The sequence below is a fragment of the Gorilla gorilla genome, chromosome 8 (genome assembly GCF_029281585.2).
Source record: "Gorilla gorilla gorilla isolate KB3781 chromosome 8, NHGRI_mGorGor1-v2.1_pri, whole genome shotgun sequence".
In the NCBI taxonomy this organism is placed as follows: Eukaryota; Metazoa; Chordata; class Mammalia; order Primates; family Hominidae; genus Gorilla; species Gorilla gorilla.
This window is the reverse complement of record NC_073232.2, coordinates 102,141,715-102,285,893: the sequence shown is the minus strand read 5'-3', so window position 1 is coordinate 102,285,893 and position 144,179 is coordinate 102,141,715. Positions and strand designations below refer to the sequence as shown.

Below are 144,179 nucleotides of genomic sequence, written 5' to 3'. Positions count from 1 at the left end.
ATTGCCAATAATCAGCAGCACAGTAGTACAGGCTCATTCAGAACACTGGGTACTTGAGACATGTTTTCTGGTTTTGTGGTCTAACCACCCATTTTTACTATGGCCAACAGAGTGTGGCTAGGGAGTCTGAATAGCAACTAGAATGCAGACAGGGTGTGGTGGGAAGAAAGTGGTCCAGGAGAGAGGTTAGAAGAGGAGACCACAGAGGAAGGGAAAGTCAATAGCCTTAGGAGACTCTCACAGACCACCCTAGCATCTACTGGGATTTATTCTGGGTGAAATAGCATATAGTCACCTAAGTTATCTGGTTTCTTAGCCACATCTGCCTTTCATATCATGTCACCAATACTTTACTGAAGATTATTTTCAATATAGTTTTATTATTTTAAGTATTTCTAAAATTGCCCACAGTCTTCTTGAAAGCTTCACTTAGTGGTTTATAAATTAAAAGTTCTTGACATCTTCCATCGACTCTTTTTCTTAGAACTATAATAGTTCCAATTGAGAATATATTCAGAGGTACTGGGAAATATTCGGTAAGTTAAGAGTAAATTATGTTCAGTGGTGATATTCTCAATCCTAATTTTCTTGATAGTGAATTAAATATTTTATCCCAGATATTTTCACAGGTTTGTCTTTTTAGCTTCATTCATAGTACCTGTTCTTTAACAGATGTTTTTCAAGAAAAAACTTGTTGAATAAGTTGTCTCTGTGATTGTTTTGAATATGTGGCCATAATATTTAGATGCTGCAAAATTGTAGAAATTATCCATTTCATTGCATTTTAGAATAGAATATGACTTTGTCCTGTTTACTAACACTTTTGTGCAATAATTCCATGCAAAGCCTATTATTTCCGTGGTTTCCCAATGACTTTCAGTACTGCAGTTGACTTCTGATGCTAACCACCTGGAGTTAGGTTAAATAAACTTCATCAGTTAAGGGCACAGTCCCTCCTAGTCTGCCCTCACTTCAGACACCACCCATAGGCTCAGGGGTTGCCAGGCCACCTGCACTTCTGATCAACTAGTTATAAATCCAGGGGTTTCGACTACCCTCTCACGTTCAATAAGTCATTATAACAACTCACGGAACTCAAGAAAGTGCTGCACTTAAAACTGCTGTTTCATTATAGCAAAAAAGGATGCAAATCAAAACTAGCCAGTGAAAATAAGAGACACATAGGGCATGATCTAGGAGGGTCTCAGATGCAGGATTTCCGTGTCCTCTCCTCATGGGGTCAGGGTATATTACCCTCCCGGCATATCAGTGTGCACCACCAGCCAGAAAGCTGACCAAACTCCAAGTATCCAGAGTTTTTATTAGTGTTTCATTATGCCAGCATGATTTAATTGAATCTTCAACACTTCCCCACCCAACTCCAGAGATTGGGATGTCAGGCTGATATCACATGGCTCAAAGCCCGAAGCCTCTAAATCATGGTTGGTCTTTCTGTCATGGCCAGTCTCCATTCTGAAATCAAATAGGATAGGGACCCACTAGTAGTTACCTCACTAACGTAAACCCAGGTGTGTTTCAAGGGGCCTACCACAAATAACAAAAACACTCCTATCTCTTCAGAAATCCCAGGGTTTAAAGGCTCCCTCTCAGAAACTGAAACCAACGTCCAGCCAAATTTTTCACACAACAAAAAAATCATAATCCTTTTATGAAATAAAATCTTAGGAATACCTTTTTTAATTAGGAAAGCTAGGTAAAAGCAGAACTTCTGTGATCAAAGCCTGTGGTTATTGTTTTGCATCATTAAATGAGTGAAAAATGAAATGTCCAACTCAAAAAACAAATAGATTTAAAACATCAGATATTTGAAAGTGGGGGTCACCTACATTCCTAAACACTGATGACAAGATTTTTGTAGAAATCTTAGTTGTGAAAGCAAATGAAAATAACAGAGTATTCTACCAACAGTGCCTAAAGGGATAAATTCCATGTGCCTAAAGGGATGTGGAAAGAGCTGAGGAACTGGAAAGCATGAGAGAACAAAAAGATGGAAAAGAGAAAAGCATTTCTTCTGTTTGGATCCAGAAGTAGAGAATGATTTAAAAATGTCTTCTTGCAGGTCATGCAAGCATATATCAGGGCAGATAAGCCCTAAAACATGAAAGCTGGTGTACTCCAATGCAATAAGGCCAGCGATTGTTCCTACACTCATGAGATTGTGGTTGAAAGCAACTAAGGTCACCAGGGAAGTGAGGCAAGGCTGGCATGCGGCCCTTGTTTCCATGAGGCCTGTGGACCTGCCAATAGTCATAAGCATGTTTGAACACAGAATCACAACATTAAGACTGGATCCAGCCAAGGTGCAGGAAGGAGGTATCACACAGGTAAAGTTCAAGTTTGGAAAGAAGCCTTTAAAATATACCAAGGGTGTTTCAGGGAAGCTGAGTAAGACTTCAAAAGCATGCAGAGCCACAAAAATGAAAGGAAATAAAAATATTAGTGAGTATGCCAACATGAAGTCCAGGCTGATGAAATTCTTGGCACTTGCAAAGAAAATTGGCAAAAGAAAGGGGAAAAAAGGCAGTAAGTTTGCAAAGGGTTTGAGAGTAGTTTGTGCCTAGTTAAGAAGATGGCAGCATCAATCACTTGTATATTATTTTGATTGCCAAGACCTCCCTTTTTATGATTCAAGCCCTTCTGTCTTCTTAAAAGGCAAGAGTAGGAAATGTGCCTTAAGTCTGCATAAAATGTGCACATTAACCTGGATTTATGTATATCTCAAAGACCCCTTCCCCCAACATACATTTTTGCTGTCTTGTTCCATTTCTATCCCCTCTTACCACCCATCTGTAACTTCTGCTCAAAGGATGAAAAGGTTATTGTGTTAGTCTAGTCTTACATTGCTACAAAGGAATACCTGAGACTGGGTAATTAATAAAGAAAATTGGTTTATTTTGGCTTAAGTTTCTGTAGGCTGTAAAAGAAGTGTGGTGCCAGCATCTGCTTCTGGTGAGGCCTCAGGAAGCTTACAATCATGGTGGAAGGCAAAGGGGAGCCAGCCTGTCATATGGTGAGTGCGGGAGAAAGAGACAGAGAGGAGAGAGGTGCCATACTCTTAAACAGCCAGATCTCACATGAACCTAGAGCAAGAACTCACTCATCACCAAGGGGATGGTGCTAAGACATTCATGAGGGATCTGTCCTCATGAACCAATACCTTTCACTAGACCCCACATCCAACATTGGAAGTCACATTTCCACATGAGATTTGGAGAGGACAAACATCCAAACCATATCAACTATTATCCAGAGAAAGAAGTGGATTGACTGCTGCAAATCTCACTGTTTATCCTAAGAAAAGACAACTCACTGACTTCCTAGCTCTTGGTACCTTCAGCCTCTACTTAAGAATACAGGCTGTTGGGATATCTTTGGACTCAGGGTCCTCTCATATTCTCAGCATCATTTGTTTGGGAGAAAATGCCCATACTTCATAGATTCTAGAGACAGGAGAGTTTCTATAGATACAATAGATAAATGGAAGCTTGTGACCCATAGATTGTCTATTGCAGAATGGCAGTGATCAAAAACACTGCTGAATACTGGAGCAGCAACATCTCCAAATACCCAGTGCTTAACTGGGAAGTTATAATTCTCCTAATTCTACTGACTCCTAATTAGTCTCCTAATTCTACTGACATGATTATAGGATTAGCTAGCTATTACATCTGCCATCAATAATGTGCTCCATTGGTGAAGGCCTTTGCCATAATCGTATACCACAATAAAGCCACTGTTTATAGATTCAAAAAATTGATACTGGAGGGAGAAGAGGCTGATTCATCTCTCATACTTCCTGGCCTGCAGGAAGTTAATGCTTTTAGAGTTTCAGAATTCAGAGAGCAAGAATCCATCCCAGTTGCAAACAATACTTCAACTCCCATTGCCCATGCTGCCACAACCCTACCTATGTTGAAAGATTTAAGGTAAAGGAAGACTCCTGTGAATGAAGAAAGTGTTAACGTGAACTTGGGTGCACATTTCTCTAGCAAAAAATATATATATTGTTGAGTCAGGGAGAGAAAAGTAATGTAGAATGTGAAAGATCAAGGTGACAATCACCAATAAAATACCTAGAGAAAGCTGACTTTCAATTTGACATTATCTTTTAAAATTGAGAATACGTATAGTCTTCTGAATACTGTCATCACTGAGCATCATTTGACAATTTTTCTCTCAAGGAGTCAATCCTCCATGATCCATTAAAATTCCAAGTCATGCTGCCAACTTTTACCTGTCATCAATCACTAAAGACTCTGACACAAACTACACTTTTAGTTAAGTCCAGAAAACTATCAAACAGTAAAAGAACTTTTGGAAGAATGAAATATCAGAGCTCAATTTTATGTCATATTCTGAATATTTTTTTCTGGCTAATTCAAAATGCTTGTATTGGGCAAAGACCTACTCAAAATTAGAAATATGTTAAATATGTCTTTTCTTATTTTCCATAGAAATGGAGAATCATTAGACTGAGCCTAAATTACCCAAATAAACTAGAAAGAAAGCGAAGCTATTATTTCCCAGTAACACAACACTGAGGAGGAAACTGCAACAAAAATACTTTTGAGAAAAAACATATATATTGAGTTTCAATTTTTTTATAGATCATGTCCCATTTCAGCTTGCCTGTACAAATATCCAAAGGATTATATGGTGTTTTTTTAAAAATGGATTTCTTTATGCTTAAGACTCATCATTTTCTAATAGGCAACCAAGGAATCTGACACTCCACCAGTAAAGCTGCCCAATCAGGCAGCTGTGAGGCTTAGCAACACACACACAAATGCCAACCCATCAAGTTGGCCAGACTGCTCAAGAGCCTAAAAGTGATTGAGCAAATCTGCACATAAAAATTAATCCTGAATGAAAGGGAGGAGGCTCAAAGATGGCCAAATAGGAACAGCTCCAGTCTAAAGCTCCCAGGGTGAGTGATGCAGAAGACGGGTGATTTCTGCATTTCCAACTGACGTATCAGGTTCATCTTGCTGGGGCTTGTTGGACAGTGGGTGCAGCCCACGGAGTGTGAGCCAAAGCAGAGCAGGGCATCGCCTCACCCTGGAAGCACAAGAGGTAGGGGAATTCCCTTTCCTAGCCGAGGGAAGTCATGACAGATGGTACCTGGAAAATCGGGACTCTCCCACCCTAATACTGTGCTTTTCCAACAGTCTTAGCAAACGACACACCAGGATATTATATCCTGCACCTGGCTTGGAGGGTGCCACACCCATGGAGCCTTGCTCACTGCTAGCACAGCAGTCTGAGATTGAACTGCAAGGCGGCAGCGAGGCTGGGGGAGGGGCATCCATCATTGCTGAGGCTTGAGTAGGTAAACAAAGTGGCCAGGAAGCTCGATCTGGGTGGAGCCCACTGCAGCTAAAGGAGGCCTGCCCACCTCTGTAGACTCCACCTCTGGGGGAGGGCATAGCTGAACAAAAGGCAGCAGAAACCTCTGCAGACTTAAATGTCCCTGTCTGACAGCTTTGAAGAGAGTAGTGGTTCTCCCAGCACAGAGTTTGAGATCTGAGAATAGACAAATTGCCTCCTCAAGTGGGTCCCTGACCCCCAAGTAGCCTAACTGGGAGGCACCTCCCAGTAGGGGCTGACTGACACCTCATACAGCCAGGTGCCCCTCTGAGATGAAACTTCCAGAGCAAGGATCCAGCAGCAACATATGCCATTCTGCAGCCTCCACTGGTGATACCCAGGCAAACAGGGTCTGGAGTGGACCTCCAGCAAACTCCAACAGACCTGCAGCTGAGGGTCCTGACTGTTAGAAGGAAAACTAATAAACAGAAAGGACATCCACACCAAAACCCCATCTGTACGTCACCATCATTAAAGACCAAAGGTAGATAAAACCACAAAGATGGGGAGAAACCAGAGCAGAAAAGCTGAAAATTCTAAAACTCAGAGCACCTCTTCTCCTCCAAAGGAACACAGCTTCTCAACAGCAATGGAACAAAGCTGGACAGACAATGACTTTGATGAGTTGAGAGAAGAAAGGTTCAGACGATCGATAATAACAAACTCCTCCGAGCTAAAGGAGGATGTTCAAACCCATTGCAAAGAAGTTAAAACCTTGAAAAAAGATTAGACAAATGGTTAATTAGAACAAACAGCATAGAGAAGACCTTAAATGACCTGATGGAGCTGAAAACCATGGCATGAGAACTACATGATGCATACACAAGCTTCAGTAGCCGATTCGATCAAGTGGAAGAAAGGATATCAGTGATTGAAGATCAAATGAATGAAATGAAGCAAGAAGAGAAGTTTACAGAAAAAAGAGTAAAAAGAAACGAACAACGCCTCCAAGAAATACGGAAATATGTGAAAAGACCAAATCTACATCTGATTGGTGTACCTGAAAGTGATGGGGAGAATTGAACCAAGTTGGAAAACACTCTTCAGGATATTATCCAGGAAAACTTCCCCAACCTAGCAAGGCAGGCCAACATTCAAATTCAGGAAATACAGAGAATGCCACAAACATACTCCTCGAGAAGAGCAACTCCAAGACACATAATTGTCAGATTCACCAAGGTTGAAATGAAGGAAAAAATGTTAAGGGCAGCCAGAGAGAAAGGTCGGGTTACTCACAAAGGGAAGTCCGTCAGACTAACAGCAGATCTCTCGGCAGAAACACTACAAGCCAGAAGAGAGTGAGGGCCAATATTCAACATTCTTAAAGAAAGAATTTTCAACCCAGAATTTCATACCCAGTGAAACTAAGCTTCATAAGTGAAGAAGAAACAAAACCCTTTACAGACAAGCAAATGCTGAGAGATTTTGTCACCACCAGGCCTGCTTTACAAGAGCTCCTGAAGGAAGCACTAAACATGGAAAGGAACAACCAGTACCAGCCACCACAAAAACATGCCAAATCGTAACAACCATCGATGCTAGGAAGAAACTGCATCAACTAATGAGCAAAATAACCAGCTAAGATCATAAGGACAGGATCAAATTCACACATAATAATATTAACCTTAAAGGTAAATGGGCTAAATACTCCAATTAAAAGACACAGACTGACAAATTGGAAAAAGAGTCAAGACCCATCAGTGTGCTGTATTCAGGAGATACATCTTATGTATAGAGACACACATAGGCTCAAAATAAAGGGATGGAGGAAGATCTACCAAGAAAATGGAAAACAAAAAAAGGCAGGGGTTGCAATCCTAGTCTCTGATAAAACAGACTTTAAACCCACAAAGATCAAAAGAGACAAAGATAACCATTACATAATGGTAAAGGAATCAATTCAACAAGAAGAGCTAACTATGCTAAATATATATGCACCCAATACAGGAGCACCCAGATTCATAAAGCAAGTCCTTAGAGACCTACAAAGAGACTTAGACTCCCAAACAATAATAATAGGAGAATTTAACACCCCCTGCCAACATTAGACAGATCGACGAGACAGAGAGTTAACAAGGATATCCAGGAATTGAACTCAGCTCTGCACCAAGCAGAACTAACAGACATCTACAGAACTCTCCACTTCAAATCAATAGAATATACCTTCTTCTCAGCACCACATTGCACTTATTCCAAAATTGACCAAATAGTTGGAAGTAAAGCACTCCTTAGCAAATGTAAAAGAACAGAAATTAAAGCAAACTGTCTCTCAGACCCCAGTGCAATCAAACTAGGCCTGAGGATTAAGAAACACACTCAAAACCGCTCAACTACATAGAAACTGAACAACCTATTCCTGAATAACTACTGGGAGCATAACGAAATGAAGGCAGAAATAAAGATGCTCATTGAAACTAATGAGAACAAAGACACAACATACCAGAATTTCTGGGACATATTTAAAGCAGTGTGTAGAGGGAAATTTATAGCACTAAATGCCCACAAGAGAAAGCAGGAAAGATCTAAAATTGACAACCTAACATAACAATTAAAAGAACTAGAGAAGCAACAGCAAACACATTCAAAAGCTAGCAGAAGGCAAGAAATTACTATGATCAGAGCACAACTGAAGGAGATAGAGACACAAAAAAAACCCTTCAAAAAATCAATGAATCCAGGAGCTGGTTTTTTGAAAAGATCAACAAAATTGATAGACCGCTAGCAAGACTAATAAAGAAGAAAAGGGAGAAGAATCAAATAGACACAATAAAAAATGATAAAGGGGATATCACCACCAATCTCACAGAAATACAAACTACCATCAGAGAATACTATAAACACCTCTACACAAATAAACTAGAAAATCTAGAAGAAATTGATAAATTCCTGGACACATACACCCTCCCAAGACTAAACCAGGAAGAAGTTCAATCCCTGAATAGACCAATAACAGGCTCTGAAATTAAGGCAATAATTAGTAGCTTACCAACGAAAAAAAGACCAGGACCAGATGGATTCACAGCCGAATTCCACTAGAGGTACAAAGAGGAGCTGGTACCATTCCTTCTGAAACTATTCCAATCAATAGAAAAAGAGGGAATCCTCCCTAACTCATTTTATGAGGCCAGCATCATCCTGATACCAAAGCCTGGCAGAGCACAACAAAAAAAGAGAATTTTAGACCAATATCCCCGATGAACATCAATGCAAAAATCCTCAGTAAAATACTGGCAAACTGAATCCAGCAGCACATCAAAAAGCTTATCCACCATGATCAAGCTGGCTTCATCACTGGGATGCAAGGCTGGTTCAACATATGCAAATCAATAAATATAATCCATCATATAAACAGAACCAAAGACGAAAGCCACATGATTATCTCAATAGACGGAGAAAAGTCCTTTGACAAAATTCAACAACTCTTCATGCTAAAAACTCTCAATAAACTAGGTATTGATTGGACATATCTCAAAATAATAAGAGCTATTTATGACAAACCCTCAGCCAATATCATTCTGAATGGGCAAAAACTGGAAGCATTCCCTTTGAAAACTGGCACAAGACAGAGATGCCCTCTCTCACAACTCCTATTCAACATAGTGTTGGAAGTTCTGGCCAGGGCAATCAGGCAGGAGAAAGAAATAAAGGGTATTCAATTAGGAAAACAGGAAGTCAAATTGTCTCTGTTTGCAGATGACATGATTGTATATTTAGAAAACCCCATCATCTCAGCCCAAAATCTTCTTAAGCTGATAAGCAGCTTCAGCAAAGTCTCAGGATACAAAATCAATGTGCAAAAATCACAAGCATTCCTATACACCAATAACAGACAAACAGAGAGCCAAATCATGAGTGAACTCCCATTCACAATTGCTTCAAAGAGAATAAAATACCTAGGAATCCAACTTACAAGGGACTTGAAGGACCTCTTCAAGGAGAACTACAAACCACTGCTCAATGAAATAAAAGAGGATACAAGCAAATGGAAGAACATTCCATTCTCATGGATAGGAAGAATCAATATCATGAAAATGGCCATACTGCCCAAGGTAATTTATAGATTCAATGCCATCCCCATCAAGCTACCAATGGCTTTCTTCATAGAACTGGAAAAAACTACTTTAAAGTTCACATGGAACCAAAAAGAGCCCACATTGCCAAGACAATCCCAAGCCAAAAGAACAAAGCTGGAGGCATCACGCTACCTGACTTCAAATTATACTACAAGGCTATAGTAACCAAAACAGCATGGTACTGGTACCAAAACAGAGATATAGACCAATAGAACAGAACAGAGCCCTCAGAAATAATACCACACATCTACAACCATCTGATCTTTGACAAACCTGACAAAAACAAGCAATGGGGAAAGGATTCCCTATTTAATAAATGGTTCTGGGAAAACTGGCTAGACATATGTAGATCCCTTCCTTACGCCTTATACAAAAATTAATTCAAGATGGATTAAAGACTTAAATGTTAGACCTAAACCCATAAAAACCCTAGAAGAAAACCTAGGCAATACCATTCAGGACATAGGCATGGGCAAGGACTTCATGACTAAAACACCAAAAGCAATGGCAACAAAAGGCAAAATTGACAAATAGGATTTAATTAAACTAAAGAGCTTCTGCACAGCAAAAGAAACTACCATCAGAGTGAACAGGCAACCTACAGAATGGAAGAAAATTTTTACAATCTACTCATCTGATAAAGGGCTAATATCCAGAATCTGCAAAGAACTTAAACAAATTTATAAGAAAAAAATCAAACAACCCCATCAAAAAGTGGGCAAAGGATGTGAACAGACACTTCTCAAAAGAAGACATTTATGCAGCCAAAAGACACATGAAAAAATGCTCATCATCACTGGCCATCAGAGAAATGCAAATCAAAACCACAATGAGATATCATGTCACACCAGTTAGAATGGCAATCATTAAAAAGTCAGGAAACAAAAGGTGCTGGAGAGGATGTGGAGAAATGGGAACACTTTTACACTGTTGGTGGGACTGTAAACTAGTTCAACCATTGTGGAAGACAGTGTGGCAATTCCTCAAGGATCTAGAACTAGAAAGGCCATTTGACCCAGCCATCCCATTACTGGCTATATACCCAAAGGATTATAAATCATGCTGCTATAAAGACACATGCACACGTATGTTTATTGCAGCACTATTCACAATAGCAAAGACTTGGAACCAACCCAAATGTCCATCAATGATAGACTGGATTAAGAAAATGTGGCACATATACACCATGGAATACTATGCAGCCATAAAAAAGGATGAGTTCATGTCCTTTGTAGGGACATGGGTGAAACCATCATTCTGAGCAAACTACCGCTAGGACCAAAAACCAAATACCACATGTTCTCACTCATAGGTGGGAATTGAACAATGAGAACACTTGGACACAGGATGGGGAACATCACACACTGGGGCCTGTCGTGGGGTGGGGAGATGGGGGAGGGATAGCATTAGGAGATATACCTAATGTAAATGACGAGTTAATGGGTGCAGCACACCAACATGGCACATGTATACATATGTAACAAACCTGCAAGTTGTGTACATGTACCCTAGAACTTAAAGTATAATAAAAAAAATTCTAAAAAAATCAAAATGGGAAAATACATATATACAAGGATATGCAGTGAATATTTTCTTAAATAACAACAAAGTTAGAAACTTCCTTAATGCTAGAAAATAAGGGATTGTTATATAAAGTATGGAGCAATCATAAAATTGAATATAGTGCAGCCATTACAAATAATGATGCAGAGATATACCTATTAATGTAGAAAGAATTTTTTATTACTAAGTGAAAAAAGTTAGTTCCACTTGCTTAGGATGCTCATACTTTTGTTATGTGTGTGAGTGTTTATAGACACATTCACACAGAACACAACAGAAAAATGTATACAAAATTAATACAACCTTATGTACAAGGTAGAAAGAGTGGTTTTGTCCATTCAGGCTGCTGTATCAAAGTACCAGAGACCGGGTGGCTTATAAACAGCAGGAATTTATTTTGGAAGCCCAAGATCAGGGTTCCAGAAGGATCAGATTCTTGGTGACGGTCCTCTTCTGAGTTGCATCCTGCCATCTTCTTGCTGTGTCCTCACATGGTGGAAGGAGAGAGAGAAAGCACTCTGGACTCTGTTTTATAAGGACACTAATTCCATTCAGGAGGGCCTCACCCCCAAGACCTAATTACCTCCCAAAGTCTCCACTTTCTTAATACCATCACATTAGGGGTTAGGATTTCAACACATAAATTTACTGGGTGGTGGGGAAGGGGGCGGGCACACAAATACTTAGTCCATAACATTCTGCCCCGACCCTCCAAAAATCATGTCCTTCTTGCATGCAAAATATGTTTATCCCATCCCAGCAACTGCAAAAGTGTTCTAGCATCAACTCTAAAGTCTAAAATCCAATTTCCCACCCAAATCTCATCTAAATCAGATATGGGTGAAACTCAATATATGACTTATTTTGAGGCAAAATTCCTCTCCAGCTGTGAGCTTGTGAAATTAAACAAGTTTTGTGCTTCCAAAATACAGTGGTGGGACAGGCATAGGCAAGACATTTCCATTCCAAAAGAGAGAAATAGGAAAGAAGGAAGGGGTGATGGGTTCCAAGCAAGTCCAAACCTAGCAAGGCAAATTGCATGAGATTTTAAAGCTTAAGACTAATCCTCTTTGGTGCCATACTCTGCTCTCCAACCCCTCTTGGGAAGAAGTTCTGCCTATCAGAGAGATTGGGGTGACAACATTAGGGGACACACTGCCCACACCCTGGCTCTTTGCAGCAGCCCTCCCCATGCCATTACTATATGTCACACTTAAAGTGTTCTGCACCTCTGCCCCCACAGCTCAGCTGGGTGTTGGTTCCTACCCTTTGAAATTGAGGTGGAAGCAGCCCTGCCCCCCGGCGCAGGAATTACTTTTCCTTTTGCTATTCTGTATTTTCTAATTTTTCATCAATGCATACAAATTTCTCATGTAATGAAAATTTTAATATTTAAGACACATTAGAAATAACAAAATGATAGCTAGTTTCCTCAGAAAAGTTGTAAGAAAGAATTCCTTTCATCAGTGAATGAAAAGTAAATGAATTCTTATCAGGAAAAACGTTTTCTTTTACTACTTCCCTGAAAAGCAGAAAGGTTTGGAAAACACTGATAGGTCTGATGAGGATCACTGACCACTTTCTCTCTTGTTCAGCCATTTATTAAATAGCCCACTTGATCCATTCAACCACTGATCCTACAGCAGTGGAGAGGTCATGTTGAGGCTGAAGGCTGTGTGGCTATGTTGTCTTCCAGGGCACCACTGATCAGTGGGTGAGAACTGTGTTGGACAAGCTTGTATAGAGTTGGCACATTCCAGGGAATGCTTCTCAGTGTGAATAATCTCAAAGTTTGCTTTGTTATGATACCCAAAAGTGATACAACCCTGGGAAAACTTCTACTTACTAGAATTTATCCCAAACTACAAGAGATGCAGACACTAATTGATTGATTTATAACGAGAAACCCAGCCAAGCAGAGCAGAACGCTGCAGTCATTAGAACAGTACATGCTTCCCCTTAGACACATTATATAACAGGGCAAGTGACAGGGTTAGACAAGAGTTTCAGAAAGCAAATTCTGACAGCTATGCAGGATAAATTAGAGCGGTGTCCAGTTTGCCTGGGTCCTTGTTGATGCCTGCTTTCTAAATGTAATGTTTAATAATATCCTGTTCCACTCTCAAAAGTGTCCTGGTTTCGTTGACAAATTATATGTCATCCTAATTGGAGAAGACAGTAGTGGGACCTGGGAAATGAGTTGCTAGAAGACCATTAAAAAATCCACTGAAGAAACAATGAGAGCCTAAACCTATGCTGCAGAAGTGAAAATAGAAAGAAAGAGATGAATTGGTGTGAAGCAAAATCTAGGTGGTAGAACATCAGTGATTGCTCTTTGCGGAGGAATGCCCCTCTAACCAAGTTCAGAACCTCTGGTAGGGGATCAGCTTGCATCCAAAAACTAGTCAATGTGGGGATTCCAAAGCCCAGAGCATCCTGTGGGATCAGCTGAGGTCTTTGCTGTGACTCTATTTCAACTCAACTTCTCCACAGACCCGTCCTGCTTCCTTCACTCCTAAGAGATGTTGACTCCAAGAGCAATCCCCATTTAACCTTCTGCACACACATCTCTCTCTTAGAGTCTGCTTCCTGGGGAACCTGACCTACAACTGCCATCATGTTAGAACAAAAATAGGACATAATTTGGTCCCTTTTCATTATGAAAATGAATTATGATAGGTGTTTAAGAGTACTCGGTGACAGAAAATGTTCAGAAAATGTTAAGAACAATATATCATAATGTGTACATCATTTCCAGTGCTAGATTTGGCATCTGACTGCCAACCAGATGAGTCTGAGCAAGATAAACAATACAAAAGTAGAGGCGGCCACATTTATTTTCTCGTCTAATTCTGAAAAAAAATTCATACCATATAGCTCCATCAAAATGATCCAAACTGGACAACACTTATGAACTGTAACTCCCAGTAAGTATATTTCTATTTGAGCACTAAAAGACTCAAAATGCTATGTCCCACTGCCTCATCTTTGCAGTTTCAGGATAGGGTTTCAAATGCCACTGTCAGAAATACAAAGAGATGAGAATTGGTTTTACCTCAGTCATTCAAAAATGAATGCACTGTTATAAATGCCTGATACAAACTGCTCCACAAACTTAAAATGGAATTATAATCACATCACTTTTATTTATCCAATTAATCTCTGGAGCTCCACCCTCACTATCATCACCACTAACCACCTGACCCCACCTCCTTTACTCAGAGAAGAAAAACTTAGGGATACCCTCCTCTTCTTGAATTGAAACAAGTCTAGCTAAACTGCCTATCCCACCAAGGTGAAATGGGGACTCCAAGGAGTCCATGATGCTTTTGCTTCTCTCTCCCATGGGATCACTGATAGAAACAGATCTGAAATCATCCTGACAGAGGCTATCATGCAAATAAAAAATCAACAGTGTCAAAGCCTCATTCAATTCATTAATGAGTAAGCTGGTTACAAGGTCATCTGAGAAATGTGGGATGCTTGGGATTTGACATTTTGAATGTTAGAATAAGGCCCTAGGTTGGATACAAAACTGGTAATGTCCTAGAGCTGGGGTCCCCAACACTGCCCCCCTGACCTTGGCCACAGATGGATACTGATCCATGGCCTATTGGCCACCAGGCTGCACAGCAGGAGGTGAACAGTGAATGAGCCAGCATTACCACCTGAGCTCCACCTCCTGTCAGATCAGTGGCAGCATTAGATTCTCATAGGAGCATGAACCCTATTATGAACTGCACATGCAAGGGATCTAGACCGCATGCTCCTTAGGAGAATCTAACTCATACCTGATGATCTGAGGTGGCACTGTTTCATCCCAAAAACATTCCTCCTTCCCTTATCCATGGAAAAATTGTCTTCCACAAAACCAGTCTCTGGTGCCAAAAAGGTCGGGGATGGCTGTCCTACAGGGTATCATCACATAACCTCTAGGGTTACCTTTTCTACAAGACAAACCCATTTGAATCTGTACCAAACAAAACATATACCAATAAAAGTAAAATTTCACAGAATCTGGGCCTTAACTGGTAGAAGATTAGCAAATTAAAACAAAGTCTACTCCCCTAGATAATGAAGTAACCTTGGGTGGCCCTCCTAAGCAATGCTCTAACATAACATTGAAAGACCATGCTTTCTTGTCTTTAAATCCGAGTTTCAGACATTTGTCAATAGGTGTGTGGCTGACCCAGAGCCCTGCACAAACTGCACAGATTCACAGGCGTGAAAATCCAGCCCCTTAGGGCTGAACTCAGTCCAGAGAACTCCATGCTCAGGATCCCAAATTCTTACAGCTCATCTTTTCCTCTTTACATTCCCATCCCCATTCAGAGAACCAGCGCACCCAAGGAACATTGTGTCAGGATTAGTTCTAGCATCACATCTCATAAACCTGGAACCTTTGCCTTTTGATCCTCCCAAAAATTAATCCAAGGAAGCGAGTCACTTTTCTTTTCAACTCAAAAGATCAGGCTACTCCATTTCCCTGGATAATAGAGCTATATGTGCTACATTGACTCCTGTTGGAAGCTTCCCATCAGTCAGGATTAGTCACCTCTTCCCTTCTTGTGTGTGAGGTGGAGTGTGGCTGCCATTAGTGATTCCAAAATGATTTTCCTGGCACCCATCCCACTAGAAAGAAAAGGGAAAAAACTAATCTCTTGAGGCATATGCTGCCCTCTGATTCTTCATTAGCATATAAGGGACCAAGAAAGAGAAATGCAAAGCCAGAGGAGAAAGGACTTCTGGGCCAGCAAGACTTACTTGTAACTGAAGTGATCAATACACACTACAAACTTCCTGAATTCACCAAACCTCCCTAATGCTGCTATGATGTGTCTGATACATGTTCATTTCTGGGTAACTACCCTCCAACATACATATGTTGAGTTTAAGTTTCTAGAAGTCAATTATGTTTTTTCAAAATATTTAAATTAAGTGATTTAATTACTCAGTAAACCGATGAAATATAAGTGTTAAAAATAGTTGTTTCTATTGAATTTAAAGTTTTGGAAAAACTAAAAAAGTTGATTGGGATGAAAGTAAACTGCTATCAAATTAAGTGCAAATAAGAAAAGCCTGAAGTGAGGGGGAAATCACAAAAATCTGGGAAAACTCTGCCCTCAGATTGCTTTATAAGTCACCTTAAATGATTGTAACGCACACATCCCTGGAAGTCGTAAAGATTACATAATGGGTATAATTTATGAAATCCAAACTAAGAATCAATGAAAATGTGATATGGTGGTTCTATATCAAAAGATTAGTGGATGAATTTACATCAAAAACTATTAATTTTTAAAAATGTAAGTATGTATGCATCATTTTAAACCATTTTTTAGTTTAGCCAATTCTGTTGTTTAATCCACCATCTTCTGCTTTTAATCTCTGCAGAGTAGAGGGGATAGAATGGGTCAAACCAAACAGGATCTTTAGTCACCTGTGGAAAAAGACAAGGAAGAGCATCAGAGCCCACCGTGAGCAGTACTAGTCTGAGCAATGTCCAGGGGAAAACATTTTATCATGGCTCAAAGATGTATCTGATGGATCCTATGACCAAGGGTACCCTCACGTAGGAAATGGACACAACAGTCCGTTAAGCTTGATACCATTTCATTTTGAAATCAAACAGCCAATCCTCCAGATTCTGATTTCACAACTGCAGGTGAACTGCTCATGTAGGCCTACAAGAATACTGTGTGCATGCTAACATAAATGTTCTGCTCAGTGAGGATTGTAATTCCCATTGCGGATTAATAAATTGTACATTAAACCCATGTAAGCTTTGCTACATTGAGTCAACATCACTGAGCCAAATCAACTCTGGTACACTGAGACCTCAGTTTTTGAAACTGAAATACTGTAAGCCAGTCTCTAGGACACTAGTGAATTTACCAAGGTAAATGTCATAGTGTGAATACCCATATGGGCAACCTGCTAGTCCTCTTGTTTTGATGTGCCAAGTATAACTGTGCCCTTTCCATTTAGAAACATCTGCATTAGTCTTTCTCTCTGTGTACCTCTCTCTCTCTCTGTTTCTATCTCTCTCTCTCTCTCTCTCTCTCACACACACTCCAAATAGTTTCATCTAAATACATCTTTCTTCCTTAACCCAGATCACATTTAGTTTTGCCACTCCTAGGGTTTATTTCACACTGAGCTTTGTGTTGCACTCATAGCAACACTTATACAATCCCCCGATCCCCTGCATAATCATGAGCTACTCACAGGCACATCTAGGTTTCATACAGCTTTCCCATCCCTCATTCCATTGAGCACCATAGCCTAAACATGAAGATCTGAATGCAGTGAAGTCGGTCCTAGAAATAGTTTATTTTTTTCTCCTCTATGCTTATAATTCCATGAATAATGGAAATTAGGAGAAAAGGAATATGAAATACATATTCATATATCTAATTTATAAACCTGGAGATTCTGGTATTCTTATTCCACATCCTAAAGACAAATGGGTTCTTTAATACTACAATTTTCAGTTTATTTTCCTCCCAATAACACCAAAATAGCTTAATTTCTTGTTTGGAAAAACAAAAGGTTTGATTTTTCCAACAATCTCCTATATCATTTCTGCCTAAATTGTGTCAGCATAACTTTCTCTGGCTAATAATACCATTTAACTTAGCAAAGACATAAAATTACTCACACCTAACACAGTGCCCTTAAGGTAGACTTTTGCTTATTTCTGCTTGGAAGAATTGGTCCAAAGGGACACTGACCCTTTAAAATCTGTGGCTATTAAAGAGTCCCCTATTGCAAGAGAACAGAGGGTCTTGGGTCACTTTTATGGGCCTAGCACTTCAGCTATTTATTGTAATGCAATTACCATACGAACTCAACCATTACAAGATACCAGGTCTGCTTCTTATTAGAATTTTAAAATAACAGAGAACTTTGGAAAACCTGAATCTTTTCAGGAAAGCAAAAATTCACAGGAAGCAATAATGCCTTCATTCTCCCTTCACCCTTCTTGCTGCTGTTTCCAGGTTGCAAGTCAATTATTTTGGCAAGGAAACTCAGCAGGAAACAATTTGACCTTCTAAGAACACCACTAGAATTATGTTATCAGCAGATTTCTTTCCCAGGACACCATCTTTGGTTTGTACAAACTACATACAATAAGCAGGTCTTTTCCAGAATCTTTCTTATGCTCAAACTGCAAACTGGATTGAACTCTACACCCTGTCCCATCCAGTAAATCTTCATGAGGATATATTGCAAGGTCAACAGCCAAAACTGTTTTGGTCCATCTAAGCCACCAAACCAGCCACAGAGAAAGGAAACCGACTAACTAGATGCAAGTTAACATTGAAGAGACTTAGACTGCAAATAAAATGTTGGGAGGTATGTACATTTGTCAGCTGATGGTATAACTCAAGAAGAAATAAACAAAGACCATGACCATAAAGACTTTTCTCTGGTCTATCTTCCCATTTTTATCTATTCCTTCAACGTATACATTGTGTTTTGAGTTTTTAACATTTGTTGATATGCATATGCTTAAATTTAGAAAGCTAACTGAATTCTTAACATGTAATTCTCAATTATAAATGCTATTTGGTGGGAGTTTGGGGATTCTAAGTGTCTCCCTGAGGAAATGGCTCACTCCTGGGCTGAGTCACAGAAAGAACAAGATGAGCCTGGGGCATTTTTTCCTTGTGCCAGAAAATAAGAAAATAGTCAATGAATGATGGGAAAATGTCATGAAGGGGCTACCACCATTTAAACTGTAGAAAAATTGAGCATCAAATGAAGAATGAAAGTGTCAAATGACAACTCATTAAATAAAATAGAAATCTATGATTACATGATATTAAACCTTGCTTTACAATAAAATGGCAATTAAAAAATGTAGAAAAAGTGCTGAAAATGGAGAGTCATCATTTGGCAGCCATCATAGAAGCAAAAGGATGTTGGCATAATCTTGGAATACCTCCCACAAAATTATAACTAAGCACAGAAGAAAAACTGGTGGAGAAACTTGACAGATGCCAACATAACCAGGTGATGAAGGTTCATGTCATTAGTGGTGGGATGCGTCAAGAGAGTGCCCCCTGAGGTGATACCCTGAGAAGGGCATTATTTCTGTCATGTTCCTGCAAGAAAACATGACCTAAGAATGGTGGCAAGAAAACATCAGACAGTTGAGAGTCACCCTTTGAAATGAAAGGGCTTCATACTTCAAATCCATCAAGAACACGGCAAAAAGAAACCCCAAGGAACTTTTTCAGACTGGAGGAGGCCTGAAAATCAAATGTCCTTTATGTGCCCTGATGGGATCCTAGACCAGAGAAGAAAAGAAGGTGAGGGAGGTGGGAGAGAGAGTGAGCTGGGTGAGGGACATGGGTGAGAAAAGAATCCAGTGCAATAGAGAAAATGCAATAAAATGTTATCAGTTGGGGAGTCTGATGATGGGGATATAGGAGTTCTTTGTAAAACTTCTGGCAAGTTTTCTGTGAGTTTGAAATTATTTCAAAATAAATTATTCTTAGAGAGAAAAGTACTTTTGCTTCTGTGACATGCTAATCACTAAATATTATTTGAAAGCATACATATGATTGACAAGGAAAGAGAAGCAACCACCGTCAACATCTCCCAGCTCTAATCCCAATATGTGCTCCATTGCATTTTATATATTCCTAGTATATAGGTCAGTGGTTCATTAGCAGTTAACCTTCAACAGGTTGAGTAACTTGAAGGTTCCATACCAAGGAAGGAATTTAGCTGAAACCAGTTAGTAAGCTCACGACCTGTGAATTTTTAGCTCTAAAAATATCGCTGCACTAGCATCCCTTGTTAAAAAAAGTAGCCCAATCTATAAATGGTTAAGAGGCTACTTCACACTCTTGTTATTTACTCCAGCAAGCTTTAGAGAGATTTCTATGCTGCAGCTAGTCTGATGCATTAAGTGCAAATTGGTGGCAGGGCCAGGACTAGAGTGAGGTGCTCAGGGTGCAAAATTTAAGAAAACATTTGCTCTCAGGGTGCCCTATCCACCCCACTTCAATCCTGACCCAGACTCCCAGAGATTCTCATGCATTCAGGTATGGGCCTCAGGCATCCTTTCTGGTCATAATTACCCCAGATGATTTTGATAATCAGCCAGAGTTTGGATCTATTTGTCCAGCCCAGTGGTTCTCAAGTGCAGTCGTAGACCAGCAGCAGTAGCATCACCTGAGAGCTTGTTAGACTTGCAAATTCTCAGCCCCATCCTAGACCTGCTGAATCCAAAACCCTGGAGAGTGGGACCAGAAATCTGTGTTAACAAGCCCTTCAGGTGACTCTGGTGCACATTAAAGTCTAAGAAACACTGATCTGGCCTAGATTTAGCGTAAAAATATGCTGAAGCACAGACAGGGTTGATCAAGGTAAGTTTGTTTGTGGTACACATAGGTAGAAGGAGAATGGAAGTCTTTTGAAAAGAGGTGAAGATAACCTCAACAAAGAGTTGAACAGAGCTTCTCAGAAAATTAGTTATTTCAATGGAGATCTGAAAAAAGCAGAGTGGATATTAAATTCTACGCCAAATAGCTTCTCAAATTTAATAAAATTCAAAGGTAATTGGGTCAGTATATTCAACACATAGTTTTCCCTCGAGAGGAGCAAATTAATTCTTTCCCCCTTTTTGTCCATAGATAGAATTATCTGCCAAAGACTTACAAGCTACTCAGTAGCAGCCAAGTCTAGATTACAGATGAATGCGTCATCCACCAGGTATTACTGATTCTTTTAATGACTCTTATAAACTGGAATCTTCTTCAATAGGACTAACCCTTCAGTGGAATGATACTGTGGAGAATTATCTGATTAACTGTGCTGCGATGGTTATGTAGGAATGCATTTATCAGATAGCCCTTGTGTATCACATCAGCTGGCTCAACCCTACCTGTTCTTCCAGCCACTGCTATATTGACTAGCCCTACATGCTTCGGTCATCTCTGCACAGCTATAACCTGAGAACAACTCGAGTCAGCAGTTTGGAAATGTAGGGAATTTGCTACCATAAACTACCTTTGGCCAAAGAAATACGGAACACAAATTCAGTTCACCTCTGGCCCCAAGACACCACTATAGGCTCATCATTTTATATGCATATGAAAATCTATTAAGCCCCACACAAATATGTTCAGAAAGCAAAAAAGCCCCAATCAGAAGCATGGGAAGATCCAGGTTTTATGGAGTCTGCAGTTTATATAATTTGGAGAGTAGGGGCTTTTTAAAAACAAATGCAAAACTAAACAAATGTTTGTTTAAGATGACAAAATAAGTCACTACAAGTTACTGGCACTTTGGAGATCCAGGTGCCTTTCCTATGAGACCCTCTGGACAATTAGTCAGAAACGCTTACATTGAAGCTTCCTGGGGGAGCCTGACTTTCCCTCTCCCACTCTACAGCTCCCAGCACTCACAAGGGTCTAGGCAAGAGAAGAGCTCAGAAGCTCAAGCTTCATTAGCTTTATGGTCACTCTGCCTCTGCTTTGAAGACAATTCCAGCTGCAGCCTCTTGTACTATAATACAGAAGGAAGGCGTTATCTGCAGGTGGAAGGTATCCAGGCAAGGAAGGGCTGGAGACATTCCTGTGCAGGAGCAGGATAGGTCTCACATAGCACAGCAGACAAAAGCCTGGGGATCTGTCACTGGTCTTCTACTACTAGGTGCTCTGGGAAATGTGCCTCCACCTTCACAGATGAGCAGTGATAGGAAACTGATCCTTTTGCCTTGGCCCTCAGCAGAAACATTACGGTTTCCAAGGCAGGACACTTCTTCACCGTGCAGAACTACCTTACACAAGGCAGGACATTTGCATCTCTGGACCCACTCAGTCGTTGTAACCGAAAACCCCCCTCCACACTGCAAATGCCCAAGGTGTGTCAGTACTATCCACAATTTAGTACAGCTACTAAGAAGCTAAGGGCTCAAACAGCAAAAGCATAATGACCCTTGGAGTCAGCTTGAGATGTGAATTCAGTGTGATTTCCAGAGACTAAGTATCCCTGGAGTTCAGAAAAGCCTTTCTACTACTGCTTATTGATCGCTGTGACATAGTCCCAAATTCTTTTACCCCACTGTTATAAGTCAGGCCAAAATATAAATATGACTGAGAAAGGCAACACATTGACTTTACTTCTGTCATCTTCAAGTATAATCTCAGTGACTCACAAAATTTAATGTGCATAAGAACTAACTAGGAGCTTGTTAAGAAATGCAGATTCCTGAGTCTCACTCCCAGAGGTCAGTAGCTTCAGAATGAGACCTAGGAATTGACATTTTTCATAACAGCTCCAGGTTGTTCTGATGAAAGTTATTCCAGACCATATTTCAAGAACCATTACTTTGATGTTTTAATATAAATTAGTTTCAATAATAATTGTCAATAATTCTCATTTATTGAGCACATATGCGCTCATAAAAGAGGTGCATGTTATTGCCACCAATTTGGAGCTGAAATTGAAATTTACATATGTCTGACTGTAAAGCACTGTCAACAATTATATTGCCTCAAATATTTTATTAATTTGGTGGGGGGGGGGTGGCAAAAAGAGAGAAATTTGCAGTAAGGGCAGAGAGGGACCTCAGAGAAGAGAAAGAAAATAAAAAGTGCCAGAAACAAATTTGGCTGACCTTAAACTCTTCTTACAATCAGCTTTATTTATCTCAAACTGAAAAAATAAACAGGAGCTATAAGCAGAGAAGATTTTATGACCTTTTTTGTTGAGCATAAATGCAACTTCAGGGCAACCTTGGGTTGTCATAATTAGTTTCTTTGGATAGTTCAGGTAATTAAACCCCCTGGAGAGGGTCTATGGGATTTCAGGATGAAGTGAGGCATAATATAGAAAGTCCACTGCAAGGTTTCGACAGTTTTTTGTTGCAGTTTTTTCCAACTGGGGAGTGGGGAAGAACGAAAACTGTCAGATTATGTCACAAGCAGAAATTCAATCATAATTTGCTCTTATCTTGTTTAGATCTCTTCTGAGACATTAAAGCACTGTCCCTGCATTATTTTATAGCAGGATTAGAGTAATTCTCTGCATCTTAAAAATTGACCTCATCCATTGCCTTATAACAATTGAGTGGAAAAACACATTCCTTTCCTATTTGTAGACTTGGTTTGTATTAAAATGATTGCTAATATTTATTGAGCACTTATTATGTGCCAACTGTTCTTCCTAATAATTTATACATAATGCCTCCTTTAATCCTAACAACACTCAATGATTACTTTTTTTTTTCCAGACAGAGTCTTGCTCTGTTGCCCAGGCTCGAGAGCAGTGACATGATTATCACGGCTCACTGCAGCCTCAGCCTCCCCAGGCTGAGGTGATTCTCACATCTCAGCCTCCTGAGTAGCTGGGACTACAGGCACACACCATTGTGCCTGGCTAATTTTTTATTATTATTTTTTGTGAAGACAGGGGTTTCGCCATGTTACCCAGGCTGGTCTTGAACTCCTGGGCTCAAGCGATCCACCTGCCACGGCCTCCCAAAGTGCTGTGATTACCGCCATGAGCCACTGCTTCTGGTATAGGCTTCCATTTTATAGAAGAGAAAACCAAGGCTCAAAGGAGTGAGTAATTTCCTAAGCTACATAGCTACCCACAGAAGTAAATTTAAAATCCCAACCTGGCTTTGTCCTACTCCAGAACCTGGTGGGGGCAGCTACTGCACAAGACCTCCCACCTAGAGGACCCTCTGGAAACAGCAATGAGAGCTGATGGGCTAGAAGCCTGCAACCTGGTATGGAGGTTGCAAATGCAGGTGTAGAATAGAACCTTGGGATCTGAGCCAAATATTCATCCTCCTAAAATTATCTGTACCTCAAAATATGTCCTGATGTGCAAGCTCACAAAGGAGGATACCAGTGAGTTTTATGCTCTGTACCATAACCATCTACCACCAAGTAGTGAATAAGCAGGTTTCTGACTATACTAAAGGCCTATCTTCATTAGGACTCTTGGTTGCAGGAGACAAAATCCCACCTTGATGTAGCTTAGGCAGAACCAAAGGAATTTATTAAAAGAGCACTGATCTTTCTCACATCACCAAACTGCAGCACAGGCACAGAAATAACCGGGCCTTGGGAATTGTGAAAGCCAGAGAAATAGATGCCATTAAAATGCATACTCCTATTCTATTCTATTTCTCTCTCTCTCTCTCTCTCTCTCTCTCTCTCTCTCTCTCCTTTCCTCTCCTCTCTCCCTCTCTCTGGTTTTGGCTAGATCTCTCTCTTCACATCCTCCTACTGCAGACCAGAGGAAGGCACATAGCCATTATCAGTGCCCAAGAATATATCTTGCAATGGCCACCACCAAGAGAGAATAATTCACATTTTTTCTTGACCCAATTCAAAAATTCCTAAGATGTCATCCAGTTGGCCCAAAATGGGCCAGGAATCTAACCCTGGATCAGTCAGCTGTAGCCAGTGTAGATACACAGCCACCGAAGGCCATCCCCTCGGTGTGGGCACTGTCCCAAGAAAGGAGAGAAACACTTGAATTGGGCAGTTACTCCTTTGTATTTTGCTACGAGGCTGATTGTAATTAATTATTTAACACTGAGCAGCTCATATTTAATTCTCATAAGTTTTATCATTACATGGTGGCCTCATTGATTATTAATAAACAAAAAATAATCAATAAAAACTGTAATGGTGCACCAATACCAGGAAAGTGCCCTGGCTTCCTGTATAAATGTATGTTAGTGGGGCTTCTGCTCTGTCTAGTTCAAGTGAATAGAGATCCTTTTCTAGATGATCCTCATGAACAGAACTGCAGTGACATATGTGCTACCTGTATGTATTACTCTCACCTGAGTTAACTACACCTGGAGACTTTCTTCCCCCCTAAATCATGCAAATGATGGCTAGATTATGCTGTTAATAATTTAAAAATAAGATGAAAAATAATAATTGGGGAGGAGAGGGAATGTGACTGAGTGAGCTAGGTAATGACATCTATTTCCAAAATAAGAGATATCTGAACTAATAGTGTGGCCAAAGAAGGAATTAATGATAATTGTTAATGTTTATTCATCTTTCATGGATCACTTAGGCATCATATTATCCAAAAAGCTCTCCCTGACCCGCTAACTCTGGGTTGGGTTGGTTTCTCTTATTATCTTATATAGCACATATCTTACTATATTTTGGTTGCCTCTTGATCTGTCTGTATCCCTCACTGGCCTGTAGGTCCTGTGTTAGGGCCTTATATTGGCAAGGGCCACATACATTCATTTCACCATTGTATACCTAGTGCTTAACACAATGCCTGGCACATAGAAAGCACTCAATAAACATCTGTTAGGTTATAAGCTATATAAAGTTAATGTAAGTTAACTTCAGGGCTCAGCAAGGAACACCATAGATTTAGTGGCACTGCTAATACCCATTTCCAAGCTCTCATTCTCCCAGGAAACCTTCCCCTATCCATAATATTTATGGGGTAATTGAGCAAGAGTAAAGTGAGTATGCTGTGCACACACATATTATGGAATGTAGCAGATTTATAAGAATTCTACCTTAGAAGTCTTAGGAAGTCAAAGAAGGGAGGTATAATGTCTATAAATGTCTTTGGAGCCTCTGGTTAATTGGGCTCACGGTCCTCTCCTTTCAAACTGCCAAGTCAAGAGATGAATACATTCTAACCTTTTAGTTGATATGTCTTTTTTCTGCTTTGCCCTAGTGACCTCACAGTACTCAGAGGCACAACACTCTGGAGAGGATGTCCTAATGCAATAAAGAATTTTCAGAGAGCAAGTGACTGCTACAATTCCATGGGTAGAGAGGGCAAGAGAGGCTGCTTGTTAATGCCAAACAGGAAAGTCATCAAAATTCTTTCTCTTCTGCCCTCCAGGGAAACAGCCCACTGCTAACCACCAAGTTTTGCAAGATATTCTTTTGTTTCTTGAAAATTTATTATTCCCCCCATCAGCAGCTCTAGCTGAAGTAATCTCAATTCTCTTAACCTTTCCTTAGAAGGTCTATTTAATCCATTTTTATTGCTCTCCTCTGAGCACTCACTAAGTTTGTTAGACTTTATTCAATCTTGAATTGGACAAAGTACTTTAATAAGGGTTGCCTCCCACTGCTCCAGGAACAGGCAAGGGTGATATCCTGATGGGGCACTGGCATAGGATATTGCATGTGGAAGCACTTTTGGAACTCTTAAGCAGCCCCCAAATGGAGCAGATGATGATTAGACTGCACATCTCAGACTGAGCTCCTCATTCCCAAAAAGAATGAAAAAGAAATGATTGTACCATTTATTCATGTGTACCTTCAACAAAAATGTATTGTGCAATCACTTTGTGCAAGATATTGTACTAGGCACTTAGGATATAATGATAAATAAGATATGGCCTCTATTCAGTAGAATATAATGGCATTGGTATACCCCCCCCAAAAAAATTTTTGGTTGTAGACCCAGAAATATTCCAGATGTTTTTGCATATATCATGTCATTCAAGCTTGTCATATAACAAGCCCATTTGGAAGGTATTTTTATTCCTAGTACACAGAAGAAGAAACTGAAGCACACCTATCTAGAGTTGTGCTAAAGAAAAACAAACATAAATTTATTTAGCCAAATTGGAGTTTTACTGCTCTGCCTTATGTCTTCCTACCTGCTTGTAGGATGACACCTGTGCCTAAAGCATCTTCAAGCTACTTCCCACAGTGAAGGGCATCCCCAACCCGCATTTCTCCACACTGTAGGGCAGGTCAGGGTTCTTCCCGCACCATCCACCGAAAAAAGTCCTGGAACAGCTAAATCTCTGCTTTCAACATTCTGCTAACACTGCTGATCTTCTTGCAGGTTAGGAAATCCAATGCCCTAAAGAAATACAGACTTAGGCTAAAGAGCTGGATCTCTGGCTTACACAGATGTTCCTGAAACGTTGAGCATGTTGTCTAACCTCTCTGTGTCTCATTGTCCCCATTTGTAAAACTGAGACAATTGTACCTACTTCACTCTGCTGTTGTGATGATTAACTGAATGCTTGTTACAATGCCTGGGTGTTCAATGAATGTTAGTTGTCGGTAGCGGTGCTGCTGCTGCTGTTGTTGTTATGACAGCACTACTAAATTAGACAAACCAAAGACATAGACAAACTCCAGCCATTTTTGGCATCATTCTCGAAAAGAGACTATGTCAAAGACTTTACCTATTTCCTCTAAGAATCTTGTCTGAATTGGAATAAATAGTCACCAGATTCTTGTGGTCCAAACATTCCCAAATATAAACTCACTGAATGTGGCCAAGACTGGCCAGCTATTTATCAAAGTGTTTCCTTCCTCCTGGGCACTTGGCTAGACTGTATTTCCCAGGTGCTCTTGCAGTTAGCTTCTTAGGTGTGACCATGTGCCTCAGCTCTCATCAGTACAAAGGGGTAGGAAGCAGTTTAGGCTTCTTGCAGGCCCAGAATGATAAAACCCTCCCAAAAGTAATTCTTCTGTCTCTGTATTAGTTATCTACTTCTGTATAACAAATCACCCTAAAACTTAGCAGCTTAAAACAATAAACATTTATTATCTTACACAATTTCTGATAGGAATCTGGGGGTGTTTTTCCTCAATGTTTTTGGCTCGGGGTTTCTCCTAAGGTTGCAGTCAAGCCATCAACTGGGGCTGCAGTTATTTGAAGGCTGATTAAAGTTAGAGGGTCCATTTCCAAGGTAGGATACTCACATGGCTGTTGGCAGGAGGCCTCATTTCCTTGCTGGTAATTGGCAAAGACCTCAGTTCCTCATGATGTGGGCCTCCCCACATGGCTTCCTGAATCTTTTTGTGACATGGCAGCTGGCTTCCTCCAAAGTTAGCAACCTGAGACAAAGAAAGAGAGAGAGAGAGAGAAAGAGAAAGCAGGAAGCTTTTTAGGATCTAGTCTCCAAAGATTGTTCTTCCATTTTTTTTCTATTCAGTAGAGGCAAGTCTCTAAGTACATCCACACTAAAAGGGAAGGAAATAAGGTTCGATCTCCGCAAGTGCATATGAGGTATGCACACATAGAAAGGTCACAGATGATACGTGATCATTTTAAAACCATGATATTCTTCGTCACCGTCAGACAGGTAAATAGGGCGAACTACAAGGCACTGTATAATATAATATGGGGAAGCATCGAGATGGAAGGAGCCCAGATTCTTGAATGACCTCTTGGAGTAGTGTCTCCCATCCACATGAGACTCTGTTATGAGTAAGAAATAAATTTTGATTATGTTAAACCACTGAGTTTGGGGAAGTTTTGCTACAGCAATTAGTCTTCCCTGACTAATTCACTACATTACAAAGAATGGAGCATATTTGTTTTCCAGTCATATTTTGGTAAAAGCATTTCATAGTATGCAAATATTAGCCGATTACCGTATTTACAAAATTAATATGCAGAGCAAGATTTTTTAATTCAATCATGTAGATTATACTTATTACCCTTCTTGCTATTATGAACCCAACCTTTCCTTTCTGTTTCACAAAGCACCAAAGGATAGAGTCCTCAACAGACATTTTTTTCACTCACTCAGATGTTTGTTGAATGAAAGCGTAAATAAATGCTAATTTCGATGAGAGAAGCAGCTTTGGTAAGGGGAAGCAAAGAAGAGCCCTGTATGTAGAGGAGATATACCTAAACAAGAGAATGTAGTTTTGATAGGTACCGTCAAGATAAAGTCACAGCAGAATGCGGCAAACTGCATTCTCTCTGCAGGCATACAGAGGTGCTGCAGTGCCCCAGGTCCTAAGGTCATACTGGTCTTCAGCTCTTCCCACCACGTCCAGTTTTTGCATTCTCACCCTCTGCCTTATTGAGTAATTTTCCCCAAATACTTCAGTTCAACTGACTTCAAAGCTCTATATGTTCCTTCCATGGGCCTTGGAATACAGAAAACATATTGGCTCCTAGAGTGACTCTGCCAATAAAGAGAAGACTTTCTTCTATCAAGCTGCCCTGCTCAGTTCTCTACCCTTTGAAGTGAGAGCTTGTAGAAATTTTGGTTGCTTCAAACTTGGATTTGCAACTTTAAAGCGGCAGCTTCCTTCATTTACTGATGTTTTGCAGACTTAAAAACCTGTCATTGATATTTTTTGGAAGAAAACAGTACAGTTTTATCAAAGCATTTTTTAAGTGTGAAAAGAAAATAACATCATTATCCAACAGACAAATAAAAATGTATTCTCTACCATTCCAAGGTAAAAAGTCTTAATCTTTGTGATAGATTGTATTAATAGCAATACTACACACCCCTCTGTATCTATTCTCTTATCCTGTAGATCAGAGCCATCTATTATCAAAACATAATAAATGACTGCTTTTATTTTATTTTATTTTATTTTATTTTATTTTATTTTATTTTACTTTATCTTATTTTTTGAGAAGGGGGTCTTGCTCTGTCACCCAGGCTGGAGTGCAGTGGCATGTTCACAGCTCACTGCAACCTTGACCTCTCGGGTTCAGGTGATCCTACCACCTCACCATCTTTAGTAGCTTGGACTACAGGCATGCACCACCAGCCCAGCTGATTTTTGTATTTTTTGTAGAGACAGGGTTTCCCCACATTTCTCAGGCTGGTCTTGAACTCCCAGACTCAGGCAACCCACCTGCCTTGGTTGGCCTCCCAACATGCTAGGATTATAGACGTGAGCCACCGCGCCTGGCATGATTGTTATTTTAGGCATTGAGTTTGGGGATAGTTTGTTATAGCAATAGTGAAGTGATACAGAAATTGGTGCTGGAAAGTGGATGCTGCTGTAACAAAAACTTAAATTATGAAACACTGGCTTTAGAACTAGATGGTGCATGAGGCTGAGAAAATGGCAAGAAAAGTGTTAAAGCTGGAAAAATGGTTAGAAAACTTACAGGAGGCTAGAGACGTAGTAAGAAAACTTACAGGAGGCTTGTATTATATAGATGTGAAATATTTGGTTGAACTGTCATTTATGGTAACTTGGAAGATAGAAAATGTATCTAATAAACTTTTGAATTTGTCCAAGTAAATCTTCAGACAGAATATTGGAAGCATCAGCTTGTTTTTAGCTGTCTATAAGCAGAAGTTACTATAAGAGAGAGATAAATTCAAGCATGAACTAGCAAATTTGAAAACAGAACTGAGAGGGAACATGGCTCAGAAATGCAGGAAGCTGTTACTCAAAGTAAAATGCATTCTCATATTTAGACTTTTCAACCAGTAAAAGATTCTCAAATTAAGATAATTCCTGGGGACAAAGATTAAGGGCACTGCAGTAAGACATGCCCTCAGAGTAAAGATTAAAGTAAGAGTTTGGTTGTACATCCCTTAAGACATCTGTAAGAAATAAGGCATTTTCTTCTCAGCTGCACAGAAGGGCTTCCATAAAGCTAAGGGAGGATGATCCCCCAGCAACCAGTCATGACCTAAATAGGAGTAATTAAGTCTAGAGAGGTAAAACTAACAAAAAAAAAATTGTTCGTATGGCCTCTGTCACATAGTATGAATGAAAATGAAATATATAGAAAACCCACAAACGTCTAGAGAACTGTGTTGGTAGAAGCACTACCAGCCTGAACTCAAAGAGATAGACTGTGCTCAGGTTGTGAAAAGGTTTGTGAGTCCCCAGTTTTCTCTGAACAGGAAAAAGGCTAAACACTTGCATATTTCTACCTGCTTTCTTATCTCTCTACCATTATTACCATAAGAAGAACATTCCTGGTCTAGTCCCCAGATCCAAGGAGAAAATGAGAGAGATCTTAGGTAGAGCCACCTTCCCCTTCCTTTGAGCCCAGTCTAGATCATATAACCAGTTGACCTAAAACCTACAAAAATAAAGATTATTTCTTTAGGTCACTGAGTTTTGGGGCAGTTTTGTTGCAGAGCAGTAACTACCTGATACAACCTTTAAAGCAGTGTTCCTCAAATTTTAGTGTGGATAAGAATGACCAGGCATGCTGTGGCCATGCCTGCTTGCAGGGCAGCCTTGAGTGTCCTGGGGACCCACATCATATTTCCTGCACTGGCAGACTGTGCCTGACTGGCAGAGAGCTCCAGCGAGGTGGCCCCCATGGTCATGCACCAATTTGCCTGCTCTCTCCCCACACTGCAGCTTCCTGCAGGGCCCACAGCAACCCCCACATCACCTTGCTGGCACATGTGTGCACAGGCAGGTTTTGTCTTCCTTGTCCTGTCATTGCCCTTCCACTGCTGCAGTGGGAGTGTACGCCACCCATGTCCTCCCGCCAGACCACCATTGCAGTCAGAGCCTAGCTGAGCACAGAGAGAGCCAGCCCTACCTCCACCAGCACCTGCTCTAGTGCCAACACTGCTCCTGGAGTGAAAGTTGGCACAGAGAACAGCAGACCCTCCCCTTCCCTGAGTGACCACGCCTGTCTGCCACACACAGAGAGTACACACAGACTTGGCCTAGCAGCACCCTGTTCCTGGCTAATACCACCACCAGCATGACAGTTGTCAGCAGGGGCCCAAGTCCCCACCCCCAGCCATGCTACCGCCACCACTGTGGTGAACACCCACAGGGAGAGAGGTGCCCATGCACCCACTAGCAACATGTCACAGCTGACGAACATGCACCCCACCATGCTGCCACTGCTGCTGCTGTTGCTGCTGACACGTGGAAACAAGGACAGACCCACTGCCACCACACTACAAAATGCTTCGTTTGACACCACCCATAAGAGTATAGTGACTAGTGGTCTTGGAGCACCTCTGCCCCCTCACAATGCAGTGGATTTCTAACCTCAAGTAGCCAGAGAACAAAGTCAGGGCCCAATAAAAACCCCCCAGAATTAGAGCATGCAGTCCAGGAGTTGGGAGCTGAGTGTTGGCCCCATAAAATTTTCCAGAAGTGAAGCCAGCTGTCTTAACCCCTCCATATACCACAATCAAACACTCAAGTTCATCAAATAGTATAAAAGAAAAAAAAATCCATTCAAAGGTCACTAACTTCAAAGACTGAAGAAACATCAGCCCACAAAGATGAGGAAGAACCAGTGCAAGAACTCTAACAATTCAAAAAGCCAGAGTGCCTTCTTTCCTCCAAACCACTGCACTATCTCTCCAGCAAGTGTTCTGAACCAGGCTGAGACAGCTAAAATGACAGAAATAGAATTCAGGATACGGATAGGAATGAAGGCCATTGAGATGCAGGGGTACACTGAACCTAATCTAAGGAAGTTGAGAATCACAATAAAACGATATAGGAGCTGACATACAAAATAGCCAGTGTAGAAAAGAACGTAACTGACCTGATTGAGCTGAAAAACACACTGAAAGAATTTCATAATGCAATCACAAGTATTAACAGTAGACTAATCAAGCTGAGAAAAGAATCTCAAAGCTCAGACTGGCTTTCTGAAAAGAGACAAGCAGGCAAGAATAGAGAAAAAAGAATGAAAAGGAACAAACAAAACCTCCGAGGAATATGGGATTATGTAAAAAGATAAAATCTACAACTCATTGTTGTCCCTGAAAGAGATGAGACTGTAAGCAACTTGAAAAACATATTTCAGGATATTGTCCATGAGAACTTCCCCAATCTAGCTAGAGAGGCCAACGTTCAAATTGAGGAAATGCAGAGAACCTCAGTAAGGTACTTCACAAGAAAATCATCCTCAAGACACATAATCATCAGATTCTCCAAGGTTGGAATGAATTAAAAAATATTAAAGGCAGCCAGAGAAAAAGGTAATTTACCAAGGGAAGCCCATCAGGCGAACAGCAGACTTCTCAGCAGAAACACTACAAGCCAGAAGAGATTCACAGCCAATATTCAACATTCTTAAAGAAAAGGAATTCCAACCAAGAATTTTATATCTGGCCAAACTAAACTCCATAAGAAAATGAGAAATAAGATCCTTTTCAGACAAGCAAATGCTGAGGGACTTCATTACCACCAGACTTGCCTTACAAGAGCTCCTGAAGGAAGTCCTAAATATGGACAGAAAATACCATTATCAGCCACTATAAAAACACACTTAAATACACAGACCAGTGACACTATAAAGCAACCACCTAAACAAGTCTGCATAGTACCCAGCTGACATCATGATGATAGGATCAAATTCACATATATCACTACTAACCTTGAATGTAAATGGGCTAAGTGCCCCCAATTAAAAGACACAGAATGGCAAGCTAGATAAAGAACCAAAACCCATTGGTATACTGTCTTCAAGAGACTCGTCTCACATGCAATGACACCTACAGGCTCAAAATAAAGGAATGGAGAAAAGTCTACCAAGCAAATGGAAAACAAAAAAGCAGGGGTTGCAATCATAATTTCAGACAAAACAGACTTTAAACCAACAAAGATCAAAAAAGACAAAGAAGGGCATTACATAATGGTAAAAGGTTGAATTCAACAAGAAGACCTAACTATGCTAAATATATATGCATGCAATGCAGGAGCACAAAGATTTATAAAGCAATTTCTTAGAGACCTTCAAAGAAACATAGATGCCAAAAAACTAATAGTGGAGGACTTCAATGTACCACTGACAGTATTAGACAGAGCATTGAGGCAGAAAATTAACAATGATATTCAGGACCTGAACTCAGCACTGGATCAAATAGAACTCATAGACAGCTATGGAGCTCTCCACCCAAAAACAATAGATTATACATTTTCCTCCTTACCATATGGCACATACTCTAACTAGAGAACCAAGAGCAAACCAACCCCAAAGCTAGCAGAAGATGAGAAATAATCAAAATCAGAGCTGAACTGAAGGAGATTGAGACACACACACACACACACACACAAATCAAAAGATCAACAAACCCAGGAGTTGGTTTCTTTAAAAAACTAATAAAATAGATAGACCACTAGCTAGACTAATAAAGAAGAAAAGAGAGAAGATCCAAATAGACACAATTAGAAATGACAAAGGGGATATTTCCACTGACTCCACAGAAATACAAATAACCATCAGAGTCTATTATGAACACCTCTAAGCACACAAACTAGAAGATCCAGATGAAACTGATAAATTCCTAAACACGTACACTCTCCCAAGACTGAGCCAGAAAGAAATTGAATCCCTAAACAGGCCAATAATGGGCTCCAAAATTGAATCAGTAATAAATAACCTACCAATGTACCAAGATGTACAAAGAGATGGGACCATTCCTACTGAGACTACTCCAAAATATTGAGGAGTGGGGAACTCCTCCCTACTCATTCTATGAGGCCAGCATCATCCTGATACCAAAACCTGGCAGAGACACACACAAAAAGAAAACTTCATGCCAATACTCTTGAGAAAGGTAGATGCAAAAATCCTCAACAGAATACTGGCAAATCAAATGCGGCAGCACATCTAAAAATTTATCATAGTCAAATAGGCTTTATCCCTGGGATATAAGGTTGGTTCAACCTATGCAGGTCAATAAAGGTGAATCATCATTTAAATAAAACTAAAAACAAAAATCACATGATTATCTCAAAACATGCAGAGGCTTTTAACAAAATTCAACACCATTTCACATTAAAAACTCTCAATAAACTAGATATTGAAGGAACATACCTCAAAATAATAAAAGTCATCTCTGACAAACCCACAGCCAACATCATACTGAATGGGCAAAAGCTGGAAGCATTCCCTTTGAAAACTGGCACAATATGAGTATGCCCTTTCTCACAACTCCTATTCAACATAGTACTGGAAGTCCTGGCCAGAGAAATCAGGCAAGAGAAAGAAATAAAGGACATCCAAATAGGAAACAAGGAAGTCAAACTATCACTGTTTGCAGATGACATGATCCTATATCCAGAAAAACCCATCGTCTCAGCCCAAAAGCTTCTAAGCTAATAACCTTCAGCAAAGTTTCAGAATACAAAATCAATGTGCAAAAACCATTAGCATTCGTATATACCAACAACAGTCAAACTGAGAGCCAAATCAAGAATGCAATCTCATTCACAATTGCCACAAAAGAATGAAATACCTAGGAATACAGCTAACCAAGGAGGTGAAAGATCTCTACAATGAGAACTGCAAAACACTGTTCAAATAAATCAGAAATGACACAAACAAATGGAAAAATATTCCATGCTCATGGATAGGAAGAATCAATATTGTCAAAATGATCATACTGCCCAAAGCAACCTACAGATTCAATGCCATTCCTATCAAACTACCAATGATATTCTTCACAGAACTAGGAAAAAAAACTATTTTTAAATTCATGTGGAACCAAAAAGTGCCCAAATAGCCAAAGCAATCCTAAGTAAAAAGAACAAAGCTGGAAGCATCATGCTATGTGACTTTAAACTATACTACAGGATCACAGTAACCAAAGCAGCATGGTACTGGTACAAAAACAGACACATTGAGGAGTGTAACAGAATATAGAGCCCATAAATAAGGCCACACACCTATAACCATCTGATCTTTGACAAAGCTGACAAAAACAAGCAATGAGGAAAATACTCCCTATTTGATAAAATGGTGCTGGGATAACAGGCTAGACATATGCAGAAGATTGAAACTGGACCCCTTCCTTATGCCATATACAAAAATTAACTCAGGATGAATTGAAGACTTAAATGTAAAACACAAAACTATAAAAACCCTGGAAGACAACCTAGGCAATAACATTCTGGACACAGGAATGGGCAAAGATTTCATGATGAAGATGCTAAAAGCAGTCGCAACAAAAGCAAAAATTGACAAATGGGATCTAATTAAACTAAACAGCTCCGGACATCAAAATAAACTATCAACAGAGTAAACAGGCAACCTACAGGATGGGAGAAAATTTTCTGCAAACTATTCATCTGACGAAGGTATAATATCCAGCCTCTAAAGGGAACTTAAACAAATTTATAAGAAAAAAATCCCATTAAAAAATGGGCAAAGGACATGAACTGACATTTTTTAAAAGAAGACATGCATGTAGCTAACAAGCATATGAAAAAAAGCTCAACATCACTAATCATTAGAGAAATGCAAATCAAAACCACAATGAGATACCATCTCACACCAGTCCAAATAGCAAATAGCTATTATTAAAAGGTCAGAAAATAATAGGTACTGGCAAGGTTGCAGAGAAAAAGGAATGCTTATAACACTGTTGATGGGAGTGTAAATTTATTCAACCATTGTGGAAAACAGTGTGGCAATTCCTCAAAGAGCTAAAAATAGAGCTACCATTTTACGCAGCAATCCCATTACTGGGTATATACCCAAAGGAATATAAATTATTCTGTCATAAAGACGCATGCACACATATGTTCATTGCAGCACTATTCACAATAGCAAAGACGTGTAATCAACCTAAATACCCATCAATGGTAGACTGGAAAAAGAAAATGTGGTATATACGCACCATAGAATACAATGCAACCATAAAAAAGAACAAGATCATGTTCTTTGCAGGGACATGTATGGAACTGGAGAACATTATCCTTAGCAAACTAACACAGGAACAGAAAACCAAATACTGCATGTTCTCACTTACAAGTGGGAGCTAAATTATGAGAACACATGGACACATAGAGGGGAACAACAGATACTGGGACCTATCAGAGGGTGGAGGGTAGGATGAAGGAGAGAATTAGGAAAAATAACTAATAGATACTAGGTTTAATCCCTGGGTGATGAAATCTGTACAACAAACCCTTATGACACAAGTTTACCTATATTACAAACCTGCACATGTACCTCTGAACTTAAAATAAGCTTAAAAAAAAGAATTACTAAGCTTGCTTTCCTGGGTCAGGTTTTCTAGAGACATACCCTGAAACAAGGATTTACATGCAATAAATTTATTAAAGAAATACTTCTAGGATGAACTAGTAAAGGAGTGGAAAAATAGGATATGGAAGAGGAAAAAAATTAAGTGTAGTAGATGCTGTTAGTGGCTGTATCACTCAGCGTTCTTCAACAGGAACAGAACCAACAGGGTGTGGTGTGTGTGTGTATATATATGTGTGTGTGTGTGTGTGTGTGTGTGTGTGTATACACAAAGAGTGAGAGAGGGATTCATTTTAAGGAATTAGCTCACGAGATTGTTGGCCTAGCAAATCCAAAATTCTTAGGGCATGCTAGCAGGCTAAAGACCCAGGGAAGAGCTGATGTTTCCATCTCAAGTCTGAAGACAGTCCAGAGGCAGAATTCCTTCTTCCTCAGAAGACCTTGGTATTTTCACTTAAGGCCTTCAACTGACTGGATGAGGCTGATTCACATTGTGAAGGATAATCTGCTTTATTCAAAGTTCACTGATTAATCACAACTAAAAACTACCTTCGCAGCAACATCACTGCAAAGACTGGTGTTTGACCAAATATCTGGGCATCATAGCCTAGCCAACTTGACAGACAAAATTAACCCACAGTGGCCCACTCAGTTCTGCTTCACAAGCCAGCTGCTGTGAGTGTGTTTGAGTGTTAGCTGCCCTCAATCTAATGGAAGCAATCTCACCTAAGAAGATATGCCTCACTCCCCAGCCCAGGCCTGTCCCCCAACTAACAATGAGCAATGGCTGACTGAGCCGAGACCAACTCTATTGGGTTATTCATCCTCCCGAGTTCTATCATAGAGCCAGGCTGATGCAAGTCTCCAATCAAAACCACATCCTGAGAGAACTCCCTCAACAAATCACTTGAACAAAAATCTTAGCATTAGCCTTTGTCTCTAAGAAATCTGACAAGCAAGGATATGATTTGGGCAAAGTGGCATAGGAGTATCTTCAGCCTAATCCTTTAGGAATATCTAGAGTATAAGTTATGCCTCAGATATTTTCTCCTATTTAAGGTGAGGGCTTTCAAACTTCAGCACCAGTTAGTGTTGGCCAAAAGGGAGATGGGAAGCTGATAAACTCCCAGACATTCCTCCCAACCTTGACCCTCATGCTGAAGACAAGTGACAGGTACAGTCCATTGTAGAAGCATATGAAAAAGTCAGGGGTCTGACACAGAAGCAGTTAATAGGATTCGTGAGGATCTGAATGGAGCACTGACAGTTTCTGTTATATAGGCTTACTTAAAATGCGGATTCCTAAGCTGTGTTTCCAAGATTCTGAGTTAGGATTTCTGAGACAGAGACAGAAATCCCTACTATCATAAGAATCCCAAGAGATTCTGATATAAGTGTTCCCCATATTTGAGAAATTATTGCTTTTAGATTAGGGTAAATGGTTTGTAATGTCCAATTGTCAGCCACAAGGCAGGTGATTAAAGTACAGCAAAGATACAGAAATAGGAACCATTTTTTGAAATTCTCACCTAAGTCTTCTATAATCCTAATTTATCACAGCTGGTGATTGCATTTATTGATAGATGGCTAAGTATAGTAAGCTGTTTCCAACCCAGTAATCATCACTGGTCAGCATCCAAACCAGATGATAAAATAACTTTATTGGTATATAAAAAGCTAAACTAAGGCTATATGAAGGCTTTGTCTCTGGCATCTGGAAAACAGATGCCAGATTTTTATATGAATCTCTTCTTTCCAAGAGGCTCTGTTCTTACATTAAAATAAGATGACAAAAGGGTGGAACTGTGTTGCACTTGAATTTTTTCCATAAGCAATTACTGCTATATGTGTCAAATATGAGTGGTCTCCCTGCATAATGGTTCCTCTTCCTGCATAAGAAGTGGAGGACTCTCTATTTATATTCACAATGAGGAGCTAAAGAGAAAATGAAGGAAATAATATGTGAAAGAAAACACTCAATGATTCATTCATTGCTTCATTCAGTGCACATATATTGAGTGCCTGCCTTTTATTAGGCACTACAATGGGGCTGAAGATAAAGTCATAGAGAAAAGAGACATGGTCTCTGTCCTCACAGAGCAGTGCGAGAAACAGTTTAGAAGTAAGGCAGTTATGTAGCAACGCCACCACTTCTGCAGTCAGAGTGCAGAGTGCTGCAGGGGTACCTAGGAGCCCTACCACGCAGGTAAGGCTTCTTGGAGGAGACCTCTAAGCTGAAACCTCAAATAACCAAGAAGGTGATGACAACAAGAAGCCTGAGGAGACACTAGTGCGTGGAATAAAATGACCAAGAAGATGATGATGAGAGGAGACTGGAGCAATAAGGCCTTACAATAGTCTGAGGAAGTTTCTTCACAGGGACACAGGAAGAATTGTCACTTATCAGAGAAGTGGTTATTTTTACTTCCTATAATAAGAAGAGTAGTTCTTGAAAGCTCCAAGAAGCCTGTTTCTTGGCCTGTAGTAAAAAGCACTCAGTCTTCAATGTCAACTTCCTTGGCATAACAGAGATTTGATTCTCATAAGCCTGACATGTCCTCCTAGTAGCAGACCCGTCTATGGAGAATATGGAGGCCATGACAGTTACCTTCTCCCTGCTTCTACTGACATGGGGAGACTGTGAATTCTGCCACAGAGGACTAGAAAACATCTCCCAGGACTATGAAGTCCATGGAGGGAAGCTGGAGGACTTGCAAGCATAAGTGGGACTTCATATATTTCAACATCATTAGAGTTGAGAGTTGTAATTTGGATGAGAAAGGAAAAAGTAGGAAGTGAACAAATGGCTACAAGATGTGCTGTAAAATCAATTTCCATTTTCAGGACCTGATGATAGAATAATGGGCTATAAGCTAAGGCCATAATGCATGTCACAAAGAGAGGGAGAAGACATGTTTTCCCAGAGAGTTGCCAATAGGATGACCAGTGACTGAAACTCAAAGTTAAGTATTATAGAAGAGAAATACATGCCCAGATATAACGGGACATTCTACACATTACATAGGAAATCAAAGAAAGAATAATTGAGGGAATAGTACTCAGTATCTCAACAGGAGAAAATAAGCAGGATGGGATTTAGGGATAAGTTTAGGCCATGGTGTGTTGGTAAATGTTTAACAACCAGTCATTTGAGGGAGGGGAAAAAAATATATATATATATATGTGTGTGTGTGTGTGTGTGTGTGTATGTATATATACGTGTGTGTGTATATATATACACATGTATATATACGTATATATATACACATGTATATATATGTATATGTATATACATGTATATGTATGTATAGATATGTACATATGTGTGTATATATACACACATGTACACACATATATATACACACACACATATATACATACACACAAAATTGTATTGATAAAAGCTTATTACAAATTTTACTGATATAAAGAATTATAACTCAAAATTTACAAATAATAATAAAATATACCACTCTCGTTATTGTAAATTTCATGTAGACAATTGATTCTCACAGAATGCTTTTGCCGATTTTTGCTGAATCTTGTATCTGTATTCAGCCTATGGTTGCAAACGATGAATGAGCTTATTTATGACATGAATTTTGGTTGATACTTTCATTCATGTTAACAAGTAAGGACAAAAGCAAAACAGCAGGGACCTATGTTGGAACTTTGTTTATCTGTCAATGATGTGAATGATTTATTTGCTGAATTGGCAAACAGTTTTCAAATACTGCAAAAATATTTTCTTAATGTTATATGCTATTCACAGTGTAATGGCTATAGACACAACATACTATTGTGTCTATTTGTATTATTTACATTTGCTTCATCACTTTCTTAAGTCTAGATAGTCAACAACAAAAAAATCCAGATCTGACTTATAGCATTTGCTGATTTTCCTGGTATAAATATTCCCACCAAAACCAATTTCAAGCTGCCAAGTTGACTTAATGAACACAGCATTGAGAAGGAAAGCGTGGCAGTAGCATACCATTATACAGTATTTCTATCTTATAGGAACAATAGACATAACCTTAAGAGTAAAGATACTCTATGATACAGTACAGTGAAATACTTGGACAATCATGAGTTTTACAAATTTATTATTATCTTTTAGCGAATACACTTTCTTTAGCTAAATATTTAGTAATTATCTTTCAGTAATTTATTCTACAGTCTTTCCCAATATTAGTCTCAAGGACACCAGTCTATGGTGTGCAGACTTCATTCTCCTTTTTCCTTTGTGAAAGAATCAAGTTTGCCCAGAAGTTTGCTCCACTATTTTGAAATCTATTCCATTTTCTGTAATTTCTCAAAAATTAGAAACATTGAGTTATATCAAAATTCTAGATTATAAAACAAAACTTGGTGAACAAATTCAACCATACACTATAGCCAAAAATAAACAGGACACATTCTACTGCTTCTCATTCTTTTAGAAAAGGTGATAGATAGATATTAATAGATAGAGATATATAGATATAGATATGATTTTAGTTTTAAGCTTCAATCCCCAAAATTCTAAATATGTGCAAGTAAAGAAGCTTCCATGTAATTCACAGTTGAAATAACATCTGAAAGTAAATTTTCAACCACGGTTTTTTCAAGGAAAAACCCAACAGGAAGGCTGCTATGGCTTGACTCTTTCCTCCAAACCTCAGGTTGAAATTTAATTGCCATTGTAACACTGTTGAGAGGTGGGGCCTTTAAGAGGTCAATAGATTAGTGCCATTGTATGGCAGTATGTTTGTCATCTTAGGAGTAGCTTTCTAAGGTAGTGTGTTTGTTATCTTAGGAGTAGTAACCTGCTAAAAATACTCCTAAGATAATAAACACAATAAAAAGGATAAAAATGATGATTTTGGCCCCTCCCTCTCTTTCTTTCTGTCTCATGTAGTCACTTGCCTTTCTGCCATATTATAATGGAGCAAGAAAGCCTTCAGCAGATGCCAGCACCACACTCTTGGACATCCCAGCCTCTAGACTCATACACAGAGTAAATGTCTGTTCTTCATAAATTAATCATTCTGCGGTATCCTGTTATAGCAGTAGAAAACTGACTAATACAAATACATACCTTTGCTCAATGCAAGACAAACAGAAATAAATACCTCACCTTTTTAAATGATAGCATTCATGGTAATTAGTATTCATATATTTTGCTAGCACTACAATCAATTAGGTTCAATCAACGGTTTTTGAAATGAAAAGGATCCATTCTGCATTAATAGCTAGGTCATTTTACAGCCACATGAGCAATACACTTCAGCAATTATTCTGTACGTGATATTCACTTACTCTCTGGAAAGAAAATAAGTTACTTTCATTCTCCTCAGTGGCTGAAAGCTTAAAATAAAAATAAACAGAAATTAAAATAACCAACATTTCTTCTCAAAATAAGTAAATAAAACACTAATAAACATTAACAAATGAACACTCTCAAAAATTGAGAGTAAAATTAATCCCATGTTTCTCAGTAAATGATTCATTGAATGTGAGGAAACTCTCACAGATTGACTTCTATTCAAGCTATTCTAAGGCTTTCACATCATTGGCAGTGGATGTTTTCTTGGACTTGGTGGACACATTACACACTATAAATGAGAAAAAATAATGTGGAGGAGGTTGATCACTGGAGCAGGAGGCCAAAGACTGTGTCATTCCCCCTATCAGTCCAATGATCTCTGTTCATTCCTACACCATGCCAGGCACTCTGCCAGGCAGCAAGAATTAAAAGGTACATAAGATATGATCCCTGTTGATGGGGTGGTTATAGTTGAGTATATTGACTAATTTGAGTTTTAAAAACTGGCTAGAATACGGGATACAATTTGATAATTACAATAGAAATACATGGGGAAGGAAGAATCAAGGTTAACTTCAGAGGAGATGGCCATAAGGGATGAGTGATCATTTTCTCATGAGAGGATGAAGGGAAGACACTGCAGGCAGGGGAAAAAAAGAACAAAGACACAATCCCAGGGAATTTCTGGAAAAGAGACTGTTAGCAGTGGAGTGGACATGGAATGTTCTCTGATTCCCCCACTCTATGCTGATGCACAACATGGTGCCTGGTCCACAGTGGGTGCTCAACAAATATTTGCTGAATGAATGAGTCCAAATTAGAGGAAGCCTAAAGGGTACAAGAGAATAAATAGAAAATATTAGAGGAGACTTCTGCATCAAGCCAAGGAATGTGGACATTGTTCTATAAGCAGTGGGAAGCCAGCAAATGTTTTCAAACAGAGAAGTTTGTTTTCATCCATAAAATAAGCATAAGGTTTTTTTGCTTGTTTGTTTTGGAGTTTTTTTGTTTGTTTTTTCCAAGATGGTGTATTGGAGGCATGGTTAGCACACCTCTTCCACTTGGAAAGACAAAATTATGTGTAGAGATTCATGCTGTAAACTTTTTTTCTAAAAAGCAACACAGGAACTTAACAGGAAAACTGAAAACAACCACAGACCCTTTGAAGGAAACAGTGGGCTGCAGCCTACACTGTGAGCCAGGAAGAAAACCGTAAGTCCCTAGAGTGTGAGCAGGAAGAAACTGCCTGTACACTCCCACTGGGGAACCTGGCAATCCAGGCCATGGGGGAAGGCCTTAACCCTACCCAGCACTAGAGCTGAGTTAGTGAGTGAGGGAAGTATATGAGAAGGAACAATATTGGGAGGTGCTTTGCATGCACACCCAGACTCCAGTGGGAATAGAGGGAAACCATTTCTGATCCTACATCGCAGGGGACTTCATAGAAGTCTTCCAGCTAACTCAGGTGGTGGTCACAGGTTGAGAGAAGCTCCCAACTGAGATTGGCAATATAATCTCAAGTGAAGATGAAGCCCTCTGGCTAGGGCCGAGGGGTAAATGGGAAGTATGCTGTATGCATGAGCATAGGAGCTGGATGCCACAGCTTCACAGATGGACCAGTAGGGATGTGGCCTGAAGGGCAGGGTTTCTGTCTCACTGAGGAAGGCTTAAGGCCTGGGGCAGTTTTGAGTTCTGAGTGCAGACTCCCTGGAACCGAGCTAGCTGCTGCTAGTGGAACACTGCATGTGTGAGACCTGCTTTGCCAAGTGTGTGGGAGCTGGGTAGGGCTCACTGCTGCCTGCTGCTCCCCACTCCCATGTGGACTCTTCTGTGCAGCAGAGACGGCTGCACTTCTCCCTGGAACATTACTTCAGTGGTCAGAAAACTGTCATCCAGTCCCCACTGGAGCTGCTGCTTGTGCCCAGAGGCCAAGCTTGATGTGGACTTGCCTAACCCAGCCCCCACCTAACTTTGCCCCTCTACCCACCCTGGTAGTTTAATGCAAAAGACAGGTATTTTGGGGAGATCTATGGCCCCACCCATTGTTTGAGACACCAGAGCACCTCCCCTGAGTAACAAGACAAGCACAAATCCTACCGCTACCATCACCGCTGGTGCTCTTTTGCAAACACAACCTCCTGGCTAGAAGACAAGTAACACGGTCCATGACAACACCTGCAGGCATAATAACAGCACCCAGGAAGGAGAAAACTTCTGTATGATCTCAGCTATTACCATTTCCTATGTTACCCTGGCTAACCAGGAGGTCCTGAGTCTGTCCCCGTGACCAGTTCATCACCACTACAATTGGCATTTGAGAAAGCCAACACAGAAAGGATATTTATAACCAAAGAAATCTCACAGAGTCTATCATTCCCCTGCCACTCCCATCAGAAGTGGTGCTGGAACCCATTGCTGAAATACTAGAGGATAGGTCACATCACTGGATTCCTTGCAGCCATTCCCCAGCACCAGCCTGGAGTGTGGCAGCCCCACTGGGTGGCTAGACCCAGAGGAGCAGCAGGATTCACAGTAGTCTGGCCCTTAGGGACTCTACTGTTAGGGGTAGGGAGAGTTCACCGCATCAAGGAAGCACCCTGTGGGACAAAAGACGTGGGACAATCCAGATGACAGGCCTTGCGTCCCAGAACTTTATGCTTGTAAGAAGTTTACTTCAGCAGAGGCACAAGTGCAGAGCTGAGCTCAGTGGGAAAAGTCTGCAGCTCTATCCTAACAAGAAGACAGCATTGGTGCTCATGAAGGGTCTTGCAGAACAAGACTTTTTCTCCTCTTGCCCACCACTGTAGACACAGCTTGGGTTTCTCTCATGGGAGCTGGGTGTGAGTACCCCTGTAGACAGCCTTTCTGGAATGCTTCAGGGTGACTGCATCCCCACAGGAGTGCCCTCCAGGTTCAGGTTTGCACAAGAGGTAGTGTCACAATCCCTCTCTACATGGAAAATCAGCATTCCTGCAGATGAAAAGAAGTGCCTGTCTGATCTGAATAGCTGGAACACTGTGGGTCAGGAGTGTGACTGAAAGATAGCTTGCTTTTCTGCTGGCCTGGCAGGGGAGCTGAGGTGGCTCCTTCCCTTCCCACTGAAAAGATCTCAGTGCATTTCACTGAGAGCTCCCCCAGCCTCCTCTGTCAAGGCTGCCACCCCTGCCCACCATTGAGCATTACATTTACCTACTTGCGTTAGCCACAGCTGGTTTATACCCACGGATATGTCCTACTGGCCTGAAGCCTAAACTGCTCAACCCAGTGAATAAAATACTTGGAAAATAAATAAATAAATAAATAAATAAATAAATACACACCACTGGGGAATGAGATAAGCTCCATAAGACCTCTGCCATTCAAGCCCCACAGGAGACAATGAACCTGCTTACACACCAAGCACATCACTACTACAGCCAACATCTGAGAAAGCCGTCATACAAAAACTGCCTGTAGCCAAGGAACTCATATGAAGTTTTCACCTCTAAAAGCACTCAGAGCTGAATTAGGTTACAATCCAGTATAAACGTTAAAGTCACATCCTCAAGAGGAAAAAAAGAAATAAAAACCCCCACCATGGAATAAAAAATAAATTTAAAAATAATTAGAAGAAATAGTCTATCTAAATGAAAATAAACCAGAAAAATATGGTTCTATTACATCCCCAAAATATCACACCAGCTCTCCAGCAATGGATCTAAACCAAGATAAAATCTTTGAAACACCAGAGAAAGAATTCAAAGGGTTGATTATTAAGTTACTCAGGGAGATAAAAGAGAAAGGCGAAAACCAACATAAAGAAATTAAGAAAACAATTCAGAATATGAATGAAAAATTTTCTAAAGCGATAGAGATTTTAAAGAAAAAACAGTTAGAACTTTTAGAAATGAAAGACACATTTAGGGAATTGCAAAATGCAGTGGAAAGTTTTAACAATAGACTAGACCAAGTAGGAAGAAAGAATTTCAGAGCTGGAAATTTCAAAACAAGGGTTTTGAAATAATGCAATAAGACAAAAATAAAAAAGAATTTTAAAAAATGAACAAAGTCTCTAAGAAATATGGGATTATGTAAAATGGACAAACCTAACAATCCTTGGTGCTCCTGAAAGAGAAGAAAAAGCAAAATGTTTGAAAAACTTATTTAGGGGAATAACTGAGGAAAATTGCTCTACCCTTGCTAGAAGTTTAGACATCCAAAAACAGCAAACTGAAAAAAATCCTAAGAGATTCACTGCAAAAAAGACATCACCAAGGCATCTAGTCATCAGGCTATCTAAATTCAACAAGAAGGAAATAATTGTAAGAATAGAGAGACAAAAACAGGTAAGTTATAGAAGAAAACCTATCAGACTAACGGCAAACTTCCCAGCAGAAACCTTACAAGCCACAAGGAATTGGGTTTCTATCTTTGGCCTCCTTAAACAGAATAACTTCTCAGCCAGGAATTTTGCATCCAGCAAAACTAAGATTTATAAATGAAGGACAAATAAAGCCTATTTCAGACAAGCAAATACTGAGGGAATTTGGCACTACCAGACTAGTCCTATAAGAAATGCTAAAAGGAGTTCTAAATCTTGAAACAAAAGGTTGGTATGCACCAGAACAGAACTTCTTGAAAGCACAAAACTCACAGGACCTATAAAACAATACCATAATGAAGAAAACAAAGTAACTAGGTAACAATCAACATGATGACTGGAACAATACCACATGTCTCAATATTAATGTTGAATATAAATGAACCAAATGCTCCACTTAAAAGATGCAGATTGGCAGAATGGGTAAAAAAAAATGTTCAAACAAATATCTGCTGTCTTCAGGAGACATACCTAACAATTAAGGGATTCTTATAGACACAAGGTAAAAGATACTCCACATAAATGGAAACCAAAAGTGAGCAATAGTAGCTATCAGGTTAAACAGACTTTAAAGCAACAACTAAAGCAACAACCATTTAAAAAAGAGACAAAGAAGGTCATTATATAATGATAAAACAATCAATCCAAGAAGAAGATTTTACAATTCTAAGTATATATGACCTAACTCTGGAACTCCCAGATGCATAAGATGATTACTACTAGACCTCAGAAAACAGATAGACAACAACACAATAATAGTAGGGGACTTCAGTACTCCACTGACAGCACTAGACAGATCATCAAGACACAAAGTCAACAAATAAATACTGGATTTGAATTGTGCCCTAGAACAAATGTACCTAACAGATATTTACAGAACATTCTACCCAAGAATTGCAGAATATACATTCTTCTCATGAACACATGAAACATTCTCCAAGATAGACCATATGATAGGCACAAAACAAATCTTAATAAATTTTTAAAAATGAAAGTCATATCAAATATCTTCCCAGACCACAGTGGAATAAAACTAGAAATCAATTTCAAAGGAACCCTCAAAACTGTACAAATACATGGAAATTACACAGTTTGCTCCTGAGTGATTTTGGAGTTAACAATAAAATCAAGATGGAAATTAAAAAGTTCTTCGAAATGAATAATAACAGTGACACAATTTGTCAAAACTTCTGGGATACAGCAAAAGCAGTTCTAAGGAAAAAGCTTATGACACTAAATGCCTACATCAAAAAGTCTGAAAAATCACAAATTGACAACCTAATATCACACCTCAAGGAACTAGACAAACAAGTATAAACCAAACCAAAGTTATCAGAAGAAATAACAAGGATCAGAGAAGAACTAAATAAAATTGAAACCAACATATGATCATCTCAATAGATGCAGAAAAAGCAGTCAATAAAATCCAGCATCTCTTTCTGATAAAATTCCTCAACAAACTAGTTTATATATATATATATATATATATATATATATGATTAATTAAATGAAAACTTGGTTCTTCTAAGGATAAACAAAATTGATAGAACCATTAGCTAGTTTAAGCTTAACTAGAAATGAAAATGGAGATATTACAACCAACACCACAAAAATACAAAAGATTATTTGAGACTACTATGAACACTTCAATGCACATGAATTAGAAAACCTAGAGGAAATAGACAAATTCTTGGAAATATACAATCCTCTTAGCTTGAATAAGGAAAAAATAGAAATCCTGAACAGACCAATAACAAGCAGTGAGATTGAATCATGAACAAAAAATTCACCACCAACAACAAAAAAGCCCAGGGCCAGATGGATTCAGAGCCAAATTCTACCAGACATTCAAAGAAAAGTTGGTACAGTCCTACTGAAACTATTCCAAATGATTGAGAAAGAGAAAAATCCTCCCTAACTCATTCTATGAAGCCAATATCACCCTGATACCAAAGCCAGGAAGGGACATCCAAAAACAGAAAATTACAGACCAATATCCTTGATGAATATAGATGCTAAATCCTCGAGAAAATACTAGGAAATAGCACATCAAAAAGATGATATACTATGATCAAGTGGGTTTCATCCCAGGGATGCAGGTATGGTTCAACATATGCAAGTCAATAAATGTGATTTATCACATAAACAGAATTAAAAATGAAAACCATATGATCATCTCAATAAATGCAGAAAAATCATTCAATAAAATCCAGCATCCTTTCTGATAAAATTCCTCAATGTACTAGTCATATAAGGAACATGCCTCAAAATAATAAAAGCTATATGTGACAGACCCACAGCCAACATCATGCTGAATGAGGAAAAGTTGAAAGCATTCCCTCTGAGAACTGGAAAAAGACATGGATGCCTACTTTCACCACTTGTATTCAACATAGTACTAGAAGTCCTAGCCAGAGAAACCAGGCAAGAGAAATATATAAAAGGCATCAAAATTGGAAAAGACAAAGTCAAATTATCACTGTTCACCAATGATATGATTGTATACCTAGGAAACACTAAAGACTCTTCCAAAAGACTCCTAGACCTGATAAACAAATTCAGCAAAGTTTCGGGTTACGAAATCAATGTACACAAAGTAGCACTGCTATACACCAACAGCAACCAAGCTAAAATCAAATAAAGAAGTCAATCTATCCCTTTTACACAGACGAAAAACACATAAAATAAAATACCTAGGAATATACTTAACCAAGGAGGTGAAAGACCTCTACAACAACTCCAAAATACTGCTGAAAGAAATCATGGATGACACAAACAAATGGAAATACATCTCATGTTCACGGATTGGAAGAATCAATATCATGAAAATGACCATACTGCCAAAGCAATCTACATATTCAATGCAATCTCTATCAAAATATCAATATCATTTTTCACTGAATTAGAGAAAATAATCCTAAAATTCACACAGAACCAAAAAAAGAGCCTGAATAGGCAAAGTAATCCTAAGCAAAAAGAAGAAATCCAAAGGCATCACGTTACCTGACTTCAAATTATGCTACAAGGCTATAGTAACCCAAACAGCATGGTACTGGTATAAACGTAGACACATAGATCAATGGAACAAAAAAAAAGAGCCCAGAAATGAATCCAAATACTTACAACCAACTAATCTTTGACAAAGTATACAAAAGGCACCCTATTCAATAAATTGTACTGGTAAAACTGAATGGCCACATGTAAGAAAATAAAACTGGATCCCTATCTCTCACCACATACAAAAATCAGCTCAAAATAGATTAAAGACTTCAATATAAGACCAGAAAACATAAAAATTCTAGAAGAAAAACTAGGGAAAACTCTTCTGGACATTGGCCTAAGCAAAGAATTTATGCCTAAAACCCCAAAAGCAAATGCAACAACAACAAAAAAAAATGGGATTTAATTCAACTAAAAAGTTTCTGCGCAGCAAAAATAATAATAATAATGATAATAATAATAATAGAGTAAACAGACAACCCACAGAATGGATTTGCATCCAACAAAGGACTAATATCCAGAATCTACAAAGAACTCAAACAAATCAGCAAGAAAAAATAAATAATCCTAGCAAACAGTGGGCAAATGACATGAATAGACATTTCACAAAAGATGATATACAAATGGCAAAGAAATGTAAGAAAAATGCTCCACATCACTAATCATCAGGGAAATGGAAATTAAAATTATGAGATGCCACCTTTGGATAAACAGTTCCCTAATCCAAAGAGCCAGAGTCACTTCTCCTTTGAATCACGAGAAACTTCAGGTTACCTGATTCCACAAAGGATCTGGGTCAGCTTACAGAGACTCCAATCAACAAAACTATAAAAGGTTTATTTTTCAAGTAAAATCCTAGGGGTATGTGCATTAGAACAGGTGGGTAAGCAGAAGGGAGAAGGACTATTGAGAAGGACAAAAGCACAGGTAAGCTGGCTCTAGGATGCTGCTGTATTCCCGCCAGGTTTGAATAGGAAATTTAGCTCTGTGTTTCCAGACAGCAAAATCAAAAGGAAATGTGGTTAAGTATATAATACCTATTGCCCATAATATATCCATTGTTCATTTTTTTCTCAAGAGAAACAAAAATTTTTTATCACTTAGCCTTACATGCATTATCAAACTGTAAGTGCATATGGACAAAGGTGTGTCTTACACATCTTTGAATTTCCAACAGCACCTAATGCAGTGCCTCGCCTCTAGCAGGTGATCATTAAATAACTATCCAATTAAATTTAACTCCTTTTATTTATTCATTCAACAGATATATATTGTACATTTACTAAGTGCCTGGCACTGTGCTAGGATTGCAACAACAGAGGCTCTTGTTCTTACACAGCTTATATTCCTCAAATACTCCTTGGCATCAATTATCCTAGGGAGAATACAATATTGAACACTTCCTATGACATGAAATTCTGTAAGCTTGCCAAAATCTGTCTTTGTCTATTCGTTTGACCATGTACATTTAGAGAACGGAGGTTACAAATCTACCTGGAAGCTGAAGTCATATTTTCTTTGACCCAGTGGGTGTTTTTAACTGTTTGCCAGTTGTGATAGTTTATTTTATGTGTCAACTTGGCTGGGCTATGTTGTGCCCAGATATCTGGTCAAACGTTATTCTGGGTGTTTCTATGAGGGTATTTTTGAGCAAGAGAAACCTTGAGCAGAGTTTGAGTAAAGGAAGTTTCCCTCATGTGAGTAAGCTCCTTCAGAAAGACCAGTATTCCCCAGCAAGAGAGAATTCCCCAACAGACTGCTTTCAGACTTCATCTGCAACATTGGCTCTTCTGGGTTCTGGAGAAGACTGCCTTTAGACTGAAAGTGGAATGTCAGCTTTCCTGGATCTCCAGCCTGCCAGCTCACCCTGCAGATTATAGACTTGTCAGCCTCCATAGTCATGTGAGCAAATACCTTAGAATTTAATTAATTAATTAATATCCTGTTGATTCTGTTTCTCTGGAGAATTCTGACTAATCTACCAGCATTTAAAAATGGGAAGATTTCAGGCAAGAATTTATATTTCTGGCCTACATCAGTCAGAGTCCAACCTCAGAGAAAAGAAATAACTCTGAATCTTTGACATACGAAGTACATAATAGAGAAAATTGGTCATATAGGTGAAGGGAGAACTGATAAACAGGGAATTGTGAGGGAGCATAGAGATTAGCAACAAAAGGAAGCCACTGTCACATCGAAACGGGAGAGAGAGGAGGAGGCAGATATAGGGTGTGCAGGAAGGGATGAGGAGAGAACTAAGGTCACTCAGTGGAAGCCGGAGTTGTAATAGGCCTGTCTCTCAAAAGCTAGAGTCCTTTTGGAGATATTTCTGTTGCTGGAGGCATTGTTCAAGGCTGAGAGGCAGGGTTAGAAACAACCAAGTTTCTCCTTTTTTCCTCACCCCCATCTCCCACCAGTGCCTCCCATTGGTAGGACCCAGACAGAAGCCAGCTGAAATGGAATCTGAAAACCGCAGCCTATAGGAGTCAGTCTGCACAATTTAAAGCTAAGCGGTGGGAGCGGAAGAATAGACTTAAGGGCAAAAAGATTGACTTCTGAGCAGTCTCCCCTGAAAAATAAGATATTACAACATGAGCCTTGCAATCTTGCTCACACCTGTGGGCTTGAGCTGAGTAGTAGCTGTGTCCCTTAGCCTGGGCACACTCTCCTCAGTTTGCCTTAAGTTGAACCTGCCCATTTTCTTCCATTAAATTGCCTGCCTAGACCATACAGGCCTCTGTCACAGAGACTGGAAAACACAGAATACTGAGGCTGAAAAAATGCTATGGATTGAATGTCTGTGTGTCCTCTCAGATTCACATGTTGAAACCCTAATTCCCAATGTGATGGTATTTGGAGGTGGGGCCTTTGAAAGGTAATCAGGTCATAAAAGTAGAGCCCTCATGAATGGGATTAGTCCTCTTATAAAAAGAGACAAAAGAGATGAACTCTCTCTCCCTTTCTCATGTGAGGATAAGCAAGAAGATGACTATCTTCAAACCAGGAAAAGAGCCCTGTCTTAGTCCATTTAGTGTTGATATAAGAGAATACTTGAGACTGGGTAGTTTGCAGGGAAAAGAGGTTTATTTATCTCATAATCCTGCAGGCTGTACAAGAAACATGGCATCGGCACCTGCTCAGCTTCTGGTGAGGGCCACATATTACGTCAAAAAATGGCAGAGAAAGTCAAAGGAAAAGTAGACACATGCAAAGCAGAACTAAAATCAAGAAGTATTCTGGCCTTACAACAACTCACTCTCAGGAACTAATCTGTTCCTGCAAGAACTAATTCCATCTTACTAGAGCGAGAACTCACTACCAGGAGAACAACAATAAGCCATTCATGACAGATCCTCCCCCATGGCCCAAACACTTCCCAACAGGCCCCACCTCCCAACACTGCCACATTGAGGATCAAATTTCAACATGAGATTTGGTGGGAACAAACAAGCCATAACCAAGCCATAGCATTCTGCCCCTGGGCCCCCAAAATTCATGTCCTTCTCACATTCAAAACACAATTACACAATTTTCTCTTCTAATAGTTCCAAAAGTGTTCACTAGTCCCAGTATCAAGTCAAAAGTCCAAAGTCCAACATCTCATTTGAGACTCAAGGCAAGTTCTTTCTAGCTATAAACCTATAGGGAAATTTACATTTTTCCCCTTAAGATTCAATAATTTGAGTCTATAAAACAATCTGATACTAGACAGAGTAGGAAAAAGGCATTCAAATTTTATGACATACATATATGTGCACAAGAGTCATATAAAATATTAAAACTCAAAGAAATATAAGAGGGTTGACACTTTTATACCATCTTGAGGTTACAGAAGAAATGAGGGCTCTAGAGCATGGCAAAATAGGTTATGGTAGCAAAACAGGTTATGGACGGAAGAGAAGAGGAAACACCTTACTAGCAAAGGGGTCTTACTATGCAGATGAAACCTCACAGGTAGCAGCCTTCAGAAAAAAATAAATCGTAGCCAGCAGTAAATATTTCTGTCAGAGCTTCGAATTGTCAGACTCTCAATTCATCTTTCCCAGGTCCCAACAAGGGGGGCTTCAAAGAAAGCCTGTTTCTGTCTGTTGTTTACTTCACTTCATTTCCTCCACAGATGCAAACCTCTCCCTCAAAAGTCAGTTTTTCATCTGTTCTGGTGTCAGCATCTGCTCAGTTTCTGGTGAGGGTCATATGCTAGGTCTAACTATAACATAGAAGGTTAAAGGAGAAGTGAACATACACAAAGAGGAAACAAACCCAAGCATATGGGTTCATCTTGCCCACTGCCCAAAAAAGCTAATGCACTAACAGCAGGTTTTTGTGGCAAAGGACTTTAATTAACACAGGGCTAACCAAGATGAAGCTTATTACTCAAATCAGCCTCCCCAAGAACTCAGTCTAAGGTTTTTATGGATAACTTGTGGGGGGGTGTGGGGGGGTGGCTAGGACAACAAATCAGGTGCTACTGATTGGTTAGGGATGAAATTATAGAGGTATGGAAAATGGTTCTTGTGCACTGAGTCAGCCTCTGGAAGGGGGTCACAGGACCAATTGAGTCATCAGGCATGGGTCTAGGTGAAATCAATTTGTCACCAGAATACAAAAATCTAAAAAAATCTCAAAAGACCAATCTTACATTCTGTGATAGTGATGTTACCTGTAGGAGCAATTGGTGAAATTACAAGTCTGTGGCCTCTGCTTCATGACTCCTGAGCAGTAAGGGATTATAGGAAAACGAGCTAGAAAACAACAGCTGTTTATCATTTAACTATACTTACATTTTAGCAGAATTCAGGCCCCTCTCAGAATACTAATCTTGTGACCTTTCGTTGTCTTACAAAGACTGTTTCAGTCTCCAGACAAGGAGGGGATCAGTTTTAGGAAGCGACTATTATTATCCTTGCTTCACAATTAAACTGTAAACTAAATTCTTCTCATGGTTAGCTTCGTCTATGCCCAGGAATGAGCGGAGACAGCCAGCCTGTGATGCTAGAGGCAAGATGGAGGCGGCCATGCCAGACTTCTCTCACTGTCATAATCTTTGCAAAGGCAGTTTCACGATGGTTGTCTTGGTTTTATAACAACTCACTGTATCAGGAACTAATTCAGTCTCATGAGTACTAATCCTGTCCCACCAGAGCAAGAATTTACTGCTGAAAGAACTGCACCAAGCCATTGATGATCACCTAAGCATCTCCCACTAGGTTTTCCCTCCCAACACCACTACAAGTTTTAACATAAGATTTGCCAGGGATAAACAAGCTGTATCCAAAACTAGCACGTCCCCACCAGGAGCCAAATCAACAACACCTTGATCTTGAGCTTCCCAGCCTCCAGAACTGTGCAAAATAAATGTTTGTTGTTTAAGTCACCCAGTCTATGGTATTTATTATAGCAGCCCCCAAACAGACTCAGAGTGGGAAACTGAAAGATCATCTAGTCCAGTCTAGGTACTTATCATATGACAGAGGAGAGAGTGAAACCCAGAGGGAGACAGATTTACCTAATTTGATAGGTGGCAGAGCCAAGCTGCTCTTTCAGTTTGGTGTTCTTTCCTGTACACATCTATCTGTGGAAAGGGGAATTTAAAATTCTCCCTCTAATCGCAGAGACAGTTCCCTGGGGAATGGCTGTATTTTAAAATGCAAAACGACAACCTAGACTTTTGAATAACAAAACGATTGGTTTAAATCAGGTGGAAAACCTATTTACAAAATGGGTTTAATATAAAAAATCTCCAAAACCTGATCTGAAGGAATTTTGCCTTCGTGGTTTTTTTCTTTTGCTATGTCTGAACATATTCTTTTTCCTTTAAAGTGACTTTAGAAGGAATACCTAATAAAGGCTACTACAATGTTTTTTTTATGAATTAAAATAGTTGTTTCATTGTTTTGGATGACTACACTGGTTCTCTCGGTATCTTATTCTGTTAGGTGCTCTGGCTTTTATCTAACTCAAAAGAAAATAGGGAGGGGGAATCTTTTCTGGATTACCATATGCATTTGTGTCTTTTTCTGTCTTTCCCATATTTCATCACACAATTGGAGGAAAAATAATTTGTACAGCTCAGTAATTTGAATTTTAGCAACAAGTGTTCTGAAACTTCAGACTTACCAAAGAGGTATGAACTGGGTTTAATTGAATCTTAGTTGCTTAAGTAGGTTGAGGAGTTAATGTTTATCTGATTCTTCATCATCTGCTCCTGTTTGGACATGTAAGCCTCTTCTCTAAATTGGTTTACTCCTTTCTCAGCACAGAGATATGCCAGGAGAAATTTCTGGAAATTCAGCAGCAGGTGTCAGTGCTGCAAAGGTCCATCCAGTCAGGTAATCTCACAGCTTCCTCTCTTCTCATATCAACTTCAAACTATTTATTATGTAGGAAATATATGCTAATAAATATGGTAATCCCTATCAGTTTTAATTATTTTAGTTTGCTTCACTATTTCAATAATAAAACATTAACAACCATTTGAGTTCACTAATTCTAGATTTCCAAAAAGTGATTCCTAGAATTTTAAAAGAAAAATATTTGGTTAACAACAATATTTCATGTTAGAAGAAAAGAAGGAAGAGATTCTGTCTGGAGGAAGAAGATTAGTTTTGGATTTTTTGTTTGTTTGTCTTCTCAATATATCTCTTTTTCTTAGGGTGAAAAGCTTGTGTCATTTATAAAAATGAGGTTACAAATTAGCTCATTGGTGCTCATCAGTAGTTTATTAGTCTCAATCTTATTAATAATCATACTGTTCTTTCTGGGAAGCTAATAGCAAACTGAAGATCACTTTGAAAGATAATTGGCTTTCGCTTAGTAACAAAGCCATGTTTATAGATGTCTCTGGAAAAAAAGAAACCCACACACCATCAAATAATATTAGAGTCTCATGGTCCTTATGGCCAGATTAAGACTACTTCCAGGTGTCTCCCTTCCTCAGTAAGCTTCCTGTTTCCCACCAAACCAAAACCAGAACATATTGCTGACCAAAACACAAACGGTTTATATCCAGCCTGTTCTTCCTGAACAGTATCCAACTTTATTTGGAAGCAGAAATTGCCTATTCTCTGGAGATGAGTTGTGATTAGCCAAATCAATTCTGTTCCTCACTTTCCCAGTCTCCTTGCAACTAAATATGGCCCGGTGATATAATCCTTGTCTAGAAAATATATGTGAAAGTGGCCTGATAAAGGATCTTACATGTCCTGCTCCTTCCCCATTTTTCCTGATGGCTGGACCTATAGCAGCCATCTCGTAGCCGTGAGGCAACCAACAGGAGAATGAAGGTGTACACGCTAAGAATAACAGTTCAGAATGATAGAAAGTAACTGGGTCCCTGATGGGAGAGTTGAGAAGATGAGCCTACAACAGTAACCACCTACCCCTGGAATGCCAATAATGTAAAAACAAAAATCTTAATAAATTATTGGTGTAAGCTACTGCTGGCGTTTCTAACTGCTATAACCTCCTTTTCCCAGGAAAATCCTAGAACCTTTGTCTGTGACACTATTCTTCCATTTACTCTGATAAAAATAAAAGAACAAAAACATCTTGTTGTCCATATTCTTACACCATTAAAACAACATGCACAGGGTTAGGATTTTCATCAGTTTGACAATTTACTGAAGTGTTTAATTTACTTCTGTGCCAGAAAAATCTTGTTGCTGCATCCAAACTGATTATTTATAACGTGAGATGTTATTTGAATGACAGTGTATTTTATTTTCCAATTACATTTTGTTTAAGAGGTAAAATATCCATTTATAAAACTACTGCTGCTATAAAATGGTTTTACTATTAAAATCTAGATCCCTTAATTTATTCATATAGAATCTGTTATAGTATACAATTTGGATGGACTGGGGTCATAATAAGAAGTCTCTTTTAATATCAGAAACAAACAATAACAGAAGCAGATTTAATCTGTCAGCCTTAATCCTAAACTCCAGATAAATTCTGCTTTACCCATCTCAAACAAGTGAAACAAGAGTGATTAGAAGTTAATAAAATCAGTATGTAGTATAAAATAGATGCTAAGTAAAGTTAATGAGTCAAGATAATATAATTCTGACTACACAGGATACTAGTTTATAGTATCTGAAGTTTCAGCAAACAAGTTGAATCCCAGCTGAGTTCCAACCTAACTATATGTACTTAATGTTCTTTAACATATAAGTTCAGGTATCCAAAATAGATAAATGAGAGCTAAAATAATAAACACTGTATAATTATTTCATACTCTTCCAAGGTTTTCATAAAATCTTTAATTGAATCCATCACAAAATTATTAATATATAAACTGGTCAATTCAAGTATCTAGTTTCACTATATCTTTTCATTACAGTAACCAGTTGCTAGATTGAAGTGTTTCCCACATAAGATGTTTCTTATGTAGAATGACTTGATAGGAGCTATAAAGAAAGGTTATGTAACATAATGGGCAGTGCACATACTTCAGAGACAAAATAGAGTTCATTCTTTGCAATTGATCACTGTGCATCCTTGGGCTAGTCACTTAATTTTACTGAGCTTCAGTTTCCTCCAAGGTTGAATCGAGATCATACCTACCTTTAAAGATTGTTGTGAAAATCATTTTATAAATAAGTATACTGTCAAACTACAAGCCGGTGAAACCCTAATTTTATGATGCTAAAAATTAGTTGGTTCTGAATCACTTAATGCCTATATGAAATACCTGCAGTATAGCTTATATCCTTGTAGCAATTCAAGTCCTAATAGAAAAAACCAAAGAGGCATCTTGATACCTTAGAAACATCTGGATAGACACAGATGAGAATTGTAAAGGACCAGAATGTCCTGAGACCTCTGAGGTGACAGAATCAAATCCCTTCCCCTTGTAAGAGAAGAAAAGCTTCCTCCTCCTTGGAGGGAGATCTTATAAAAATGTCATCAGATATTTGTCCTTCCCAATATTCACCCTCTTTTCCCCTCAACATAAACCCCTAATGCTACTACATACTGGCAGGATTTAGAGGAAAATGTGGGAGATATAGCTGAGGGATGTTGGACAAGGAAGACAGAATATAAGTTTGGATAGAAGCAAGTGTATTAACATAGGACTACTTTTCTATGATTCAAGGCTTAATATCATACAAAGCCTTTGTAACTGGTCATAATACGCTGCTGGGATAGGCTTGACATGGCAATGTCCTAGAATAAAATATATGGGGATGCTGAAACTGTGTTACTGTATTTTGAAGAAATGGTCAAAAGGCTTATGGAAGTGGAAGTGTTACAATATATTTATGAGAGCCTAGGAACTCCCCGACATGATTCTGTTCTCCAGGAGGATCCAGAGGACATTAAAGAATGCATTATTTATTTTCAGATATGGGAACAGCAGCATAAAACTATAATCCCTACAAGTGAATTGCACCCTACAACTGATCCAGCTTATTGCTAGAAGCAGTTTCCAGGTTACAGCACAGGGAACAGTACCCAAATAGAGCCCAGGAGTCTCCTTGAATTGAACAAATAGAAACTAAACTTTAGGGAAACTAAGACAACTAAAATGTGTAGGACAAAATACTGAAGAGGTAAGAGCTTCACAGAGGGAGACCTCTGGACTTCCACAGAGTGATCCCTTTGAGTCTTTGGCTGAGTACTGATCAGTGCCTTTTTGTGGTGACACCTCACAAGGCTAGAGAAAGAAACACCGGACAGAAGTAGGATGAATAATTCCTGGAATCTACAGCAAGAGTGGAGAGATATCACCACCCCATCAGCCAAACTGAAGAGACCTTGTAATACATTGAGCACTGGGAAACCTTGTGAGAAGAGTATTACCTTAGTAGTGACTCTAAGTTAGCCCTGACTGAAGCTTGTCTGGACCCACCCTAACAGAGCTTACAAACAAACCACTAAGGAGTTAAACTGATCCTAAGTAAATTGACTGAACGAAGCCTGATACTCTTTAAAGAAATACAATAAAATTTAATACCTAACAATATGAAATTTACAGTGTTCAGTGACCAATCAATCACACAAGGCATGTAAAGAAGCAGGAAACATGACCCATAACAATAAGAAAAATCAACCAATAGAAAACACTCAGAAATGGCAGAATTTAGTAATAGGATAGTAAAACAGCTGTTATAAACATGTTCCATATAATCAGAAATATAAAGGAAAACATGAATATGGTCAAAGAGATACAAAGAATTGTATTCAAGTTGCAAGATAAAGTCATCTTTACTCTTCCAAGCCTCATGGTAACCTCAAATCTAAAAACATACAATGGATACACAAAAAAATAAAAAGCAAGACATTAAAACATACCACCAGAAAAAAATGACCTTCACTAAAAGGAAGATAGGAAGGAAGGAAAAATGAAGAGAAGACAACAAAACAACCAGAAAACAACAAAATGCAGGAGTAAGTCCTTACTCATCAACAGTAACATTGAATGTAAATGGTCTAAACTCTCAAAACAAAAGACACAGACTGGCTGAATGAATCAAAAAGAAAAAAAAGACCCAATGAACCCAGTGACTTTTTGCCTACAAAAAACAGACTTCACCTGTAAAGACACACATGGACTGAAATTAAGGGGGATGGGAAAAGATAGTCCATGCAAATGGAAAACAAACAAACAAACAAGCAAGAGTAATTATACTTATATTAGACTACATAGCTTTCAATAGAAAAACTATAAAAACAGACAAAGAAGGTCATATAGTGAAAAAGCAGTCAATTCAGCAAGAGGACATAACAATTTTAAATATATATGCACCCAACAAAGGAGCACCCAGACATATAAAGGAAATATTATTAGAGCTAAAGAGAGAAAGAGACCTCAGTACAAAAATAAGTGTAGACTTCAACACCCCACCTTTGGCGTTGGACAGATCATCCAGACAGAAAATCAACAAAGAAATATTGGACTCATTATGTACTATAGACCAAATGGACCTAATAGATATTTACAGAACATTTCATCCAATGGCTGCAGAATACACATTCTCCTCAGGACATGGATCATTATCAAGGAGAGACCATATTTTAGGCCACAAAACAAGTCTTAAAACATTCAAAAATTGAAATCATATCAAGAATCCTCTTTCACCACAGTGCAATAAAACTAGAAACCAATAATAATAGGAATTTTGGAAACTATACAAACACATGGAAATTAAACAATATGCTCCTGAATGACCAGTAATCTAGTGAAGAGATTAAGAAGGAAATTTTAAAATTTCTTGAAACAAGTGATAATGGAAAAACAACATACCAAAACCTATGGAATACAGTGAAGGCAGTAATGAGCTATAAGTGCCTACATCAAAAAGGAAGAAAAATTTTACATAAACAACCTAATGATGCATCTGAAAGAACCAGAAGAGCAAGCCAAATGCAAAGTTAGTGGATGAAAAGAAATAATAAAGATCTGAGTAGAAATAAATAAAGAAAACCATACAAAATATCAACAAAACAAGAAGTTGCTTTTTTGAAAAGAAAAATTGACAGAACTTCGGCTAGCATAGCTAAGAAAAAAGAGAGGACATTGAAATAAATAAAATCAGAGATGAAAAAGGAGACATTACAACCAATACCACAGAAATTCAAAGGATCACCAGAGGCTACTATAAGCAATTATATGACAATAAATTGGAAAACCTTGAAAAAAATGAATCAATTCCTACACACATGAAACCTACCAAGATTGAACCATAAAGGAATCCAAAACCTGAATAGACCAATAACAAGTAATGAGATCAAAGCTGTAATAAGTAGTCTCCCAGTAAAGAAAAAGAACTAATACCAATTCTACTCAAACTATTCCAAAAAATAGAGGAAGAGTGAATACTTCTAAACTCATTGTATGACACCAGTATTACCTTAATACCAAAACCAAAGTCATATCCGAAAAAGAAAAGTAAAGGCCAATATCCCTATGCAAAAATCCTCAACAAAATACCAGCAAACCAAATTCAACAACACATTTAAAAGATAACCTATTAGGACCAAGTGGAATTTATCCCAGGGATGCAAGGATGGTTCAACATACACAAAGCCATAAACGTGATACATCACATCACAGAATGAAGGACAAAAACCATATGATCATTCCAACTGATGCTGGAAAAGTATTTAATAAAATTCATCATCCCTCAAGATAAAAACTCTCAAAACACTGAGTATAGAAGGAACACACCTAAACATAATAAAAGTCACATACAACAGATCCACGTCTAGTATTATACAGAATGAGGATAAACTGAAAGCCTTTCCTCTAAGATATGGTATACAAGGTTGCCCGCTTTCACCACTGATATTCTACGTATTACTGGAAGTCTTAGCTAGAGCAATCAAACAAGAGAAAGAAATAAAGGGCATCCAAATCAGAAAGGAAGAAGTCAAATTAACATTGTTTTTACGATATGATCTTATCTTTGGAAAAACCTAAAAACTCCACACACAAAAAAACTATTAGAACTGTAATAGTTCTAATAGTCAGTAAAGTCAATAAAGTTGCAGGATATAAAATCAATATACAAAAACCAGTAGCATTTACATATGCCACAGCAAACAATATGAAAAAGAAATCAAGAAAGTAATCCCATTTATAATAGTTACAAATAAAATTCAATATCCAGTTATTAACCAAAGAAGTGAAAGATCTCCACAATGAAAACTATAAAACACTAATGAAAGAATTTGAAAAGGACACCAAAAAAAATGGAAAAATATTACCTGTTCATGGATTGGAAGAATCAATATTGTTAAAACTTTCATACTACCCAAAGCAATCTACAGATTCAATATAATCCCTATCAAAATACTAATGACATTCTTCAAAGAAGTAGAAAAAACAATCCTGCAATTCATATGGACCACAAAAGACCCAGAATAGCCAAAGCTATCCTAAGCAAAAAGAACAAAACTTGAATCATATTACCTGACTTTAAATTATAGTACTGAACTACAGTAACCAAAGTGGCATGGCACTGGCAAAAGAAAAAAAAACAGGCATATAGACCAATATAACAAAATACAGAACCCAGAAACATATCTTTACCTCTACAGTGAACTCATTTTTGACAAAGGTGCCAGAACATACACTGGGGAAGGACAATCTCTTCAACAAACTATGCTGAGAAAACTAGATACCCGTATGTGGAAGAATGAAACTAGACCCCTATTTCTCACCATATATTAATTTAAAAAAATCAAACAGATAAAAGGCTTAAGTCTAAGACCTCAAACTATGAAACTACTACAAGAAAACGTTGAGGAAAATCTCCAGAACATTGGTTTGAGCAAAAATTTCTTGAGCAATACCACACGAATACAGTCAACCAAAGCAAAAGTGGACTAATGGGATCAACTAGAGTTAAAGAGCTTCTGCACAGTAAAGGAAACAATCAATGCAGTGAAAAGACAAACCACCAAGTGGGAGAAAATATTTCCAAACCCTCCACCTGACAAGGGATTAAGAAACAGAATATATAAGAAGCTCAAACAACTCTATAGAAAAAAAAAATCTAATAATCCAATTAAAAAATGGGCTAAAGATCTTAATAGACATTTCTCAGAAGATGACATACAAATGCCAAACAGGCACATAAAAAGATGTTCAACATCAGTGATCATCAGAGTACTGCAAATCAAAACTACAATGAGATATTATCTCACTCCAGTTAAAATGGCTTTTATCCAAAAGACAGGCAATAATAAATGCTTGCAAGAATGTAGAGAAGAGGAAACTCTTGTACACAAGAGTTGGTGGGAATGCAAACTAGTACAACCACAAGAACAGTTTGGAGATTCCTCAGAAAACTAAAATAGAGATACCATTTGATCCAGTAACACTACTACTAGGTATTTTTTTTTTCAAGTTTCAACATGAATTTTATTTTTTTTTATTATTATTATACTTTAAATTTTAGGGTACATGTGCACAATCTGCAGGTTAGTTACATATGTATACATGTGCCATGCTGGTGTGCTGCACCCATTAACTTGTCATTTAGCATTAGGTATTTACCCAGAAGAAGGGAAATCAGTATATGGAAGAGATATCTGCATACCCACATTTATTGCAGCACTATTCACAATAAAAAAGATTTGGAAGCAACCTAAATGTTCATCAAAATATAAGCAGATAAAGTAAATGTGGTACATATCCACGATGGAGTACTATTCAGCCATGAAAAAAATGAGATCCTGTCATTTGCAACAACATGGATGAAACTGGAGATCATTATGTTGAGTGAAATAAGCCAGGCATGGAAAGAAACTTCACATGTTCTCACTTAGTTGTGGTAGCTAAAGTTTAAAACAATTGAACTCATAGAGATAGAGAGTAGAAGGGTGATTACCAGAGGCTGAGAAGAGTAGTCAGGGAGGGGAGTGGTTAAGTGGGGATAGTTAATGGGTATGCAAAAATAGAAGGACTGAGTAAGACCTAGTGTTTAATAGCACAGCATGGTGACTATAGTCAATAATAACTTAATCTTGTATTTTAGAATAACTGAAAGTGTATAATTGGATTGTTCATAATGCAAGAGATGAATCCTTGGGATGACAGATGATCCATTTACCTTGATGTGATTGTTTCACATTACATGCCTGTATCAGTATGTTCCATGTACCCCATAGGTATATATACTACTATGTACCCACCAAAATTAAAAATCAAAAACAGAGAAATTAAAACCCAGTCAAAGCAGCTCTGGTCAGAAGGGCTTCCTCCTTAGCATAGGAAGCATAGCAGGCAGGCAGCACACTCCCTAGGATCTAGCAGCTAAGAGCGTGAGATTTGGAGTTCAATTTGAGTTTGTCACCACCATTTATGAGTCCGTGACTTTGTGAAAATTGATTTTCCCAAAGCCTTAGTTTTCTCACCTATTGAAAGGGGGTAGTAGGTGTTTTAAAAGCAGCTTAATTCGTGGAGCTCTCATGAAGATTACATGAGCTGGTGACTGGGAGCAGTTACTGTTGCTCTTGCCACTGCTGGACCCTGGGATCACCATGACACCAGTGAATACTGAGTGCACACAATAAGAAATACATGGAATGACTGACTGGACTGCTGAGTTTTTTATGTTTTTAATGAAGTCTGACATATGAAAAGGAAAGTGCGTAAGTTCTGAGATTAATTATCAGAGTGAATACACCTATACACACCTATAGCCACCATCTTAGTCAAGAAACAGGACATTGCCAGCACCCGGAAAGTCCGTATAACCCCTCCCAATTATATTTCCTCCCTCGCCCTAGAAGTTAATGTCCTAAATTCCAACAACATAGATTAGTTTTCCTACTTTTCAACTTTGTGTAAATGGAATCATAGTGTCTATTCTTTCTGTGCCTGGATTCTTTCATTCAACACTATAGTTGAGAGATTTGAGAGATTCTCCATGATGTCCTATGAGGTGGTAGTTTGTTCACTTTGAATAATGTACTGTTACATAAATTTTTCTTTCTACCATGGGTGGATATTTGGGTTGTTTCCATGTTGGAGCTGTCATGAAAAGTATATTGTAATGAACTTCCTTCTATATTTTTTGAAATGGGGCCTCAATCAGAAGGATTTGGGCCTCCTTTGTACATTTCTTGATGTCCTTATGTACATACACATTAATGTTGAGTGTTCTACCTAGAGGAGGATTGCTGTCCAGCCTTAATGAATAACATTAAAAGGTTTTCCAAAATAATTGAACCAACTTGTATTTACTTGAAACTACTGCCACAATTTTTATTTGTTTAATAATGCACAGAAACTAGTCTCTTAATTCAATAAATACAAAGCTCTCCTAGAATAGGATTTCCCAAAGTGTGGAATACAAGTCCTGCCAGAGACTCTGAAAATTAAAATAGGTTTTTTGGTTCAAATAATTTTGAAAATCATTGCATATTATATCATCTTCTCAGAGAATGTACCTTAACATATTAAAATCTCTGAGAAGCCCTTTATTTAAAAATAATAGGCTAAGTTTGTTTGAATGATAAGTAGTTGCTTTGGCCCACAGAGCCCTTTTGAGGCTGTAACACCTGTAGATAACACAAAGATGCAGCCAGTGAATGGATTCAGACAGCAGGAAAGGGACAGCCACCTTTTGGTGCTGTAAAGCTACAGTGCTTAATAACTGAGATGCCAATTCCCTCTTTGAGGATGGTAGTCTATTATTATTGGCACAATAATAATCTGAAAGGTGGTAATCTCTTTTATCTTTAAAAGTTTTTTGAGGTTTTCTAATGTTTGACATGCCTTTTCAGCTGTTGTGGATTAACCCCTAAATCAACAAATAATTACTGGTGGTCTGCTGTGCACCAAGAATTGCACTAGGTTTGTGAAATAGATAAGATATTGCTTGCTTATTGAAAATTACTTATAGCCTAGTTAGTGAATGCATGTGTAGTTAATACAATCACAAATTTATCTTTTCTCAATTTTTTTTGGTAGGGATGGGGTCTCACTATTTTGCCCAGACTGGCCTCAAGATCTCCTGGCCTCAAGAGATCCTCCCACCTTGGCCCCCCAGAGCTCTGGGATTACAGGAATGAGCCATGTGCCAGGCCACAAGTTTATATTTTATGAAACAGAAATTACCCCAAGGCCTGATTAAACTTTTTGTTATTTCTGATCTGATTGGCTAAAAATCAGGTATCTGATTTTAATTTGCATTCCCCTGATTACTAGTGAGACTAAGCCTCTTTTAATGTTTATTGGCCATTCTGATTTCCTCTTCTGTGAACTTATTCACATCACCCACTTTTCTTTGAATTTCTGTTTTATACAGACTTTATACAATCATAAAAAACAATATTAGCAAATTATTACAAGTATATACTATCTCACAAATATAGTAAAGAGATTCTGGATACCAGTTTTTTGTTTTGTTGTAAATATCTTCTCTGAGTCTGTGGCTCATCTTTTAACTATGTTTATGGTGTATTATCCTGTATAGTAGTTATATAGTTAAAGGTGATACAATATATTTCTCCTCTCTTTTGTGAGTTTTTTTGTTACTTGTTTATGAAGCCTTTCCCTATAAAGAAGTCATATATAAATATATTCTGCTATTAAAAAAGAAAACGGAGCAATGAAAACAATTTAAAATAAAGCATAGATAGAAAAAAATGAATAAATAGATCATCAGTGACTGGGACATTATAAAGCAGTGTGACATATATATTAGGAGTACCATAATGGGAAGCATGAAGGGAAAAAAAATATTATATAATACAATTTCTGAAAACCAGTGACAAAGAGAAAATCTTAAAAGCAGCCAGAGAACAAAGACAGAAGATGTACAGAAACACAAAGACGGACAACAGACCTCATGTGAAAAACTATGGAAGCAAGAAGACTGTAGAGTAACACCTTTAAAGTATTGAAAAGAATGCACTGGTGAGAAGGGCTCACTTCCAGTGAGGTCAGTGACAACTATCCTTTATAAAGTTCACTGTAGGAAATGGTGTCATAGAATCATGTTTCTTAGTGTCAATAGGAATGACAGGACTATAAAATGGTAGGGTCCCAGTGGCAGTACCTAAATGTAAGAGGAAAAGTGAACATTATTACCACTATGAAGAGCAAGGTCAGAGTGGCAGCCAGTACCTTGACCTTCAAGGTCTGTGTTAATGGCCAGTAGGTCATGGTGTTCCTAGGGGCAAGATAGATAGACAGCTTTTTATGGTGTTGTCTGTCAACTAAAAAAAAAAATCAGAAACTGGCCAGCAGAAAGTTGGTATCAGCTGTCACTAAAAAATCGAGTTACCACACCCATTTTCCTATTGATAGATCCAGAGCATATTGATTGAAAAAGAAGCTGAACCTCCTTGAAGAACCCTGGAATGCCAACACAAGTAGACACACTAAAAATCCCTCCAATCCTTTCTCAGTGGGTCTGTGACCAGAGTAAATGAATGGTGGTGGGGGCAGGAAGGGAAATGAGACCTTTTCAGGATTTGGGATGCAAGATCTGGGTCACACAAGGGGACCTGAAATACACTGACCTGCTTATTAGAGTAGGCACATATGGAAGCCAGGTGATATATGACTTTCTGACCCAATCCTCCTCACAGAGAGTCTAGACCCATCCTGTGGCTATTTCTCCAATACCTCAGTGTATAGTTGGAACTAGATATACCCAGTGCCTAACAGAAAGTTCACACTGGTTTTTTGTTTTGTAAAATAAGGGCCACCATGCTAGGAAGAGCCAAACAGAAGCTCATGTAATTGCTCTCCCCAGCCAAAATACCAAATCAAAATCAATACTATATTGTAGGAGTACCTTCAGAGATTGAAGCCATCATCAAAATTTAAAGGATGCAAAGGTGGTAGTCACATGATAGCTCCACTTAACTTCACTGTAAAGCACATTTAAAAAATGAATCATGGCAAATGACAGTGGAACATTGTGGTACCTGCAATTACAGCTGCCATGAGGAATGAATTATCCTAATTGGCACAAAACAACAAGGATTCTGGAACTTATTATGAAGTTCTTGATGTGGCATATGAGCTTCTGTCAATCCCTGTTGATATGGAGTTCAAAATTGCTTTGCTTTTTGGTGGAAAGTACAGCACTGTACATTCACTGTCTTGTCCCCAAGCAAGTCAACCCTACACTGTCATAATAGTGTTGATGGCTATTGTGAAACCTTGGTTCTTGTCTTCTGATATGGTTGGGCTTTCTGTCCCCACCCAAATCTCATCTTGAATTTTAATCCCTATAATCCCCATAATCCCCAAGTGTCAAGAGAGCGACCAGTTTGAGGTAATTGAATCATGGGGGCAGTTTCCCCCACGATGTTCTCATGATAGTGAGTGAGTTCTCAAGAGATCTGATGGTTTTACAAGGGGCTCTTCCCCCTTTGCTCAGGACTTCTCTCTCCTGCCTCCTTGTGAAGAAGGTGCCTTGCTTCCCCTTTGCCTTTCACCATGATCGTAAGTTTCCTGAGGCCTCCCCGGCCATGCAAAAACGTGAGTCAATTAAACCTCTTTCCTTTATAAATCACACAGTCTCAGGCAGTTCTTTATAGCAGTATGAAAATGGACTGCCGGGCACGGTGGCTCACACCTATAATCCCAGCACCTTGAAAGGCCAAGGCAGGTGGATCACCTAAGGTCAAGAGTTCAAGACCAGCCTGACCAATATGGTGAAATCCCATCTCTAATTAGCCAGGTGTGGTGGCATGCACCTGTAGTCCCAGCTACTCGGGAGGCTGAGATGAGAATTGCTTGAACCTGGGAGGCAGAGATTGCAGTTAGCTGAGATCATGCCACTGCACTCCAGCCTGGGTGACAGAATGAGACTCTGTCTCAAAAAAAGAAAAAGAAAAAGAAAAAGAAAATGGACTAATACATCTTATCAGTTTAAAAGAATTTAAACAAGAGACACACAGCAAAGGAGATGAATCATAGAGCAATTTATTGCAAAGGAGAAAGAATATTTTGAAAGTTAATGGCAGAATCGACAGTACACCCTGAGAAAGGATTCAGGGGAGGCTGCTCATAAGGATGAGACAGCAAAGACTGGCACTAGGAAGGCTCCTTTATGGGAGCCTTACATAATTATTCGTAAGTGGGTGGGAAAAGGTGTTGCTAGTAAGCATGTTATGGGTGGTCCTCTGGGTGTACATGCATAGTAGCTGTACATGCATGTTCATATATTGCATGTCTCATTAACATCTTAAATCTCCACCCAGGGGTGTGTTTTTCACTATTATAATGAGCAAAGTGTCCGTTTGAGGACAGGTAAAATCAAAATATGTGTGTTTTATACAGGGGAAACTCCCTACTGGAGATAGCTTTGCTTGAATGAGCTTGACTACAATGCAAATGCTGAGGTTAATTGTGTTCACTGTAAGGTCACCATGGTTGTCCCAAGGACATGGTTACTTCCTTGACTACCTATCCTACCTCAATAGAGTCAAAAAGGACATTGATTATCTTTATTTTATTTATTTATTTTTTGAGACAGAGTCTCTCTCTGTCGCAGGCTGGAGTGCAGTGGCATGATCTCGGCTCACTGCAACCTCCGCCTCCAGGGTTCAAGTGATTCTCCTGCCTCAGCCTCCTAAGTAGCTGGGAGTACAGGCACCCACCACCAAGCCCGGCTAACTTTTTGTATTTTTAGTAGAGACACGGTTTCACCATGTTAGCCAGGATGGTCTCGATCTCCTGACCTCGTGATCTCTCCACCTCGGCCTCCCAAAGTGCTGGGATTACAGGCATAAGCCACCGCGCCCAGCCGATTATCTTTACTTTCTACAGAACATCATGCTAGTCCACTATGTATATTGATAAAATAATGTTAATTGGCCTTGATGACAGCTAACTAGTGGCCAAAAGAACTGGAACACCCAGGTCAGAACTGTTGTCAAATGCCATCATTTTCCAGTAGGCAAAAAGCTATGACTTTAGCCAATTTATTTAACCTTGTTGTGTTTCATTTTTTATCTCTAAAATGGAGGTAACAGGACATATGTTAAAGAATTATTAAGAGAATGAAATGAGACAATATATATAAATATACTTAGTTTTTAATATCTGGCACATAGCAGATACTAAAAAAATCCAACTAGTTAAATAAATGGAAGCTACTTATATTGAGTTTTGTAAAAGACTTACAGAGAAAATCTATTTATTTCAGGGCGTGTGTGTGTGTGTGTGTTCCTTGTAAAGTTTCTGTGTGTTTTAACTCATATTTTTCATGGGTTTTACTACACTAAAACCAGAATCTTGTTTAAGAAAAACACTCAAAAGAATGACAAATGTGGCTCCCAATTGTAACCTTCAGGCATTTGTTGAGTGTTAATCTCCAGTCATTTTTATTTCAATTGAAACTTCTTGAAGCTAATGTAACTCCAGTCAAGTTACATCCATAGAAGACAAACTAATGTTTTTAAACAGCCTTTGAATATCAAAGAAATTTCTCTGCATAAGGCACCAGCTACCTAAAATTAACAGACCCGCCTCTAACATGTTAAAGTGGAATAATTTTAAATCCAAATAATTCCTTCACACATATTAAAAGCTTTCAGAATATTATAAATCATTAACCTTGTAGTTCAAAAATAAACTTTCATGTTTAAAAACCAAAGATATTATTCTGTTCTTCAGAGCCAATATTCCAACAGCATGCTATCTCTGCAAAGACATACTTCTAATCACCAATTTCAAAGACTAGTGAAAGCAGATTGTTTACCCCTAAATCCCAGTGGAGGTGGTCAGCAAGTCACAACAAGAAATATAGATAATTTACATAGAGAAACAGGAAAAAAAGTCAACCTTTTCATGAATTTGAAATGCTTGAAGGTAACCTACACTGGGGTGCTCTCAGGGGTGGGAAATGGTGTAATTAAATTCAAATCAGTTATTTGCCTTGCAACTGCTAAGCAGGTAGAGAAAAAAATTATCTCCACCTCAAAAATGGTTTCAGGGTTGTAAAGTTAAAAAAAATTAAATATGTTTAAATGGAATAAGACAATATCATTAATACTCTAAATTAGGATGTGAAATGCTCCTAGAGTTTTGACATTTGTAAATTATCACTTGTGGCACAAGTATCTAAACAGTGGTACTCAAATATTTTTTCATGTCTAAACCTAAGGACACACTTCCAAATGTAAGAGTGGATCTCAAAGGTATTAAAACCTATAAGAATATTTAGAACGACAAAGTTCCTCAAGTGATTCTGATATGCCCTTCTCCTAGGTGGCCTATTCTCACATACTAATTGCCCTTGAGAATCACTGATCAAAATCCTGCAAAACAAACTGTATATACCAAAACATATTATAGCAAGAATTATAGATTTTTTAAAATCTTGGAATCATATCTTTAAATATACAAAGTACTAAATGGGAAACATCACACAGACCTGGCCCCTGGGTGGGAAGCCCTAGTTGTTAAAAATTCTCCTGCTTAATGAGCTGGAAAATCTGCCTAGTTTCATCTTCCTAGTATAGCACCTAAGTGTACTCATTATTCTACACAAAAGAGCTTCAAATTCTTAAACATAATGCAATTTTAGGAGAAAAAAGCGTGGCTTTGGAGTCAGATTCACTTAAGATTCACATTTCAGTTATTAGCCCTGTGACTTTGGGAACATGACTTAACTTCAATAAACTCAATTATATAATCTGTGAAATTGTAATAATACCAAATGACAAATAATCATTTATCTTCATCATTTAAATAATGATGGTAAATAAATGCAAGATTGTGAAGAATTAAATAATATAACAAAAATGTACAGCATAAATACCTTTGACCATTCTTCATCTGCTGTAATTTCCAATTATACAATCTCCTTCCTCCTGTTCCAATGCTCTGATTGAACCACTCATCTTATGGTGCATCTGAATTAGAAGGGGAATCACCTAGCATGTTCAACAGGTATACAAAGGAGGGTCTATGGCTGGTAGAGAGTTTTGGACTGGGACCCTTTCATTCCAGACACGGGAGTCAGCAAAATTTTTCTGTAAAGCAAAATACTAAATATTCTAGGCATTGAAGGCAACATACAGTCTATGTTGCATATATTTTTGTTTTTGCTTTTGTTTTTGAATGGCCCTGTGTCAAAGACAAAATGCACCAGACAATTAAGGCAATGATTTCATTCAAGCTATTGGAATAAGGTCAATGTTACTTCATGAAGAACATCTCAAAAAAAAAAAAGAGAGAGAGAGAGAGAGAAAGGGACCTGCAGTAAACAAGGTAAACAAAGGAATCATCCTCGAGTTTTACAGTAGTTTTGAGGAAGGGTGGAAACAGGTGTTATCTTGGAATATCTCAGAGTAGGCTGGTCATCTGCAATTCGCCTCAGAAGACAAAAGCGTGGAGAGATTGTTTAATATTTGCTTTTGCCCAGAAGAGGGTTTCAAGTGAAGTTCATTCCACATTGTCACCTTTAAAGACTTAAAAATCACTCTTAGATTGTGGGCCAGAGAAAAACTGGCTGCTAGCCAGATTTGGCTCTCAGGAGTATACTTTACTGCACCTTTTTCCAAAGAATTGTTAAATTAACAGCAGCCCATCCTATCCTGCACACACTCACCCTCAATCTGCCTTACCCAAGCACTACATATAAATAATCATTTGACATTTGATGAGTTTTTACCATGTCCCATCACTATACCAGGTGCTTTATGTGCACTATCTCATTTAATCTTCACAAATCATTCTGAGGTAGGTACTATTTCAATCCCATTTTATGGAGAACAAGTCTGGAGTGTAAAAAAGTAACAAAATGTGCTCAGGGCCATCTGGTAGACAAGGACAGGGCCAGGCTCCAACCCACATGCCTTTAACTCAAAAGCCACATCCCTTAAACATGAAGTAGTTTGTTCTCTTCTAAGTCCTTTTAATCGTTTGATCAGTCAATTGTCGCAACTCCTGACTTTCCACTTTCCTTTGCTATATAGACTCAGCCCAAATATGGCTAGGTTGGGTTTCTTTTTTCTTCAATTTAACAGATGCAAAACCTTAAAATGACTTCAATTTGAAAACATAGTCCTTTATGTCTTTAAACAAGTAAGAATTTGGTACATAATGCATTCACTCAGTTACTAAATTCAGAGAACAGCATGTGACGAAAGTCCCAAAATGCTCTGTAATTCTTGCCAAAACATCTTGGGTTCAGAGCTGGATTTACAGAAAACGTAAGATATTTATGAGCATTATTTGTAGGAAAACATTGCCCTCAGCAGGTTATAAAATGTTATCAGTGTTCCTGATTCTAGTCATATGTTTCTCAGAAGGATTGAATCCATCAGAGCTGAGCTGCTATGCTTGGCACAATACCAAGTCATAACAGCTTTAGTTCAGAAGGGAACTGGATGCAATTCTCTCTAAGCTTTTTTCTGATACCTACCAAGAAAGAAAGCTGCCCTGTGAGTAATGGCCAAAGTATAGCTGTCCAGAGCCACCACCAGGCTAATTGGACATCACCTCTAGAAAGCGTCTGTATAAAATGGCACACCCAAGTGAGCATGAAAAAGAGAATTATATTCTCGGGGTCTACAGAAAAGAAAACTATGCTGGGATCTTTGTTTTGCCAGGAAGCTAGTGTGTTATGTGTTTTACTTAGACTCTTTGGGTGCAAGTAGCAGAAACCAACTCAAGCTAGCTAGAAAAAAAGGCATGAGGGGACATTGCTAAGAGATACAAGAGAACATCATGGAATCCATAGTGTAGCTGGGTCTGAAGAAAGAACTGGATGAAAGACAGGAAGGGCATTAGGGTTCTCTTTCCATCTCTCATTTGTGCTGATCTTTGTACAACCTTCATGATTCTCTCCATTCACTGGGTTTCTTTGCTTCCCAATCCCCGTGGTAAGAAAGTTATCTACCTTGCAGCTCCCAAGTTAACAAGTAATGGTCCAGCCAAGTAAACAGTCCCATTTCTAAATTCCTAAGAGATTTTTCCATACAAGTGTTCCTTGACTTATGAAGGGGTTACATCCTGATAAACCTATCATAAGTTGAAAATATCTTTAAGTCAAAAATGCATTTAATACACCTAACCTACCAAACATTAGCCTAACTTACCTTAAACATGTTCATAACACTTACATTAGCCTACAGTGGGAAAAATAATCTAAGACAAAGCCTATTTTATAATAAAGTGTTGAAGAGCTCATGTAACTTATTGAATACTGCAGATTTTGTCAAAATTGCTGCAGTCTTACACCATAATAAAGTCAAAAAATCTTAAGTAGAAGCATTATAAGTTGGGGACCATCTGTATCAGGTTAAGTTTCTATACTTCATTCAGTCAACCAGAACAAGAGACCTAGGGTCACATGGACAAAAATTGCAGCATGGAAACATATCCTTATGAGTCATGGAGGAAATAGAGAGAAGGCTAATTCCCTAAGAAAGAGATGTTTATTAGCTTCTCAGCTGCACAAGCAATTCCAAAAGAATCTGTGCACTAGGTACCTCAACATGTGTTAATTGAGAACTTACCAGGCTCTCAAGTTGGTAAAGCTACGCTGTGAAAATTATCATACCACCTCTGACTGCAAAGTGAACACCCTTTCTCCTCCCTGCTGACTCAAAGATGAGGAATATCATATGAACCAAGCTGGAAACTGCAGGAACCGTGAACTAAAAACCAACATGCAAACATAAATACACAAATTCATTTATTCTACAAATACTGTCTTGACAATTCTGATGTGCCAGGATCTATGCTAGGTGCCAGGTTTCAGATAGTGAATAAGATGAACATGGTTGCAGTCCACACTAAGCTTAGTTCCAGCCCAGGAGACAGCTGCATACTGGGGTTCAGAAGAGCCTCTGAAAAAAATACGTACTTAGAAACAAGACTCAAGGACATGTGCTCATTGTTAATAGTTATTACCTCTAAGAGGTAGGATTACAGGTGATTTTTACCTTTTTTCTTCTTTTTACTTAACTCTTCTCCACTTTTCCAACATTAAATGGGTATTTCTTGCATAATTATAATAAAAAAGAAAGACCTGAAATAAACAAAAAGTAAAAAAAAAAATTGTTTTCTAACCTGCCAAAAGAGAGAGATCCCTTAAGCTAGGAGCAAATACTTCCATTGTCAAGTAAAATACATAATAAAAGGACCCCTTGCAAAAGGAACATGTTCAAGTTCACACTTGATGCAAGATCTTTTTCCAAGAGCATTTTTGCCTGGAATCAACAGTGGATTGGAGAACAGGTACCCATGGAGGTACCTTCTAATAATTCATAAAACCACTGCTGGATGTTCTCACTTCTCTGTGGTAGCTAAAAAGAGCAGAAGGATGGATACCACAGGCTGAAAAGTGTAGTCAGGGTGGGCAAGGGGATACGGAAATAGTTAATGGCTACAAAAAAAAGTTAGAAATCATAAATAAGACCTAGTAGTTGCTAGCACAACAGGGTGAGTATAGTTAAAAAAAGAAAAATTTTAATTGTACATTTTTAAGTAACTAAGAGTATAATTGGACTGTCTGAAACACAAAAGATAAATGCTTGAGGTGATACTCTATTTACCCTGATGTGATTATTATGCATTGGATGCCTGGATCAAAATATCTCATGTAACCTATATACATATACACCTACTATGTACCCATGATAATTTAAACTCAAAAAGTTAAAAAAAAAAAAGAATTATTGCCGGTGAAAGATCCATCTTTACCTCTTTGACTCCCACCCCCGAGGTATTTATAGGATATTTGGCTAAAAACAGAAATGTGAACTAATGGAGACCATAAAACAGAGTGACTTGAGGAGAGCCCTCTGGCAACAAGCTGATTGCTTGGAAAAAACTGAGAAAACCAAATAAGAGACTGCTTCAATGGTCCAGTTCCCATGGGGATTCATCATCTCTAGAAAGATTTTTATCAAAAAAAAACAAAAATAACAAAAAAAAAAAACCTCTTGTAGCAATAGCCTTTATCATGTCCCAGAGGGGGAAGTAGGTCAAAATGGATGGCCTTTCTCTAACAGCCTTACAGCCTTTGAAAGCCAGGTTGGCTTCACTACCCTTCCCACAAAAGCACTTTCCCAATGAAGATGAAGAAGGGAGGACAGGAAGCCAGGTGAGAGGTCTAGGGCTGGAGTTTCTGACAGCCAGCATAGAGCAGGCAGCCACATCCACTGCAATGTCATGTACAAATCAGAAAGAATGGAACATCATCACCCAGATGTCCAAAACAGAGACTTTGGACACCATCTTGAATTATTTTCCTTCCCTTACTTTTCACATCACATGATTCATTGAATTCTGCCTAGTCTACCTCCTAAACATCTCTTGAATCTATCACTTCTCTCCAATCTCATGCCGCCATCATAATCCAAACCACTATTCTCTTTCACCTAGATTCCAAAAGTTTCTATTCCTCTCTCCTACCTTTCCCCATCTCTAGACTTCCCCTGCCTCCCACCCCCAAAAACCTTTCTCCACTCTATAGCTAGGAGGATCTTTCTAAACACACATCTGATCAGGTCACTGTTCTGCTAGAAGTCACTCAGAAGCTCCCACTGCATTTAAATTAAAGACCAAATTCCTTCACATGGCTTAGAGAAGGCCTCTAGAATCTCACTTCAGTGGTCTCTCCCCCATTCCCTCCCTGCCCCTTTCCCACCCTCAGCCATATTGAACTACTTTCAGATCCTTGAACATGTCCTGCTGTCTCTCACCTCCAGGCCTTTGTGCATGTTGGTTGCACTGCCTTAAACATTTTCTTCACTTTCCTTACCCGTATGATTTTTAGTTTCTGCTTAAACATCTCTTTCTCTAGAAAACTTCCCAAGCTCCCTAAACCTGTGTTAGATGTCCCTCCTATGTGCTCCCATGGTCCTTTGCACGTCCCAGGGTACAAGCTCCATGAAAGCAGGAACCTCATCTGTTCTAGACAGATATCAAATATATCCAGAGTGTTGATGACAAACTAGGTACTGAATAGGTGCCTATGGCCCAGGCTGAGATCTATCTGTGTATCTCTCTTTCACTCAAGCAGAAATCTTTCCAGAGTCTTCTACCACTCAGCCCCCTCTCCCCACAAAAAAAAAAAAACATTCCCTGCTTCTCACTATCTTCTGGGTATAGGTTTTCCTCCGCATAAACATTAACATAGTCACCTCAGAATGGGCCCACCACAGCTAGGGGAAAGACTTCTAATCTACCCTCACGCATCTTTACTGAGTCTCCTGGCTGCTCCCCCATCCCCAAGGCTAGATGTTTTATACAGCACCTTAGATAGCCCCTGGATTGGAAACAGCTCTGCTCCTGAAAACATTAAATAGCTCTGACTTTGTAAACATCCCTGAAACCATTAAAAGCTCCCAATGTCTCAGGAACGGATTTGGGAGTATAATTTGTATACTCACATAAGGTTGGGGCTAAATAAGGTCTCCCGTGTCAGCTCTTACACTTTCTAGTCAAGGAAAGTGATATAGGAAGATGTGTCTTGCCTCAGGTCATAAACCTTCAAAATAAAGAAACTGGGGGAGCCAAGACTAGAATTCATGACTTTTTACATTTCCAGATGTACCAGGACTTCTCCTAAAAGAAAAGATATCAATATGAACTTACTGCCCAACATGCTCCCTGAATTTTCAAGCTCCACATTTCCACATAGGGTGCTCTCTCCCTAGTGCACAATATATAGAGATCCCTGCTGTCCTTGGGATCCGCTCTCCTTGACCTCAGCGTTGCAAGCAGGTTAATTCTAAAAACATTTTCTGATTGACAGATATATTTTGCTGAAAAGTAATACAATTAAGGTACACGCTGAAAAACCAATCTGAGGCAGATTCTACCAAATTAACCTTTCTGAACAAATTGACAGGTCACTTCAGGAAAATCACCAGTTAATCTGGTTTTTTTAAAACTGAATTCTCAAAGATAGAATTGACTGCCTCTTTCACCAAGGGCTGTCTTTTGTCTTAATATCATACTGGCTCGCTGTCGATAAAAATGAAACATTTTATTTCTCAAATCCTCATCCTCAATTGGTTCATCTTATGCTCCAGTGGGTAACATTTCTACTTTTTGAGACTTTTGAGAGTTTAAATGGCTTGTATCATTTTGCTTGGGATTTTTGTTTTCTCTAGAATTGAAGGAGAAGTGAATTTCACTGACCAGTAACAGAGTAAGTATTTCTGGAATCTGCTCAAGTTTGCACATAGAATTTAGCATCATCTTGATTATTTAAAAATTTAGCTGTGAACATAAATATCTAAATATATCTGCCTACACATATGGACAACTGATTTCCTCAAGAATTAAATATGAAGATTTATTTATTTGTTCATTCAAGGAATATTTTATTTAGAAATAAATATGTTCTCAGTGGTTCTGTGCTAGTGGTAATATTTAAAAGATTGATACAACAAAGTCCGTGTCCTCAAGTAACTTACTGCCTGGAGAAAAAAAGACAGTCAACTAAGCAAACACCAGATGCAGTAGGTAGGAAACAGAACAATCTCTCCATGTCTCATTACAAAATCTTTATCGCCCATTAGTCCAGAGAGGGGTGAAGGAGGCATCTATCATTCTGGTCTGAAATACTGGCACACAGTAAGAAATAGCATGTCCAGTGATGCTAGGTCTAGCCTGTGAAAAAAAAAACACAAAAACTATAACTTAGATGTTTATATTTAGTCCTATCTCAACTTTTCCCTCTCGCCACTTTCAGCTCCAGCTATAAAATTATCCCTCCATTGCCACTTGACATTAATGAGAAATAATAATAATAGCTAACATTTATTACTACCAGGCAGGCACTACACTATGTTCCTGACATATCGTTGTGCATTACATCCTAATGGCAACTACTAGATAGCATCATCATTATCCTCATGTCAGTATAATAAATGGAGAAACATAAAGGCTAAAGAATTTTCACAAAGAATTTGGACTCAGGTAATCTGCTCAGTATCCAATGTCTACACCATCATTGTTTACTGGAACTGATACACTAAATCATTTCTCTGACCAAAAACTAGTTTACGGTGTCCCACTTCCCACCCCTTTCCCCTCAAAAGCTATTTTCATTTTAAAGAACGACTTGATTTAAAAGCCTTCTGCACAGCAAAAGAAATAATCAGCAGAGTGAAAAAACAATCCACAGAGTAGGAGAAAATATTTGCAAACTATATATCTAACTAAGAACTAATATCCAGAATCTACAAGGAACTCAAACAAATCTGCAAGAAAAAATAATAATAATCCCATCAAATAGTGGGCAAAGGACATGAGTAGACAATTCTCAAAAGAAGATATACAAATGGCCAAGAAAAATATGAACAAATGCTCAACATCACTAATTATCAGGGAAAGACAAATTAAAACCACAATGAGATACCACCCTACACCTGCAAGAATGGTCATAATTTAGATATCAAAAAATAATAGATATTGGCATGGATGCAGAGAAAAGGGAACACTTTCACACTGCTGGTGGGAATGTAATGAGTATAACCACTATGGAAAATAGTATGGAGATTCCTTAAGGAAATGAAAGTAGAGCTGCCATTCGACCCAGCAGTCCCACTACTGGATATCTACCCAAAGGAAAAGAACTCATTATATGAAAAAGACACATGCACACACATGTTTACAGCAGCATAACTCGCAATTGCAAAATATGGACCCAATGTAAATGCCCAACAACCAATGAGTGGATAAACAAATGTGGTATATATGCACCATGGAATACTACTCAGCCTTAAAATTGAATGGAACTATGGCCTTTGCAGCAACTTGGATGGAGTTGAAGGCCCTTATTCCAAGTAATGTAACTCAGGAATGGAAAACCAAATACCATATGTTCTCACTTAAAAGTGGGAGCTAAGCTATGAGGAGGCAATGGCATAAGAAGGATATAATGGACTTTGAGGATTTGGCGGGGAAGGATGGAGGAGGGTGAGGGATAAAAGACTACATGTTGGGTACAGTGTTCACTGCTCGGGTGATGGGTGCATGAAAAACCTCAGAAATCATCACTAAAGAACTTATCCACATAACCAAAAGCCACCTGTACCCCCAAAACTATTGAAATTAAACAAATAAATAAAAATTAAAAAGAAGGACTTGAATCCATTGTGTTGGAATGTCAGGCATTGTGAAATGATAAGGGGACAGCACACCCAGAGATGCTACTACGAGGTCCTCCAGCCTATTGAAAAAAAACTCTATCTTAGTTGTTTATATTTCGTCCTATTTCAACTTTTCCCTCTCTCAACTCCCAATGCCTGGGAACAGACCCTGATACTGTCCCTAAAAAGCACCAAACAGTCATTTGGCATGTACTTTTAAGAAGCAGGGAGCTGAACAAATTAGGCTTTAGATTAATATGCAAATGACTCACATAACAATTAAAAAGGAGTCAAAGTCTGTTCCTGACTCACTTTCATCCCCTCTTGAGAGCTGAGAATTAGGCTCCAAACACCCTGCCATAAGCCCAGTAATCTCAGCAATTACTGTGCACACATAAGTGGCATGAGTCATCCCAGCTCATGCAAGATGAAGAGTCTGAGGTAACAATCACATTTTTAAGGCACTTTAAACTTTTTCAAGTAGGGCTCTGTTTCGTTTTCTTAACTTTCACTGCACTTCTTCCCATGTTAAAAGGATAGCTATAATAATACCTATCCTAAAGATAAACTCAGAACCAGCCAAGCATTACCCCGCATAACATGACTACCAAATGCCAGAGCCTTACTCTTGCTAGGCACAGCTCTTTCTATAACTTGCTTTTCTCCCTGTGAACTGTTTCTCATCCTCCAAAACCCAACACAAATGCCACCTCTTCTGAGAAGACATCCCCCAGGAGGAATGAGTCACTCTCATCTTCTGTGTGCTCTCAAAACAGTTTGTAACACACCAAATATCTCTTGTAGCCCTTGTGTATTGGTTCTGGTTAGAGGGACCTCTTTTATACATCAAGAGTGCTTAGCATAGCACAGGGGTCGGCAAACTGCAGTGTGCAGACCAAATCTGGCCCACCGTTCCTCTATAGCCCTTGAACTAAGTATAGTCTTTATATTTTTAAAGAGTTGTGAAGAAGAGGAAAAAGAAGAAAAAAAGAAAGGCAGAAGAAGAAAGAAGAAGGAGGGGGAGGAGGAGGAGGAAGGAGGAAGAGGAGGAAAAGGAGGAGGAGGGGGAAGAGGAGGAGGAAGAGGGAGAAGAGGAGGAGGAGAGGGAAGAGGAGGAGGAGGGGGAAGAGGAGGAGTAGGGAAAAGGAGAGAGAGAAGGAGAAGGGGAAGGAGAAGGAAGAAGAGGAAGAGGAGGAGGAGAAAAAAGAAAAAATATGTGACAGAGTCTGTATGTGACCTGCAAAGCCTAACATATTTCCTATCTAGTCCTTTACCAGGATAGCAGGGGCCCAATCATGGATCACTATGTAAATTTATTGCTGATCAGGCCCTAATCTACCTTTCTAGCCATCTCTTCAGTAAAACTTATGCTCCAGACATATAGAACCAATAGGATTTACCAAATATTTTGGACTTTTTCACACCTCAATATTCTTTGCCCATGATCAGTTTTCCCTTTTGGCTTGCCTGATAGTGTGTGTCTGTGTGTGTGTGTGTGTGTGTGTGTACACATTGGCCCCGTTTCATTAACTTATTGTTGCTATGGCTGGTTTCACTTTCCTTTTCTTTGTTATTCGGATAGAGTTTACATGCAGAGAAATGCACTAAACTTAAGTGTGCAGCTCAAAAACATCTGCTAAAAAACATACATCTCTATCAAGACAAAACTTTTCCAACACCCCAGAAAGTTTCCTCATATCTCTCCCCCGTTGGTCTCATCCCCTACCCTAAGCCAAAAGACAACTAATAGTCTGCATTTCTGTCTCCACAGATTCATTTCGCCTGCTATAGAGCTTCATGTAAATGGAATCATACAGTATTTACTCTTTAGTGAGCATTTTTTTTTACTTAGCATACTATGTGAGACTCTTCCAGTGGCTCATACCAGTTCACAAGAGCTGAATGCTAAATTTTCAGAAACTCTGAGAGCTGGTTGTTAAAAAAACTATCATCAAAAATTAAATTATATAAACTTACAATTAAATGACATTTTAAAAACAAAAATAATAATCAAAAAACATTATTTCCTAAGTATTTCCTACATTTTATTACATATTCTCTTGAAGTTACTTACAACCATTATATCTGTATAATGGTATGCTACTGAGCACCTCTTCCCAATTCCACATTTCATAGGTAGGTTGAAATGGGCCATAGTGTGAGTTACTACACCATGGAAATCAGCAAACACTACAAATAAGGACTTTTTAAAGTTATCAACAATATATTTAAAGCTAGTTAAACATTTATCACTAGGTCTATGTTGTCACATGTATCAATAGCTCCTTCATTTTTATTGCTGAATAGTACTCCATTGTATGATTATATTGCAATTTCTTCTTATTGTTTGAAGAATATTTGTGTTGCTAACACTTTTTTAGTATGAATAAAGCAACCATAAACATTCTTCTGTAAGCATTTCTGTTGCCTTGTGCTCCCATTTATTTTGGTAAATGCCTTGGAGAGCCAAAGGATAGGTATATGCTTAACTTTATAAGAAACTGACACACTTTTTCCAAGGAGGTTATGCAATTTCAAGGTTCCACAAGCAACACTGAGAGTTTCAGTTGCTTCACACTCTTAATTACATTGGTGTCATCAGTTTCTCCTTTCTGCCACTCTATTACATGTGTAATGATACCCCATTGGGGTTTTAATTTTTATTTCCTTGATGATTAATAATTTGAGAATTTTTCATGTGTTTATGGGTCATTGTATATTTTTTACTATGAATTTTCTGGCCAAGACTTTTGCAGTTTGGGAGGGTTGTTTTTATTTTTTTTAATATTGAGAAGTATAAGTTCTTTATATATTCCCAAAAGAAGATTTTTACTAAATATTTTTTACTATTTTCTCCCCTGTTAATGACATATCTATTCCTATTATTGATGTCTTTTGATAAAGAGAAGTTTTAAATTTTTCTGAAGTCCAATTTTTATCAATTTTGTCCTTTTTGGATTCTGCTTTCTGTGACTTTTCTTTTCTAGAAAATATTTGTCAACGCAAGTCATGAAGATTTTCTCCTATGTTTACTTCTAGAAATTTAAAGATTTGGTTTTCATATTTAGGCCTATGATCCATTTTGAAATAATTTTTGTGGATGGTATAAGTGAGGTAGGAAGCAAGGTTCATTTTGGTTTTCTTGAAAGATAGTCATTTCTTCCAGCACTATTTTCCATTTAATTCTTTTGGTAATTCAGAAATTAGTTAACTATATTAATGTAGGTCTATTTCTGGTTTCTATCCATTCCATGATTTTTTTACCTATCCCTACATCAATATTACACTGTCTTGATTACTATAAGCTTTATGGTAAATTTTAAAACAACTTTTTTCTGTTATGTTTCAAAATTTGTTTATGCTAGGTCTTTTGTATATCTACATAATTTTTTAGGTCAGCTTGTTAATTTCTAAAAAGAAAAGTCTTGATATTTTGATTGAGATTGCATTGATCAATTTGGGGAGAATGGACATCTTAATAATATTGTGTTTTATGATTCATGAACATGCTATAATATCTCTTCATTTATTTAGGCCTTCTTTAAGTCTCTCTATAATATTTCTTACTTTTTAGCAGAAGGCTCTTACATAGTTCTCAATAAATTTGTCCTACAGTACTTTTTTATGCTGTTACAAATGTTGTGGTTTTTAAAGGTTATTTTCCAGTTGTTCATTGCTAGTATGTAGAAGTACAATTAATCGCATCATGATCTTGAACCATGAGGCCTAGCTACATTCACTTACTGGTTCAATTTTTCACTTTTTTTTTCACCTTCAGTAGATTCCTTAAAATTTTCATTGCAGACAATCACACCAAATGTGAACAAAGCCAGTTTTATTTCTTTTCCAATCTGAATGCCTTTTGTGCCTTATTACACTGGCTAAGACCTCCAGGACAGTATAGGAAAAAAAGATGATGAGAGCAGACATCCTTGCCTTGTCCCCAGTCTCAGTGGAAAAGTGTTCAGCTATTCATTATTAAGTACAATGGCAGATGTAGGCTTTTCATAGATGCTTTTTATCAAACTGAGGACATTTCCTTATATTCATATTTTTCTTACTAGAGAATAAAAACTGAAACAGCAAGTAAATCTACCACAGACAGATATTGCTAAACTTTCAATGCTTTGTCCAGCACTTCAAATTTGATAAAAAAAAAAAAAGGTTATTGTTGAAAAAATGAATGAGTGACCGAACAGAGAAAAAAATATTTAAACTCTACTTCCAGAAATAAAGACTCTGCCCAAGATGTACAACCAAGCAGTAATCTTCTCTTTCATTTGGGGGTACTTTAGGGTTCTCAAAGGAATTTCCCATGCAGTGTCACCTATCAGTTCCCCATCAGGGTATCATCAAGTAATCTACCTTGGAACAATGAGAAACAATCTTTGCTAAGCTTCTCTGTTCAACACAAAGTGTATCAAAATCTAGAGAACTCAGAGAAGATCCACAGGAGAGCAACAAAAACAGAAATTAAACAGGCTTTCCGAGGAGAGATTAAAAGAATAGGAATTGTTTCAGTTAGAGGAGTAGAAAGTGACTATAAATTTTCAAGCCATAAAAGAATACCACATAAACAATGGTAGTTAGCCATGAGCCAGTTTCACTGAAGACAGAAAAGGACAAAGCTGACAGCTTGAAGAGGAAGAAATTAGCATTAAATCTAAGGAAGAAATTGAGAGAGCCATGATTTAGCACTAATAAGAATAATCAGACATGTAACTATCAAAGGAAGTCTGCGTTTACATGACACATACAATGTAGATGAGGTTCTTTTTTAAGTCAAGGGAGTTGTTATTTTTCAGAATGTTTTTCATGCCACAGTCCTGCATTTGTGGAAAGCTCCTTGTAATATAAGGCAATATTTAGACACAAGGCTTCCAAGGCTGAGACTGCCATATAATGCAGTGGGATTTTTTCAGTAAACCATAACCTGAGCATCCTTAGAAGAGACTTGCCTTATCCTGACTTCTACTTTATCATGATTAATAATATTATGGAGATGTCAGTGAGTTTCTGCCATGAAATTTATGATCACCATGTGAGTGAGCCTGTAGCTATACATTTTTTATGCTCTGAGAAAGAGATAGTTATCTCTACCTTCCCACAAAAACATCTTCTACTGAAAAATGCTTCTAAAATAGTTGCGAAGATACAGAGAAAAATATAAAATTCTAACTAAATCTAGGAAAATGAAAAAACTTCAGACTACTTTGGCACTAGGTGGGCCAACGTGGGAAAGATTAGCTGACTCTTTATTACATTTCATCCAGATGTTCTGAAACCCAAAAATGTTGGCCAAGATAAAATTTTAAAACAGCTTAAACTAAAATTGAAAACAAAGTTTTGGTGGCAAAACGCCTGCTAGGGTTTATTAAATGGTGCAGAGTTGTAAGGATTTAAATGAAAAGTGCACATAAGAAATTCTTGGAGGCATGAATGTCTAGAAGACTGCTGCAGAGGCCCATCTCAAGAACTCATTGAGGAATGCCTGGAATATTCTTAAAGACGGGAGCACTGCTGGAGACTTCCAAAGACTTACACAGCAATATAAAAATAAGGATGGCGACTTTATTTCGGGACCAGAGATCCTTCCATTTGGCTCAACTTCATGATGCATGTAACTGTTTGGAGCTAGAGAGATAAGTTGGAAGCAGATATGAGAAGAAGCCATGAGTCACCTATCAAAGCATGATCCGGGAAACTTCTTCATAGGGTGGGTAGTATGTCTAAGACACACGGGGCTAATCTGATAAGGTACTCTGATGAACATGTGTTTGTGTTGAAGACATCATTTATTCCTGAGTTCTTGACGTTTGCATTTTTATTTTGTTGAAAGTATAAGAGCCCATGCTTTTGATTTGGTCTTGAGTATCTTAACTCACTGAAATTTTGTTAAAGTCATTAAAAGGTGAAAGAGAAAAAAAAAATTGGAAAAGGCCAACTTGGGATGAAAGAAAATTTCTGAAAAGCACCTGTAGTTTCCCTTTCCTCTGAGCTTACTGTATGTATTGCATTATCCTCAGCAAGTCGGCCAGGAAGACAGAAAGGAATTACTTTGCCTAGGGCCATTCCATTTATTTTGCTTGCCATTGAGACTGCCCTGACACATATACCAGGACTCACCTTTTCTTAACAGAAGACATTAGAAAGCAGAAGACATTTGCTTTTTAAAAAGCAAAGGAAACACTTATTTCCCAAAGAATCTGTTAGTTCTGGAAGATAGTTCTCTTCTCAACTGCCAATAAAAAGGAGGCTTTTTTTCAGTTAACTGCTCAAATCTACAGGTATCTGAAATGTTAGAAATAACAAAGCCAACAAACTCAAAGTCTAGGTGAAACTGTGTATCCATTCAAATTCAAAACAGGAAGACATAAGTATTTGTTCTCACATTCTTCTCTAGTGTTCTTTTTGGAACTGAAATTTGATTCTTAAAGTGTCTACCTTGCTAAAGTCGAAATAATAATAGGATATCAAGGCAGGCCAGTGGGAAGCTTGAGCTTGATCCTTCGCCTTCCTTCTCCCATCTCCTCCACTCCTCCCCATACTCACTTTCAGCTTCAGAAAACAGAACTATGGGCAATACAAAATATTATTGGAAAAACCCATTAGGTGTCAAACAAGAAAATAATCTGTGTAAATCCAGCTACCTGGATGCAGGAACCGTGAACACTGCCCTCCCTCGGGGCTCCCCTGAGCAGTGTGGGGTGTAGAGTTAACTGTCAGCTTAGAATACTGCCTCACCAGGTGCATATGTCTGCCCATTGACTCAAAATCTCGTGTTTATTTAAAAACATGCACTGAACTCATATAAGATGTTTGACACTATGCTGCGAAGATGAAATAAGAAGTGTCTTGAGTTCATGGAGCTCCCTTTGTAATGGAGGAAATGGAAACACAACTAAAAAGCCCAGCACAATGCGAGAACAGTCAACGATGTGCCTGGAAGTTATTTTTGAAGTGAATGTTCAGTCCCCCTGAATTCAAAACAGGTAAGGGAAGTTTTCTTTAATAGTAACTTACATGGAAACACTCTCAACATCCAAATTTAGGGATTAGCATTTCATCTAAATGACAAAATATTACAATGTTTAAGTAAGTATTTTTAATTTCATACATATTTTTACATATACGCACATGCATATGTTCTCTGAGAATATAAGGAACTAGCCTGGGTAACATAATGAGACCACATCTCTACAAAAAAAAAAAATTAAAAATTAGCCTGGCATAGTGGTGTCCACCTGTAGTCCCAGCTACTCTGGGGGGCGGAGGTGGGAGGATCACTTGAGCTAAGGACGTCGAGGCTGCCATGAGCTGTGATCACACCACTGTACTCTAGCCTGGGCAATAAAGCAAGAGACCCAGTCTCAAAAAAAAAAAAAAAAAAGAAAGAAAAGAAGAAGAAAAGATAAAAAAAGAAATATATATATATACACACACATACATAAATACAGCAAAGATTATAACACAATAAAAATTGCATATATATATGCAGTTTATATATAAAATACCAATATGAATCCAATAATAAATTTATAGCATGAACACTTACAACCCAGGCGGATGACTTCCCTTCCCCAAATTTCCAGGTATAGTGGATTCACTCCCATAATTCCGCCACAGTTTAGGAAATCCCAAACCCTGCCCCAAGATTTCTGCAGTTTCCCACGGGTTTCAGTGCTCACCTGCTCCTGAGCTCCTGCTTCCTTGACACATTTATGCTACTTGCATTGACCTAGACTCAACATTAATGCCTCTTCACAGCACCCCAAAAATATCCACCATGAAATGCCACAAATGCCTCCTCTGTGTCACCAGCCACCTCTGACTCCCTTTATCCAGAGGATGCCCAGCCCCATCCCTCCTTTTCTTCCTGTACCAAGGGACAGTATATTGTCCCATCCTAAAGCCAGAAAATGTATCAGCTTATCTTTATCAAAAAGAAAAAAGGGGGAAAAAAAAGGAATTTCACCCAAAAAGGAATTCTGATACCAGCTGTTACTTTAAAAAAAATTTTTTTTAATTAAAAAATTAAAAGATGAAACACTCATTACACACCAAAAGGCTGTTAGAGGAATTCCAGTGCTTAGGGACTGGAATTTTTTTTTCTTTGTGGTTTTCTGTAGTTTCCCAATTTTCCATGTATTCCTTTACAAATAAAAAACACAATGGAAATGGTGTTGGTGAGAGCCCTACCTCGTGAGGGTGAAGGGCGGGCCGCCCACAACAGCCGGGCTCAGGAAGGGCCGGGAGTGTGCCCCGCGTCCCCTAGTGGCGCGGCCTGGTGAGTGCGCCCCCTGCTCCTATAGGGTCAGCAAAAGCTGCCCTTGCGAAGGTCACCTGCATCCCCACCCTTTAAAGCCAATTACCTTTTCTCGTGCCCATCCTTCTCAGCTTGGCTCTGCTGACAGTAAACAGGGCAGAACCCCGTGTCTGAGGCCTTGTCTTAGCGGCCGGAAGGGTGCAGAGCCTGGAGTCGCCACGTGGAGCCAGGTGAGCTAGAGTGGTTCTAAGTCCGTGAACTCTCTGTAACCTCCTTGGAAATCCGGGCAGCTGCTGTGTATTGCTGCCCCTCCTCATCACAGCTGCTTAATTGTTTCAACAGAGCAGTTTGCCTGTTTGGGGCTACAAATTAAAAGGTCTTGTTTCAGTTTGTGTGTTTCTTAAATTTCAGTTCAATTTGTGACAGTAATCCTTTTTAGGATTCCCTAGCTCAGACACCTCGCTGTTTCCTAAAGTGAACAGCGCAGCCTCAAGCCTCCCTGCCATTCACTTAGCAGCCAAAGGGAGCCCCCAGTTACTGGGGATATCAGTTGCATATACACTCACTCCAGCATTCGGGCTGGGAGAAATAGTGTTTTAGTCCGATGTCACACTGTTCTAAAGAATACCTGAGACTGGGTGATTTATAAAGAAAAAAGATTTAATTGACTCACAGTTCCACATGGCCAGGAGGATACAGGACACTTGCAATCATGGCAGAAGGTGAAGGGAAAGCAGGCACCTTCCTCACAAGGCAGCAGGAGAAAGAGCTCAAGGGAAACTGACTTTTTAAAACCATTTCTTATGAGAACTCCCTGTCAGGAGAACAGCATGGGGGAAACCACCCCCATGATCCAATCATCTCCCACCCGGTCCCTCCCTCTATACATGGGGATTACAATTCGAGATGAGATTTGGGTGGGGACACAGAGCCAAACCATATCAAATAGTTCGCCTGGTGAGTCCTGCTTTGGGAAGACCCCTGTCGTCTCCCCATTGTCCAGGGAGCTTCCTTCCTGTGCTCCCTGTTGGCCTCCAGGGAGTACCCTTCTCTTCTCTTAGCTTTCTTTTCCCTCACCAAAGTCTCCTAAGCCTGCTGTCTTCAGTCTTACAGTTTGCATCAACCCTTCTGTCGCATTTGTCTCTCTGCTCCAACTTGGGATTGGAGGGAATTTACTTACCATTCCCCAAACACCCCCTGACCTTTCTGGGCTTTGGGCCTGGCTTTCTCCAGACTTCACCTGCCCTTAAACCAGCACACTGAAAAATCTTCCACTCTCGTCTGGCTGCAGGACTCAACCCATACTCCTTTAATGAAGGTTGCCTCCCACGGTTCCAGGGCCAGTCACTTGGTGATGTCCTGATGGCATCTTCAAGGCCATCTCACAGCTTGTCTGCCCAATGGTACATCCACTCCAGTAGCCTCTTGCTCCCCTAAATCTCCTGCTGCTAGTAAATCCCCACAGGAATTACTGTCCATCCTCAGGAGTCTGGGCCTTATTGCTATTGGTAATAATAACAGCACCATTTCTGAGAGTTTTTTCTGTGCTTGCTGTGCTTATTGTCTGGATGCTTTTCATGACTTAGCTCTTTCATCCTCACATCAACCTAGGAGCAGACACAGGCAGGTGAAGGGCCAGGCCCCAGTGCCTCACCACAGGGAACCTGTGCTTTTCTGAAGCTCCTTCCTTGGGCTTCACTAGGTCCCTACAAGTGCCTAGGACCCACTGGGCTGGCAGTGCCTTTACATAAGCACGGGGTCAACCAGGTGCCATGACACCAGTCATATTGTTATGACTGCCATTTCATAGATAAGAAATTAGAGGCATAATGAAGTTAAGATACCTTTTCCGAAGTTTCTTTGGGAACTAAGATTTGAATATAATTTCTTTGACTCCAGAGCCCAAGCTCTTAGCCATCACATGACACTGTCCTTCCTGTTTTTTTCTTCTGTCCTTTTTGATTTCAGTGTAGGTTTTATCTTCCCAATACCCCTAAGGGTATATGTGTTGGAGTCCTCGGTTCCTCTGCCTAGCACAGAGGAACTCAGTATCTGCAGGACTGGATTAAAAAGGCAGGATATTTCCTCACAATTAAAGGCCACCAGGAGAGAGTCCTTGATCTTCAGTATTCTCAGCTGCTCCAGGAAGTGAGCAGCCGTAGGGTCAGTAGAGGCCTGAGTGGAGATGTTGAAATGTCCCTAGATATTGGAAACCTCCTGACTAATAGATCTGAGATGGGTGAGAGAGATCGAGAGTAAAGAAGAAGGCCACAGAGACTCACATTTCCTGGAAGCTCTCTGGAGCACTACCTTGACTCGAAGAATTAGGAAGGAGGCTGAACTGAGTCTAGCTCTGGTCTACCAGCATTACCCGTCCTCATCACTGAGCTGTTCCAGGCAGCACGGGTGGGTGGGACCAAACCATCTTGTCGCTACAGGTGCAGCTTTTGGCCATAAGACAGCAAGTTTATCATGGGAATAGAAGAAAGAAAATGATGCCCTTAATGGGATCTAACTCTGAATATTTATTTCATGATTCAAGTTTATTATTCACATCTATGTAAATTGTTTTTATTAATCAATTTCACTAAATCACAAGTCTCATAAGTTCTTTTCATTGACTTACTGACTTTTTAAAGTGAGCTTGTTGTTTTTCAATGGGTACCAGCAATGACAGGCTTTCAGTAAATGTGATAGGTGTTTTCTTTTTTTTTTTTTTTTGTAATTATACTTTAAGTTCTGGGATACACGTGCAGAATGTGCAGGTTTGTTACACAGGTGTACACGTGCCATGGTGGTTTGCTGCACCTATCAACCTGTCATCTACATTAGATATTTCTCCTAATGCTATCCCTCCCCTAGCCCCACACCTGGCAACAGGCGCTGGTGTGTGATGTTCCCCTCCCTGTGATGTGACAGGCTTTATAATCCTATGTAACCAGTGTTTCCCAGGTCTCTCCAGCCTAGATACAAAATCAAGGTCACCATAACAGAAACAGGTAAGAGAAACAAAACCCTGATTCCCTGGATCTGCTTCCCACCCACAATAGCAGAATCTAGCCCTGCCCTGGCCCACCCCACCTCCCAGATATTCCTGGGAGGCCCCTGGACTGCAGTAGGATTTCTCCTCCCTGCTCCACCTGCTTCTGTGGAGCAGGCTCCCGCCCTGCTCCATGCTGTCTGCTGCTCTGGGCCTTGGCCAGGCTGCTCTGCTCCCCAGGGATGTGGGCTTTGCATTGACCCTCTGAATGTAGCTGAGTTCCTACATATGGAAACTACGGTGACAGAAGAGCTTCAACGTATTTTTCTTTCCATCTCCACCACTCAAGATTCTGGCACAAGTTTCTAGGAACAGTAGGGAGGCAGTGCAAAAGCCACCCCTCCCGTTTCACACTGAGCCATTTTCCCTGGACCAAATTTGTGTTCCCCCATTCTCTCCTTTCTTATCTTAAATTCCTTCCTAAGAGGTTTCCAGTCATTTCTATAAATGGCTCCCAGGAAGGCACCACTCCATGCAGCAGAGCAACCCAGAAATATGCCCTCCATGGAAAGCCCTCCTTTCTTGAACTGCTGCATATGAAAGTCCCCTTTCTCCTGCCAGTAAGGGAAAATGATCTGAACAAGGAGGGGTGAGATTCTCCGGAGTGAAAGTAGAATAATGCCCAGAGAAAGAAGGGGTCTCCCTCCCTAGTTCCAAAGAAAGTCAGCCACCATCTGTGACCACCCACTACCACCCTGAGCAGAGACAAAGGCAGGAAAGTTTGTGTCAAAAGGCTATCACTCCAAACACTATCCCTGTACGTTTCAGGGACCCAGTGAAACACACTAGTTTCTTTAGTGTAGGTTAAACACTGCACATGTTCCCAGAAAACAGAAAAGTTTGTATGAATTCTCAACTACATGTTTTTCTGGGAACAAAATTCTCTTTTCTAACATTAAAAATTCTGTAGGATTCACAAAATCAGATTAAATGCCAGATACCAACACTGTCCTTGAATAACCCCATAACCTAGTGGAGTCAGAGACAGCTTAGCACAGCTTAGGTTCTTAAGCCACCACCCTGCCTCTTTCCTAGACACACACACATACACACAGGTGCACACACACACAGGTGCACACACACATACACTGACTTTTCTCTTATATGAATTATTTCCATCTCCAACTCTTGACTTGACATCGCATGGATCTCCCCCCAGATTCCAGCTTCCTAAGCTGTCACAGTAGGAAGGAAACTTGTTTATACAGCATCAAATCAGATAGAAATTGTCACTCCAATAAGATCGACTTATTGACACAACCCTCTGAATGCATTTTGGTGCCTTTGACTCTACCATAAAAGTAGAAAAAAAGGGGTAAGAAAGCTAGAAGAAGTAGGTAAATGAAGCTCAAAAGGATTTGGGCTGGACTCTGGATCAGTAGAAAACGTGGTGATGCTGCTTCTGACTGAATGTTTGTCTTGCAAAGCATCAGATTGGCTGAGCACTGGTATTGTCTCTTCGTTGCTGACTGAGGAAAATGTACTAGTTTCCTAATTATTACCACAAACATAGTAGAAATTTATTCTTTTCAAATTCTAGAGTCCAGATGTCCAAAATTAAAGTTTCATCAGGACTACTCTCCCTCCAGAGGTTCCAGGGAAGAGTCCTTCCTTGCTTCTTCCAGCTTCTGATGGCTCCTGGGGTTCCTTGGCTTGTGGCTGCACTACTCTACTTTCTGCCTCTACCTTCAGATGACCTCCTTCCCTAGGTCCCTTTGTCTTCTTTTCTGTCATAATGACAATGTCATTGGATTTAGGGTTCACCCTAAATCCAGGATGATCTCTTCTCAAGATCCTTACCTTAATTATATCTGCAAAGACTATTTCCAAATAAGGTCACATTCACAGGCATGTGGTGTAGAGGTTAGGAATGGAGCATATCTTTCAGGACCTACACCCTACAGAATGTATTTTCTACTAAACCCTGCAGAATGTATTCTCACCTAACCTGATCCTCCACTTTCTCTTTGAACCAGCACAAAGAAGATTATACCAAAGGCACTTAGATCCCCCAAATAACCTGAAAGAGAGGATACCTCTGTCTCTTGAGGTAAGTGAAAAGCACACTGTAAACAGTGCCTGTGCTGGGTTTTTGTTTTGTTTTAGTTTTTTATTTTTGTTTTTTTGAGACGGAGTCTCGCTCTGTCACCAGGCTGGAAGGCAGTGGTGCAATCTCGGCTCACTGCAACCTTCGCCTCCTGGGTTCAAGCGATTTTCCTGCCTCAGCCTCCCGAGTAGCTGGGACTACAGGCACGCACCACCACGCCCAGCTAATTTGTGTGTTTCTTAATAGAAACAGGGTTTCACCATGTTGGCCAGGATGGTCTTGATCTCCTGACCTCGTGATCCACCTGCCTCAGCCTCCCAAAGTGCTGGGATTACAGGTGTGAGCCACTGCGCCTTGCCACCTGAACTGTTTTTAAGCTTCTCTAAGCATCCTGAGGCACAGAGCACAGTGCTAGAAACAGATGACAGCATTTCTTTTAATTTTATGGAGTAAACAGAGAGGACTGGGAGAGATGAAGATTGAACAAACAGATTATAAAGACTTCTTCCCATTTACTGGCCCCTGCACCTCCACTCAAACCCCACATAAATCACCTGAAGAAATAGACCAAGATAGAGTAACTAGCAGGTAAATATTCGACAAGTGAATGCATAAATTAATAAACAAATTAATGGTTTTTATAAAGCCCTGAGATTTTCTTTACTTTCTTTTTTTTTTTTTTTTAAGACAGGACCACATTGTGTCCCCCAGGCTGGAGTGCAGTGGCATGATCATGGCTTGCTGTACCCTTGACTTTCCAGTCTCAAAAGATCCTCCCACCTTAACCTCCTAAGCAGCTGGGACTATAGGCATGTGCCACCATGCTTCTCTAATTTTTTTTTTTTTTTGAAGCAATAGAGTCTCACTGTGTTGCCCAGGTTGGTCTCAAACTCCTGGGCTCAAGTGATCCTCATGCCTCAACCTCCCAAAGTGCTGGGATTAAAGGCATGAGCCACCACACCCAGCCCTGAAATTTTCTGATATATAATTAATACCCAAAAGAAGTGACAAGGAAGATAATTCTATCTAGTTTCACTAATATTTATTTTTAAAATGCCTACTTTGCCTCATATCCTCATGTTGGGTCTAAATTAAGACACTCAACAAATATGGGAGCTTAGTTCGATGATGATGGTCGTGATTAACTGATAAACAACATCAGTTAATATTCATTAAGCACTATCATGGGCCAGGCGCCGTGTTTAATGTGTGGCCATCATCAAAAACATTTTGTTTGGCCAGGTATGGTGGCTTTTGCCTATAAACTCAACTACTAAGGAGGCTGAGGCAGAAGAATTGCTTGAGGCCAGGAGTTCAAGACCAGACTGGACAACATAGCAAGACCTCATCTCCACATCCAAAAAAATAAGAAGAAGAGTAACAAGAGCTAGTGGTAGGCCTAACTATAATTTCAAAGTAACAAGAAGCATAAATATTTAGAGAAACTTGCAGGAACTGTGATGTAATGTGAATACATTTGAGATTTCTATTACTGACAAATAATGGGTGCTGCTCAAACAATGGGGTCTGTTGCTACATTAATAACTGAAGGAAATGCTAAATTTCAGTCTGAAGTTAATGAAAATAAAGATGCAATTTTTATTCCCATTCAAGTTCACAGACTGCCTGAATTTTCTCCACAGATCCCTTGTCCATAGTCTCTTTGATCTGAATATAAACTGAGCCAAGCTTCCCTTTTAGTGTTAGATGTTTTTTTAATAACCTGTTCTTTAGAAATGTCAAGAGTATTGGAGAATCACTGGCAGTCAGATCATTTTCTTGTCACCTTAAAATCAAGGTCAATGTGTAAGAGGCAGCTACTGGACAGGTCCTTCTCACTGTCAGTCCTGCACACTGGAGTGGTGGCCGTCCACTCATATGTGCTCAGCTATCTATCTTATCCCCAGTGTGTCCTGGGAGACACTAGTCCAGTGACATATCCCGCTTTGTGGTCAAGTGAACTCAGGAAATGCTACATCAACTCTTTGCCTCTTAGAAATTTACAATGCAAACTAGCATAGTAAAGGCTCTGAGAGGTACTACAAAGCAGTTAACCCAAACATGGCCTGACCACAGAACCACCTTCTTTCTTTTTTCCACTGTGTAACTGCTAGTTTCATTGAACAGAGAATTCACCTTGGGAAACATTTGTTTGAGTAGTGTTAAAAGTACCACAAAACAACTCCCCAACCAACTGAAATAAACCAGCTCCAAATTAAACCCATAGGCTTTTCCTAGAACAAATCCAGAACAAGCTCTAGATGGAAAAGGGAAACTATGCACCAGGGTAGTTTGTGTTATGCTCAGCAATGTATGTGCTCAGTTTAACAAAAGCCGTGCTTCTTCCTATTTGCCATGAAGGAGTTCTATGGCCAAGTTCTACCTACTGAGTAAATACCCTTCTCATAATCACCACCAAACCATAGCAATCACAGTGGGTCAATATGACTTCAGTGATCTGATTTATTAATTAGTACTCTTGTTTTAAGTAACAGAGCCCACTGTAGTGATCCTAAGCATAAAGGCAATTCATCAGAAGGTGAAAGGTCATCTCACAAACCAGATAGAATGCAACCAAGTCACTTTAGGAGGGTAATGAACCCAGGGATTGCACAACTAGTAGGGCTTGGCTCTCAGCCTTTCTCCCTCCTTCTCCCTTCTCCTCTTCCCCTTCCTCCTCCCTCCTTCCTTTTGCCTCCTTTTCACCCCCCTCTCGCCACTCTCTCTCTCTCCCTTCTTTGCTTGTCTTCACTTTTCATTTTCTAATTCTAGCATGCTTTTCCTCTAACACAAGTGCATATACTCTCCCCCACCTTCACTGAATTGCTTCTTCAGTGAATTCCATAGTGTTGACTGGCTTTCTTTGATTTTGCATATGGCAAAAAAAAAAAAAAAAAAAAAAAAAAAAAAAAAAAACATGGCTACCATGAGCTCCTGAGTTACCAGTAAAACCACAAATGAGACTGAATTCTGTCTGGTCCAGCTTGGGTCAGGTGGCTTCCCTGGCCTGCCAGGAGCCATGTCTATGATATAGTGAAGATCAGGGTCCACAAACGGGGAAGAGAGGATGAAATACAGACAACCTGCATTGATGACATCTGGAAAACTACTTAAACAGAGCAAAGACTTGCTTAGTTGATCACACACACGTTATTAATTCCATTACTGTTAATAACTTAAATTCTTGCTTCAGGCTGGAATATAATAAGAAGTATATGTGGCAAAATGTGCTCATTCCCCCTTCTCAACTAAACACCTGGACAAAGGCATCTTAGAAACAAAATCAGCAGGATAAAAGAAAGAATTACTCAGATGCAATGGTTAATAATTAATAATCATTCCACCCACAAACGAGGATTCCACCTTTATTGTTAATGAGCTAAGGACTCAAGGGTTACATATTTTCTGTGTGTATTTTTTTTAATTTCTTTTCAAGCATTCAATAATTATTCTCAAATTATCCTTCAATATGAGCAAGAGGCTACAGAAAAGATGGTTATTCTCTCATAAGCATTCACAACATGATCCCAATACATGCCAGGCTCGCCTCTGCCATTTTCTCACACCCACCTGTGTTCCAGCCACACAGAATGTCTTGCTCTTCCCAAGCTATGGAATATTGTTTATCTGAAATTCAAATTGAACTGAGTGTTCTCTATTTTTATTTACTAAATCTGGAAACCTACCCAGATCACACTTTGCCCTCAAAGCTCCTGGAGTTTGTCACGCTACGCCTTTCACTTAGGATGCCGTCCACCAGTCCCCTCCCCCGGATAAATTCAGTCTCCAAAAAAGGGAGGCTTAGAGTTTAGTGGAATGAAGTGGAAAATAGAGTATAGCACACATAGGTTAAGCCTTGTCTTGTCAAGCTTAAGTTTCTGTGTGTGTGTGCGTGTGTGTGTGTGTGCATGTGCTGATTCAGTGTAAAATGTATTTTTTATTGTTAAGTTATGGTTAAAGTAGAATGAAAACCTCTGAGCAACCTCTGAGCAAACCCTCTGAGCAACCTTAGGATCAGCTGTAATTCTCAGTTATTATTTCTTGTGATCTCCTAGCATTCCTTTCAAACACTTTCAATGGCTCCTCTTTTCATACATAGGCTTTCCATAATCTGGCCCCAACCTCTTACCCATCTCATCTCACAGCTAACTCCATTACACAAACCATTCACCTCAGATAAATGGCCTTCTTCCTTCCCTGAATCTATGACACACACTCTGTTTCATAAATTGTGTTTGCCTTCTCCCACAGTCACTCCACCACCCCTGCCAACCCTGGCCTCTCTCCTCTTTCCTCTCTCCTCTCTCCTCTCCTAAGGCTCACACTTACTTAAAGCTCAAGTTATGTTTGTGTAACCTTAAACAAGTCACTTCCCATCTGGGCACAGGGTCTTTGTTGACAGAATCAGGGAATTGGGGGAGAGATCTGGCAAGATGGCCAAATAGGAACAGCCCAAGTCTGCACCTCCCAGTGAGACTAACGCAGAAGGTGGATGATTTCTGCATTCCCAACTGAGGTACCCTGTTCATCTCATTACAGTGATCAGTGGTTTTTATTCCAGGGATGCAAGGATGGTTCAACATATGTAAATCATATGTAAATCAATAAATGTGTTTCACCATATAAAGAAAATTAAGAACAAAAAACGTATCTCAATAAATGCAGAAAAAGCATCTGATAAAAATCCAACATCCCTTCATGATATAACTAGACATTGAAGGAACATACCTCCAAATAATAAAAGCCACACATTACAAACCCATGGCCAACATCATACTGAAAGGAGAAAAGCCAAAAGCATTTCCCCTATGACCTGAAACTGAACAAGCCTGTCTACTCTCACCTCTCCTATTCAACATAGTACTGGAAGACCTAGCCAGAACAATCAGGCAAGAGAAAGAAATAAAAGGCATCCAAACTGAAAAAAAAAAAAAAGTCAGATTATCTCTTTTCACTGATGACATGATCCTATACCTAGAAAACCCTAAAGATTCCTTGAAAATACTCCTAGACATAATAAATGACTTCAGTAAAGTTCAACAAAGTTTCAGAATACAAAACCAAATGTACAAAAATCAGTAGCATTTATATACCCCAATAACACTCAAGCTGAAAACCAAATCAAGAACTCAATTCCATTTACGATAGCTATATATAATAAAACTAAAATTAAATACCTAGGAATATATTTAACCATAGAGGTTAAAGATCCCTACAAGGAAAAATACAAAACACCAATAAAAGAAATCATAGACGACACAAACAGAAAAACATCCCATCTGGGCACAGTGGCTCGTGCCAGTAATCCCAACACCTTGGGAGGCCAAGACAGGAGGATCCACTGAGCCCAGGAGGTTGAGACCAACCTGGGCAACATAGAGAGACCTTGTTTCTACAAAAAAATTAAAAATTAGCCAGCCATGGTGGCTAACACTTGTAATCCCAGCTACCTAGGAGGCTGAGGCAGGAGGATTGCTTGAGTCTGGGAGGTTGAGGCTTCAGTGAGCTATGATTGTGCCACTGCACTCCAGCCTGGTTAACAAAGTGAGACCCTGTTTCAAAAAAAAATAAAAAGAAAAGAAAAATATTCCATGCTCATGGATTGTGGAGAATCAATATCTTTAATATGGCAATAATTTATTGCCCAAAGCAATCTGTGGTTCAGTACAGTTCCTATCAAATTACCAACGTCATTTTTCACAGAAAAAGAAAAAACAATTCTAACACTCATACAGAACCAGGAAAGAGCCAGATTAGCAAAGCAATCCTAAGCAAAAGAAAAAAGCTGGAGGTATCACATTACCTGACTTCAAATCATACTACAAGGCTGTAGTAACCAAAACAGCATGGTACTAGTATAAAAATAGACACATAGATCAATGAAACAAAATAGAGAACCAGAAATAAAGCCACATACCCACAACCAGCTGACCTTTGACAAAGTAAACAAAAATAAGCAATGGGAAAAGGGCACCCTATTCCATAAAAGGTGCTGGGAAAACTGGCTAGCCATATGCAAAATAATGAAATTGGACTCCTATCTCTCATTTTCTACAAAATTACTCAAAATGAACTAAAGACTTAAATGTAAGACTTGGAACTATAAAAATCCTAGAAGAAAACCTAGAAAATAAATACTCTTTTGGACACTGGCCTAGGCAAAGAATGTATGACTAAGGCCTCAAAAGCAAATGCAACAAAAACAAAAACAGATAAATGGGGCTTAACTAAACTAAAAAGCTTCTGCATAGAAAAAAAAAGATTAAACAGATAACCCACAGAATAGGAGAAAAATTTGCAAATTATGGCTCCAACAAAGGACTAGTATCCAGCCTCTACAAGAAACTCAGACCCCTCTACAAGAAAAAAAAAATGACCCTATCAAAAAGTGGCCAAAGGACAAGAACAGACATTTCTCGAAGACATACATGCAACCAACAAATATATGAAAAAATGTTCAACATCACTAATCATCAGAGAAATGCAAATTAAAACCACAATGAGACATCATCTTACACGAGTCAAAATGGCTATTATTGAAAAGTCAAAAAATAGTAGATGTTGGTGTGGATGTGGAGAAAAGAGAACACTTACACACTCTGGTTGAGAATGCAAATTAGTAAAACCTCTATGGAAAACAGTATGAAGATTTCTCAAAGAACTAAACATATAACTACCATTTGACCCAGTAATTCCACTACTGAGTATCCACCCAAAAGAAATCATTACATAAAAAAGATAACTGCCACCAGGTGCAGGGGCTCACACCTGTAATCCCAGCACTTTCGGAGGCTGAGGCGGGTGGATCACCTGAGGTCGGGAGTTCGAGACCAGCCTGACCAACATGGAGAAACCCCATCTCTACTAAAAAATACAAAAGTAGCCGGTGTGGTGGTGCATGCCTGTAATCCCAGCTACTCAGGAAGCTAAGGCAGGAGAATCACTTGAACCTAGGAGGCGAAGTTTGCGGTGAGCTGAGATCGAGCCATTGCACTCCAGCCTGGGCAACAAGAGCGAAACTCTGTCTCAAAAAAAAAATACATATATAAGAAAATAACTGCAAGTATATGTTTATCACAGCATTTTTCACAATAGAAAAGTCATGGAATCAACCTAAGTGTCCATCAACAGATTGAAGAAAATGTACATATCCACCATGGAATATAATGCAGCTGTAAAAAAGAATAAAGTCATGCCTTTTGCAGCAACATGGGTGGAACTGGAGGCCATTATCCTAAGAGAAGTAACTCAGAAACAGAAAGCCAAATATCACATGTTCTCACTTATTAGTTAGAGCTAAACAATGGGCACATATGGACATAAAAGATGGAAATAATAGACGCAGACTACAAAAGCAGGGAGAGTGAGAGAGGGGTGAAGGTTGAAAAATTCTCTATTTGAGTGGTGGCTGCATTAGAAGTCCAAACCCCACCATTATACAACATATCCATGTAATAAACACGCGCAGGTACCCCCTGAACCTAAAATAAAAATAATATTAAAAAATTTTAAGACAAATTTAATAAGTAAAATATACAGTATTTTGAATGGTGATATTGCTATAGAAAAAAAAAAGCAACATGTACAACTTGTTTACACCTTTACTCAAACATGTTAACTGTAACAAGACGTCTTTGAGATAACTGAGAAATTTGAATATGGACTGGTCTTATACAGTACTATTGTTAGATATGATGATGGCATGGTGTCTGTGTTTAAAAAAGATATTTATCTATTAAAGGTGAATACTGAAGTATTTATGGATAAGATTGCAAAATGTTGATAATTACTGGTGTCGGATGATAGATACCCAAAGAAGGGCCTTTATACTAATATCCTATGTATTTATATTTCTAATTTTGTGTATGTGGACCGCTGGAAAAGAACATTCCAGGCATAAGTTGGAGCTAGTGCAGAGCCCTGGAGTAGGAATATGGCTAGCATGTTCAAGGAATAAGAACTCTAGTAGCTAGAAAGGGACGATCCATGGGTAAAATAGCAGGAAGTGACATCAGAGAGTTAACAGGGATGAGTGAGGAGAGAGGAAATACAGGGACATATCAAATAAAGAATACTTAAAACATTTAAAGAATACCCATAAACCAATAAGAACAATACCAGCAACCCAACAGAAAAATGGGCAAAATACTGAATACGCACAACACAGAAAAAAAATATGTCCAATAAGCATATTAAAAGGTGCTTTATTTCATTAGGCACTGGAAAATGCAAATTAAAACCACAATGCTATGCCAGTACACACGTACAGACAGGCAGGCAATATTAGATATTCACATTGGTGGGTGGGTAAATTGGTACAAACTGCAATGTCTACTAAAACTAAAAATATGCATACCTTATAAGCCAGCAACTCTATTTCTAGGTATAAATAGCCAACAGAAAGCCATGTATATGCTTACCAAAAGACCTGAATGTTTATAGCAACACTCTTCTTAGCATCCACAGTGAGAACTACCCAAATGCCCAAGAACAGTAAAATGGATAAACAAATTGTGTTACAGTCATACAATGGGCATTTAGAATAAACAATATAGAAAAATCTCAGGAAAATATTGAGTGAAGGAAGCAGACACAAAGGATTCAATACTGTCTGATCCCATTTACGTGAAGTTCAAAAACAAGTGAAACTATGCTGTCAGAATATAGAATAGTGGTTATCACTGCAAAGAAGGTGACTGAAAAGGGGATTGGGAGGCTGGTGGGGGTGTGTAAAGGCCTGTTTCTTATTCTGGAGGCTAGTTAGATCAGTTCAATTTGTGAACAGTCACCAAGCTGTAGGTGGACAATTTGTGCACTTTTCTGTATCACGCTTTAATAAAGCATGTTTAAAATCATATAGGGGCATCTTGGTTTCCTCCCCTGAGGTGCCAGTGACATATCCAGTACCTCGAAGTCCCCATCCCATGCTAAGTGAAACATGCTTTCTCAACACACAGCTGCAACCTCTACATTTAAAGATACTGAAACTGATATAGCGGGTTCTCTGGCTCATGGAAAAGATAAGTCTACTACAAAGAAACTAGGCAAAACTTTAAATAATATGATAAAAGCTATCTTCCCCTAAATGTTATAGAGTTAATAATGTACCTTATTGTGACTTATACAATGGAACGTATTTGTATAGTATTGTAATGCCAGTTAAGTTGTAGCATCATTATGACACCAATCATTTACAATTTAAAGGAAAATAAAATATTTTAATTGATTATGGGCTCTTTAAAAGCCAAAAATTATTAAACCCTTCAAACTAGAAAAGACCACTGAAACATCCTACAGGTTTTAATTTCTAATAAAGTAAATACTGATAACTATAACCCACATAAAAAGCTCTTTGGGGTCTTCAATAATTTTTTTAGAGTAAAAGTTCTTGAGACCAAAATGTGAGAAAACCACGTGAATTAATCCCAGCCTTGTTATTAGATTTATTTCTTCCTATGCCCTCATAAGGAAGCATTGCTTTGGAATTCCAAGATGTATGTAATTCCCTGGCTTGGCTGAGGTTGCCAGTTCTAGTTCTTTATTCTTTTTACTCAATTTTTCCTTTTCAGTTTGTTGCTTTTTCTTACTTTTTGTCCAGCATTGTGCTTTAATTCCATTATAGAGATCCATTCTTCAGGTGAACTGTGTAAGTGATTTTCTTCTCAAGTGATTTGAACCAAGCTTCTTACCAGCTTTTCCCAAAATTAAGCTGACCTGGGACACCTTGACTCCAAGCCCAGCAGTAAGTCTCACATGCCACAGGGCCTCTCAGCCATCTCTGCTGAGAAGGGACCCTTACTGGCAGCTAGGATCCTTGAGACCATCGTCAAGGGCAACCTGGCTAAGGTAAGGTTGGCCTGGGACCTCTTAACTGGGAAAGCAGCAGCTGTGAAGTTCATTGATGAGACTCAGCAGATCTCCTCCAGACACCATCCACAAAGTAGGAACCATGAAGGCTCGGATCACCCCTACATAGTGAAACATTTGCTGTGATCGATATTGAGGAATCTCTTTGCTTTGTCATGAAGCACACTAGCCAGGAGGAGAAGTTTGTGAATACCTGCTCATGGCAGCAGAAAAGAAAAAAAAGGACTGAAGCAAATTCTACCAAAAGTGTCTGCTGTGCAAGCTGTCACCAGAAACGTATTGTCCACAGAGATTTAAAGGCAGAAAACACGCTCTTGGATGTTAACACAAACATCAAGATTGCAAATTCTGGCTTCAGCAACAAATTCAGCTTTTACAAACTGGATACCTTCTGTGGCAGTCACCTCTGGTCAGCAGATCCCTGCTTTTGATGGACAGAATTTCAAGGAGCTGCAGGACGGGGAACTGAGTAGAATATATTCCCTTCTACATGTCCATTGAGTATAAAAACCTGCTCAAAAAATGTATCCTTCTCAATCCCAGCAAGAGAGGCCCTTCAGAGCACATTGTGATGGATCCATGAATGATTAGGAAGCATGAACACCAGGAACATAAGCCCCGGACCTCCGCCATACTGAATCATGGCGTCCATGGAGTCCAGGAAAGATCCAGGACTCCCTGTGAAGTGTGATGAAGCAGGGATCGCCTACCTGCTTCTGGGTTCTAAGAGATCCGAACTGTAAGGTTACCCCATCACCTAAAACCCCCACTGTCGGCTGATCTGACCCACAGTGGTGCACCTTCCCTATACCAGGGTCTCTGCCGGCCCCAAGCAGCAGCGTTTCAGCAACCTGCCTTTCCCATCTTTCACGGCCTCTCTAAGAAGACTCAGAGGAGCCACAAAGATCCTAAGCAGGATCAAGAGACAGAGCAGAAAGGCAGCACTGCGCCCGCCAGCCCCGTACTCGCCTGGAGGGGACGAACCCCGCCCCCTCTGTGAATAGCGACCTCTTACCAACACCAAAAAAGAGCAGGAATTCCTCACTCGGGGCAAAAGCCAGTTTGGCCAGACCTCCACCCAGAACGACAACAGCAGCCCCACAGCGCTGGGCCTGGGGCCTCTTGGGTTCCTGCCTCTCACCCCCCGCCTTCGTCTCCCCGGCCACCAGCCCGGGAATCCCAGTAGGTCTCCTTGCAGCCCAACCAGGTCTCGGTGTCGTACCCCACGGAGAGCAGCTGGGGGGTGCCCGCCAGGTACAGCTCCCCAGAGTGTCCCTGATACCTCCCTTCCACCAGCGTCATCAGCGCAGGAGGCAGAGCAGAGCCCCCGATGGGACAAGGTACGCGCGGCCTGGCAGCCCGACAGGTGACGGCCCCGGAAATGCGGCCCAACCGGGTGACCCCAGCCTCTCCCTCAAACAAAGGCAGCAGACAGCAGGGGGCCGCCGGGAGCTTCTTCAGCAAGTTCAGGTTCAAGTTCACAAGCTGGACTCTTAGCTGCGGGTTTGCCCGAAGGAACCTGAAAGAACCTGAAAGCAAAGACGGGGGAGGACACTCCGACCTCACATGGGGGGCAGCAGAGGCAGTGATTTAAAAATGGCTTTCCAGAGACCCAGCCGCGCTCCCTGCCCTTGAGGCGGAGGCTGGAGGTCGCGAGTCGGTGGAGCCCCGCTCGGTGCTGCGGAGACTGCAGTGGCGGCTGCGACCCGGAGCCGTGGGCGAGGCCGGCGCGAAGAACTAAGGGAGGACTCAGGCGACAACTCCAGCAGCCTCTCCACTTGGTCCCCCGAAGCGCCGGTCCAGAAGCTCCTCGGCCTCCACGAGCGTCGCCACCCAGGTCACCACGCCTGGGGGCCGAGAGGTTCAGCCGCTCGCACCCGGGCCCCGCATCTTGGTCCCGAGCGTCTTCCCCGGGCCTTCTCCCCTCGCTTGCCGGTCTCCGCCTTCCCTTCCGCCTTCCTGCGCTGCAAAATAAACAAAGACTAGTCTGAAGAGAAGGAACAGGCGTTCAGAGCGCCCGCTCCCCCACCACCCCTCCGTTTCTCTTCCCACTGCTGCCCCTTAGTTGCGTGCGTCTGGGCTCCAGCGAGTTCACAGCAGCGACTGCTCCCACCCCACCCCGCTGTCTCTCCCCTCTGTTTTCCTGGCCTTCACTTCCGGACGGTGTCCCCCTCCATGGGCGTGGGACAAGCAGAGCAAAGTGGCGCCCGTCTGCTAACTCCAGGCCGGCATGGGAGTGGATGGTTGTGGCCACTTGGATGGTGGTAGCCCCTTCATCTCTCAATTTATTTTTCTGCTGTTGCTGTTCTTGAGAAACTGAGGCGCAGACCAAGAGATCCCCCTCCCCCGGCTCTTCCTGTCTTCAGCTCAGAGGGGTCCAGGAGAAAATGACTTGGCTCTTGAAGCAGACAGGGGCTGGGGCACCCTAGCAAGTGGCCCCTCCCTGCCCAGCATCCCCTTTTGAACTTAGGTTCTCCTAGGGATCAAGGCGTAATAAAGAGAATGGGATTTTTCGGAGGAAGCGGGTACCATGTATGGCCTTTAGGCTTCTATAAGGACTTTTACTCTGAGAGAATGAGGTTTTCACAGAGAATTGACATGATCTGATTATGTTTTAACAATATCCCTGTGTTTGATAAAGTGTTTACAGGGACAAGGACAGGAGTAGGCAGACCCTAGGAAATACGGCCATGGTCCAGGCGACGTGATGGTGGCCTGGACCAGGCTTGTGGAAGCAAGTGTGGTAATAGGAACCTGTGGCTGGAGGCTGGTGCCTGCTGAATTCACTTTCTGAGGGCCCTCCAGTAAGACTCTCTCTGCCTCCCAGGCCCAGTATGGCCTTACTTCCAGTTCTCTGCCTCCCAGACTCCCTCTTCAGCTGATACCAGAAGATTCAGGTAGCAGAGGCCAAAGAGAGTAATATGAGATTTAAGTTAATAAATACATAACTAAAGGAGATGACATAGTGGAAGAGAAGGTCATCCATTCATCAGCTGCAAGCAACAGAAACCAACTCAGGTTAATTTCAATGGGAAAGGTGTTTGTGATAATGATATTGGGTGGATTACATTGCCAGCATGTATGAAGAGCCGGGTTCTATGAAACACAGGCTCACCAAGACATGACACAGCTCACCTGATGTTGACATCCCTACCAACACTAACAAGCAAAAGACTCTACAGCCTGCACCACCAACCCCTCCACTACTGCACTGTGACACTGCCTCTAGCTCTGCTGCCACAGCTGCACTAGGAATTCAGTCTGAATGTAGGCTCTCAGTCCCTGCTTCTTTGAGTTACTGGTCCTGCTTCCATGGCTGAATCTGATTAGTGGAATGTACCTCACTTGGTCATGTCCTAGCTCCAAGGGAGTCTACGCAAGCAAGAGTTTGGCATTTTCATCTCCCATTGGGTGAGGCAGTCTCTCCTCCACACTATGGCTAATAATGTTGAAAAAGATTCCAAACATACACTGGATTTTAGATGCTAAGCAGACCTAAAAATTCACAAATGTCCATAAGAAAATGTAAATCAGATTGGGACCAGTGAATGTCCTATCTATAACATTACTAGACTGATTTCCTTCTGTGGCTGTGATCCACAGTACCAGAAGGAAATTATAAAAATATAAAAATGTTCCATTTTGTTTGTGAGTGATTTAGCCTTCTGAGAAAACTCAATGATTAATATTTATTCGGGTATTTGTTTAAATATCATTGTCGACATGATAAAATTTTTATAAAACGTGTGTGATATATGTATATATGTAGGTATAGATATGTATGGATAGACACATGATAGATAGATAAGACACTCAAACACTGACAATATCATTATATCATTTGACACTCATCTTGATCCAGCTATAACTAGAGCTAAAAAAAACTCTTGGAATTTCCAGGTATTGAAACAAATAAATTACCTTTTGTGTTTCAGCTAGTTTGAGATGACTTTCTGTGTCACTTGTACCCAACAGAGTCTGGAATAAAAAAAAATTTAAATATTATTGATACTTAACATTTGTTTATTCTATTTGGACTTATAAATGGACTTATATGAGAGATTTTTAATTAGTATCAGAAGTAAATGAGTTAATAAAAACTGAAATGATTGTAGATTTATTTTTATAACTTTTATGTCTACAGCTATGATAAATTTTTATATTTTAAATTTCTATATATACAGTTTTGTTGTTGTTGTTGTTGTTGTTTGTTTGTTTCTTTTTTTTTTTTTTTTGAGATACAGTCTTGCTCTATCACCCAGGCTAGAGTACAATGGCATGATCTTGGCTCACTGCAACCTCCACCTCCCAGATTCAAGTGATTCTCATGCCTCAGCCTCCCAAGTAGCTAGGATTACAGGCATGTGCCACCACGCCCAGCTAATTTTTGTATTTTTGGTAGAGATGGGGTTTCATCATGGTAGTCAGTGGATCTTGAACTCCTGGCCTCAAGTGATCTGCCCGCCTAGGCCTCCCAAAGTGCTGGGATTACAGGCATGAATCGCCACACCCCAACATAAATTTTCTATATTTTTAAGGTATAGTTTCTCCTAATGTGTGTAGGTAGGACATAATCATGCTTTACAAAAAGGAGAGATGTTCTGCTGGATTTTGAAAAATTATTTTTAAGTTCCAAGCAAGACAGGTTCTATTTGTTCCTGGAAAGGTAATTGTTTTGACATAGATTTAATGTCATTGTGTGAAGAAAGAATATATTTTAAAACTTAAGCTACTTATATGTGAGGAAAAGGAGTAAGGAAGATAAGTTTTTGATTAAATAAATATAGTAATAGCATAAAATTAAGGCTCAACTATGCATCAGGCTCTAGGGCTGATACCATCTTATCCTTAACACAGACATACCACACACATAGTTACTTTGCCCTTAGGATTCTAGAGCGCTAAAATAGTGTATAAAAATGTATATAAGGCCAGGCGTGGTGGCTCAAGCCTGTAGTCCCAGGATGTTGGGAGATCAAGGTATATGAGGTCAGGACTTGAGGTCAGGAGTTTGAGACAAGCCTGGCCAACATGGAGAAACATCTCTACTAAACATCTCTACTAAAGATACAAAAATTAGCTGGGCAGGGTGGTGTCCATGTAATTCTAGCTACTCAGGAGACTGAGGGATGAGAATTGCCTGCACCCAGGAGGCAGAGGTTGCAGTGAGCAGAGATTGGGCCACTGCACTCCAGCCTGGGTGACAGTCAGACTCTATCTCAAAAAAATAAAAAATAAATGTATACAAGAATGTTATGAGACACTTCCCACTAATCATCAAAAAATGAACATGGACATATACCTTTACTCCCTCCTATAGCTCACTATAAGGATCCTAAAGATATTAATTTAAAAGGTCAAACCACAGAATGAATAGAAGTGGCAAAGAGACAACAGCAATACAATTTTGGAAGCAACAATGCAGATGTTTTATTAGTAGTTTTTAGCAAAGATGAGAAAGCGAAAACCTAAGCCAGCAGTGGCAGAAATATAAACAGAGTAGTTTCTGCTGCAAATCCCTCAAAAGCCCTGAATTGGAGGTGGCATGTGCCCGATGGTGGAACAGGTAAGATGAAAAATAGGGGAACTAACTGGAAGTCTCAATACTTAGCAGTCCATATCCACTCCCCACTGGCAGTAAACTGGTTTATTCTCCAGAGATGTCAATTCAGCAAAGCTCTGGACTTTAGGACCAGAGTCGCCCTAAAGGCAGTAAGACTGTTCTGAAAACCAGGGAGCAAGTGACAGGGTACATTCCAAACAGACTATTTGACCCCCTTATCGATAAGGATCCCAGAATATTGATGGTTAATTTAGGGTGCAGCATTCAGGCTTAGTTTATTTTCTTCTTTCTATATGTTTTTCATTCTTTACAATGAACATATATGATGTACGCAGTTTTAAAAAATCTAGGAGGTGAATAATTTTCAACCCATTATTCTATATCCAGCCAAACTATCTGTTGTGCTACTCCAAAATATAAAGGATTATTGAGCTGCAGGTAATTAAGAAGAAGCAGATGCAGAGAAGCTCCCTGCCATCCCTCTAGTTGCCTAAAAGCAGGACATACAAAAACTAAAAGTATTCTGCCTCCCTTCCACCAGGGAGACCAAAAGATAACCACATAAGACAACTTTAAACTGTTGCCACCTGGAGATGATACCAGGGAAATCTCCATTAACAAACATTACTAGCTAGCCTTTATTTGCTATGCATTTGCCTTCCCACAAGTTGCCACTCCTAAAGTTCTTTTCCTTTACCTCTCCAGAAATTTGCTGTTCATTATTGAAGATGCTATATCAGCCAGAATTCAAAGCCAATTCTGAGAACTACTCATTCCCTGGGGGTCTCCGTGTATGTATGAAATACACATGTTAATAAACTTCTGTTTTTCTCTTGTTGATCTGTCTTGTATTACAGAAGTTCATTTCAACTAAGAACTTACTGTTGAGGAAAATGATTACTCTTCCTCTATACAACCAATTAGGAGAGTAGATTGAAACATTTATCTCACATGCAAGGCCTCATATTTACCTCCAGACATGCTATATCAGAGCCTTCTGAAAGATGCACTCTATCAAAATGAAGGCATACTACCAGAAAGAAAACCAGCCACATATTCACAGAAATAGGGGATCCGATATATGAGAGAAAAAAATTGAATTGTCAGGATAACAGTAAGAAAACATCTCAGGGCCTACAGAATAAGTAGTCCAGATTGGAACAGGAGAAAAGAGGGGTTCAGAAGCAAAGAATGCCTTCCGCAGGGCCGACTCATCCACTAGGCTGAGTAGGCATAGTGCTTGAGGGCCCATGACGCTGTTAGGAATTTACAAAAATGTCATCATTTTAATTTCCTTTAAAATTAGGAGATAAAATTAATATAATAACAGTGACTATATGATAATAAATCCACCCTGATCATATTTACCTTTATACCAACGTGGCTGTAAAATAATTTTTATTTTTTATGGAGGAAGGAGCTCATGAAAGCAATGTACCTAGGACCGTGGCCTCCAGGAAAAAAGGAAAATAAAAGAAACTGGATAGTTTCATTTGAACGTATCAAAAGGCACTTAAGACTTGTCAGAATTTGGCAGAATGAACTGATAATAACTACTTAGAAAACTAACTAAAGAAAAATCAAGGCAATGCATAGTCAAGGAAAAACAAAAGCAAAGGTCTACAAAAAAGAAGTAAACCTAATACACTACAAGTTCATCTGTAAATAATATTTACATTGTCAAAATAAACACTAAACACTGATAAGATTTTTAAAAATATGATATTGCAAGATTAAGAAATGAAAGAAGAAGCTACATGCCCAGTTGTAAGACAGCCAACTCCTCATCTTTTGTAGAAGAAAGGCAATAAATAAGAACCAAACTGAAAAATAAATAGTATGAGAGGTATATTATAGGCTTGTGACAGTAAATAATAGAAAAAAAAACAGTTAAAAGAGATGAAAGCTGTTGCCTTTGGAGAGAGAATCAGAGATGGAGAAGAGTGGATAATGGTGTAATTTGCATTACATGACATACAACTTTTTGACGTTATGAACAAGAACCTGTTACCTTAATGAAATTTACAATTAAAGAACTTTAAGGATTGTTGAGAGTTAATATAATTAAATGAAGAATTTTCTACTTTTCTAAGTGTTTATGTATTAATTTTTTTAACATTCAAGAAGTGTGAAAAATGATTGAATTACATGGTAGCTTACTTAGATACCATGAAAGATGTGCTCATGGGACATTAAAGAGATTGAGTGGACTGTGAGGCCAAAGTGAAATTCCAACCTGATGGAAGTGAACAGGGAATACTTCAAAAAGAGAAGAATGACTGAAAATGAGGAAAGTGAAAAATGCTAAAACTGGTTAAACAGAAGGGTCAGAAACAGTCAATATGTTATAGTCAGTATGGAAGAATATAATATACGTTATGTATATGAGCTTCTCATGAGAAGACATGAGGGAAGAGATAAACAATAGAATAACAATCATAATATTTTATTAATAACTATTATGAGCTGCTAAAATGGCATATATTTGGTAGGATATTAGTATATAAAAAAGCCTTGAGGTATTTAAAAATCTGTTCCCAGAAAATTATCCACAAAAGTCAAAATATATATTTCATAGTTCTTTTAAATCCCTAATGACTTTCCAGCCACATATTCATACCACAATGCTGCACACTAAGCTGTAGATGGTTGAGCAATATGGTTTTGAAAAGAGAATAAAAGAAAATTGAAAAGATACTCTTAGGTAAAACAAAAAGAAAATATTTCTCTCAGACAATTTAAAACTTAGGTAGTATAAGATAATTAGGGTTTTTAAAGAAGTCACTTGACAGAAGAAAGGAAATAAAAATTTTGCTGACCATGGCATATTTAAGAAAAAAAATCCAAGCAGAGGGGAAGAGTTATGATGAGCAGTGAGCAGTGAGGTATAAGCCCAACACTTTTCAGCCCACTGAAGTGTCCTGCCTACAGAACTCAAGGCAATTTCAGACTTCCTATCGACTGACATAGGTTTGGGGGTGCGGGAAATGACTCAAATGCTGCCCAAAATATATTTTTAAAAACTTTTTCCCTGATAAGCTTTTTAAGCCGGATAATGAAACCAAGTTGTTCGTGTTTCATATTTGAGAATCTAAGTACTGGATAAATAATAAGGGCTATCAATTATTGGGGGCTTTAATAATTCTTCAAACATTTAATGAGTGTCTTCTGGGTGCCAGGCACTGGGACTATAGCTGTAAACTAAACAGGTGGCTACCTCCACAGAGTTTATAGTCTAAGGATTAAAAAATTAGACCTTGCACAATAGTGGGAGGAGACAGGGAAGTAAGGCCGCCGTTGGAAGGTGGAGAATTGGAGAAAAGTCTCTATTCACCTCTCCTGAAGTAGTCAAGTGAAGGAAAAGTCACAGGTTACATATAGAGAACTGGGAACATCCAGTTGCAAGAGTGAGACCACAACAGGAGCCGGTGAAGAAGTGCATGGAAGGCTGTTGCCTCTGCATTGACTGTGGGCTTGGGGCTGCTGTTGGTCAGCAGGGCAGGCAGAAAAGGACACCAGCTGGAGTCAAGATAGAGGCAGGCGCGGACAAGCTAGAGCCCACAAGCAGTACATCTACACTTCTCTCCTTCCGCACCAGCTACACAGAGTAAGGGTTACTCTTTCACTTCTGCTTCCCAAATCTGGCATAGATATATCTTTTGGCCAAATCTGATATGGAGACATAATGGAAATGAAGTTCTAGCTTAGGCCAGTTGATACAAAACCAGCACGGTCCATCCTTTGTCAAATTGGCAGCCGACAGCACCTCCTTTAACCATATTTAATTTCCAGTAGCAAAATCTTGCTTCAACCTAAGGTGCAACTAACCCTGCTACAACTAGAAACAACCTAAACCTCTCTCCAATGAGGATATGAAGTCCCGTAGGACTGACTTACCGCATAGGTCACTTTATCTTTGGGGAAAGTTCATCCTTTTCTAGCTGACTCACACTGCCCTTTTAATATCCTGAGATACATGCTGAACTACAATATTATTGACACGTTTTATGTTCAATAGTAGAATGGATGGAGGAAGAGAAAGAAAATGAACCAGTATTATATTTGCAAAATGAAAATCAATCCTTCTGAAATATTTAAACGGTTTCTGCCTTTGTAGGCGACCGTTTGCTAACGTATCGAAATCCATAACGGCCGTGATTGGCGCGCAAGCGCGGGGCTGCCCAGGGGTCCTCCTTGCCTCCCGCCTTATGGGCCCGGAAGGTCCTTCTTTCCCCTAGCTTCGACTCCAGCTCCTGGGCCGTGGGGCTTGGTCTAGCTGCGGGAAGCATTGAAGCACAAGGAGAGTACTTTTGCACAATGACCTCCAAATTTTACTTTGAGGACTTTATCATAGTGAAACTACCATGGCTGTAGCTTATATCGGTTTTTTTTTAAAATGAAAATAACCTAATTATGCAACAGCGGGAGGGTTGCTTGAGTAAATTATTGTTAACTCCAAATGACAGAATAATGTATGAAACCATTAAAAATAATTTGTTAAAACAATGAATGACTTAGAAAGATTTTTATTATTAAGTAAGAATAAAAGCAGAAACCTAAAAGATATATTCAGTATGAGCTCATTTCTGTAAAATGATGTATTTTACAGAGGAGAATAAAGTTTAAAGCATGGACACCAACGTGGTAACTGTATTAAACCTACTTAATAACAAGAAGCTATTCATAGTAAATAAGTTGAATTTATAGAAAGAAATTTACTACAAGGACAAAAAAGGATAAACAGGAAAATATTTGCAAAACAGATAATCTAACGTATAACCAGTTCCTTCAAATAAATAAGAAAATAAGAATCCAATAGCAAAAATGAGGACATGTTTAGAAAAAGAAATGAAACATTTTAAACATGTGAAGTGTTTTATTTCATTTATACTAAGAAAAAGCAAATTAAAACAAAAATCTAATGTTATTTTAACCATCAGAAAGCTTGACACATTGAGTTGACAAGAGTGAAGGAAAACAGGCATCCCGATATATTGCCAGTGGGAGTAGAAATTGCTGACACCTCTATGAAAAAAACACGCAAGCCAAAATTTTCAATAATGTGCCCCTAAACCCAACAATTTTACTTTAAAGTGTAGACATTCATTGCAACACTTTTTATAATCTGAAAAAAACAGAAACAAATGTACAGATAAGAACTGGTTAAATAAATTATGGCAAAGCCGTACAATGAAATACTCTGTGATGATTAAAAATAGTAAGGCACTTCTTCATGCAATTATATGGAAAGATCCCCAATATATATCAAGTAAAGGATTTTAGGTATATAATGGTATAATTAAACCCTACCATTTTTGTAAAAATAAAATATGTGTGTATACACACATATCAGGTATGCACACCCACATTCCTATATGGGCATAGAACATCTCTAGAATGGAACAACAACAAAAAATTGATAAATTGCTCCCTCTATAATTTTGAGGAAGCTCCCAACGGCGAATTAATTTTTGTTCTTTGCCCTAAACCTGCCCCTTTTTTCATTTTTTTCTTTTCCAAAAAGGTACTACCATTGATTGTCTCAGAAAAGTAGAAATGAGATTTGTTCCTTCTCTTGTCCTCACCCAATCCCCATTAAATCAGTTATCAAATCCTGCTAAATTTATTTCCAAAACATGTCTCAAATTTATCTACTTGTATTACAGATGTTGGCTATTTATCAACGTTTTCTGTTCCTTTCAACCTTACTCATAGAAGTCCTGATTTTCAACTAGACCTGTAGTAACCTAGAGTAAACATTTTACTGTCTATCTTCCATTGCAATCACATGCGGCCATGCTACTAAGTGCTTTCCAATGAGCTGTAACTGCAAGCATCACGTATAATTTCTAGAAATTCTCTTACAGGAAAGGGGTGTATCTTTTTTCCTCCCTTCATCATTCATGTTGTCTGGAATGAAAACAACATGACTGGAATAAAAGCAGCCACCTTCAATGAGGAGATGGAAGTCACGTATTGACAAAATGGAAGAAATCTTTCAAAATGGAAGGTCCCTAAGAATGGTGGAGCCACCAATTGAATTCTAGGCTGACTATGTACAGATTTCAATTATGCGAGAGAGGAATAAATATCTGTCCAAGCCACTGTAATTTGGAGTTTCAGTTACAGCTACTCCAAATCCCAAATGATAAAATGTCTCTGTATTTCAACAGCCAACCACCTGACCAAAGCCCAGTCCATTTCACCTGAACTGCTGCAACAGCTTCCTAACTGTTCTATCCACATCCCACCTTGACCTCTTCCTCTACTGAATTCTCCACACCTCAATAAGAACATGCTTATAATATATATGTATATATACATATATATATATGATCGAATTCTCCCTTTTTTTTTACAATCTTTTAAGAAATTCCCATTAGTTTTAGAGTAAGTTTAAATTCTCAACATAGCCTATTCAATCTTACGTTGTCTGGCTCCTAAAACTTCAGCTCATCCCTTGCTACTTTCCCCCGTCACTCACTGCGCTCCAATCACATGGAAGTTTCAGATATCCTGTGCCCTCTACTGTTAGATTCACCTTAAATCTTCTGTCCCCAGTCCCTGCTGCCTAACTAAGTCTACTAATCAAATCTTTCGGGTCTCTGGTAAAATGCAACTTCCTCAGGAATTATAGTCAGGAATCATGACTATACTTTCTCATGACATCTTGGATTATGCCTTATAGTCCTTATTTCCTGCATGGTTAGCATGGTTATTTGTGCAATTATTCCTTTAATGTAGAGGTTTCAAATGGTATGTAGGACTAATCTGCTTACAGATGCATTCCATGGTCCACACAGTATTTCTTTTGAAAAACTTTAATCAGTGCATTCTCTTTTTGGTTTGTCACACTTCCCATCAATTCACACCATTTCACAAATTTAGGTCCCTTTCCTGCCTCCTGCAGGCCTTTGCACATTTGGCCTGCCTCCCCTACTAAACTAGAGTCTCCATGAGGGTAAGGATGGTGCCTGTCTTCCTCATCACTCTATGCCCAGTATCTAACATCCTTAAGACCTATCAAGGTGCTCTGGAAATCCTTGCCTAAGGAATAAAGCCAATGAATGAGCTGTTTTCATTGCCATTATTAGCAGCCTTTTTCTTCCTTTGGTTTTATTTTTAATACCAGATACCATAAGTAGATAAGTGTGGGGGAAGTGTCGATTTGGTAACTATTTCACATCAAATTTTGAACAAATTTAGCACAAAACTCTGAACCTTAAGGCAAACTTTCACTTTTTTTCTACTGGACTAAATAGAAAGTAAATTCATATAGTTACACTTTTGAATTTTGAGAAGGTTACAAAAATATTTCATCCGGGCCATTCTATTTCTATTCCCTAGGAGTTAGGCACCTCACTGACAGTGCCCCCAATTCTCCAAAGGCTTTTTAGCTCAAGGTTTAAAAAATGAAATGTAACTTTTAAAAAAGCAATCTGTCCTCCCTGATGGCAACTCCAAAAAATAAACCCAGATCACACTGCTTAAACGTTTTATGACAGCAAACATTGTGCTTAATACAAAACAGGAATTTTCAATTTGTCAATAATAAAAAAATGAAGATGCAAAACAACATGTCTCTATATTTTCCAGATATTTTATTTTTATGTTTCATATTTTCTTATTCTTCAAAGTGACAGAAGTTTGAGGTTTTGTATTTATTTTCTAAAGCTGTTGGCCTTCTATATTTTGACAGAAAGTATTAGGGCTGAGTTACTTCTAAAAATTCCAGGTTCTCCACTCTTATACTCATAACACATTTACATTGACTTGAAAATTTTTCATTGCACCTACACACACATTTTTTTGTAGGTTTTCCTCACTTGGTGAAGACTGCAATATTGTTAATACCTCTGAAGCATTTTAGAGTTACCCAAACTCTAGATGAAAATTCTACAGTAAGGAAATTCAGCAGGATGCTAAATAAGTAATATTGCTCTTTCTCTATAATTGTTGTCAAAATGTTAAAAGCTAAGCCTTCCAGCCAAAACAAGAAGAAATGATAACTTTTCTGGATTGGATCAATGGTCCATTCAGGCCAATAGCATCTTCAACAATTCATTTGGGAGGTGATTTGCCCCTAACTATAATCTTAACAAGAACAGTGTTTCTCCAAGCATTTCAGAGTCTCTTAATCATGGTTCTTTTATTTGTGAATATATAAAAATTCATAATATTTCCCTTGACTTACTGTCCACCAGAGGAAGTGGTATTTTCTCTTACTTGGCTTAAGCATTCTTAAGCTGCAAAGTAACTAACTACTCTCTCTTGTGTTCCAGGATTCAGTGAAACAGTCTCTATTGATAGCCAGATCAGACTGTGAATGAATGACCTTTTAGAACAGCTAGGTGTTTATCTCCCAGTGCATCCTTCCCTCTTTTCAGGATAAATCTTGGACAGTTAAGCTTATCCTCATGAGGTATCCTTCCCATGACATTTTTCCTGAAAAATTTCACTTGGCCTTTGAGAAGTGACTCACAACTATCTAAGGAAAAAGATACTCCAAAACAGGGCTCCAACTGGGTGGGCCTAGGCCATCTCAATGTCTCCAGTCCAGATCAACAAGGAACAGAAATACTGAGGGGTGTAAGAAATGACGAAGAAGCAGGGAGGAGGTTGGTAAGCAGTAGGCAGGTGAGGGGATCCACATCCACTGGATTGATAAGAAAGTTTGATTCCACAGCAAATACACCAGTCTAGAGTGTTCGCAAAAACCCTTCAGACATTTTAGTTATGGGCACTGTCAAAGTGTGTTACAATCTTGCTTCAAGGACAAAGGCCTCTAGTAAGCCAATCAGAAATATTAATACATTCTTCATAAGAACATTTGGTAGGAAAATACAAAAAGAAGAGAATGTTTGTTAAAAGTCACTAGATTGTTGAATGTCTTTCAGTGGGGTGGATAGGTGACTGGTTTCCTAGAACAAGATTTTGGTCCATTAATGTTTTCCAGAATATTACTTAAGCATTTTGTCAGGAATGTTAATTTCTTCTCCGAATGAGGTTGCAAATTACATCATGTAAAAAGATTCCTTCCCACACCAGGTTTGGGGCAACTTCCCTTTTATAGTAGTCAGTTTCAAGGTAGTGACCAGAATTCATATGACAGTCAAGAATTGGAAACAGTATAGCAGAGTGTGAGTTTTGCAGTCAAACAGACCTGGGTGGTGAACCTTAGTCTTAGCTGATTCGTGTGTAAAATGAGGGTAAAATAATAACTACCTTGTTAGGGAGGAGATACTAATAAATACTATTTCATTCTTGTTATTTATTTTCTCTGAATGTTTACAATTGATCACTTTTATATTAATCATTTTTATTCATCATCTTAATAATAAAAAATATTTGTTATTATTTTAAAGCATTATTATTTAAACATATTTATTATTTTTAAATGCTCATAGCAGCCAGGATCTGTATCTCCACATATCATTGCCTATTTCAAGGTCCTGAGGTAAGGTTTTAAAATTTAGAAAACACTTGAACACCAGAATCTTAGGCAATGTTATTCAAACACTAAGTTCCCCACACTATGGAAGTCAGGCAAAGTCCTAGACCAAATACCATTCTGAGCAAAGTTTTCACATACAAAATAATGTGTTAGTAGAACTAACCGTCTCTTCCCAATAGCCCATTGCCATGGTAATCCACCAGACAAAATAGGATTGAAGAAAATATTTCTAATGCTTTCTTGTTCCAAGGCCTTGGCTTGCCATTTTGTCTTCTCAATAGACCATTAGCAAGTTCGTAGTGCCCTGTGCCAAACATCAAAACTTCAGATAAACTCAGGTTTATGTGTCAGTCATATTCTTCCCTTTTCTACCTTCAACCAGGGAATCCATGTGGCCATTTTCCAGCCATTCTGGGAGTCCTCTTAGCAGCCAGAACAGAAGCATGGCCCAGCCTCCCCACAGCTGAGTCAGGCCCTATATAATGAGTCCTATTGTTCCTCAATAAAAGCAATTTCTGTATTTCAAGATGTACGTCAAAGAAGCATTTAACGGCAACTCAAACACTGCATTTTTCAATACTGGGTTAAATTCTTTTTTTTTTTTTTACAATCAGTAATTCATTTACTTCACCTGTATACCTACCACAACAGTCAATCCACCGTCTCATAATTCCTTGTTTGATCATCTGATGCTCCTACTAGCCTGTGAGCTGGGGGGCCAGGAGAGAGTCTGCCTTGCTCAGTGCTTTACATCTGCAGCCCAGCACAGTGTCTGATGGCAAAAGCACAAAGTATAAGTGATCAAATAAATATTCTATTATAATTGATTACTTGAAATTGTGAAAAACAAAATTCACCAGACAATTAAGGAGATGATTTTATTTAGGCTGTTGCAATGAGGAGAATGTTCATTTTGTGAAAGAAAGGGAAGGGGTTCTGGGCTTTTATAGAGTTGAGTAGACAAAGAAGCTATCCTTGAATCATGAGGAGGGATGGAGACAGTTCCTACCTTGGCAAGATGCGAGGACAAGGTATTCTTTTGCAGTTAACCATTTCCCGGGATACAAAAGAATGGGCAAAATTCTCAACAGGTGCTGCTTTCCAGAAACACAAGGCTCAGATAAAGTGCAACATTATCCAAATTAAATATGTAAAGCGTAAAGCACAGAGACTAAGAGCACACAATAGCATGATAGGCACTTCTAGCTGGCTAAAATGGTTTAGAATAAACAGAAAAGGCAACCTTTCCCTGGACACAATCACCAGAAGTTTCCTGGTGGCAGCTGCTCCCAGGAGTGTCTGAGATCCTTGCCCACTTCTCACTCCAGGCTGACCGCTAGGTTCCCAAATGTCAAAGACCCTAACTTGTCTCCTCCCGTCACTCTCACTGCCTACTTCTCAGCTCATGTCCCTTGGAGGCTTCTTCAGCATCTAGCACAGTGCCCAAGGTGTCCTGTATAGTAGGTGCTCTCCAAACATATAAATTATATGAACTTACTTATATTATATATTTATCTATATAAATTTTAATTATATGAGTTTAATTTAATAAACATATCAATTATATGAATTTAATTTAATTCAATTATATGAATTTAATGAATGCATGGCCAAGAGCTGAAGTTTTGGAAAATCTAATGTCATACTGATTATCATGGTTTTCTGTCTTCACAGAGAAAACAATTACATTTGCGAATCTCTATGACAGCAGATTTGCTCCACCCTGGAGTCTTTTTCCTGTGTCATAGTTTAGAATCATCCTTTTAAAATATTTTGAATTTTTCTGTTCTAAATGCATTACACTGCACATGTCCACACTTAAGAGGTCCATGTCGTCCAGGCACAGTGACTCATGCCTGTAATCCCAGCACTTTGGGGTGCCCAGGCGGGCAGATCACCTGAGGTCAGGAGTTCGAGGCCAGCCTGGCCAACATGGTAAAACCCTGTCTCTACTAAAAATACAAAAATTAGCCAGGAGTGGTGGCACGCGCCTGTATTTCTAGCTACTTGGGAGGCTGAGGCAGGAGAATCACTTGAACCCGGGAGGTGGAGGTTGCAGTGAGTCAAGACTGCGCCGTTGCACTCCAGCCTGGGTGACAGAGTGAAACTCCCCTAAAAAAAAGTAAAAGTCTATGTCTACTGCTTTCCTACGTATTAGAACAGCCTCCTAAATTTTCCCTGCGTTGGTACTCATCCACTTAGCTTTTCCATATCCAGAGTAGTTCAGCATTAGCTGCAGACTTTGGAGATTTCACTGTGTGAGCCCTTCTCTGGATCATTTATAAATGTTTTAAATAAGATTGAGCCAGACCAATCCCTGAGGAACCCCACTGTGTTTACCCTTTTCCTTCCAAACAAATGTGCATTTCTACTGATTCACTTTGTTTCCTGTCTCTAAGCCAGTTCTAAATCTGTGACAAAATACCTTTACCCATCCTATGGTGACAACAATTGCCATTAAGCAATACTTCAGATGTCTCACAAAGAACAAAATGTCACTGGGGAGACAGAGGCACTTTGTAGTGTGCTGATGTGACACTACCCTTCTCACAGTGCCATTTAAGAACCACTTAACACAAAGGTTAAATATTGTCCCTACAGAAATTCAGGCACAACAGATGATCAACAGATCTGGGATGCAACAGAATATTTCAAACCCAAGTTTCAACAAGAGTATTTATTTCAAATAATGTCAGCTTTTAGTTTAGTAGATGAGGTTTCAGAATTCTGAAGACTTCAGCATGAAGATATGTCCATTTAAGAATGTTTCCTCTTTTGGAATGAGGTTTCAAGCATTGTTTTATAGAAACTTTGGGAGGCTTTGCATGAACTTAAGACTTTTAATATACATGAATGGAAACAAACACTCTTTGGCTCAGTTTCTACCTATGCTAAATTTGGTGTTCATTAATTCTTCAGTATTCACTAAGGAATACTCAAGAGCTACTCTTGTACAGTGCCTTTTCTGCTATCTCCACTACAATGGAAACTTCTCAGACTCTAATTACCTGTTCAGAGTTTTTTGTTTGTTTGTTTGTTTTTTAAACAAGGTCTCACTCTGTGGCCCAGGCTGATGTACAGTGATGTGACCTCAGCTCACTGCTACCTCCACCTCCCAGGTTCAAGTGATTCTCCTGCCTCACCCTCCCAAGTAGCTGGGACTACAGGCAGGCACCACCACACTTGGCTAATTTTTATATTTTTACTAGAGATGGGGTTTTGCCACATTGACAAGGTGGTCTTGAACTCCTGGCTTCATATGATCCCCTGCCTCAGCCTCCCAAAGTGCTGGGATTACAGGCATGAGCCACCGCACCCAGACCACACATTTTTCTTTTTCTTTTTCTTTTTTTTTAAGAGAGACAGGATCTGTCACCCTGGCTGCCAGGCTGGAGTACAGTGGCGTGATCATGGCTCATTGCAGCCTTGACCTCCTAGGCTCAAGTGATCCTCCCACCTCAGCCTCCCAAGTAGCTGGACTATAGGCATAGGCCACCATGCCTGCCTGATTCTTTTATTAGTTTTTGTAGAGATGGAGTCTCACTATGTTGCCGAGGCTGATCTCGAACTCCTGGGCTCAAGTTATCCTCCTGCCTTAGCCTCCCAAAGTGCTGGGATTACAGGAATGAGCCACCACCCACGGCCTGTTTATATACTTCTTAACAACCAGAATAAAACTTTTTTATGATAGGAATCACAATGTATTCATCTCTATATCACTAGAGACTGACTAGTAGGTACCTACTACATATTTGAAAAATGTGTGAATGAATGAATGTATAAGTGAATGACTATCCCCAGTAACCACCTCACTTGAAATAGAAGCCATGAAATGATATATGTTAAAAATATTTAGGTGTTCTGGAAAAAAGAAAAAACAAAAAGCAAGGGAGATTAATGGTGAGGTGTTGATATGGCTTGGCAGTGTCCCCACTCAAATCTCATCCTGAATTGCAGCTTCCATAATTTCCACATGTTGTGGGAGGGACCCAGTGGGAGGTAATTGAATCATGGGGTCAGGTCTTTCCCTTGCTGTTCTCATGACAGTGAATAAGTCTCATGAGATCTGATAATTTTGTAAAGAAGAGTTCCCCTGCACAAATTCTCTCTCTTCCCTGCCGCCATGTAAGATGTGCCTTTCACCTTCTGCCGTGATTGTGAGGCCTCCCCAGCCACATGGAACTGTGAGTGAATTAAGCCTCTTCCCTTTATAAATTACCCAGTCTCTGGTATGTCTCTATTAGCAGCATGAAAACAGACTAATACAGTAAATTGGTACCAGGTAGTGGGGTACTGCTGTAAAGATACCCCAAAATGTGGAAGTGACTTTGGAACTGGGTAACAGGCAGAGGTTGGAACAGTTTGGAGGGCTCAGAAGAAGACAGGAAAATGTGGGACAGTTTGGAACTTCCTAGAGACTTGTTGAATGGCTTTGACCAAAATGCTGATAATGATATAGTCAATGAAATCTAGGCTGAGGTGGTCTCAGATGGAGGTGAGGAACTTGTTGGGAACTGGAGTAAAGGTAACTCTTGCTATGTTTTAGCAAAGAGACTGGTGGAATTTTGCCCCTGCCCTAGAGATCTGTGGAACTTTGAATTTAAGAGAGATAATTTAGGGTATCTGCTGGAAGAAATTTCTAAGCGGCAAAGAATTCAAGAGGTGACTTGGGTGCTATTTAAAGCATTCAGTTTTAAAAGAAACACAGAGCATAAACGTTTGGAAAAGTTGCAGCCTGATGATGTGATAGAAAAAAAAAAATTTTCTGAGGAGAAATTCAAGCCAGCTGCAGAAATTTGCATAAGTAACGAGGAGCCAAATGTTAATCACCAAGACAATGGGGAAAATGTCTCCAGGGCATGTCAGACACCTTTGTGGCAGCCCTTCCCATCACAGGTCCAGAGGCCTGGGAGGAAAAAATGGTTTCATGGGCCAGGCCCAGGACCCCCTGCTGTGTGTAGCCTAGGGACTTGGTGCCCTGCATCCAAGCTGCTCTAGCCATGGCCAAAAGGGGCCATGGCCTTCAGAGGGTGAAAGCCCCAAGCCTTGGCAGCTTCCATGTGGTGTTGAGCCTGTGGGCACACAGAAGTCAAGAATTGAGGTTTGGGAACTTCTGCTTAGATTTCAGAGGATGTATGGAAATGCCTAGATGCCAAGGCAGAAGTTTGCTGCATGGTGGGGCCCTCACGGAGAACCTTTGCTAGGGCAGTGCAGAAAAGAAATGTGGGGTTGGAACCCCCACACAGAATCCCCAGTGGGGCACTGTCTAGTGGAGCTGTGAGAAGAGGGCCACGGTCCTTCAGACCCAAGAATGGTAGATCCATCAACAGCTTGCACCATGCCCAGGGAAAAGTTGCAGACAACATCAGCCTGTGAAAGCAGCCAGGAGGGAGGCTATAACCTGCAAAGCCACAAGGGCAGAGGTGCCCAAGACTATGGAAGTCCACCTCTTGCATCAGCATGACCTGGATGTGAGACATGGAGTCAAAGGAGATCATTTTGGAGCTTTAAGATTTGACTGCCCTGCTGTATTTCAGATCTGCATGGGGCCAGTAGCCGCTTCGTTTTGGCCAGTTTCTCCCATTTGGAACAGCTATATTTACCCAATGCCTGTACCCCCTTGTACCTAGGAAGTAACTAACTTGCTGTTGATGTTACAGGCTCGTAAGTGGAAGGGACTTGCCTTGTCTCAGATGAGACTTTGGACTTTTGAGTTAATGCTGAAATGTGTTAAGACTTTGGGGGACTGTTGGGAAGGCATAATTGGTTTTGAAATGTGAGGACATGAGATTTGGGAGGGGCCAGGGCAGAATGATATGGTTTGGCTGTGTCCCCATCTAAATCTCATCTTGAATTGTAGCTCTGATAATTCCCACGTGTCATGTGAGGGACCCTATGGGAGGTAATTGAATCATAAGATCACGTCTTTCCCATGCTATTCTTGTGACAGTGAATAAGTCTTACAAGATCTGATGGTTTTATAAAGGGGAGTTCCCCTGCACATATTCTCTCTCTTCCCTGCCACCATGTAAGATGTGCCTTTCACCTTCTGCCATGATTGTGAGGCCTCCCCAGCCACGTGGAACTGTGGGTCCATCAAACCTCTTTTTCTTTATAAATTACACAATCTTGAGTATGTCTTTATCAGCAGCATGAAAACGGATTAATGCAGGTGTGAAGGTAGTTGGCAAAATTAAGTGGGTGGTCCCGGTAAGCCTTATTGAGAAAGTAACATTCTAGAAAAGTTACAAAGAAGGTGGGAGATTGGGCCAGGTATACATGTTGGGTGTAAAGAAATGCAAAGGATATGGTGAGGGTAAAGACTCACGGCCAGGGCACTACTGGCACTGGGGAAGAAGCAAGAGGCCCGTGTAGCTGGGAAAGAGATGGGGACACTAGAAGATGAGGTCAGGGAGGTAAGGAGAACAATGAGGATGGGTGGCAGTGGGCCATTGTAAGCCCTTTAGCTTTTACTTTTAGTGTAACTGGATTTTGAACAGAGAAATGACATGCTCTGACTTATATTTTAAAAGATCCCTCTTGCTATTGTGTTCAGAAAACTTTATGGAGTTTTGAGTGGTGAGCTAAGGGGAGAACATTTAGAAAACTATCTTCTCCTAACCCGTGTGAGAGATAATTGCAGCTTAGCAGCGGAGAAGTGATGGGAAGTGATCAGATTCTTTAGCATTTCCTAGTGAATTAGATGAGAGGTGCAGAAGAAAGAGTAGAGCTGAGAAAGACTGCAGGAATTGGGGAGTCAGCAAAGGAGCAGTTTTTCTTTATCTGGGGCTAGGGGCAGGGAGCAGGAGGTGGAATCAGAAATTCAGCTTTGAACATGTTGTAACTGAGATGGCTATTAGACATCTGAGGGGAGATGTGTACCAGGCAGTTGGTTATATGTGTCACAATGCAGGAAAGACATTGGGGCTGGAAACATAAATTCTATAGACAAATGGTGGTGTTTTTTGTTTTTGTTTTGTTTTGTTGTTGTTGTTGTTTGTTTGTTTGTTTTTGAGATGGAGTCTCGCTCTGTTGCCCAGGCTGGAGTGCAGTGGGGCAATCTCGGCTCACTGCAAGCTCTGCCTCCTGGGTTCATGCCATTCTCCTACCTCAGCCTCCCGAGTAGCTGGGACCACAGACACCCACCACCACAACCGGCTAATTTTTTGTATTTTTAGTAGAGACGGGGTTTCACTGGTTAGCCTGGATGGTCTCGATCTCCTGACCTCATGATCTGCCTGCCTCGACCTCCCAAAGTGCTGAGATTATAGGCGTGAGCCACCGCAGCTGGCCAGACAAATGGTGTTTATTAAAGGCATAAGGTAAACTGAAATCCCCAAGTGAGTGAGCAAGCAAGGAGAGGACCAAGGACCAAGGACAGGGCCCAGGGCCCTCCAGCAGTAGGACAGGGAGAAGATGGGGCCAGCAAGTCGGCAAAGAAGTGACAATGAAGGAGGGGAAAAAAGGCATGCACACTTCAAGTAGAGAAAGTATTAAGAGGAGGGAACCATCAATGTTTCTAAATGCAAATGGGTCAAATAAGTTGAGATGAAGCATTGGCAGTTGGATTTAGCAACATGAAAGTCATCCCACACTCAATGAAGACTAGTAGGCCCTCTCAGACTACATCCTTCCCCTGGGTATTTGCTTAATGCAGTTGAATTCCTAATTAGTGACGCTTTGGGCATTTACTCAGTGTCTTCTGTGTGGGTCAAGCAGCAAGCTAAGTTCTGGAGATTCAAAGATAGTGAACATGGTTTCTAACCTCAGAGATCTGGTCTTGTGTTGACTGCAACTACTAGGTTACAATGTAGAGTGATGCAGAAGCCACAGTGGGTCCATGTAGCACAGAGAAAAAGCAGTCTGTGTCTTCTGGAGTCAGATTAGCCTGGGTTTGAATCCTAGATCTACTGCTTACTGGCTGGGTAACCTCAGACAAACTGACCTTCCTGAGGCTGTGTCCTCACCTGAAAAATCACATCACCTCAGAGCATTCTGGAGTTGGTGAAATGAGATTATGCATGTAAGCACCGGGAAGATGCCTGACACAGAGGATGTGACCAATAAGTGTGACTATTCCTTCTATAGAGAACGAGCAGTGCACCAAGGATGCCCAGAAAAAAACAGACCGATCCTCGCCTTGTAACCCTGCCAGTGGAAATGGCAAAAATGTCATGAGGAAGGTAACATCTGAGCTGGGTCATGAAGGATAAGTACAAGTTTACCAGGTAGAGGAAAACAAGATGCTCCAGAGAGGGTTTTCCCGAATAGAATGTGTTGTTTTTTTTGATTCTTGCCCAGTCTGGCCCCTCAAACAGCTTCGGACGGTGTCCCTGGGGTTCAGAAAGAACCCCCACTTCAGGGATCAAGAGAGCTAAGACAGGGCTGGGCACAGTGGCTCACGCCTATACTCCTAGCACTTTTAGGAGGCCAAGGCAGGAGGATCATCTGAGGCCAGGAGTTTGAGACCAGCCTGGGCAACATAGGGAGACCCCTTCTCTACAGAAAAATTTAAAAATTAGCCAGGCATGGTGGGGCATGGTGGTGCACTAGCTACTCCTGAGGCTGAGGTGGGAGGATCGCTTGAGCCAGGAGTTCAAGGCTGCATAGTGAACTACAGTTTCACCACTACACTCCAGCCTGGGTGACAAAAAAAAAAAAGAGACAGAGAGAGAAAGCTATGACAGCACAGGCCTCTCCACACACTCCTGACTATGCAGGAAACACAACACACCCAGTGGCTAGAGGAGAGGAAAGTTCAAGCAGCCTTTGAAAGGAAAGAGAAGGGTGTCAACCTGGCCAGGAACAGCTCCCAGGGAAGGGAGGGGCAGCGTCCAGGTGTATTCTAAGTGCACAGCATCCCCTTAAGCCCTTGAGCACTGTAGAGGGCATGGCCCCTGGGGCTGAGCAGCATAGCAGCCCTGCAGAGGAGTACTCACTGCCTCCACATATCAGAAAAGCCAAGGCACGGGCTCCTACCCAAGAAGTGCTGTGACCCTGATCAGCAGATTCAAGGAGCTTGAGAATAGCTTTGGAGAAGCCACTGACTCTCCACCGCCAGGAGCTGAGCATCATTCACAGGCCTATAGGTACAAAGGTAGACTGGATACACCAGTGCATGGGCAAAAATCGGATGTTATAGATTTCTCTAGGTTGAAGTTAAATTTTCAGCAAGATAATACTGCAAAAATGTTTAAAAAGCATCTTCTGTTACTCCCTTCAAACATTTCTCCTTCCAATTCCCTTGAGGCGACCACCTTTGTGGAGCTCTCTCCCCACTTTGCCTCAATTTTATTCACTGATTTGTTTTTGAAGTGGACTGCGCTTGATAATAAAGCTAGACCAGAAGAATGAGCTACCTTCAGTGGAACTTCAAGCATCCGTGGCTTGTCCATGGCTGGAAATTTTTGAAAAAGGTGTTCTCCCAATGTATCCCAGTGAAGGAAATCAGACTATTTTACCTCAAAATATACTTCTTTGGCATATTTTTAGATAGCTAGTCAGAGAGGCTGCAGGCCACAGGAACAGCTTTGAACAGCTGTCCTGTTCAAAGATCTGCAGAGAAAATCTACATTAGTGAAACAAACAGCAGAAGCAAACAGGCTTTCTCTGAGGCCCCTTTCATCTGCCTTATCTAGGTCTAGTGAAGATTAACTCAGAAGGTCTGACACTTTTAAAGGTCTGACAGAGAAACAGTGGCTCTGTCTATTCCATCTGAGGGCAGCTCCAAGATTACAAGAGAGATTTTTATCTGCGTAACAAGACAGCTTTGGCTTGTCACGCTCTTCTGCCTCACTCTCCCCTAGCCTGGGATAAAGAACATGATGAATGTTAGTGCAAGGGCCAAGAGAAAACTTCCCCTTTGCCCTGTGAAGTTTCTCTGAAAATCACTGACGAATGGAGATTAATGGGAGGAAAGACATACCATTATTTGATTATAATTTTATGTGACACAATAGCCTTCAGAAAGAAGACCCAAAGATACAAAGTAACTTTCCATTTTTATGCTTAGGTTTGACAAAGTATAGACAGCAGGTAGAAATTATGATTGAACAAAAAGAGTATAATCTAATGCTAGAAAACTGAGTGGGGAAATCCAGCAAGACCTGTCTGTTTACATTCTTCATGGCCTCTCTGTACAGCATTCCTTCCTTCTGGGTGTGGGGTAGGACCCTTTCTGGAATGGGGGTCTTATGACCCACAGGCAAACAAGGTAGTTCAGATGATTTCTCTATGCCAATTTTTATACAAAAATACAGGAAGGAAGTTAGAGCAATATTTTTAGGTTTTATGGCTGGCTTTAGGGGCAAAGAGTTCTGGTTTCTACGACCCACCTTAAGGAAGAGGGATTCTAGTTTCTATGGTTAGCCTCGGTGGAGAATGAGAGGCCAGAGACAGGTGGGCAGGAGGTCAGAGAGAGCTGCTTCTGAGGTCTTCATTTTGGGGTATTGTTTTCTGAGACCCTACATCAGCAATGGTTTTTCACTAGTGAGATAAATGGTCTTCAAGATGTGTGCATTGGCTAAAGTATTTAAAGGCTCTTTCTGTTCTTTGCACAAGTAGTATAAAACCAAAAATCTAGCATGAGCACTAGTCTGTATCTTTTGGAATGTGCCCCATGCTTGACTGCAGACAGAACAGCTACTGATTCAGGGGATTCTTGCTGTCTCTATCCAACTATAAGGATAGCTGAATCCACCCGTTTACAGTCAATTTATTTTTGACAAAGGTACCAAGAACACACAATGGGGAAAAGACCATCTCTTCAATAAATGACAACTAGATATCCACAAGCAGAAGAATAAAATTAGACCCTTATCTCACACCATATACAAAAATCGACTCAAAATGGATTGCAGACTCAAACATAAGACCTAAAATTGTAAAACTACTGGAAGAAAACATAGGCACCTCCAAGACACTGGCCTTGGCAGTGATTTTTTGGATATGACCCCCAACAAACAGCCAACAAAAGTGAAAATTGACAAATGGAATTTTGTCAAAGTAAAATGCTTCTCCACAGCCAAGGAAACAATCAATAGCATGAAAAGACAACGTATGAAATGGGGGAAAAAATTGCAAACCATATATCTGATAAGGGGTTAATATACAAAATACATAAGGAACTCAATAGCAAGGAAACAACTGGCTAAAAGTGGGTAAAGGAACTGAATAAACATTTCTTAAACAAAGACATACAAATGGCCAATGGCCAATGGTATATGGAAAGGTGCTCAACATCACTACTCATCACAAAATACAAATTAAAAACCACAATGAAATATGATCTCACAGCTGTTAAAATGGCTAATATCAATAAGACAAAAGATAACAAGCGTTGGTGAGGATGTGGAGAAAAGGGAACCCTTTGTGCTGTTGGTGGGAATGTAAATTGATACAGCAATTATGGAAACTAGTATGAACGTTCCTCAAAAAATTAAAAATAGTATAATAGTATGATCCAGCAATCCCACTACTGGGTATATATCCATGGAATATGAAATCAATACATCAGAGAGATATCTGTACTACCATGTTCATTGCAGCACTATTCATAATAGCCAAGATATGGATTCAACCTAAATGCCCATTAATAAATAAATGGATAAAGAAAGCGTGGTACATATACACAATGGAATTCAGCCTTTAAAAAGAAAGAAATCCAGTCATTTGCAACAACACAGATGAAACTGAGGACATCATGTTAAGTGAAATAAGCTAGGAATAGAGAGATAAATACATTATCTCACTTACATGTGGAATCTAAAAAAGAAGCAGAGAACAGAATGGTGGTTATTGAGGAAAGGGAGGGTTTGATTGGGAATATATTGGTCAAAGGGTACGAAATTGCAGTTAGGAGGAATAAGTTCAAGAGATCTATCATATACATGGAGACTATAGTTAATAACAATGTATTATATTCTTGAAAATTGCTAAGAGAGTAGATTTAAGTATTCTCACCATTTAAAAATGATGTCTGTGATATAATGCATATGTTAATTAGTCTGATTTAGCCATTCCACAATATATACGTTTGAAAACATCATATTACACATAATAAATATATATAATTTTTATTTTTCAAAAAATAACCATGCAAGTTACAAATTAAAAAAATTTTTTTAAAATAACATTAGCTACATATTGCCACATTTTCCTCTCATGGACGTTGCATACCAAATATAGTCAGAGAACCTCAAAGATCAGAGCTGATCAGCTGGGGGCCTGCTTGCTACTAAATGTCACTATATATGGCAAAATTTGGCCTGAAACTTACTTCCATCATAACCTAGTAGAAAGTTGTGAGCAGAAGGCCCATAACCTTCACCAGCCTCTAATCCTTAGAGACGACAGACATTTCCCAAAAAGGACCTAACGGTTGTACATGAGCAAATTAGCTTGGTCATTTCACAACACCTGCCTCCATGATGCAGATTGGGGGTCACAATCTTGAGGATCTCTTCAGCTGCAACATCCCACAGCTTTTCAATTTACCTAAAATGTGTACAGCATCTACCTCTCATGCCTGGAAGCAGTTATATAACCATGAAACTGCTCCTGGACTTATAATCTTCATTTTAGTGTTGATCTTTTCCACCAACAGGAGATAAAGAAAGCTCCAGGGTTTTTCCAAAGCCAGCAATCCCTGTTTTCAAAGGTGCTATTAAGTAGTTACAGCATAATTGATGTTAGCAATCACTGGAACTCAACAATAAGGCCCCAGGGAGCATGAAGTGGATTTGTTCTCTCCCTCCCTGTCCAAAGAGGCTTCCCCCAAGATCATGCCACCTGAGGGGAGGTATTGTTTGATGCATGAAGCTGCTCCACTCCTTTTCTCCTTACTTGTCTAGATTGAAAGCCTCTTAGTGACAGCTCCCACTGCTCTTTCAATGGAGGGTCCTTTCTCCTGCAGCAGAAGTTCTGGCACTGCAGGAGAAAACCAACTGGAGACCAGGAAATGGGATTTTAAACTCTCTTTGGGTACCTGGCACTGACAGGTAGTGGTGCCTACATGAACTGCTGGTTCTGTTTCCATGGAAACGTGAAACAGTTTGGACAAACAATGCCAGCATTAACCAGGACTGCCCCAGACAACAAGCTACCTCTCATTTAAAGAGGAATCCTAAATTCAATTCACACCAATATTTTATTGGGCCAAGCATTTTGCTGTTATGAATACAAAGGTAAATGAAACAGACACAGTCCTTGCCCTCAGGAAACTCCAGTCTAGCAGATTGGAGTGTATTCTGAAAAGAAAGATTCAAAGTACAGTAAGATAAACCAAGCAGATTTTACCATGTCTAAAAGGTGTTAAATGAAAAACCTAAAGGATGAGTAAGAGTAATATAGATAGATAGATAGATAGATAGATAGATAGATAGATAAGTACATATACATATGTTAAAGATCTTTTTTTTAATTTTTTACTGCTAGGGCTGAATAATCAAAAGTGTTTGAGGATCACCATCCTAGAGCAAAAAATTTCACATTAGAGTCACCCAAGATGCCTTTTAAAAGGACATATTCCCAGTCCTCTCCTCTAGCATTCATGTTTGGTAGATTGGGGTGAGTTACAGAAAATTATTTAATAAACACTCCAGGTAATTTTGATGAATACTGCTCTGCAGATTGGCTCCTTAGAGGGTAATTTATTTACTCTGCCACCAGTCCCAAGGGAGATCTTTGATCCCAGTCCACATTTAAACTTAGGATGGGGAGTGAATTTTGTTTGATTGTTTATGTGTTTTTGTGGCATTTGAATATTTTGCTTATTGGTTGTTGAAAGTGGCCTAAGTGACCTCTCCATCTTCTGGATTTCTCCAATAATTGAAGATTTCTACTTTGTGACTCTGGAGATCCACTTCTGCTATCTAAACCCTTACCTGGGCTTCCCTCAGCCTTGTCCCTGGCTTGTAGCTCCAGAGTTCATCAAAGTTGTGTCTTCCTTTACAATTTGTCTTGGCCCTTTCCAGTAGGGCAGCCAACTATCCCCATGAGTCTGAAACAGAGAGATTTACTGCAACTTTGGACTTTCAATGCCAACTCCAGGAAAACTCCAGGTGGACCAGAATGAGCATGTCATCCTAGCAAGAAGCGTGGCTTTCAATAAACAACTGTGTATTTCATGTTAGAATGGTGGATCAGGGCCAAAAACAAAAATTGTTCATCCTTCCTAGAGGTCTGGTTTCTTCTACTCAATCATTTCTAAGCCTTCTTTGTGTTCATCCATCCAACTTCCACCCAGATCCATGGAAACAAGAACAGTCACAAGGCTATTAAATAAAATTTGAAAGTCTCTTGCCAATTTAACTGACTGACTGCAGAGACTTAGAAATGCTAAGTTATACATGACTCTAATGCTGTTTGGAGGTAGAGAATAGTTAATAAACCGGTGTCCACATTCCTAAGCATTGTCCATTAACTCAATCAGCTCTTTCTTTTTCTGGCTTTAGATAATTAAGAATAATGTGTCTTCAGTCCTGTGGCTTGAAAGGTTGTAGCTGATCCAAATAGTAGGCCTCCTGCAAAGAACTGCTCTGTTCCTTGTAATCTGTGTTACAGCAAGTATTTTTTAAAAGGTTATGTGTGAAATCCCTTCCCCTCCAGGTTGAGTCCAATTCCCCATTCTTGATGGTTGCCTAGTGAGAAAGTGTCACTTTCTGCTCAGGCAAGAAGAAATGAACCAATATTCATTGAGAACCATCTATGTGTTAGGACCTGTCATAGCTATTTTAAAAGCCCAATCTCCCTTCATCCTCAAATCAAACCTAGAAAGAAGGAATGTACAATTCCTTTTTACAAATGAGGAACTCAATGCGCAGAGCATTCAAGGCTACACAGTTAAAAGATGTGAGCAGAGCTCCAACCCCTAGAAACAGTCTGCACTGACTAAGCAACAGCTTCTCCTCCACCGGGCATGCTCTGAGTCTCCCCACAGGGTCCCAGCAACTTGCTCATGTTCAGTTTAATAATTAACATGAAGCAGGAAAGGGGGTATATTTTTAAAACCCAATCTCAGTCCCAGGAACTCTCAGGATCTCTCACTTCCTCTGAGCAGCATCTGGATTCTCAGACAGCTGGACAGCATGCAGGCACTCTCTCCACTTTGTCTCCCAGAAGCAGCTCATTTTTATCCTGCTGGTTTCTGACTCTGGTAGGGACTCAATACTGCCTTTCTCATGGGCAATCTTCCTCTTGCCAATGCCAGGCTCCTCTCATCAGTCCCAGCTGCCCTCCTAGCTATTTCAGCTGCTGGGCATTTCCAGGGTGTTCTGAAATATTTCCTCTGCACCTGAGGTTATTTCCTTAAAGAGTCCCCCACCCATTATTCCCCTGCTTTTGATAAATAAGGCTTATGAAGAAAGGGTGCTTCTTTATAAACTGACTGATGTATGGAGAAGTAGGTTGGTCTGCCTGTGGTTCTCAAGCTATATATTGTTCACTGGGGTCCTAGAGCTTACCCAGGAATTAGCCTATACCAACCCACAAAACACCACATCCACAAGCTTTCCCTAGTTTTTCTGTATGGCAGGCTTTTGGTCCTCCAACTCTGAAACTTAGGGTTTACTCACATCGCCTCTAAGGAGGTCATTCTCCTCCAGCCAAACTCAAATACCAACTAAGGAACCTGGAAAAAGTCTCCATGTCCACTTGCGATGTTTCGTATTCCTCTTCCCCATAGAGCTGAGGTATAGTGCAAATGGCCTTTCCAAGAGGAGCCCTGCATGCCCTCTTACTATCCCCAGCAGAAAACATAAACCTTTTTTTTGAGAACATGTCTCTCTGTCACCCAGGCTGGCGTGCAATGGGGTGATCCTGGCTCACTGCAGCCTTCCCCTCAGGTTTAGGTGATCCTCCCACCTCAGCCTCCTGAGTAGCTGGAACCATGTGCGCACACCGCGAAGTCTGGCTAACTTTTAAAATGTTTGGTCAAGACAAGGTCTCACTATGTTGCCCAGGCTGGACTCAAACTCCTGGGCTCAAGCGATACACCCACCTCGACCTCCCAAAGTGCTGGGATTGCAGGCACCAGCCACTGTGCCTGGCCAAAAAAACCTAAATCTTAATTATAACCATGATTATAATAAAAATAAAATGTAAGTAAAAGCCCTTTATTTCAACAGTCTCTTTTCAGTGCAGGCTAGGTCCTGGACTCTATAATCTGATAGGGAGCAGAGATTGTCAGGTTTTTATATTTTAAGGGCCATGGAGAAGAAAGGCAGAAAACATCTCCATTGGCAAAATAGAGGAAAAACAAGTAGTTTGGATCTCTTGGTTTTGGATAGTTTACTCTCTGTGATGACATATTAAGGTTGGAGGCTAGATGTCAAACCTAATCTAATTCTTAATTTAAACATTGTTCAAATTTCTAAAATGCATCCCAGCCTCTCCTCCCAAAATGAGGAGAAACCATGACATCAAATTACATCTGCTGTAAATTATCTGCTGTTCTTTTTAACTTGGGTGTATTTGATTCAAGCTGATTGCTTGTGTTAGCAGAAGATGCCCCAAAGTATATTTGATCTGTAAGTTGCTTCCTGAGCTACATCATCTGCTGTCTTTGACAGCAATGTCTTATTTCAGATAGCATCCAATTAAGAGCAAAGCCCCACTCCCTTGAACTTGCCTCAAATCACTCACAAGCCCAATACCTGTTAAGTCCACTCTACAGCATTTCTTTCCTCTGCCGTGTTTCTCCATGGTGTTCATTCTCCCTCACTGTAAGTCAATAAACCCAATTCTGTTTGGCTTCAGGTGTGTTCCTGGTGGCTGCCCACTGAAGGCACTGATGGAGTGAATGAGTAAGTAAGTTCCAGAAACAACTCTGCTGCTCAGTAACACTAAATCCTTGAATAAACCACCCTTCTATAAAAGAAATCACTCTCCTTTTTTGGGCACCATTTATCATCCAAAAAATAGAATAGCAGATGTGACTTGGATAATCATAAATAGTCTACATGCAAGCATAACATTCACTTTATTTTTATAAATATTTTGATTTCTCTTTTACAAGTACTCGTTCATTCTTAGCAATGACAAAACTAAATATAAGCCAATGTGGAAAACTCTGCCTAGCCTAGTAATTCTCCTTCTATCATTTCAGGTTTAAATGTCATTTTCTTCAGTATTGTCATCCTTGTTATGAGTCATCATGCAGTCCCAAGTTTTCCACTTGACCCACCTGAGCCCTAACCATTTGTTTATAAATGTCCAGGAAACCTTATACTTCACTGCAGTGCCACGAGTCTATAGTGTTGTGGAGAAAAATCCAAACATCTGGAGGCACGGAGGTGACAGAGCATTATTCATCAGATTCTTGTTTGTTCCTCTGCTAACTGTCTCTCACTCAACGAGCTGTCATGGATGACCTCCAGAGGCAGTCCTGTTTCCTCCCCTATCAAAGTCAGAGTAGCCCGGCTTGCCCCACGGACAGCACAGGCCTCTGGCAGTGGTAACGGGACAAGACAGTCCCCACTCTCTACTCACTTTACAGCTCATTCTGGGACCGATACAAGCTCATGTGTCTCCACTATGGGCTGCAGTGGAGACGCAGTTGTTCCCTTTTCTCCCTCTTGCATCTTCTCAGGTGCACCCCTCTGCAGTCCTCCATGCTCAGTACTCACAAGGTTCCAGATGCCAGGCAGAATCAATCCAAACCTCCAAATTCATGCACAGCCTCGTGGCAGATTCCCTTGGGCCCCTCCCAGGTCCAGGCCCCCTGATCCCCTCAGAAAAGGGAAAAGGAGAGAGAGACTAGAGGCCTGTGTTCACCTCAGAAGGCCCCTTGCTTCCTCCTGGCACTCTTCATATCTTCTTTTCTAGCCCGCGGAAAAGATGATCCAGCTCAATTTCCCTCAGGCATCATTGCCTGCTGCTCTCCACAAGGAATAACCCCTGAGATAATGAGGTAGAATCCTAGGGTTTCACAGAGTCCATTCTGAAAATTCAGTTTCTTCTTCCTCCACTAAAGAATTTTTACATCATAACATAAAATGAGCCTTGAGACTTCCTGAAGTGACACTGCTCAGTGCCCAGCTTTCTTCTCACAGCCAGAGACAGGAACTAGCCTCCTCATAGGGCTTGATCTAGACTCAACTCCATATGGAAGCATCATTGGCAACATGGAGCTGGGGTGTGAGTGGAGCTGAGGTGTGAGTGTGAGTGGGATTGGGCCGTGTAAATAGTAACAATCATCACACAGACATTTTCTCAGTCTTTTCTCCTTCCTTTAGTTCTGTATGTGACTGTGTGAGAGTCTCTGTGGGGTGTGTGGGTGTGTGGGTGTATAGTCAGTTATATAGTGATTGCAGAGGTTTCAACCTCCATGAAGTGCTGTGATGCTCAGGTTAGTTTCATCCTCTTCTGCTCTTAAGAGAGAGACTGAAGTAACACTAACATAGGAAAGAGAAAGGAATGAATAGCTCTTCTTTCCTTTCACGTATAGAATTGAAAAAATGAGTCATATTCGTCAAGTAAAATCTGCTAGCACAGCTGTGGTTTAAAAGTGAGAAAAGTGGGACTGCCATGGAGATAAAGCAGGTCTTAGACGGTTAACAGGGAGAGAACAAGGAATTGATTAGTTTTAGCGTGAGAAACATTGAACAAAACACAGAGTAAAGCCTGGCTATAAAAGTGGGTTTATAAATAAATGTAAAGATTTTCTCTATTAATTAACTCTAAGGGGAAAAGCACTGATGTGTGTTAATCTGTGGCTCCAATGCTGTTCAGTAGAGGGTTGTTTTTAATAGGGTAAACCTGGGAAACCTAGATGACCAAAAAATGTGGCAGGGTAAATAAATTATAGTACATCTCTATGATGGAAGAGTACATAGTTATTAAAGACAATGTGGGAATACATGTAACAAAATGGAAAGATAATCACTATTTATTGTTAAATTAAAATGTAAGCTGCAAACTGGTATGTACATTTGCTTCTATTTTTGTTGAAGGAAAAAATATATATTCAGGTATAGGAAAAGTTTCAAGAGGATATACCTTAAACGTTTTACTTCTCTTCTGCCCCCCTGGTGAGGTAGGATTACAGATTACTTTCTTTTACTTTTTAAAAAATTAATATATATTTAAATTTCTATAATTAGTATATTATTTTGTAATACATGAAAAAATAAAAATTTTTAAATTTTTTTCAGCTCTATTGAGGTATAATTGGAAAATTAAAATTGTACATGTACTTATTTAAGGTACACAATATGATGTTTTGATACACAAAAACATAGTGAAAAGTTTACTACAACCAAGCTAATTAACATATCCATCATCTCACATAGTTACCTTTCTTCTTTTTTTCTAGTGAAAACAATTATCTACTCTCTTAGGAAATTTCAAGGACACAATACAATATTATTAACTATAGTCACCACACTGTATATAGGTCTTTAGAATTTATTCATCCTGCATACCTGAAATTTTGTATCCTTTGACCAACATTTCCCCAATCCCCTCTGCTCCATCGCCTGCCCTTGTAACCCACCATTCTACTCCGTAACTGTAAGAGTTCAACTTTTTTATATTTCACTTATAAGTGAGATCATATGGTATTTGTCTTTTTGTGTCTGGCTTATTTCACTTAGTATAATGTCCTTCAAGTTCATCCATGTTGTCACAAATGACAAGATTTCCTTCTTTTTTAAGGATGAATACATTCTTAATAAATAGTGTCTGTATGTGTGTGTATACATATACAGGTATATCTTGTTTTATTGTGCATTGCTTTATTGTGCTTCACAGATACTGCATTTTTTTACAAATTGAAGATTTGTGGCAACCATGAGTTGAGGAAATTTATTGGCAACATTTTCCAAGCAGCATATGCTCACTTCATGTCTCTATGTCACGTTTTGGCAATTCTCAACGATATTTCAAACCTCTTCATTATTATTATAATATCTGTTGTGCTAATCTGTGATCAGTGATCTTTGATGTTACTGTTGCTTTTATTTTGGGGCGACACAAACCACATCCACATAAGACGGTGAAGTTAATCAATTAATGTTGTATGCATTCTGACTGCTCCACCAACTGACCGTTACTCCATCTCTCTCCCTCTCCTCAGACCTCCCTATTCCCTGAGATACATCAATATTGAAATTAGGCCAATTAATAAAATTACAATGGCCTATAAGTGTTCAAGTGAAAGGGAGAGACACACATCTCTCACTTTAAATCAAAAGGTAGAAAATGATTAAGCTTAGTGAGGAAGGCATGTCAAAAGTCCAGATAGGCCAAAATATAGATCTCTTGGGCTATATTTAGTTAGCTAAGTTGTGAATGTAAAGGAAAAGTAGTTTAAGGAAATTAAAAGTGCTACTCTAGTGAACACACAAATAAGAAAGTGAAACAGCCTTATTGCACATATGAAGAAAGCTTTAGTGTTCTAGATAGCAGATCAAACCATCCACAACTCTCCCTTAAACTAAACCCTAATCCAGAGCAAGAACTTAACTCTCTTCAATTCTGTGAAGGCTAAGAGAGGTAAGGATGCTTCAGAAGAAAAGTTTGAAGGTAGCTGAAGTTAGTTCATGAGACTTAAAGAAAAAGTTATCTCCCTAACGTAAAAATAAAAGGTGAAGCAGCAAGTCCTGACATGGGAGCTCAGCAGGTTATCCCGAAGATCTAGTTAAGATAATTGAAGATGTCTACACTAAACAACATATTATCAATATAGATGAAACAGCCTTCTATTGGAAGAAGATGCCATCTAGGACTTTCACAGCTAGAGAGGAGAAGACAATTCCTGGCTTCAAAGCTTCAAAGGAAAGGCTGACTCTCTTGTTAGAGGCTAATGCAGCTGGTGACTTTAAGTTGAATCCAGTGCTCATTTATCATTCTGAAAATCCTAGTGCCCTTAAACCTAAATTATGCTAAACCTGCTCTGCCTCTATAAATGGGATAACAAAGCCTGGATAATGGCTCACCTGTTTACAGCATGGTTTACTGAATATTTTAAGCTAACCATCGTGACCTGCTTCTCAGAAAAAAGATTCATGTCAACATATTACTGCTCATTGACAATGCACCTGGTCACCCAAGAGTTCTGGCAGAGATGTACAAAAAGACTAATGTTGTTTTTGTGCCTGCTAGCAAAACATCCGTTCTGCAGCCCATGGATAAAGGAGTAATTTTGACTTTCAAGTCTTAATATTTAAGAAATACATTTAGTAAGATTGCAGGTGCCCCAAATGGTGATTCCTCTAATGGGTCTGGGCAAAGTAAATTGAAAACATTCTAGAAAAGATTCACCATTCTAAATGACATTAAGAATATTCACAGCTGGGTGCAGTGGTTCACGCCTGCAATCCTAGCACTTTGGAAGGCCAAGGTGGGCAGATAACTTGCGCTTAGGTGTTTGGGAGCAGCCTGGGCAACATGGTGAAACCCCTTCTCTACAAAAGATACAAAAATTAGCTGGGTGTGGTTGTGTGTGCCTGTAGTCACAGCTACTCAGGAGGCTGAGGTGGGAGGATCACCTGAGCCTGGGAGGTTGAGGTTGCAGTGAGCTGAGATCACGCCACTGCACTCCAGCACCAGCAACAGAGTGTGACCCTGTCTCAAAATAACAATAATAATAATTTTCATGATTCATTGGAGGAGGTCAAAATACCAAAATAAATGAGTTTGAAAGAAGTAAATTCCCACCCTCATGGATCATCTTGACAGGTTCAAGACTTCAGTGGAGAAAGTAACTGCAGATGTGGCAGAAATAGCAAGAGAACTAGAATTAAAAGTGGGTCCTGAAGATGTGACTGAATTGCTACAATCTCATGATAAAATTTAAACAGAGAAAGAGCTACCTCTTATGAATAAGCAAAGAAAGCAATTTATCGAGATAAAATCTACTCCTGGTAAAGATGCCAGGAACATTGTTAAAGTGACAGCACAGGATTTAGAATATTACATAAACTTAGTTAATAAAGCAAGCAGCTGGTTTGGAGAGGATTGACTTCAATTTGGGAAGCAGTTTTGTAGGTATAATACTATTAAACAGTATTGCATGCTACAGGGAAATCTTTCATGAAAGGAAGAGTCAACTGATGCAGTAGAATTCATCGCTGTCTTATTTTAAGAAATTTCCACAGCCACCACAACCTTCAGCAATCACCACCCTGATCTATCAGCAACCATCAAAATCCAGGCAAGACCCTCCACCAGCAAAGAAATGACAACTCATTGAAGGCTCAGATAATCATTAGCAATTTTTGGCAATAAATTATTTTAATTAGAATATACACATTTTTTTGACATAATGCTGCTGTATATTTAATATACTACAGTATAGTGTAAACATAATTTTTATATGCACTGGGAAAATGAAAAATTTGTATAACTTTTTTTATCACAATATTCACCTCTTGTGATAGTTTGGAACCAAACCTGCAATATCTCCAACGTATGCCTGTGTGTGTTTATTTATTTATTTTTTTTGACACAGAGTCTCACTCTGTCGCTCAGGCTGGAGTGCAGTGGCACAATCTCGGCTCACTGCAAGCTCTTCTTCCTGGGTTCATGCCATTCTCCTGCCTCAGCCTCCCAAGTAGCTGGGACTACAGGCGCCTGCCACCATGCCCAGCTAATTTTTTGTATTTTTAGTAGAGATGGGGTTTCACCATGTTAGCCAGGATGGTCTCGATCTCCTGACCTCGTGATCTGCCCACCTCGGCCTCCCAAGGTGCTGGGATTACAGGCGTGAGCCACTGTGCCCGGCCATGTGTGTGTATTTTTATATAAATATGTATACACATATATAGAATAAAATTCAGGATTTTCAGCCATTATTCCTTTGGACAGGTTTTTTTCCCCTTTCTCTCTTCACCTTTTAGCACTCTCTTAATACTCATATTGGTTCACCTGATGGTATCCCATAAGTCTCTTTGGCTTTCTTCACTCTTTTTCTTTTTGCTCCTCTGACTGGATAATTTCAAATGACCTGTCTTGTTCACTGATTATTTCTTCTGCTTGATCAAGTCCGCTTTTGAATCTCACTAGTGAATTTTTAGTTCAGTCATTGTCTTCAGCTGCAGAATTTCTGTTTGGTTCTTTGCATTGTTTCTATCTTTTCTCTTGAACTTCTTCTTTTGTTCATTACTTGTTTTCCTGATTTCATTTAGTAGTTTATCTGTGTTCTCGTGTAACTCACTGACCTTCTGTAAGATGAGTATTTTTGAATTCTTTATCATGTAATTCACAGATCTCCATTTCTTTTGGATTGGTTACTAGAGATTCACTTTGTTCCTTTGATTGTCATATTTTCCTGATTCTTCACATTTCTTATAGGTTTGCATTGTTGTCTAAATATTTGAAGAAGCAGATACTTCTCTCAGTCTTTATGGACAAATTTTGATCGGGCGAGAGCTTTACCAGTTCAGTGCTTAATTTGAAGCAACATAGTGACTGACCACTGAGGGAGTGCATTGCAAGACTAAAGCAAGGGTCTCTTAACTCCCTTCCCTCCCACCTAAAGGAAAAGCCTCGTTTATGGTTTTTCCCAATAAACAGAATAGTTCTGGCTGTAAGAGATGCCAGCCCCTTTTCTTAGTTGCTAATTGTCCCAGGAGGCTGAGATCTGTCACATTCAGGATTTGCTATGAAGAGATGGAAACCAGCTCCATAGAGGGCAACCTGAGATGCTGCAGATAGACCCCCTTCACTTCCTTCCCTCTTTTGTGGAGGAAAAATATCAGTTCTGTGCCTATTCCTAATCTTAAAGAGCAGTATCAGGTGTAAAGGGCTCACTCTCTCAGGGAACCAGGCTCTACAGATCATCCAGTGCTTACTCTGATGCAAAATGAAAACTGGCCTTATAGAGGGTGCTCTGAGAGGCCAGAAGGCCAAACAGCCAGGCCCACCCTCCAAACAAATCCCCTGCCCCACGGGAGAAATCTTGGGCTGAGGTATCTTCTCAGTGTTTAGTTAAGGCAGTTTGCAGAAGTAACTGATGTGGGTAACGTGAAATTGCTCTTCTTAACCAGATAAATGTTACTGCTCTCTGTTTATGCTCCTGTCGAGTGCTTCTGCTTTTTAGTTGGGTTCTGAATTTCTTCAAGGTATTTTTGTATCAACATCATTCTTTTATCAGTGTTTCTGTGGAGGAATGTGCGGTTCAGCTTCCTACACCATCATCTGTCTGACATCTTCAGAAAAATGTTTTTTAAAAACCAAAAGAGAATGAAAAATAACTGATCTTTTAAAGCTGTGTCAAAATGTTGATATTTGTTCAAACGTGCACCTCAGAATTGTCAGTGGCAGGAACACAAAGACAAAGCAGTGGGTTCAAACAGCTTTGCTATGAGTCTAGGGGTTCCTAAGGAGAACTTATGCTGAGTCATGTAAAATATTAAAGGGAAGGATAAAAGAAAATAGCAATAAGGTAGGTGTTAAACAACCAGAACTTAGATGAGAAATTAGGCATGGCAGAAAAAGAAGAAAGGAGAAAATATGGGGACTCCTGCAGAGCAAGAAATGGCAGGCCTGGTAACAGCCTCAGCATGTGAATGGGTGAAAATAAGAGTGATGCTTAAAATTACCTCTTGGACTGCCAACCTGAGGACACATCACACTGTTGGAGGAGATTGAGTCTCAGTAATGCATATTTGAGAAAAACTTGTTATGACTTCATCATCCTAAAGTTGAACAAAGACTCGGCTTCTAATAAAGAGAAATGTCCTATATCACCAAGACAGATTCAGAGATAAAAATAAGATGTAGAGGAATTGTTTCCTTGTAAGTTTTAGGAAAAAAAATTTGAAAGGAAGTAAGGCTTCAATGAGAACAAATGCAAAGGAACAGGAACTGTGAGTGGGACCAATGTTCAGGCAAATATTTTATAACGTTGTAAGCAGTAAAATACCCAGTACATAGTAAACCTCACAAAATAGCAGATACAATTACCTGTGCACAAATTTTAGCTCACCAACTAAATTAAGAGGTCATTCTAAAAATTGCTATTAATATTCTCCCTTCAAAGTGCATAGTATATTACCTTGTCTTTAGAGACTGCTCAACAAATGTCTGTTGAATAAATGAAGATAGTTAATAAGTCAATTTTATCCTTCCTAAATGACACCTTCATTGGTAATAATACTTTTCTTTCCTTCTCTCTCTAGCCTTTTCTACTATAAATAGGAAAGAACAGGCTATGACTAACCACAAACTAGATTATTTCTCCCTATGAAATGAGTTCATTTGGACTCACAGACTGTTACAAGTAGAAGGAATTTTAGAAATCATGAAATCTAGGAGTTTTTAGGTCGTGCTCCATTATTCGACGTTGGGGTGGGGAAGGACCTATACTCAACTTCAATAAGTAACTCAGCTCTTATCTGTTTTATATATTGGTCTTTCTAGTAAAATTTTATTTGCTCAAAGCTTGTGAAGCTGAGCAAAATCTAAAAATGATCGAATCTGAAACTGTCACTTCATAAAGAGATAGCAGCTAAGAGAGATGCATAGCTGTAACTAAAAAAGTTTTTCTGTATAAAAAACAGTATTTATTCCTAGCACATCAAGCAGCCCCTAATTTGGGATATGTTTTTTCAAGTCAATTTTATGTAGACTTGCCAGATAAAACACCAGATGTCCAATTAAATTTGAATTTCAGATAAACAACAAAAAATGTTTCATATAGGTATGTCTCAAATACAGCTGCACTTATCCCACTGTCCAAACACCTGGGTCCATAAATACTCCATCTTAGAAGCTGTTGTAGCATCTATGCTTTCAGTGTATTGCTATCAAGAGACTATTTCTCACTCTCAGTTTGAACTGTAAAAACTCAGCCCATAAATCATACTCTCAGGTGTGCTATCACGGACTGACTCAGGATCAAACAGCCATTACCACAATAATCCTGACCACACGTTAGGGTAAAATGAGGGATTTCCTTTTGAAATTGGAAGGTATAACTAATCAGTGTTACCTTAAATATAATACTCTGCACATGTTCACAATTTAGTGGATCAGGTGGATGTGCGCTGATGAGAATGTATGTCTGTTTAAGG

General features: G+C 39.5%; 2 long non-coding RNA genes across 2 annotated transcripts; both read right to left on the bottom strand.

Moving 5' to 3' along the window:
• Positions 1-27,538: 27,538 nt before the first annotated feature.
• On the bottom strand, positions 27,539-89,002 carry LOC129525132 (uncharacterized). Its single transcript, XR_008669220.2, has 2 exons — positions 88,300-89,002; positions 27,539-27,859 (listed from the first exon to the last, which is right to left on the bottom strand). It is a non-coding gene; the product is annotated as an uncharacterized lncRNA (long non-coding RNA).
• Positions 89,003-101,468: 12,466 nt separating this feature from the next.
• LOC134759229 (uncharacterized) lies at positions 101,469-112,861 on the bottom strand. The gene is made up of 3 exons (XR_010135267.1): positions 112,608-112,861; positions 107,069-107,125; positions 101,469-105,111 (listed from the first exon to the last, which is right to left on the bottom strand). It is a non-coding gene; the product is annotated as an uncharacterized lncRNA (long non-coding RNA).
• Positions 112,862-144,179: the final 31,318 nt, after the last annotated feature.